General features: G+C 44.2%; 2 protein-coding genes and 1 pseudogene across 7 annotated transcripts; 1 reads left to right on the top strand and 2 right to left on the bottom strand.

Annotated features, from left to right (window-relative positions):
• Positions 1–13883: 13883 nt before the first annotated feature.
• On the bottom strand, positions 13884–14864 carry LOC149351468 (uncharacterized; annotated as a pseudogene).
• A 21919-nt stretch (positions 14865–36783) lies between these two features.
• Positions 36784–102355, bottom strand: Jarid2 (Jumonji, AT rich interactive domain 2). 5 transcript variants are annotated; one of them, XM_089580767.1, is made up of 21 exons: positions 101838–102355; positions 94785–94972; positions 92330–92514; positions 89281–89585; positions 85325–87982; positions 84527–84597; positions 81186–81267; positions 80938–81063; positions 80365–80568; positions 75833–75916; positions 75310–75402; positions 71688–71806; positions 66638–66664; positions 60464–60534; positions 60292–60406; positions 56445–56553; positions 49237–49419; positions 41669–41793; positions 40626–40797; positions 38125–38229; positions 36784–37118 (listed from the first exon to the last, which is right to left on the bottom strand). In XM_089580767.1, exons 1-21 carry the CDS (start codon positions 101922–101924, stop codon positions 36999–37001), a joined length of 5229 nt encoding a protein of 1742 aa, XP_089436893.1. In that variant the 5' UTR covers positions 101925–102355; the 3' UTR covers positions 36784–36998. The 5 variants fall into 5 exon arrangements, 4 of the variants coding, with proteins under 4 accessions (XP_089436893.1, XP_089436894.1, XP_089436895.1 ...); XM_089580768.1 differs by lacking the exon at positions 66638–66664; XM_089580769.1 differs by lacking the exon at positions 75833–75916.
• PIG-T (phosphatidylinositol glycan anchor biosynthesis class T) lies at positions 97582–124920 on the top strand. 2 transcript variants are annotated; one of them, XM_089580773.1, is made up of 11 exons: positions 97582–97788; positions 105628–105743; positions 106806–107034; positions 109845–109931; positions 110328–110415; positions 111329–111423; positions 112867–113068; positions 114998–115153; positions 118572–118821; positions 121197–121385; positions 124647–124920. In XM_089580773.1, the coding sequence occupies exons 1-11, from the start codon at positions 97774–97776 to the stop codon at positions 124789–124791; spliced, it is 1572 nt and encodes a 523-aa protein (XP_089436899.1). In that variant the 5' UTR covers positions 97582–97773; the 3' UTR covers positions 124792–124920. The 2 variants fall into 2 exon arrangements, with proteins under 2 accessions (XP_089436899.1, XP_089436898.1); XM_089580772.1 differs by lacking the exon at positions 97582–97788 and adding an exon at positions 102665–102921 and having other exon boundaries at positions 105566–105743.
• Positions 124921–144179: the final 19259 nt, after the last annotated feature.

The following is a 144179-nucleotide window of genomic DNA, read 5'->3' as shown; positions in this document are numbered from 1 at the left end:
TTATTCTGCCCGACTACAAAATAATTTCACCCCGCGGTTAGTGGCATGTGCAAGCACTGTGGGGAGATAGCCGATGTCTACCGCATGGTGTTTGCCTGCCAGAAAAACGCAGCCATTCCCCTCCTCCCCAACCCTACCCGAGAGGACTGAGAGGCGACCCTGCTTAAGTGCTCCGATCTCGGGGCCCAACAGGCCCTCATTGCGCGAGCCAACTGAGGAGCGGTATCATCTTATGACGTCCCGTATTGAGGATGTCAGGTAGTCCTTCGGGGGCTCATACGCTCTCTATTCTATAATAAAGCTTCCAATACCACCACTATCCCTCTGGCGACCCGTAGAACACTTCTTCTTTGACTGAAGAGAGCTATTCGGAGTAGCGGTACCGCACCAAAATGTGCTGCTATCAGACGAGAAGGATCTACAGCGGCTTTGTGGCTCGTTCAGAACGACGTCGAAGTAGGCTCAAGATGGACTGGATTTAGCGGCACAACTTTCGCTTGCACGTAATTTCACAGCGCAAACTTTCCAAAACACCAGGAAAGGCGCACAGCGACAAGTGACGACTCAAAATATTTATTTTCACAAGAAAAAAATACTAGCAAGAATGAGAAGATTGGATAAAAAACAACAGCCAGAGATCGTTCAGCCGCATTTGGCCGCCAGTGCTCGTAGTCTCTTGCCCTTCCCGAGTCTGAGTGTGTGTGTGCATGTGTGAGGGAAACTGCTGCTGCGCGACAGGTCCTGCCGGCGGCAGCCGTGGCCAGAGAGACGGCTAGCGCGGGGGCTCTTTAATTTGGCGTCAGTGGCCGTGCCCGTCATAGTACTGGGCCCAGAGGATGTCTTCGTCGGGGGCGTAGGGCGCCGAGAGCAGCGGCGGCTTGTAGCGCCGCCGCAGCCTCGCGCGCACGGCGCCCAGCAGCGGCTCGGGCACCCGGCGCTTGACGAAGAAGCGCAGCAGGGCTTCACGGGGCGTGCCGCGGTAGAAGAGGGCATACACCAGGTCTAGGCAGGCGAACCGAATACGCGGCGAGGCTGCGAAGAGGCCCTCAAGCGCGATGCGGCAGCCGTCGGTGACGATGACGCGGTTCACGCGCTTGGTGCTCATCACGTGCTCCAGCAGGAGAAACACGATCTCCAGCTGCATCTCCTCGCTGCAGACGGCCATGAGCCGCTCGAGCGGGTACAGCGTGTAGTTGTGATTCACCTCGATCATCTTGAAGAAAAGCCCCTTGGCGCGCACGTAGGTCAGGCAGTCTGCTTTGTCGAAGAGCAGGAGGTCGTTGAGCATGCGCGTCAGGCTGAACGTGCTCAAGCGGCGGCCATGCTGGGAGACGATCTCGTCGATGGCGCCGAGCGCGCCCATCACCACACTGCGGTTGCGGCTGTGCAGGCAGCGCGACACGATCGGCACCACGTCGACGAGGAAGCCCTGTACGGTGCCCATGAGGGGCATCTTTCGCCGCAGCACTTCGAAGGCGCGCACGTCTCCTGTGTCCAGCGTGTGCGCCAGCGTGCGAAGGAAGCCCTCCACCTTCTCCGACGACGGGGTCAGCAGTCCCCGCCGGGCCAGGCTGACTAACAGCTTCATCGGCCGCCCCGTAAACCGCTGCTGCGCCTTCTTCTTCCGCCCCTTCAGCTGCTGTGGAAATGTTGCTGCCGTCTTTGTCGTCTTCGTTGTTGGAAGCCGACGCCGCGTGCCGGAGGAGCCTGACGCTGGGGCTGCCGCGCTCACATCGAGTATTGCGTCTTCAACCGCCCACGGAAAGTATGTGTTTCGTGCCCAGTCTTCCAGGATCCCCGGGGTTGCATGTTGCATGTTCTTCCAAAGTTTGCATTCTTGAGGATTCATGCGGTCTGCTCACCGACCCGGCCCTTGATGTAGTTTCGCATGCGTGCGGTTTGAGGTTCTTAGATCACGACTACCTGAGGATGCACCTGGATGGCGAGGGCTACGGCTACTTTCTCGGCAATCACAGCGTCTCTGGTTTTGATCGGCGCGCAGCCTAGTTGTCTACCTCCTGTATCGGCAGCTACCGCAGTAAAAAGACCCTCTACTGGTCCAGCTTCGTCCGTGTGTATTGTTTATGGCGACGTATTCTATTTCTTTTCAATGCAAAAAGGTACGTCAAAAAGAAACGCACAATCCACTCTAATAAAGGACATAGTAATTTAAGAGGGTTAACTGCTGAGCTAGTTGGTTTTCAGACATAATAAAGGATTTTTAGCGCAACGGGGACACAACACAAGAAAGACGACAACACGGGCGCTTTCTATCCACTCTAGCTCGGCAATAGTAAGTACTAGAGGATTAAAATTTTATAGGTGGAAGCATTGGTCCTTTATCACCTAATCTGTACCTAATTATTATTTCCTGTTATTGGTGATTGAAGGCGCATCTGCCTGGAGAACAGTTTCGAGATGATTACGAGCTCATGTGTGTGTGCAAAAATGGTGTAATGACCAACCTGACGAGTTCTACAGGTGTGCATTCGTGTCATGGAAATAAAGATGGCTGCAGTGCAGTGAATCAAACTGATCACATATTGAGTCACATTTCCAGTCAACCAATGTTTCCACCTAAACAATTCAATTTCCCTAGTGCGTACCATTACGGAGCTACAGTGGATTGTGCGTTACTTTTTGACCGACCTTTATATTTTTCTCTGGGTTCCCTCTGGCCCTTGTAAGTTGGATATATATTTTTAGGGATGGGGTTAGCATGAATTTTCATTCTGACCTTTGGCTGTACATCCGCTCTCTCCATCGTACCCAGGGTAGAATGGTGAATGATATTCCGAGCCTCTCGAGAAACTTCCTTCCAGTTGTAGTGGATGGGTGTCTGACGATTGGACTTCTTGTGTATGCCTCAACTGACTTCTTTACCGTGTTGTGGATGCCGAGCCTCATGAATCGATCGCTTGAGGTGTACATATGGAATCCCAAGGCTAGTCTTCTGGCTTTCCTGTTGATTGCGAAGCTTTCCAGATCCCCCCTTTTGAGAGAAGAGATACGGCGTCTAATACGTGATTCTGGACAGAACGAAGGCTTGGACTAGTCCAAGTTTCTCTTTCTTTCATTGCGTGTTTTCTGTTCGTAACGCGGCACATCATCTGGTGGCTTGTTCCGCCGTTTTCCTTAGCGTTTAAGCATGAAATGCTTTTAGCTCCCGTTGTCGGCAGTGTGGTGACGTCACGCCGAGACCGAGAGCCAACATCCGGGCACTGAATTCCACTCATCCGGGCACTGAAACTAGAACATCCGGACACCGTACGAGATTTAACGAGACTCATACGTGATCTGTTAAAGGCTTTGAGAAAGGGCCGCTTAGAGCAAGAGGGGAGCTCCAGGGCGAGAAGGGCTTTTGGAGGAAAAACTGCTTCCGCGCCGTCCACAAGGATGGCGCTGCGGTCCCACACGACCGGCCGCTAGGCCTTCAGCTCATGACGTTTCCCCCTTTGGCAGGGAGATGTATACACGCTCGCGGAGTATTCGAACGCGCTCCATATACATTCTTGTCAGGCCTGCATCTCGTCGTGTCCGCTTCTGCATCGTCCTGCATTTCAGTGCCGTCACCGTCACAGCTGCTTAAGCCGAGCAATGGAGCCTGTTGAAAGAAGAGGTAGGAAGTGTCTTGCGCAAAGCGAGCTTTGCGAGCGATACGCCACAGCAGAAGACTGCTCGCCCCTGCCGACAACGCCATGATTATGCGGCCGCCCCCGAAAGCGACAAGGCCGCCACGGTTCGCGGCTGCCTACCTAAGCCCGCACTATTGCAGGTGATCGCTTCGACGCAACAAGAAGAGTGTGGTGTGGTGTGGTGTGTTGAACACTAGACCCATTTCAAGATTTTGACTAGTACCATCTACAACCAATGTGTTATGCCCGTAAACATTTCATGCTTGCTCTACTCTCGGTTACGGGAGAGGCAGAGATTTTTTTTATAATGAAACTATAACATTTGTTCGCCTGGATTTCCAGGCCCAAAATTCGGATTTTGCATCAGATAGTTCCCTATATATACTTCGATCCCTGACGTTAGATTCCTGGGTAAGATGACGAGCAATTCCGTTACAGGATAGGTTGCAGCCCTCCGCATACCTCTATACTTGCTGCCTCGTTCAGGGACTTTATGATAGCCTCCGGAGTTCCTTCGTTCGACCATGTCGTGATATCACCTGCGTACAAGGCGTATTGAATACGTCGGAGTTCTTGCAATTCTCCAGGTAGTTTCATCAAAGCGAGGAGGAACAACAGGGGTGAGAGCACCGCTCCTTGCGGAGTTCGTTTGTTTCCGAGCTTGTATGTGTTCAATGAAAACTCCCCGCCCTTATTACTGCGATTATGTCTGCGAGAAAGTTTAGAATGTAGTTGAAGGTTCGACGACAGCTAATGTGTTCTTGACCGTCTAGAATACTGTCATGGCTCACATTGTCGAATGCGCCTCTAAAGGAAGGACACCGAACTTTTGGATGAATATTTTTTTCTTTGGAGTGATGGGCTGGATAGTGGTATGCATGAAGTCTCTGACGTACAATACGCGTTCAGGTCAAGTGAGGCAAGCAAAAACTATATAATCGCTGCTTGTTCATTTTTTTTTTGTTATTCCAACTCTTGAGCAGGCCTGCGTAAGAAGTGATGTGAATTAAAACAAAGAAAGCAGCGACCATACTGCAATTTTGTATACATCATCTGACCTGAACGCGTCACAGCCATAGTTTAGCCATTGTAACCGAAATCGAAAGAGGATCAGAGAAAAAAAATTCTAATTATAAATCATGTACCGCTTGTCGCTGCAATCCACGCGTGGCTCTCTGTTTTCTAATCTGCTGCGCATCCCTCTAAAGAGAGAAAACACGACTAAAATATGGTATGTGTACTCTTTTAGAGGACTAGAGGCACCAAATTTTTGCTTGCGTGTTTTCTTCTTTCAGATGATGCGTTAGATCAGCGTTTATATTGCAGGTTTTTTTCCATGCCCCACACGATCTAAAGGTCACCTGCTCGTCACAGCTATCGTTCGGTTCATGAATCCGAAACAGCATGGGAGAAAAAATTCAGTTATAAATTATTTAGCTGTCGCAGGCGAATACCACGCGGTGATCCATGTACTCAATGTCTAACTCATCATTTAAAAGAATAAACACGAAATTAAAATTAGGTGTCTATAGTCCTTTAAGCTCTAGCGCGAGGATTGAATTGACTTGGCTCTTGTCTGGGTATTCTAGCACTTCCTTTTGAAGTTCTGTCCACTGATTTCCCCACACTCCTCCTGGGAAAGGGTGGAAAGAGGGGGGTGCCCAGCCCCTTGTTTTCTGGAGGCAGCCCCTTAACTCGTAAGGTTTTTTTTTGTTTACACACGACGGGAAGTTTTTATCATCCTTGTTATGAACGTTGCAGTCATAACCGTTGCTACTTCTGTAGTACACAACAATGACACAAATAAAAATTATTAAAAATGACTACCGCTTCTTCTTTACCCTCAAGGCCCGCCCTCCTCACCAAGAAGTTTAGACCCTCCCCTAATTTTAATTCGTGGAGAAACCCTTGGCTGTGTCATAACGCCTTAGGTGGAGAGGTGTGCCCTGAACCCAAACGCAGTGTCTGGGAGCAGACCCTTTTTATCGAGGTACCTTGAAACTCTGGTGTTAACCATTCTCTCAAAGAGTTTTCTAAGGCATAACGTAAGGAAAATAGGCTTAGGATTGTCCGTGTCAATCAGCTTCTGTGGTTCAGGAATAAGCCGAACTTGAGCTGTCTTCCAGCTGTCTGGTATTTGTCCCGTTTCCCAGTATGAATCAAAAACGTTAGTAACATTACTGAGTGCCTTTTCATCTAGATGTTTGGTCATCTTGGCGGTGACCTTGTCCATCAGAGGGCTGGCATTGCTTCGCTTTGCTAAGACTTCGGCCTTGACTTCTTCGAGCGTGATTTCCTAGTCTAGCTAGCTCAGGATTCCTTTTACCGGTGTATTTTATGTGAATATCGCGAGTGCTATTACTTGCGAGCTTGGAGATGAGGTCAGTGTCCGTGCCTTTAAAGTTTCTGATAATGCTTGCTGACGTGTCTCGTTGTTCTTCCTTAGTACAGGTGAAATCAGTTATTGCCCTCAGGAGGTTCCAGGTCCTGAATAGACCGAGCTTGCCCCTGACGCTATCGCATAAAATAAACCAATTCTGTCTTGCTGGGTGTTTTGCATAGGCTTTAGCCTTCGTCGTAATTTCTTGAATGCGAGCTTTAAGTTCGAGAATCAGTTTCTGTGCCTTCCATCGTTTGATGACAGATCTGCGTGCTTCGCAAAGTGCAACAGGTGTCCGTCGACCGCACTAACATTATGACTGTTCTTTTTCCTCGTGGTGCGTTTGTCTTTTAGATCCGCGAGCCTGGGCGTCCAAGCCTTCATTGCAAGAGGCTCCGACTCCTCTCTTGAGGTTATATCCTCCCTCCACTTGCTCCAGTCGGTGATCTGCGACTCCCGAAGATCCTCCTGCATGCTCTTACTGCAACGAACGGCTATTTAGAGAATAAAGTGGCCACTGCCCAAAGGCTCTCCCGTGCTCTTCCATGCGGGTTATCTTTACATTTGCTACATATTGTGAAGTCTGAATAGGAGCCTCCAAGAGATATTGATTTCAGGGGGGTGTATAACGCTGTTCCTTGAACCCTATAAACAAGTCGTAGAAGATAATTGGCACATACCGTCGTGTGAATAAAATGATTTTGTAATTAAACATTTCTGCAGCGTCATGCGGTTAAGTAGACTAACCTCTGGCGACAATTGCGAGTTCATAATTAAAGCTGGTAGCTTATTGGGTAAGAACCATTAGCCCGTAAATGAGTCAGATTTACGCAGTACATAAGGCGAAGAAAGATTTATCAATGCATACCCAGTGCGCGTGTCGCGGGGGCTTCATTTCATCAATTTTAATGCGCCCGCTTTCCGCGCCCTCGATGAACTAAGGGAGATTATACATAGTGCGAGGGCGGCGCATGCCGATGTGTTGTTCTTCCAGGAGTGTAATTTCCGGACCACAGGAGATGTAACACATTTCCGGAAACGTTTGGAGTTGAGCCTTTTTTCGAATTAACGGGCCCATTGTTCTGCGGGTTGGGAGTAGTCTTTCTGTCACCTGCATTCCTGACTGGTGTGCACTGCACTTTTGGGTTAGACGGTAGGGTAATGGTGGCGGAAATATTTTTGGATTGCAGGATATTGTGTCCCGTGAATGGGTAGACACCGGCAACTAGAAGACTGACAAACGATTTTTTAAATCGATTGAATGCTACATTTTGGATTGCCAGCAGTGTGTTTCGCTGGATTACTTGAACTGTGTTTTGAACACATACCGAGATACCAGCAGCCCGGGCCAGGGTACTTCCAATTATCATGCTCGAGAATTACAGCGCCTTGTTTCAAAATAATCATTATCAGAGTGCTGGCTCACCTTAAATGCCGTTGGGTTTGTTCGTATACTTGGCAGAGGAGCACTATAGGCTAGCCGCTTGGCCATAACATACAGGGTGTTTCACCTAAGACTTTCCACAATTTTTGAAAAAAATTGGCGAAGTGGCTTAGCTCTACTATGCCAGGATATACGTAGCCTGAGGTGAGGGCGAGATGTCCACATCTCGGTGGACACCTGAACCAAAGGGAAGGCACATAACAGCCCTCTTGGAACAGTGGACACCTCAACCGTGCTTTAAGCTAAGTGGCGATAGTGACAGGTTCGTTGCTTAAAGAGACAGTTCTTGCACGTGGTACAAACCCTCGTCACGGCTCCACCTTCTTCACCCCGCTCAGACGCCGCCAAACTCAACGTTTCACGTATGTCGCTACTTACCGGCGTCAAGTCTTGTAAGTGCCATAGTCTTTCACAAACGTCGCACACATACCCAAACGGATTGTTCACAAAGTCGGCCTGAAAGGTCCGAGTCGCACTGGCACTTTCACTGAGTTTCACCGTCGATCGGCGAGTCTTGACATCGTCTTGAGGCTGCTGCCGAGAGGCGGCGGCACGCCGCTCAGCCTCCTCGCGACGCCGCTTTGCTAGGCATTCCTCTCGTCGCTCTGGCGTCTCCGCTGCGCGCTTGGCCTTAGCCTGTACGTTCTTCCTCTGGTTAACCGCTAACTGCCAGGCAACCACTTCGGGATCCGGCGAATTCAACTTTCCCGCTCAGCAGCGGTTTTTCTTTCCTTCTCCACGGCTGTAGAGGTGAGATGAGGTCCTCAGGCTGAATGGCACATACCCACGGCGGGGGATTGGCCAGGGTGCATATCGGATACAAACGCACTCATGTACAGGGAATGGCTGTAGCCTGGCTGTCGTTCCTCATCTTCCTCTCCTTCTTGTTGTCGGCTCCGGCGCACCAGCTGCGCAGCTGTGACGTCACTCGCTCCTCGCGCATGCGCAGCTTGGCTCATCCACGCTCACGCGAAAGTGCTCATCCACGGCCAGTGTAGCTCACGCTACAATAGGCTTTCTGACTTAGAACAGCGCTTTTTTCGGCATAGCACTGTCAGCGGTATAGAACATCAGAATAGAGCTAACACGTTCTAACTAGCAGGCTGGTTAACTAATATTGAATAGTTAACTTTTTAACTGTTACTGCTAGGCTCCTTAGGCGTGCAGCCCACCGTAATTAATATCCATATCTGTTTTTAGAATTTCGAAAAGGCGGTTACCTTCGGTGCTGTGGCCCAACAAATTTTGGCTATTTCGACGAGTTACGTGCACTGAAGAGGTTGCTTTGCCGGTAAGCTTCTCGAACGCGTGTATTTTGGCACGATGTAGCCAAAATTTGTTCGGCCACAGCGCCGAGGGCAACCGTGTTTTCTAAATTCTAGAAACTGATATGGAAACTCCTTACGGTGGGCTTCACGCCTCTCAGTAATTAGGGAGCCTAACAGTACTATATTATGCACTCAGTTTCAGTGCGAAAGCACTGCTTCACTAGCAAAGCTGAAAAACCCGGGGTATGTGTCAAGTCTCAACCATTGACCTTGATCTTGCACGATTGCCTTTGAGGCGGTGTTGTCTCAAGTGCTTTCGCACATCTATTCTGGGTTCAACTACGTTAAAACTCTACCATTTTTTGCTCAGTCTGCCCGTACTAACATTAATTGGCATTAACAACGCATACCGTTGAAAAGTAAATACATTTCTCTTTCTATTTAGTTAACACTTGTTCTTCTATCATATACGGGAGGGCCACCGCAATCGCGCAAGCATTGTGAAGAAAGGCCAGTGGTTGCGCAAGCGTACCCCAGCCAATTTGCAGAGGGATCCTGCGAGTCAACCCACGCTTTGCTGTCAGCCTCGGGGCACATGAACCCGACAGCGGCGGGATGAGTCAGGGGGTCGGGCTGAGCAAGGTCATCCAAACACGACGACTGTCAGAGAAGCAACCTAGGCAAGCCACCTAGGGCACATGACTTTACAGCGTCATCACAACATGCCCACCGGGTTATGAGCAAACTGCCCACCGTGGCAGGTGGCAGTTAAATGGTTTGGTTTGGTTTATGGGGTTTAACGTCCCAAAGCGACTGAGGCTATGAGAGACGCCGTAGTGGAGGGCTCCGGAAATTTCGACCGCCTGGGGTTCTTTAACGTGCACTGACATCGCACAGTACACGGGCCTCTAGAATTTCTCCTCCAAAGAAATTCAACCGCCGCAGCTGGGATCGAACCCGCCTCTTTCGGGTCAGCAGCCGAGCACCATAACCACTGAGCCACCGCGGCGGCTGGCAGTTAAATGATTGGTCTCGAGAGGTTACTCGGGAAGGGTCGCATGAGCTTCGCCGGCAGCAGCACCTGCCATCGCAGGGCAGAGGCGCATCACTTAACCGCTGCACTACTGCGCCAAGAGTGGTGGACTCCCAGCGATCTATGAATGTATAGAGAACGACCAATTACGTATACAGGGTGTATCACCCAAACTTTTGCACATTTTTTTTTTAAATAGGCTTTTTGAGTTAGAAGAGCGCTTTTTTCGGCGTAGCATTGTCAGCGGTTTAGCACATCAGGATACAGCTAAGACGTGCTACCTAGCAGGCTGGTTAACTAATATTGAATAGTTAACTTTTGAACTATTAATGCTAGGTTCCTTAATTATTGAGAGGCGTGTAGACCATCGTAAGTAATATTCATATCAGTTTTTAGAATTTGAAAACGCGGTTACCCTCGGCGCGGTTACCCTTGGGACCACAAATTTTGGCTATTCAGACGGGTTAGTGCACTGGGGAGGTTGCTTTGTCTGCAAGCTTCTCAAAAGTGCATGTATTTTGGCGCGATGAAGCCAAAATTTGTTCGGCCACAGCCGAACAAATTTAACAACGCATTTAACAACGGGGCATTTAACAACCCGGCGCCGCCGTTCGCCCTGGCAGCGGCATGTTGGGTCCTGCGCGCCGGTCGCGCACAGTGCGCTATGCGTGTGGCGTGGTTTGTATGCGGTTGCGTGGCGACTGGGATAATGCGACTGAACTGGAAATATGCAGTACATAGTTGTTTCACTCGTAGCAATAATATCCCGGCACTTTTGAGTGTATATTATGCATGGTGCAGTCGCTCTAACCACACGGCAACCGAGAACTTAATGACGGACTGCTATGTTCCCCGCTGCACCGAAAAACGACAACGGTTATTTGGTGTTCCTTCGTAGTTGTAATTTAGAGTGTCATGGTCGCCGAATTCAGTAGAATTATGCTGCATTTGTTGTTCGTACGTAAGGACTGTTCACAGGGCCCTAATTTTCTCAGGCGCCCACTTTTTCAACTTTATTTGAGATCTCTTCTTCTTACTACTGCAGCATATATGAACAATTCCACGCAGTAATGGCAAATTTCTCTTCCAAACGGTCCGTCGCCACACTGCTTTCAGGTGCACAGCTGTGAGATGTCTGAAACCTATTGGTCATACTTTCTCACCTGCTTGTTCCGCAAAAAGAAAAATCATGCAGGCGGTTGAGTTTTTCTCTAAACGGTGCTCACTGAATGTAGATTGATGATACGGCGAGACGACGTTTTGTTGAATTGCTAAGTATATATCGAGGACAAATTTAATTAACACATGTATTTTTTCTTTCCAAAACTTCAAGAAAAAATCGTCAAAAGCGACCGATTAACAAAGTAACCTCACAAAATCAGCCTCTGGTAACCACTTCGTTTGAATCCCATTATACTTGCCCAGCTAAGCCGGAGTAATTTTAAGCAGTCCATGGATAGGGGAGTGAGGTAACCAGTACTTCTTATTCAGACATGATGAAAAATCACCTCCGACCTGCAATCAGGAGCAAACCACGAGGATTTCTGACTTCTGGAGTTCTACAGCATGACAACGCCCGACCGCATGCGGCCCGTAGGGTAGTTGAGACTATTCAGGGAATTAAACTTCACTGTCTGGTACATCTCCCTTACTCACCAGACTTCGCTCCTAGTGACTTTCATCTGCTTGGTGCACTTAAAGAAGCATTGGGAGGCAGGCATTTCAGAAGTATAAAGAGGAGGTGAAAACCGAGGTGCACGACTGACTACACACACGACCAACAGAATTTTTTTCATCGTGGCATCTATGCACTTCCGAAGCTGTGGAATACGTGCATTCAACTTCAGGGAGACTACGTCGAAAAATGACATGCAAGTTTTTTGCTCAATTAAAAAATTATAGCGCTTTTAAGGTTTTCATTTGAAACAGCCTCGTACTTCCGTTGCTAACCGAAAGCATTCCGTATATCTAGTGATCGAAATCTGCCCCGGAACCCGAAAAGGGAGTGCGCTAGAGGACAGCTTACACCCTTTTTATTCCCTTATAGGCATATTCGTGTTTAGAGTACAGTATGTGACGTCATAGGTTGGTCTGTCTTTAGGTCAGATTGGTCGAAACCCAGTTTCAGTTTTCTTCTTGCTGTTTTAAAACACTTATGCTCAGTATTTTGCAAAACGGTCTTCTGTACCGGTTTGAGGGGACTGCATGGAATGTGGGGTGATTATAAACTCAAAATGTTCAACAAAAAAAAACACGAAGTTACCCTTTAAATATGGCGGCAGCACGGGCCTGGCAGTCATCAGACACAGAGATGCGAAGATGGGCTGCTAAATTCAGCATTGGGCTAACCCTCGGCTTGAACGAAGGTGTTAACCAGGACTAGCATACGAGGCAAGCGCCTGACGAGTTGCGATTCCAAAGAATTTTGACTCGTCCAGTCGTCCACACCTGTTTGTAGCGCACGAACGGCGCGCGCTCTGTTGTGCATTTATGACTGCTGCTGCTGCCTGGCGGGCCCGATATAGCGTTTAAAGACATGAGGAGTGATACACTATCAAAGGGAATGTGCATGCGCGATAAGGTATTTTGAGCCCTAGGCCACTCGTTAATGAATATAGTGTAATGTCATGGACAAAAGTTCGTGGGATCAGAACTCGCAGAAAAAAAAAAGATATACTTCTGCGTGCCTCACTAGTCAGGCAGATTGTATATTAAAACAGCAGATGAAGCACGCATGTATCCATGCACTTCAATCATATCTCCAGTGCGTGACCACGCGCTGCAATGATTTTTTTTCCCCGGCGAATCCGCATCCCGCAAACTTTTGCCCATGACTGCACTCCCCGGAGCGCCGTTTAAAGACAGGTGTGTGGACGGCTGTATGAGTGACTGAGCTGGCAGCAGACTTTCGTGGCTACGCAGCAGAAGCTACAGGCGCGAGGCAACGGATTCCTAGGTCTCCTTCTAATCGGTTTTTCAAACGTACAGGCGCGGACAAAAGTAAACGGAGCACGCAACTGTCTTCGAATATTTTTCACGCGTCACCTAATTGATATTTCCAGCAGTGGTACGCGCATGCTGGTAGAGGAGGTTGGTGGGCTTCCTTGTAGACAAACAACGCTTCTTCATTACCAATGGCGAAAGCGTGATTGCATTTCGAACGCAATAGCGTGCTCCGTTTACTTATGGCCGCGCCTGTACGTCTTTGAGCTGGGTAGTCCAGAACCTCGAGCGGTGCTCTGCGCAGCAGGCGGAGTGCAATTTTAAAAGGTACTGGGTTTCATGAACAATGCCTGCGTTCGAACGCATTCGCATTGACAAGTGACAAAACCGCGTGCAGAGTAACTAAGGCGAAAGCCTTTAATGGCTCATTCTCCGGTCCGTCCGGCGTTACATCCAGCGCCTGGATGACGGGTGTCCACCGAGATATGTGAGACAGTTGCTGCGTAATTTCCTTTTCTCAAATACGATTTTCATTCTCTTCATTACGGCCCCTATTTCTCTTTCTTTCACTCCCACTTCCTCCCTTCTTGTACGGTGCGGTTCAGGTGTCCACCGAGATGACAGAGAATTACTGCGCCATTCCTTTCCTCAAAAAGCGTTGCGTTCAAAGGGCAAGGCATCGCGCCGAACGGGTGGTGGCGTTCCGTGGACTCCCTGGCAGCGCTACAACACGCTGTCACGTTCCACTCCTAAAGGCGAAGCTTAAGCGTCATTAATTAGCAGTTAATTAGTATTTAGTAATTAATCAGTAATCAGTCATTGATTAGAAATTTGGCATTACTTAGTAATTAGCCATTAATTAGGTGCAAAGTCATCCAACCATCATCCAGTGATGACGTCACCATTGCCACAGAGGCAGTCAAAGTGGTGCTGAAAACGCTTTCGCCTCAAGTGCCCGATCTTTTCCCTTTTTGTGCAAATAATGCGCTTTATTTTTTTCCCGCAGGACACCGCTCCAGCTCTAGGCAAGCTTGCTCACGTCTGTGCACCCTTGTACAGTACAGTCGTCCGCAGACCTGTCTAGAGTGCTCGAACTCCGTGCCATCTGCGCTGGATGGATAAGGCTGAACCCTTTAAATCGGGCGGCGGCTCACGCCACCTAGCCATGACTCGAGAAATTTCAATTTTGTCTTGATTTTACCCACTAATCAGATAACCTTCTCTTGGTTACTTATACACGCTTAAAATCCATTTTTCCTTCACTGTCCTTAAACCCAATTCTTTGAATGAATCAGACCCGCTGCTTTCAACTGTAGGTTGAAGCCCTTTACAGAAACGTATCAAGCGTTCAGCCGTTTCCTCCTCCTCTCCACAAGCACCGCATAACTGTCCATCTCGTGGTGCCTGACTCGATATGTCTTAATCCGCAAAACTCCTGTCCTGGCCTCGAACAATAGAAAGCTTCCCCTGCAATTATCGTAGATATTTTCTTTGGCAATTTCCGGCTTAAATTCTTCATGTAACAATAAGTGGCGATTTCGTCAGCACAGAGCCCTCTCTGTTTCTGTAACCTTTTTCTTAACCGATAATTGCTGATTTGAGCCCCAACTGCTGTCCAGATATGTGTTTGTCAGTTTTCTAGGTAACTTTCGCCATTTTGTGTATTCCTCATGTACACGTAACTGAAAATTTTCCTAGCTCACTGCTTTCCCCCCATTTCTATCATACGCTCCTCAAATTCTATCTTACTGCTAGCTTCACTGCTCTCGCACGACGCCCATCCCATATTAACCTGTACCCCCTGATTTGGTGTATTGCCATGTGCTCCCAGAGCAACTCTCCCTACGCCGCGCTGTTCGATTTCTAGCCTTGCTGGAACATCTGGTCTTATGCACAGGACCGCATTGCCGAAAGTCAAACTGGGAACAATCACCCCTTTCCAGATCCCTCTTACCACTTCGTACCTATGGTAATTCCACAACGCCCTATTTTTCATGACAGCTGCATTCCTATACTAGCTTTAGTCCTTACATATTTTTCATTCTCTGTCAGATACTCAGCACTGTTATTTATCCGCACCCCAAGATACTTGCACATTATCCACTTCCTCTAGCGTGATCTCCTGTATTCAATGCTCGCCGCCCTCATCATTAAATGCCATGACTGCAGATTTTTCCTCACCAAAACTTAAAACCTAATCTATCTCCCTCTGTACCGTAGTTGTCTATCAACTTCTACAAGTCTTCCTTGTTGTCAGCCATTCGCACTATATCATCCGCGTACATTAGTCCCAGTAATGAATGTTTAATTCATTCGCCTTGCTTGAAAAAAGAAAGGTTAAGCCTAGTCCGCTCTTGTCTATAGTTTGGTCTCTAACCATGGTTTCAATATACAAGCAAACAAAATGCTGCCCTCAAATCGATTTTGGCGAGACTTCCCAATCCCATTTCACTCCCCCAATGACGACATTGGGAGAGGGAGGATAAATCAAAACAGCCTATCTGAGCCGCTGAGCACGTCGCGGGTATAGTGCCTAGAATATATCGCGGGAGTTCGCAGATCATGGTTTCCTGCTCGCTGCAACTCATTGGCTGGCAGCGTCGTTTTCACGGTTACAACAATATGGACGCCCAGTTGGCCCAGCGATGCCTCATCGTCACATCGATGGCGCAGAAGCGAACACTGATCAATGGCCTTTCCCGAGTTATCCAAACTCGAGCGCCAGATTTAGCATAGCGCGTACCGCTGCTGCCCCCGCGTACCGTGCCCTGCCACTGCGCGCTGACTAGGGTGCTTCGATTCTCGCGCGGCGCGCGCGCATCGAGCCACCCTAGCGCTGACGGAAACGTGGCGCCATCTGGCGGCCGCGCCCGGTGATCCTCCTCATGCTGACGATGCCCTGGCTACCCTTGGTTTAGGCTCCGGAGGGAGCCTGACAAGAGACACTTTTAGTTACTGCGTACGTAGCGACAATGCGTACGCAACGCTCACTACGTTCCGTACGCTGTAGAGGACACCCCCGTCACACGTATGGTTGGCCGTACCGCCGCAGAGCAGTGCGTAGCGCGTTGTGTTGTGTCGCCATCTAGTGACAAACACTGAAAGCGCTGTAGCGCTCGGCTCAACATTTTTCAGTTTCTGACAATATGAATATTATATTATTGTTTTTAATGAAGAAAAAATGTATAATGTTTAATAAAGTGCAAAAGTAGGCACATGACAAAAAAAATTATTCGACAGGTGCGGTTGCTATGACGATAAACGTACACAACCTACGTATAGGAAATTAGATTCAGATCCCACTTCAGAGTTCTGCAAATTGATTCTGAACAAACTGGCAAACTTATTATCAAGGGAACTAATCACGCAGTCCGACTACCACTTCTTAAATCCGCTAAACAAACAGGCAGGACGCTTTTACCTACTTCCCAAAATCCATAAGGTTTCCGCAGAAGACTTGTTTACCTCAGATATCCCCGGCAGACCTATCGTTTCAAACCATAACACGCCCACAGAGAACTTATCAATTTTCCTGAACAACTATCTTGCAGATATCCCCACCCACCTCCCTTCCTTTGTCGAGGATACACCGCACTTTCTCCGCATAATAGAGTCTCTGAATGAAGCTTCCATTATCCCAGCAGATAGCATACTTGTCACACTTGACGTCGCCGCTTTGTACACAAATATTCCCATAAATGAAGGTATCGAACGCACTCTCCAAAATTCTAACTGAAAGTCCTCACCCGCACGAAACTGAAGTGTACCTCACGCTACTTGAATTGGTACTAACACTCAACTACTTTGAATTCGATTCTTCTTACTACCTTCAAGTATTTGGAACCAGCATGGGAACTCCCTTCGCACCCACCTACGCGAACATTTTTATGGGGCTACTAGAATCTAAACTTCTAAATTCATTTCTAAAAAAAACACTTATATACCTGCGTTACATAGACGACATTTTCATGATATGGGAGCATGGGGCTGAGACCCTGAAGGCATTCGTCACACATTTCAATTCAAGCCACTCCAGCATTAAATTCACCTTCAACTCCTCGAAAACGCAAGTCAATTTCTTTGACACCACTGTCCATTTAGAAAATAGCAAGCTCAAAACCACACTTTACAGGAAGCCTACTGACCGACAACAATATTTAGATTTCACTAGCCATCATACAAGACACTGCAAACAGGGTATATTCGTAGGACAGGCAACGAGACTAAGAAGAATATGTAGCGACGACGACGACTACCTGAAACACCTCCACTCGCTAAAAAACACACTAATCACCAGAAACCATCCACAGACAACCCTTAATAATGCGTTCCAACGAGCAACCACTTTGAAACGAGATGTAGTTCTTAAAAAACGAACAAAAGCTAACAGTCAACGACCTCCTGCACTTATAACGAAATACTCAAACGCGCTTCAAAACATAAACAATATCCTGTGGAAATACCACCCCATTTTAACTGGTAACGACCGTCTCAAGAAAATATTTCCCGACGCACCAAGAGTAACATACAGACGCAACACAAACCTGAAGGACATCCTGGTGCATGCTAGGCTCGGTAAGAAACCACCACCGACAGTAACTTCATGCTCTCGACCTAGATGCAAGACATGCAAACATTTACAAAGGGACACTACCGTTAAAAGTACGGCAAGCGATTTCAGTTTCGATATAAAGACCAGTTTTGACTGCACATCGTCCAATATTATCTACATGCTCCAGTGCTCCTTCTGCCAGAAACAATATATATAACCGGGCAAACAATGAGTGCCAGATTAAACGGGCACCGGGCTGACACAACACGGAATGAACAGAAGGCAGTGTCGACCCATTTTAATCAATGCCATCACAAATTCGACCAACTCAAATTGTTCATTCTTCAGTCCAGCTTCAAATCGACTAGGGACAGAAAATACAGAGAAGCATTCCTAATCCACAAATTTAAAACACTGCAACCAACAGGGATTAACATGTCCAGAGGAAACCTGGAATCTCTCAGGTACATTCCAGGGTTAGCATAATTTTAAATTAACAAATGTCTTGCACGTGGTCAGACCATTTCCTAGAACCTCGCATAAGTATATTATCGCTCCTTGCACCCTTCCCACGTCATATCTTCCACTCATTTCCGGCCTTCTCACCCTCTCCCTCTGTCCACCCTTTTTTTTTTTCTCCCAATCCTCTACTATCAGTTCTCGGAAACCATGACATTCCTGTTACCCCCTCCGCCCCACCTTTTGGCTTTCTCTGAACTCGAGCCATTCCCCCCCCCCCCCCCCCCCTGCCTTGTCCTTCCTTGGAAATGCCCCCCCTTTCTTTCTCCTTCCAGTGCCAGCCTATTTTGTTTTCCTTGTTCTCGTTTCCCTGTACCACGCTGACTAATCCGCTTATCTGAGTTTTCCAGGTCCACCCAGCGCCTGCCCCCCGTTGCAGCCCCTTCAAAGCCTTTGTTCATTACACACCCCCCGGATATAAGTTTTTCCACTATAGCAGCTTAACAAATCAAGATTCACCTCCCTCCCCTTCCTGACACGCATCCCCTCTCACACCACTTTCCTTCCCCACCCCCGGGGCCTTCCTCCTCGGAACGAAGGCCCTATTCAATCCCTGCCAATGATGAACGCTTTGCCCAGACGAAGACAAGTCCCCTTGTCGAAACGTTGGCTCAAGCAACCTGAGGTTTTCCCCTCCCTTGTTCATTTTGTGATCGCCAAGGACCATCTACCACACCCTCTCTCTACCATGTACACAACCTTAGTTAGGCTTAAAAGGTCAAAAATCGCATCATTATCTGAAAAACAAGGGGCATTTGTCCCTAATATTTTGGCGTGTGGGTGAGAGCAGACAAAATAAAAGCTAACAGCACAGTTTAGAGCGAGCCATCGCATTGAAGAAAGCAGCGGTGAAGTGAAATCGGTCCGAAGCGGGCGAGATGGTCGCCGCCATGTTCTCTACGCAGCACGTAGCGTCCCGCGTTGCGTACGCTACGTTATGCTTTACAGCGGGCGGGCGTCCGCAACGCGTGGCTAGATACGTTGCGTTCTGCGCATGCGCATTCGTTACCCGTGGTGTCGTTGCGTACGCAAGCTCACTGCGTATGTCCAACTAAAAATGTCTAAGAACACGCAAGCCAAGCTTGCGGACTAGGTGGGAAAGATCGCCCTCCGTTAGGGTAACAGTTAAGGGGCCATTCATCCCACCCCATTGATCTTTTATGTGAAATTAATGTCTTTCTTTGAGTCCCTCCTCGGGACCGAAACGAACGCTTGCAGAATGCAATGGCTCGATCCGGTCGATTCCGCCAAACCGTTCTCAGATGCAAAGAGTAACCTTAAGGCTGGCTCACATGCAAGCGACTGAGCGATTGAGCGGCGCGTCGCAGTGAAAATTTCCAACATGTTGGAACCTCGCCGCTTATCGCAGCGACGACTCAAAACAAGTATTTCCGTCGCTGCGGCAGGATTCGCTAGCACTTTCACTTGCATTTAAAACAGGCTTTAAGTGGCTTCCTATTCCATAGATGTGTACAGAGAGGTGCAAAGTCCTTCGATGTAGAACAATAGCCAGAGCCTCTGGTGGTGGTTTTTTTTGCTTCCTTTGAAGTGCTTTTGTGTAAGGCAAACGTGCTTGTTTTGTTGATCTGATACAAAACCCCAAAACATGGCAAAACATATACTCATTTATTAACACAATTTGCAGTATATTTACTGTTTGTGCAATCATCAAGCTCCCACCCAATGATGTCACATCCACTGCTGAAAACCGCCACTGTATGGTGACATCATCAGCGCCATGAATTTGTTTTTGCGAGCTAATTAAAATACTAAAAACCGGAATATACACACTATGACCAATGCTGATAGCATCACTAAAACTCATTCTATGCAATGAATAGGCAAAACAATTTGAAAATGTGTTTCGCAGTCCCTTAAGCCCCTGCTGTATTCCTATAGGCTCCGATACATTTTTTTCCCCATTTTAAAAGCACTTTGTTACTTTTATAGATATCTTTTGAGATTAATTACTCCATCTTCCACATCCAGTGTGCCCAATATGCCCCACAAATCCTCTGCAATAACGCTGTCATAGGCTCCCTCGATATCCTGAAATACTGGCCATAGGGGCCTGTGTTCCTTTTCAGCAATCTCTATACATTGCTTCAATAAAAACAGATTGTCCTCCAACCTCCTTTGTTCCCGGAACCCATTCTGTAGCTACCTAACACACCCTTGTTCCCCACCCATGCCTGCAGTCTGTCCTTTATAATCTGCATAACCACGCTGTAAACCAGAGACATCACTGTTATAGGACGGCAGTTGTTTATGCCAGTTTTGTCCCCCTTCCCCTTATATATCATGTACATTCTGCTTGATCTCCATCCGTAGGGGGCTTTCCCATCAATTATCATTTTGCTCACTACCTGTCTTAATGTTTGCTTTGATGTTGGTCCTAGCATCTTTACCAGCATAATCGGAATACCATCTGGTCCTGTCAGTGTACTACAAGGAACCATCTTCTCTGCCCTTTCACTCTCTTTGTCCAATCAAATGAACTGTAGTGACCCATCTATCCGCCTTCGATAAATAATGTGCAACATTTCTTTGTTTTTAAAATTTTTCTGTCATCCTCGTTCCTATATGTTTCATTGCTTCATCCCCTTCTAGCCCAATGCCCTCATCTGTAACTATAACCCTTTGCTCTAGCCTAGTCTTATTACTCATGGGGTTGAGATTTTTCCAAAATTTATGAGCTGCTTTTCTATCCTTTTTATTTACTTTTGACATCCATTGGGGCCCCCTTTGTTCTAATTTTCTCATTGATGAAATAGGATGCTTCCCTTCTACACTTTATGAAGGTATCCCATTATCTGTCTACCTCAGCTTCTGGTTCCTCCCTTTTCTTGGGATATCTGTGTTCCCTGAACGCTTCCCGATGTTTCTCTATGGCCTTCTTGACCTCCTCATCCCACCAACTCTTGGGTTTGTGTCTTCTTTTCCCTTTTGGCCTGACTCACACCTTAGCTAGCTCTAGCTCATGTAATAGAGTTAATTTGCTATAAGTCCATTCTGTTTCATTATCCTCAAAAATCACTTTCGCAATTTGTTTAGCTGCTGCTTCCAATTGCTTTTCTGAGTAAAAGATTCCATCTGAATCTTCATCTTGCCTCGATTCTACATAGGTTTCTCTTCTGAAACTCAGTTTGATACGTCTGTGGTCACTACCCAGACTTCTGGAGCCATGTTCATCTATGCTCATTTTCCCTAACCTATTATACATCCTATGTGACATAAGTGCATAATCTATCATCGAGTGCAGATTCCCTGCCTTCCCTGACATACAACTAAATCATGCCTGTCATACATAACCAGCAGCATGCTTCCTGTTGAACCTGTGTACCCATCCAGGTCTTCTATGTGTGCATTCATGTCCAGTATAGTTACCTCGCCCTTTCCTCCTAGCACATCGATGTCGCTTGCAATACATTCTACCTATTTTCTGTTTTCCTCTTGGGAATTAGCTCCTGTCTACAGATATACAAATCCAAGGAATGTTTGCTCCTCTGCCACTTTTTCTTCTAGCCACAAATGTTCCTTGTATTCCTGTTTGACCCTTTGCCAATTCATACTTTTATGAATGAATGCCCCAATTCCACCTTCCCTTTCTGCTGCCCTCTGCTCTATCACAATATTCCCAGCCGTAGTCAGGATTGCAGGGTGGTTGGTCCCTGTCCCTAAGATGTCTTTCCACAAACCCATATACCATTAATTCCTCCTGCCTTAACTGTTCTTCTATTTCCTCCCATTTCAGCCTATTCCTGTTGTCTTGCATGTTAATGTACCCTATATCTGAATTAACTTGGCACTGGCGCTTGCGTCTGTTTCTTCTCCTATGGTTCCATCGTTTCTTTGATCTTGGCTCTTCCCTTGGTTCGACCTTGTCTACACTGGTGCCCTCAGGACTCTGGGTACCCGAAAAAAGCTGTTGCCTGGTTACCTGTCCTACCCCCTCCCCTATTGCCAGTGGCACCACTGTAGTGAATGCCATCCTGTGCAAAAGGGTGGGAGCTGGCCTTGTACACATCCCTGTTAACATCTATTACGCTCATTGACTCATTACCCTAATGACAAGGTTAGCCTCAATGACCCTCCGCAGTGTGCAGAGCGACGTCTAGTGGCACCACTTGGTTCGAGAGAGCGCATCTCTCAGAATGAGCTCAGCGTCAGACACTTGCTATCTTGAACTAGGTACTGCCGCTAGACGTCGCTCTGCGCGCTTCGGAGTGCAGACTGCATGGAGTTCAAGCGCTCTAGACAGGTCTGTGGACGACTATACGTATACAAGACTAGCACCTGCAATCGACCTGCATGTCACTCTCATGCAGACTTTTTCCTTCATAGTCTTACTCTCAAGACAGAATATCGCCGATTTACTTTCCCATTTGATTTTAATTCTCTTGCATGTAAGAAAGTGGCAAGCATCGGCCTATGCATGCCCAACCACACTGGCATAATCACTGGGCGCTCTTTATTGTGGTTGGTGAAGATCTGATCATAGGTGGGCTAGCGTGGTTAAGTCAGGATGATAGTTCTAATGATGAGATCAGTGCCCTGTCAAGTACACGAGTTCCAATGTCCACCTCTATAAATTCTTCTGTATGTACATTCCTACACTGCTTTTTCTTGATAAAACCCACTCATATGCCAACTCAGGTTCATGTTCTAAGAGCTAGAGAAGACAGATGGCCAAAATAGCAGAATACACCCATTAAAGGTGGTGTATGCTTATAGCAAAACGTTCAGTTGGGCGAGTTGGTAGATATTCATGATGTGAACAGCGCGAACAGCGCAAACAGTCCCTTCTTTTTTTCTTGTCCCTTGTAGTTCGCGCTGTTCACATCCTGTATGCTTAAGTCTGCAGCACACTGGCCTGTGCTAACTTCAGTAATTGAAGTATGTGAAAATGTAGAGCGTAACAATAGCACGAAAGTCCGTAGAATCCCCATACTTTGTGTTTCGATCTGATGTACCGGCCCAGATGTTGTTTTCTGTTTGTTTAAATTAATAAATGATGTATGCAGGCGCAGCACATTTGATACAATTGCACACAGAATGTAGTACAAACATCAGTAATGAAATAGTACAAGTAATTTTGCTGCAGCAATTGGCTTAATACGTTTTCAGATTTGTATGCACATGGTTAAATGAACAAGCTGTTCTTGTCACCAGTTCACAGCAATGCCATTGCAACACTGTGAAGAATCCAATGTTACTTTTAAGCAGAAAAATAAAGATGTGCAGCCAATTAAGAACAAAGTTGGTAATAGAGGAAACATTCTATTTAAATGCCAGTACAAAAGAATAAAGTCCACACAATACCCACAATAAAAGTGGTTAAACTTGACTCACAAGTTCGTTGAGGACCACTTCAGGATATGTAAGGAATGCACAAACAATACTGCTCTTGCACTGAGGGCTGTCTCAGAGCGCTAACTAACATCTTAATGAATGCAAAAGACACTGAGCACAATGGCAAAAACAGTGATTCTCAAAGATATGCATCAAACAGCAAGCATCACAATTTCATGCTTATGTACAAACAGGCTGTGGTGATTTTTATGAGCAAGACATACACACATTCTGTTACAGTCAGATCACAAGTGATGGTAATGGTTAGGATTAATGGCATTTGCTGTTTACTTTTGACAGATGAAGTAAACAGCAAATGTACATGATGACTGAAATGCGCACATTAAACAAATAAAATATCGGTTCAGATGCGTGCTGAGCAGCCTATTGTAAGAAACATCAACCAGGTGTAGCATGACATTTCTGTGCCTCAAAATCCATCAATCTGGTAAAGCTTTTGAGGTCTGTGAATATAGACTGGTCAAATGACCTTGCATAGTTTGTGTGCATCTAGGGCCCATTATTTATGATAAGATTCAACTTTTTCTTAATTGTGCCCAAAGCAAGGTTTGTAATATTTGGCTAAAGTTAATTTGTAATATTTGGCTAAAGTTAATTTCTACCAGCAAGTTGCCTCACAGAAGTGCAGTTTTTGACTGTAGACAAACAAGTTGAGGAACTACACAGAAACAAAAAGCAACATGAACACACAAAAGAAGGGTTTGTCGAGTATTACCGAATTTAATCACTGTCACCACCCTTTAACATTGTCCAAGTCTTTTTCATTCAAGGAAAGGCTAGAAGACTAGACCCAAGAAGATGAAAGCTGCCCGTATAAATGGAACTCCTAGAAAACAGGCTGGCGCCATTGTATTAGGCACTGTCTCAAATGCTGTTTGTTCTTATACAGCTGGTATTCTAAATGGCAGATGGGGTAATAAAACAGGATGTTTTTGCAGTTAAGACTACATGCATGCCTTGGCAGAAATCAAACGAACATTCTACAAATGCAGGTCATGAATCTGGTGGAAAAAAAAAGAGCTGATGACAACATTTTTGATGCATCCTAGCTTTTATAGCTTATTTGTGCAATTAAACAGTTTTATATCCTGCCAGAAAGCAAGTGCTTGAGGTCAATTCTTTTCACTGGAAAATTACCCCAAAAAAAACATGAACTGTTGGAAAGGAAGAGATTTTAAGAAAAACGTGACTTGTACATACCTTCCAAATAAAAAAGCACCTCTGAACTTTTATTTGTGAATTCTGGACGTTATAAAACTAAAAAACGAAGGACCCTATGCGAGAAAAAATAATAATAAAGTAACTCTCGGTATACTTCGTTGAACTAAATGTGACGAAGGTGCACTAGCACAATATGTATGGACCCTTCGCATAGCTTACTTATGACAGTTTTACAATGTAGGTGGCAGCTGGCGCAACGCAGTTTCTACCTTTCCACTTGGCTGCAGCCCCCACGAAATTGGTTTTCCTCCTTCACCTGGACACGTAACAGCTTTTTCACAAGTGACACATCTAGTGCTAGTGCATTCCACCTGCCAACTGTAGCAGGCAGAGGCTTCATCCGCAGACAGGGTGGCTTTTTCGCTACTGAGGCATCTAGTGCTAGCACACTAATAGTTTTTCTGCCCAATTGTGCTCTAGCAGAAGCATTTCCGCTGCATCAAACACTAATGCACTCTGTACATGCAAACCCTGAATCAGTACTACTCCAACCTCAGCATCTGTACTACCATTTTGGCATTGTACACACAGACATGCAACCAGTAGAAAAATAAAGCCTCCCAAAGCTCATGCAAGTTATAGTTGAAATACTCTACTCAGGCTACCTTTTATGGGTGCAGTGGCTGACTTATAGCGAAACGCATCCAGTGAATGAAGAAGCCCTGTTCCTTCTCCAGCTGTGTGCTTGTTTATAAGATCAGCATTAAATCCCTGGATAAAAAGTTTACTCAGCATAAGCTGTGTGTCTTACTAAAGCTTTGTGGTACTTTACACACACTACACAACATTTAACCTTTAGAAAAGTCAACCCCTCCAAGAAGAGCAGTCTGCGTGGTCCTGAAATCACTGTTATCCTTCATTACAATCTGCAGCTCACAACAAAACACAGTACATGTGATGTGTATGGAGATCAAGGCAAAAAGTGCCAAAGGAAGGGCTGATTTTCGAGGTTTTCTTTAAATGCCTAGCTGAGCTTGTGTTTATGTGATTCAAGGCAAGAAATGGCCTGGACAATGAGCCTGTACTTATTTTTGCTCATACTTGCCTCGGGCACAATCGTGAGCAAGTAGTGTTGCGTGAGGCCACAGACTTCAAGTGCTTTACTGGACATTACGCCCAACAGTGACACCAGTACAAAAAGAATGCTTCCCAGCAGTTCCAAATGGAAGTTGCACCCATTTTTAGTCTTTGAAAGTGATGGTGGTGCCAGCTTTACAGTATTCGTTACTGTTATTGCAAAATAACTTTCCTGCCGCATCACTGTTAACAAGAGGCACATGACCTACATATGCTTCTGTACCCTGTCTGTGTGCAGAGTGCAGTGTTCCTGATGAACTTTCATTACAAAAGGTCACGATGATAAGCGCTGAAATTTTGCCCAGCATGGTACAAAACAGTCAGGAAACAGTTTGAAAATTTGATTTCCCATAGCTTCAACTGTTTCCATATGGCACACTAAAAGTCCTGTTTACCATTCTACTGTACTAAGGGCTGCACTTCTATGCATTTTTTTCCGTGTGATGACGTATACACACTGTATACGTAATTTTTCATACTTTCTGGTATTGTGCAATGTTAAGACAGCCCTCACAAGACAATTTCTGCCACACCATTCTTTATGCATTTAAGCATAAATAATGGTGCGGCAAAAATTATCTTTTGCTTATCACCATAAAAATTATAAAGAATAATATGTGCACACTGTTACATGCTTATCATCTATGCTGAGCTCCTCTTAACTGCCAGCCAGCATGCTTAAATGAAGTGTATGGCTCTCATATGCCAATATATCAGCTATGTCACATAAGATGTTTTGAAATTTTTAAAAATAGGCTTTTTGATTTAGAAGAGTGCTTTATTTTTGGCATAGCATCGTCAGCGGTGTAGCACATCAGAATACAGCTTAGACATATTGGCTAGTAGGCAGCTTAACCAATACTGAACAGTTAGCTTTTTACTATTACTGTTAGCCTTCTTATTTAATGCGAGGCGTGTAGCTCACATAAGTAATATCCATATCAGTTTTTAGAATTTTGAAAATGCAGTTACCCTCAGCGCTGTGGCCCAATAAATTTTGCCTACGTCGTGCCAATACACGTTTTTTCGAAAAGCTTGCAGGCAAAGCAGCTCCTCCAATGCACACAACTCACCAAAACAGCCAACATTTGTTGTGCCACAGCACTGGGGGTACCTGCTGCCTTTAAATTTGAAAAATTGATATGGATATTATTTACGGTGGGCTACACACCTCTTAGTAAATATGATGACTAACAGTAATAGTTAAAAAATTAGGTATTCAATATTAGTTAACCAGCTATACTAGTTAGCATGTCTCAGCTGTATCCTGATGCACTACACCGCTGACAATGCTTTTTCGAAAAAAGCGCCCTTCTAACTCAAAAACCCCATTTTAAAAAACTGCATAACATTTTAGGTGAAACACCTGGTTTGCTTGTCAGCCCTCCAGCCTGGCAATGAATTAACTTGTGCTCGTCATCTTTGAGCATTTACCATCATCATCTCATGTTATGATCGGTGAAAGTGACTCATTTCTCTTTTATTCTGCTACTACAAACCCTTGCTAACCCCTGCATCACTTACAGCAGACAAATTACAAGAAATTCCACGCACATGGTAATATACTGCCACTAACCTAGCTCAGCCAGCCCATGAACCTGACAGCAAGCTGGGGTTCAAGGGCCAGAACCTAATGTAACTGCTTTTCATAACGTAACTGCTTTAAGGGTTCCACCATTTTATCACTATGTATTATAAATGAGTAGAAGAGAAAGCTACATCTGGCTAAAGTCAAGCGTGAGGTGACCATACTTGGCTGCAAAACTGAGACTGCTATGTAAAAAGAAACTAAGAAAGAGCCACATTACAATTGCAGCATGATCCCAAATGCATCATAACACAAAATATTAGCTGCAAAATTAAACAGAAAATAAAGAACACTGTATCGATGCAGATACAACTTGCTGCTTACAGCTGTCAAGAAATAGTAGACAATTAACACAGCTTCTCTGGATATGTACACTACACTTGGAGACTCGAGACTCACATTTTGCGAGCATATTCAGCCACCGACCGATTTTTTGGACTCGGAGGGACCCGAAAAATGGTTCAAACAATCGAACAGTCTGAAAAATCCGTGAACTTAACAAGAAAAATAACTTTCCTGCGAAAAACCGGCTTTCAAAATCGCGAAAACCGCCGCTCCCCATGTTCCGCCTACAAGCGATATTAGCCTCAACCTGAGTCATACCATGCTTTTGTCATGTCCGCACCCTATCACATCACGATACCAGACACTATGACGCGGCGGCAGTAATGCCACGAATGATGGCACTCGCTGCGCGAAGCAAGAACAGTCAGTTTGCATGGGGCAGTGATGCTCACGAAGACCAAGAGGTAACCCATGGGTAACCCATGGGAAGACGCAAGCGGAAGTGAGCACCTCTGAATGCAGTCCCCCCTCCCCACCTCTACCGTGTTTGCTGCCCCGCACCACGGCGGACGCTGCAGCTGTCCCACTGTCTCCTTTTCAATGTGATCGCGTGTTCTTTGTAGACCATCTCGATGGCAACGGAGAACATCCCATTACTGCCATTGTCTCGAATGGCAACAATGGAGAATAAATGATGAGAAGGGAGACCCACTAGAAATACAAGACACTATGATAGATCATGTGAGAACTTATAAGTATCTAGGTGTATGGCTAAGTGAAGGGAAAAAATATCTGGAAGAACACGAGAGGATTCTGAAGGATAAAGGAAAAAGGAATTCAGACATTATGAAGCATAGAGCACTATGGAACTATAATAAGTATGAGGTGGTTAGAGGGGTATGGAAGGGAATCATGGTACTGGGCCTCACATTTGGAAATGCAGTCCTGTGCATGAAATCAGAAGTACAGTCAGGGCTAGAGGTCAGACAAAGAAGTGTAGGAAGGCTAGCCTTGGGAGCCCATGGGAACACTCCGAATGAGGGAGTCCAGGGAGATATGGGTTGGGCGTCGTTCGAGGTTGGGGAGGCCATCAGCAAACTGAAATATGATCGGAGACTCACTCAAATGGAGGAAACAAGGTGGGCAAAAAAAGGTGTACAAGTATCTGTACATGAAAAGTATTAACACAAAATGGACTAATAGAACCCGAAAGCTAAGAACGAAGTATTTACGGGTGAGGAATGGGACGCAACAAAATACTAACGTGAAAGCGGAGGTAAAGGAGACGGAAAGAAAGATGTGGAAAGAAAGAATGCAGGAAAGATCGGCGCTAGGCATATATAGGACACGAAAACAGGACATCAAAAAAGAGCGATTATTCGATAATTCGCGGGGCAGTTCACTGCTTTTTGAGGCTAGGACAGGGACTCTGAGAACAAAAACGTATAGGTCCAAATTTGAAGAAGTGGATATTTTGTGCTCTGCTTGTAAAACGGAAACGGAGACCATAGAGCACTTGGTTCTGAGGTGTGCAGAACTCCGCCCAGCCCTCCCAGAGGGGGCAGCAACGGCCATAGAGATAGCGCTGGGATTTACTGGGGAGGACGGGCGAGTGGATGGGAAAAGCGTGACATTGACGAAGGGGAGGTTGGAGGATTGGTGGCGGAAATCAAGGGAGGGGTGAATTTCGAGGGAAAAAGGATAGACAGATTAGACATTGTAAGAGCGAAAGGGAAAGAAAGGGAAAATAAAAATAAATTAACAATGGGGGAAGTATAGGCTAGGTGGCGAAAGCTACCGCCCGGTACAAAGGGTAAAGCCATTATCATCCATCCATCCATCCGCCCGCCCGCCCGCCCGCCCGCCCGCCCGCCCGCCCGCCCGCCCGCCCGTCCGTCCATCCGTCCGTCCATCCATCCATCCAGCCTATCCAAGCCAGTCCGATTGATGGCACCTTTCACGGTGGCAGGGAATGTTGTTCTGAAATGCATTGTTTGTAAATATAGTAAAAAAAATATTTTAGCTAGACAAAAAACACAAACAAATGTAGACAGGGGAAGAGAATTACCCCTAGGGACAGGGATTTCTAAGGGGCGGAGTCAAACCTAGGGAGGACTCGGATGGGTTGAACCGCACAAACAAAAAAGAAGGCTGTTCATTTATTCGTGTTACCCGGCTCGGCGGGGAATGGGTTGGTTGCAACAGCGTTGCCCGCTCGCGTCTATATTAAGCCGAAATAATGAACTTTCGGTTGAAAAATGACCTCCACAATATTGTTGGCGTCTATTTTAGTCTGAAAGTTTGAACTTTTAGACTCCATGAAGTCCAAAATATCAGACGTGAAAATGTAACGTTCCTATGAGGTGCGCGATGGTTCATCAGCGAAGTCCGAAATATCGTGCAAGTCCGAATTATTGGAGTCCGAAAAATCGGTCGGCTACTAGTCAGCTTTGAAAATTAACAGCTGCGATCATTATAAGAACCGTGACGTGTCCAACGACCACATGCAATGCAAATATCGATGGTACTTGGAAACATTGCCCACTGCCATATCAAAACACCCTCAATTATTTGTCGAAATACTACCAATAGACAGGTTCACGGAGAGAATTCCTAAGGTAAGTCACTATAACTACAGTTGCCAGTCAGCGTAATACACCTAAAAGAACCACAATCACCATTCGTGAACTGGTGTACATTATGAAAGAATTTAGAAGACATAGACTTTGTTGCATAATGATTAAAAAAACTCAAGCATAAGTGCACACAGGGCATATAGGTCTCATCTTGAACTGAAAAAGCAGGGCTTGTGTTCTCACAGTAGCAGTACAAATGTTGTCAATCGCAAAGAACGCAAGCATAATTAAGGCTGCTGCACTCACTGCTGCCCGAGTGGCCAATAGCTGTGCCGCACTACTTAGTGCTTTGCGAGAAAAATTCAGAAAAAGATTCGCGAGATTGATGCCCGGAAGCTGGCATAAGTTTGGAAACACAGATGTGCATGCTAGTTGGTAGGCCTTCTCTGTCTACCATTTACACTGCAGTAAGAAAGCAATCAAAGTTGGCGAGAGCATCCTTATTTAAAAATAAAAAAAGAAAAGCTCAACTATGGCAATACCTCCCTTTCAATTTGCAAAATTATCAAATGTATTCTTTTCATAAATGCACATGCACGCTGCTATAAAAAGCACCAGATCAAAATGGTACTACAATTAGTACGCATTCAGCCGCTGCGATGACTCAGTGGTTATGGTGCTCGGCTCCTGACCCAAAAAACGTGGGTTCTATCCCGGCCATGGTGGTTGCATTTCAATGAAGATGAAATGCTAGAGGCTCGTGTACTATGCAATGTCAGTGCACATTACGGAACACCAAATGGTCGAAACTGACCGGAGCCCTCCACACTGGCGTCCCTCATAGCCCCGGTAGCTATGGGACATTAAACCCCATCAACCAACCGATTAGCACCCATGCTGTTGTCAACTTTTCATGCTATTCTTTTCTGCTATAATCTCTCAAAACTTGATGATTCATAAAGACAAGTTGTTTTGTGAAGGAATAGCGTGCTGCACTAGATAAAAGGTGCTACAAAGATAACTAGAGGGCAGCTACATAACAACCTGGTACAGAAGCAGGAAAGATGTGTACAGCTATGAGGTGGACGAAAACAATGCACTCCTTGAATCTGCCTGTGCTTCTACAATTAGAATACCTAGATGGAGACACACCATTTAAGCCCTTGTATGCCTCCTGCTACTTGTTGACATAGAGGCCCCAAGTCCTTTGAGGACAACATTTGCTTGTACAGTCGGACCAGGATATAGTAAAACCTCGATAATTTGAATTCGCTTAATTCGAAATCCTGGATGATTCGAAGCGGAAACGTACACCAGACTTGCTAATTCAAAGACCTGGGGTGCTATGTGAGGACGTCCTATCCCGAGTTCACCACAAACCGGTGAAGCAACAGCCCCTCAGTGCCGCTTGGTGGCACTGCAGAGCGATGTCAATTAGTAATGCCAATGCTTGATTGCGAAGTCCCCAGCCTCAGTACTCCCAGCACAAAAACCAGTGCACAGTACGGCTTGCGAACCACCGAAGCAAAGGCCTGCAGAGAAGATGTGCTTCAATGCAACGCAGGCGTGGATACTGGTTTCAAAGTGGCGTGCACTCAGTGCTTCATCAAGGCACGGCTGGATTGGAGGCTGTGGTGCGTGCACTCGTCGCTCCTTTCCAGCCTGGCCGCAGTCAAGGCAGCGTCTAGCGGAGGCTCTGGCTCTGGAGGACCTCCCACCTCTAGCAGCTTCAATGTGTGTCCCATGATGCGACCATTCTTGCTATGTGCCCGCGACAGGTTACTGCCTCAGACTAGGGGATTGGAGAGCAATGCTTTTCACCACCGCAAAAACTCACTGCGTGCAATGCCGGCCTGCACTGCTTCTTTGAACAGTGGGCCGTGGCTAGAGAGGTAGGTCTACCTTTCACAAAAAGAAAAAGAGAGAGAGAGAGTCCTGAAACTGAGGGTGGACCTACATGTGGAGCCGACCTATTTGCGCGGTCTAAGGTAGCTTTGGACAAGCGGCAGGACATAAGGCGCCACATGTCAAAAAAAGAAGTTCGTAATTCACATGAAAATCATTCCCGCTGAAAAAAGTTCCAATTGCGCACCGTTTACCTGGCTCGCTCACAACTGGCGGTTTCTTCCTTGGGCAAGTGTAAGGGCAAACATCCGGTTCTAATAATCACTAGGGTGTGCGTCGAGCCAGAATTAGAAACTATAGGACCGTTTCCAGTTCTGTCTAGTTTAATTTGCTGCTAGTCAATTGGGCCGCAAGCGAGTGCGGGGGCAGGGTGAAACGCCGCCTTTTCTCTTTTGACCTCAACTGGCTTCAGACTGATGTCCTTGTGATTGCGTCCTCATGCGTTTGTTGTTTTGAGCCATCCTGCGAGAAACTACAAAACAAAATGCGGCAGTGCAATGAAGAACGGGGGAAGGAAGGTGTCCAAGGCCGTGCAGCCGACTTGTTTTCGTGCGCGAAAAGTGATCGCAGAGCGTCGTTTGGAGAAGTGCCAATTGTAGGAGCATACTACTCAGTTTGATATGTCGAATGGCCGGCGAAATGGGAGTTCAATATAGAGCACAATTTTCCTATACTTTTACATGCGATTTTCAAGGGAATAACTTTAACTGTATGCGAAACATGGGAGCTTCGGTTAAGTTGCGTTGTTGAGCTACTTAATGGAAACACCTGTTGTCGAGACAGGCAACGAGGTGACTGCCTTTACCTAGAGGCATGTCAGTTTGCTTGCATCAATCCATGGTGTTCTTGCTTGGTAAAAAGGCCGAGATGCATCACAAAAGCAGCCAGCCCTGCAACAGCGCTTGGTATACACCACTTTTGCACCCAACAGTACACCAAAAAAAGTCGATGATTTTATACTCAAATCACAGACAAAACAGCACAACTGTGAAAACAAAAAGCAGAAAGAAAGGAGAGAACACATGACTACTAATACAATGAGGTCACTGAAAAATGACTCAAAATGACCAGCATTAGCCCACTTTCAGGCTGGCTTTTGACAATAATCTTGTCTTTTTCAGCACAGAGAGCATATGCTGATGACCACTACAAGAACCGTTCTATGTACAAACAAACAAGCAAACACACAAACAAACAAACAAACAAAGAACACCAATTTTTTGCAGTCGAAATTTACAACTGCGTCCATTGAAAGCAAATCTGGAAGAGAGAAAAAAAAAAATTTCTGCAGTTTTAACCATGCGGGGTTCAAGCTCAACAGGTCCCTCACAAACAAGATCATCAAACGCAAGATGAGGAAGTAGATAATGGAATGACATTTCAGTAAATTATTCAGATCGTCAATTTGCATGCACAGTTTAGTGTTCAAACATGTGCACACAAAGAGGAATCCACAAACAGCTCAGGGTGACTTGTCACAAATTCAATTGGTAAAACAAGTGGAATGCAATGCAGAATTAATACCAAAAATAAAATTCTTAAATACTATGTGTGTATGCTATGCTCAGTGGCAGAAAAAAAAAACACAATAGAAACCAGGACAGAAAACAATGTATGAGATGTAGTGCATAGAACTTGACAAAATGGACATAAAAGAAAAAGTCGTTACAATAAATCTTGAGATGTAGTGCATAGAACATGACAAAATGGACACACAAAAAAAAAAGTCGTTACAATAAATCTCAAAATGCACACTGCTGAAAAGAGCCCTGAAACCCTCAGAAGGCTGAACATCAACATGGTACTAACACTGCAACAATGAACTATAAGAGAAGAAAATGAAGAAGAAAATAGCCATGAATTCATAACACATCTGTGGGTGCTGGATCCATGGCCAGCACATCTGTAAAAGGTAAAAGAATAATTCAAGGCCACTAAAAATCACTGTTATTCCATTGGATACAGACATCTGCTCTCATAAAAAATTAAAGCAAGGATAATCACAGAACTGAAACAAATAAAGTGATGCAACAATAGGAGACATGCCTTGACAAGCTATCTTGTACGTCAGCAGCTAACTTAGATGAACAACGCACTATGCCCTCACCATGTGGGATTGCCTACAGTAAGGATGACATCTCATTATGCCACCACACTGCTGATGGCAGACCAACCTTACACAGAAAATAGCTGGTGAACAGAAAAAACTGTCAAGTGCAAAGAGGTTTCAATCGATGCCTTCTGTGCACTAACTTACATAAAAGAAGCAAGGATTTGCCTTTTGGCTGTTCTGCTCTTAACAACTACCACCAGTGCGCAAGTCCTTTTTTTTCATTATTGTGCATTTTTGTCTTGCTAATATAACAAGAATGAGAAATAACTAGGCAGAGGCTGAATTTACATGCTGTTCAACAGTATTTACATATTTCATAGCACAGCAAACTTTAACACAAACAAGTTATTTACAGAGAGTTTTAGTGATGGTAGTGTGCACTATAAATATGAATGCTACATGTAAGGGACATGCAGCATTGAAATGCCACATGAGTCCTGGCACCTTTGCACTTTGAATAGGCCAGATTTTCAAACATTTCTGTGCCCCCCAGGTGCCGGTCCAGCAGCTTTTCTAATGACAAACAAGTTGATGACAGCATACTTCTCTGTTTGGTAAAACACCAAGCAAACTTCAGTTTTATATGGAGGCAGCGGCTGATAGTGGTAGCACTGTGAAGCAAAGCTGAGCCAGGTTGCTCCCTGTACCATGATGCAGCGTTCTGCCGTGTTCCCTGAGGTGCTCGTTCAAGCACTGCCCTGTCTGCCCTATGCAAATTTTTCCACAAGAAGTAAGGATAGAATAAACTACCCCCACAGCACACTTTGTACACTTTGTTTGGTGCTTTGTTTTGCAGGCAGGTTGTTCTCGCTGAGAGCCGGAGATGCGAACGCAAAGACCGGAGAGTTCACAGGGGGCCGAAAACACTACTTTCACACCAAATTTCTGAGAAACTTTTTTCAGCCCAGGTGAAATTCCATGGTAGTAGGGGATCACCTCAAAGTTTCTTGTCCTATCTGTTGGGTGTGTGGTATTGGCAGGAGGGCTCTTCATTTTTTTCCCCAAGGTTTCGGCGACCACCAACAGCAACGAGGAAGGAAACCCAGAAGCCTCTAGTCGGACCGTTTGCTCGGCAAGACTGCTGCATAGCATGTGGGCAACTTTTGCTCAGCGCATTTGAAAAACACAGATTCGCAATGCCACGTTTAACCAGCTTCAAGTGAGGGGAAGCACAAGGCAAAAGCACCTTTTGAGACCGAGGAGAATACTTCCAGCAAACGTGTTCGTCAGCTGAAAACCTGAGTTCTAAATCTAGAAACCTAATGGTGTTGTCAGAGGGCAAGTCTGGTGAAAACCATGTTCTGGAACAGGCACTAAAAACATTTAAAATCTGGTCTGCCACAGGGGTTAGCTGATCAGTTATTGATAAGTTTAAAATGATTAAATGTCGTCCACATATCTAAAAACTTTTACAATGCGCGTGTCGCGAAGTGCTTCTTGCATTGACGAATCAAACTTAGCCAAAGACACGTTACACAGCACAGGCGCAACACTCAAACCTATGCAAATGCCTTGTTTTTGTACAACAAAGTTGTCACCGTGCTGTACAATAGTGGACCTCAGGTACACACTAAGCAGTTCCAGGAAGGCATCAAGTGCTATTCCGTGTTTGTTCAAGTCTATTCCGTCTTTTTTCACATGGGCTGAAAAAAGTTTCTCAGAAATTTGGTGTGAATTTAGTGTTTTTGGTCCCCCCCGTGAGCTTTCCGGTCTTTGTGTCTACATCTCCGGCTCTCAGAGAGAACCTGCCCGCAAAACAAAGCACCAAACGAAGTGTACAAAGTGTGCTGTGGGGGTAGTTTATTCCATCTCTACTTCTTGTGGAAAAATCTGCATAGGGCAGACAGGGCAGTGCTTGAACGAGCGCCTCAGGGAACACGGCAGAACGCTGCATCATGGTACAGGGAGCAACCTGGCTCAGCTTTGCTTCACAGTGCTACCACTATCAGCCGCGGTAAGTGTAGACACGAGCGCGAACTGTTAGAAGCATTTTTAATCAAAAATAACCAACGCATTTGGATCAGTGACCCCTCTGTTAACATCGATGACAAAGAGTGGCAATTTTTATCCGAGTTGTAATGACGTCCGTACCTTGATAAATGCGGCAGGCATGCATGTGCGCTTGCCCAAGTGGCTTTAAATACGTGGTTCAACCAATAATAAAATACTTGTGACAGTCTGTGTGTGTCTTCTCCTGGTCCTGCGTCCTTTTTTCGCTGGTTTTTCTCACTTGAACATGTACCAACTCGCCCAACAGTTCACGCTTCTAATGCCTTCTACTCCTTCCTTTAATAAAGAACAAGTGGCAGACCAATACCAGCACATATACATAGGCTATTCTAAATACACTGCAGAAGTCATTAGAATTTAACCCAAAATGGGACTTTAGGCATTCATCTGAGTTACAATTTGCATCATGGGCTCACTGGTTATGGTGCTCGGCTGCTGACTCGAAAGACGCGGGTTCGATCCCGGCTGCGTCGGCCGAATTTCTTTGGAGGAGAAATTCTAGAGGCCCGTGTACTGTGCGATGTCAGTGCACGTTAAAGAACCCCAGGTGGTCGAAATTTCCAGAGCCCTCCACTACGGCGTCTCTCATAGCCTTAGTCGCTTTGGGACGTTAAACACCATAAACCAAACCAAACCAAACCAAACTTTTTTTTTTTTTACAGGCAAGATAGCTTTGTTACAATCTGCTGTGGTGCTCAAATGTGGATAGCCTTGAAATAATCCTTTTAACCTGTTCAGTAAAATCTGTCAAGAACTACTATTATACATACGCATTATAATGAAACCATTCCACTGATCAAGACAGCAATTAGGCCCACATGTACAAATGCAACAAAAAGGAAATGAAACATAACACTGTAATCCAAGGGCACAAATTTATGAACACAAAGAAGGAGGCAGACAAAGAAACACTTTGGTCTACCAGTTCCTCCAGCTGCCCTGCAATGCGACCACCTTGCCCGCAACATAACTTAACACCAATAATGTTGTATAATACAGTACTTGTTTCGTAGAACATAGCGTCTTGCAGATATTATGTGATGTGTCAATTCTTGTCAGATGATTTCCTCTTCAGTTCACTTCTTCTTGGACACCTTCTTTTTCGATAATGATGACTCGGAGTCTGTCTTCATCTGAGAAGCCTCTGCAGACTCAATGTGTTCCTCAAGCTTCCGCAAAATTGACCTAAGCTCATCCTAGAACAAAAAAAGTGTCCCAAGGAAGAAAACAAGAGGTAATGCACTAAGTAACATTGTGATGAAGTCAACACAGAAATCATTATTACTCATCAAGCATATACACTTTACTTGCTTTCGCCGATGGCAAAAGTAAGGTACTTTCAGCACATAACAAGATGAGAGGTATCAAATAAATTGCACAAGAACACAACTACTTCATAAGAGGACAAGGCGAAGAGACCACTTTATGACTGAGTAGCAGAATGAAATTATGCAGCTGCAAATGAATGCCACCGCTCAAGGTGCAGCTCCACAACTGTGATTTGGTTACCATGCATGAGCCCTCAAAGCCTGTCAGTGGCACATTCCAAGGTAGGCCTGAGCTTTGCTTTATTAACAAAACTGCACTTTTCATTACTTTGACCTCAAATCATTTACCTGTAGCCAACAAAATCATGAAAAGTTCAGAGTAAATGTGCAAAGTGAACATATGAATGAAGACCAAAGTAAAAATGTCTCATCCATGTACACTATACTTATTCCCCTATCACAAGATAAAAAATAATGCTATTTCTGGATGACAGCAATGACAATGGGAGCACTACCACTTGAGGAAAATGTGTGCAAATAATTATTACGTAATAAATTACTTTAAATGTCCCATTCAAAAGCTACAATTCGAAACAATTTTATTCATAAAACACACATGCAACAAGTTGAAGTCAGCAAGAGGTTGAGATGAGAACAAATATGATAGCAGATGTAAACAAAACATTACCAGTCAATGAATCCAAACAGCAGAAGTGCCTAGTGTTATCTAGCTGCTTTCTGAAAAGAAATTAGAATTTGCTCCCCAAACAGCCATGCTCTTAATGTAGTAGTACAAGAAGATGGTGCATCATCTCACACTAAACATACTGAACTTACAATGAATCTGGGACACGCAGAGGGGCAAGGCGAGAAGGAAAGGGGGGGGGGGGGGGGGGGACGTGCACAAACGCCAATGAAAGCATAATGTCAATACCATGTCATAGGCATAGAGAAGCTTCCAGGACTTCATGTTCTTTCTTTGCAGGCAATGCACAGCATGCTCCAAGCAATACAGGCAGTCGTCTTGCAAGTTTACAACCTGTAAAGTGTAAAGCCATTACTCTACAAGCACATCATCTCTTCAATGTTTTCATGAAGATTAATGCATTTTCAAAAAGGCTCAACAAACTACATGCATTTAATGCAAAGAATAACAAAAGAAGTAACAGCTGACAGTGATGCAGAGTAGGATAAAGCACGAGATACTAATGTGCATATGCCTGTAACTAGATCCTACAATTGTCAATTAGCAGTGCTGTGTCCTGGAACTGCTGCCTCCCGACTTCTGCTGGGCTGCTTGCAGTGCCCTTTCTGGGCCTCTCACACAGGTGCACATCTTATCTGCAATAAACCCTCCTTTACAAAAATATGTACATCTCAAAATATCAAAAGTTTTCCATATCACACAATAAACTCCAATAGATACAATGTGTTGGTCCAATTACTTCGAAAGGTTTAAATGGCAAAATTTGGTTGTCTTGAAATCTGTCCTGCGAAAATTCTAAGAAAGAAAAAAAAGAAGGAAGGGAGCACCAGACACAGCTGTTTGTGTGGCCTGCAAGGTCACACCTCGAAACATGCCACAAACCAACAAACACATACGTGCAACAAGCTAGTGTGCCCCTTGCCACTGCTCTGTACCCCTAAGTACTTTGCACAATTCTGTTGCCAGCACAATTCTGGTGCCAAAGCAGGGCAGACCAGAAGAGGAACCATGCGGGAAGAAGCAGGAGCCTCTAAACCCCCCGTTCCTTCTGCGGGTAGTGCCGCTGTTTTGAGTGAACGCACAGATAGAGAAGGCCACTGCCACCACTGCATTTTCAACCCAATCACATGCTGGCCTTTGTTGGCTGGGTTTCTTGAGCTGTTGTGCTACTACACAGGACTCCTTTTATGACAGTTAAGTGATTGGCCAGCACACTGGAATCAGCGATGAAAAATATAGAAAAGAAATTTTCGAACTGCACAGCACAGCAAAAATTCTGGTATTCTGCTTACCTCTCAACCCCTCATTTATCATGGAATTTTTCGACATTTCTACATTAACGAGGGTTTCCTTTGCAACTCCTCCCTCCTTATTTCTCACACTGCTAAACAAGCGTAGCTGGCACACATACACTGTCACATTCCATTTTCCTACATCTACATAAGCTGCTTAAACCAGTTTCGTGACCAGCAGGGACACCTGTCAGACCTCACCACATGGAACATTTTTTGGCACGTTGGTGGCTTTAAAAGATAAGCACAATTTATTTTTTTATTTATTTATTTATTTCAAAATACTGCAGGCCAGCGTTGGCCCAAGCAGGAGGGGCATAAGAAAACACAAATTACAACACCACGTGAAAACATTTCATGTGACACACAGCAAAAATGGTACTTAAAAGATGAACATAGCAACGACAAAGAGAAATGCATGCTTAAAATTGAATACAGGAGAGTCACTTCCTTTTTACTCAAGCAAAAATGTTTTTAGCGCCTGTTCTACGTCAGCAGAGTTAAAAATCGATTCAGGGAGTGCGTTCCAATCTGTTATTGTTTGAGGGAAGAAACTGTGCTTAAATGAGTTTGTTTTAACGAAAAGAGGCTGCAAGGAGTGCTCCCTAGTATGGCGGGTCCTTCGAGCAGTGGAATGCTTGATGAATGAAGGGGGAGAAATGTTAAGCTTGCCTGAGATCATTTTATGAAGTAAAGAAATACGGTTAAGTTTTCTGCGTGTACGAAGCAACGGAATGCTATTGTCTTTCATGAGCTGTGTTGGGGAGTCATACCTTCTATATTTATTAAAAATGAAACATACTGCCTTCCTTTGGATGAGCTCTAGTTGATAAATATGTTTCTTGGTACGCGGGTCCCAAATTTCACAAGAGTACTCAAGTTTGGACCTGACAAAAGTTTTGCGTCTCAAGAAACACAGCTGAGAAAAAGCGGCTGAACAGACCTCAGAAATATGAGTGCCCCAGGTTAATCGGCTGTTAAGAGTAATTCCTAGATATTTGTACTGTGAGACCTCTCGGATGTGACTGTGGTGAAGGCAATATTGGTAATTACTAACATTTTTTTTTCTCGTAACTCGGAGAAGCGCACTCTTATCAATGTTTAAATCCATGTCCCATTCTTCACACCAGCGACATATTTTGAGCAAAGAATCTTGAAGCAATTGATGATCTGCAATTGAGGTTATTTCTTTATATACAGCGCAGTCATCCGCGAACAACCTTATTGACACAGACGGAGGAATGTAAAATTCAATAGCAAATTCTGCTCCAGGATTGTTAGTTTGCTTCATATTACTTGTGGAACACTGCCTGCAAGCCATTCACACTCAACAGACCTTCTTAGAATGGGCATACGTGTAGGCCTTATGGGCAACTACTTCTTTAATCACTTCACACTACTGAAATTTATCATCTCATTTAAAGCAGGAACACCTACCATTGAGACATGACAATTGATGCGGCAGAAATCACACTCATGATTGCTATCCTCAGGTCGCAATCGTGGTCTTTTTGGTTTTTTGGGGTCAGCTGCATCTTCAGCAGAAAGGCGCTCAAATGTCTTGAGGCCCATTTCCACAAGCTGAGTACGATACCGTTGTTCTTTTTCACTGCATGGAAAGGCAAGATAACATTTTTCCATAGCAGCCCCAACAGCACTTTTATGCTGAGCATAAAAAAATGATGACAGGCATGTTCTGCTGCAGAAAGTAAAAAAAAATCTTGGAAAAAAAATGAACAAAAACAAATGGACCAATACATGCAACAAGTTGCCTTTGTGTAACGCTAGCTATGGCACTGCCTGCTCCCGAATCCAGAGTTGGAGTGCATGTACACAACATGCCCACTACATTTATGAAGAGTGTGGAGACACTTCGGTTTGCATTATTCAGCGCCATCTGGGAAGACCAGCAGGCCACCCCATAGCTGCAATGAGCAGATGCAGGCTGTAGATGAAATAATCGAAATGACTAGCAAACATCCCCAAGAATCCTTTGGCCACAGAATACAACTGTTCCTGCAGCAACACAAAGGCAGTCATTGATGCTAAAGATGGTTTTATTTTATGAAATTCGAGAATATGCATAAAAGTGCATGTATACTAACAAGTTTCGAAACTCTGCTCTACCTGAGAGCATCCACACATACTCAAAACCACCTCTTTTAGCTTACTTTCAATAATGAGTGTCATTTTCTCACACAAAATGCAAAAAGTTCAAGCACAGTTTTTCTTGCAGTAATTTTAGCATAAATGCTACTTTTTCAACATTGCAGCTTGAATATTTTAAAACCAGGGCTCAAATGCTTCCTGCTTTGCATTTATACCCCATAAAGATTCTTGTACTCCTCAACTCCTGCAAACAGCACAAATAAGGCAAGGTGTTTTAATAAAGGGCCGAGGCTCGGGTACATATACTTGAAATATTAAGGCATAGCTTCCAACTTACGGCAAGGTTCAAAAATAAAACTCTCAAGACATACCACATCTTCTGAAGCAGTGGAAGAGTCCAACGGCAGGTCTCCAGGTTTTCTCGCAGTTCACTTGCAATTCCCAAGAGCAGTTTCTCAAAGGAAAATGTTGGTGGTTCACAGCTTGCCTTCATATGCTGCAGGCAAATAACGACAATGTTGCTACATCAAAGCAGTTTTAACATATCTTCGCACAGTGAAGAAATTGCTGCCCCGCGGCAGTATAAAAAGTCCACAACGTAATAAACCGAGGCAGAACCCAACTTCAGATTAGTCAAAAGGAGGCCTTAAGAAAGAAAGGATTGGTCCTGTGGGCACTGTGACCATTACACAAGCTGGACAGGACAGGGTTGCCCCTTCTCCTTTTAAGCATTTCTAAGTTGTGCCATGAAATATCAGCTGTAACCAGAACAGCTGACCAAAAGTTTCCAGCAGGCATACTAAAACTGCACTGGTTCTGCTATGTGAAAATCACCTCTGTACACCAAACCAAGCAGAGTAACCAGAGCTACAGTGAGCACACAACACCATACAGAGTGTTTCACCTAAGACTTTCTGCATTTTTAAAAATAAGCTATTTGAATTAGATGCACGCTTTTTCTGGCATAGCATTGTCAGCAGTGTAGTACATGATAATGAAGCTATGACATGCTAACTAGCAGGCTTGTTAACCAATATTTAATAGTTAACTTTTAAACTACAGTCAAGTCCACTTATAACAATACTGGTTATAACAATATATCGGATATAACAATGGTCGGTCATGGCACCATCAGCTTTGCCATGTGTTCTATGGTAAAATAAACTGCTTATAGCAATGCTGTCAAGGCACATTATTGGTTATAACAATTAAATCTGGTAATTGAGTGTCAACCATTACAGAAAAAGAAAAGAAATGCTACAACCACACCAGCAAAACCATGCTTACAACACAAAAGCATGCATGTGTGGGGCCGACCAATGGACTAAGCTGGCGCAGCAACGCCACGAAAGCAAAAGAGGCAGGCGTCATCGCGTCAGGAGAGCTGCTGCATTGCTGCACTGGCTACGCACGCCATGCGTACTTCTAATCAGTCAGTGCAGTGCACGTGCATGCAGCCAGCGCGGTTTTTCTCTTGTCAGCTGTCACCGCACCCTTGGTTCTGGTTTGGTTTATGGGGTTTAACGTCCCAAAGCGACTAAGGCTATGAGAGACGCCGTAGTGGAGGGCTCCGGAAATTTCGACCACCTGGGGTTCTTTAACGTGCACTGACATCGCACAGTACACGGGCCTCTAGAATTTCTCCTCCAAAGAAATTCTAGCCGCCGCGGCCGGGATCGAACCCGCGTCTTTTGGGTCAGCAGCCGAGCACCATAACTGCTGAGCCACCGCGACGGCCGCACCCTTGGTTCTGCATGCTTCTCGAATTTCCCATAAGAATAGCTTCCAAAAAGTCGGCTTGATTCCTGTGATGTGGAGGTGCGCAAAGCTCCCGGTGGCGCAGTGATGGCGGTGCTTTGGTCATCGGTGAACGGTGAACATTGTTCCGGTTCCCTAAGTTCAATTTAACGAGCTTTTACAGGCATTAGAACAATCAAACCCCTCTGGGTATTTACTGTCAATAAATGCTCTGAAGTTTGTCATCCTTTCTTTTTTTTTCGGCACAACCCTGTTATAACAATTATTGGTTATAACAATGGTATTTCCATGGCACTTTAATATTGTTATAAGTGGGCTTGACTGAGAGGCATGTAGCACACCATAAGTAATGTCCATATCCGTTTTTAGAATTTCAAGAACGCGATTATCCTCGGCGCTGTGGCCCAACAAATTTTTGCTATCTCGACGAATTAGGTTCACTGGAGAGGTTGCTTTGCCTGCAAGCTTCTCAAACCGCATGTATTTTGGCGCGATGTAGGCGAAATTTGTTGGGCCACAGCGCCGAGGATAATCGCCTTCTCGAAATTCTAAAAACGGATATGGACATTACTTACGGTGGGCTACATGCCCCTCAATAATTAAGGAGCCCAACGGTAATAGTTTAAAAGTTAACTAATAAATATTGGTTAACAAGCCTGCTAGTTCGCACGTCTTAGCTGCATTATGATGTACTACACCACTGACAATGCTATGCCAGAAAAAGCGCGCATCTAATTCAAATACCTTATTTTTAAAAATTGCAGAAAGTCTTAGGTGAAGCACCCTGTATACACTGTATGTACTATATACTATATATATATGCTATATACATACCTCGGCAAAATCACAAGTCCTCACTATGGCTCACTCAAACCATAACGACTCATGATTCACTGGGCTCACGCACTCATTTGGTATCATGACTCATCTGGGCTCGCTCTTTTGGGGTCATGACTCATCTGGACTCACTCACTCCTTTCGACTCACAACTCATTTGGGCACACTACTCATTTCGACTCGTGACTCACATGAGCATGGGATTGCGCTGTGTAATATGGGCTCGAGGCATGTAAAATACGCGCGACAAAGGAGCTCCGCCTTCCACACAGAGGCACGGTCAAAGCTTTTGACACATCTTCAGCCGCTCATTACAGCACTTGCATAAACTAGAGGGACAAAACACCGTCTTCCTAGTCTTCCATGGGATCATTTGCTTCGGTCGCCCACAGAAATCGAGAAACTGCAGCACCCTCAAGCATCCTTGGTTGTGGCAGTAAATATTTCTTCCGCTCCGCTGTCAGCAAATGAGACGGTAAAAAAGAAATAAGTGCGCACCGTTATCATGAAAACACGGATCATGATCTGAGCCCAAGCCCCGACTCACGAATCAGATCATGAGTCCAGACCATACGTTGGCAAAATCATGAGTGCTTACTCAGGGTCCCTCACAAAAGTTTGGTCAGCCTATGGGCTCACTGAAACTCACACGACACCCACAGCCCTGGGCTTACTCAAACTCATGAACTCAAACTCATTGAGGCTCAAAACTGAATTGCGTTCACTCCAACTTGTGACACATCCATGGTCAGCCACCGTGTTATAACTCACTACTCGCTTTGACTTTTGACCCATCTGGGCTCACTCACTCATTTTGACTCGCGACTCACAGATCTGGACTTACTCAATTCGACTCATGGCTCATCTGGGTTCACTCACTCATCTCAATTCATGACTCATTCAGGCTCACTCGTTTTGACTCAAGACACACACGGGCTCACTGAAGCATCCAGGTGGCATGCCACCAAGCCGACCAAGACGCGTGAGAAGGGACGCCCGCTGCCCCACGCAGCAACGTGGTGGAACTTGGTCAGAGCTTCCGACACACCCCCAAGCGTCTCATTACCGCACCCACACCCATGTAAGCTAGCAAAAGGGAAGGGACCAAATGCAGTCTTCCTTGCTTCCACGGAATCCTCTTCTTCGGTTGCCCAAAGATGTTGCCAAGCTGCCTTGCCCTCAAGCGTTCTTGGTCAAGGCAGTAAATCTTTCTTCCTCTCTGCTGTCAGCAAATAGGAAAAAAAAAATAATCACGCACCGTCATCCCGAAAACACAGACCATGATATGAGCCTGAGCCTAGACTCATGACTAAGATCATGATCTGAATCTGAGCATGAGTGAGCCCAAGTGGGTCCGCCGACGTATGGTCCGAACTCGCTCACAACTGAGATCATGATCTAAATGCGAGTCCTCAGATGCATGAGCTGATCATGATCTAAATGTGAGCCTGAGTGAGCCCAGGTGAGTCCACCGACTTATGGCTATAATACAGCCACACTATATATCCTGCCTTCAGACTACTCCAAAAAGAACTATTGTGCTGCAAAGAGCAGAACTTCCCTCCAGCTATTGAGGAAGAAAAGATTAGGAGAGGCTCTCACTATCCGAGCTGCATGAAAAAAAAATGTGCTGGAAGTCGCATGCCTTGGCAAACAGTACTGGGAGCCTTTGGCCGATGGCACAACCACTATTAATGCTGGGCGCAGTGGTGTTGTCTGTTTCATTGTTTGCTGCGCATGTGCAAGCGCGCTGAGATGGCGACCAACTTTCGAGGAGGAGCCTCCACGTCCAGCTTCAATAAAATGTGACGTAACGCCATCTTCTTCCTTCCTCCATGTCTCCGGCTCATATTACTTTGTGAAAAAATTAGTGGAATGATAAATTACAGCAAACTTAGGGTTTCCAACTTTTTATAGTAAGAAAGCAATGGTTTCTATAAAACTTCTAGAAAGTTTATGATGTAACGCTAGACTCAGCAGAACCTCTTATATTTACTTACTTATATTTATTTAGACTTCTTGTACGTTTCACCTATATTATGTACCTTAAGCTTTGTGATGCAGTTTTGTTTTTCATACACATGTACATGCACTCAGTATTAGTCGTTCGTGTTTCCTCTGGTCAACCTGCTAGACGCAGAAAAGGGTATATGTAATGCATATGTAATGTAATGCTGGGTATATGTAACCATCGAAGATGCCGCAATGCGCTGATCACGACGGCGTTTCGTTCCCATCAATGAACAAGCAGTCAGAATTGCAAGAAAAGATGCCAGTCGTAGATGGATGTGATCATTTCGTTCTACTAAAGTTCAGCAGTTACGTTTTACGTCTGCAGCCTCCCCGATGCTGAGCATTAGCGGCAGTAATCCTCCACGAGTGCGCAATAAGCTTGGCGTTATTACACGCTAAAGGCACCTTTCCCACTGATGCAAATATACACTTCAGCAACATCGAGTCCCTGCGCTGCCGCTGAATTTTTCGCGCCTCCGCAGGTAATATAATATCTTGCTTCAATGCTGCCGAGAACGGCTGAAGTGATAGAGCAGTAGGGCTGCGTGTTTATCTTTGCATCTGTCCTATCAGATAATCTTTTCCGTAGCTCTCTTGGAAATAAAAACAGGAGGGGGGGGTCAAACACCCTCTGCAATAAATATGCTGTGGAGTTGCGACTCAACAAGCGATCCAATGAACACAGCCAAGCGATGCCTGCGTTCGAATACCTGCGGCGTCCGATCTCGTCGATAACGCCACCGCTAGCCAGAATATATAAAGGGTTCGCTGACAATAAATTGATGTTTGTTGGTTTGAAGCATATATGATTGTCTGCTGTGTTCTTCCTTCAGTGCGTCTGCCTCGACACGGTGGCAGCGACGCGACTTATGGCAGCAACTACCTTAGTGCAGAGGCTCGAAGACAGCCAGAATGCAGGATCTTCCGGAACAACGCGTCAACCTTGCCTTTCTTTAGTGTGTAGCTGGGTTCGCACCCCGACATGGCTGTGACTTGCGTACTGACTGACCCCCGAGCTTTGAAAGTGCGATAAAAAGAAACCATCTATGTGGCAATACTCGAAACCGAAACCACATAAAGTAAGAGGGGAAGCAACCCAGAAACACTACATGCGCGAGACGAATACTTCAAAATTTTGAATACCGAAAATTCGATTCAAAGCGGATATCAAATACCATGCTATTCTAGCAAATATTTGAAATTATCGGATATTCGCATACCCTATAATCACTGTCTTCTTTAATTTGAACCCCCGGTGTGTAATCTGCATGTACTCCAGCAGCAGGGTGTACCGTATTTACTCGAATGTAAGTCGACCCCCACATATCTGATATCAGGAAAAAAAAAAAACCTTGGAGGTCCCTTAACATTCCCCTTTAATAGCAGAATATGATAGCATTATCTGGCCTCTGCCACTTATCCTCAGACGCTATTGGCTGCCGCGTGCAAGTGTGCCTGTGGGCACATTCCAAAACTAAAATGTATTAGTCACTGGACTACTCATCCACACTTACACCATCATCCTCACTAGCGCTGTCGCCGTGATCGCTGCTGCGGTCCCACAGCACATCGTTCTAACGTCGTCATCCAACGAAATCCTGCACTTCGCGAACAGCCACATCACGAAATCACATGGAACAGCTGAAAATTTTGCCTTGCTGCAGCCGCCACACCTCTATCACCCGTTCCGAGACATCGAACTTGCGGCCCGGCGTGCAGTTCGTGTCTTCAGCGTAAAGAATGACAGCCATCTTGAATGTAGACATGAACAAGCGCTGGACGCTTACTGGACCCAGAGCCCAAATAACGACTGTCGAAGCACTATGCTAAAAACTGGTAAAACGTGGCGGGCAGTTGTCAAATGTGTCAGAGCCAAAGCAAAACTACGCGTGAGCGGTGCTGGCTTTCCACGCAAAATACGACTTCGTTATACTGAGGTTTGACTGTAAATGGACCTCTAGAATCTCGCCTCCATCGAAATTCAACTGCAGCAGCCGAGCGCCATAACCACTGAGCCACCGCGGCAGCAATCACACCATCGGCCGCTGCGCGCGGGGACGGGGTGCCAGTCCTGCACATTGAAAGAGCAGCTGCTAAAGGCCAGCACCAAGAGGGATGCGACGGAGCCCCACAGCAAAAATGCAACCCCGCTGTAGCATCCGTGATATCTCGTTTGTCTCGCCTTTATTTTGGTTTCGATAGTAAGTCGACCCCTCCCACTTCGAATTTTCGAATGAAAAAACAAAAAACAAAAAAAAGCAGGTCGACCTACAATCGTGTGAATATGGTAAATGTGTGTACACAGTACTCTGTTAGCAGCACTCACTTCATATTCATTGATTAATGAAACACCATGTTTGATGTGCCTGTGTGTGTTTTCCTGAAAATACATTTGCTCTTGTCGTTACCTGAATTTATGCCTCTTCTCAATCACAACGCTGAGCATAAACCAGCTAACACTGGGTGCCAAACTCTACCCCCTTCTGCCTCGGTTCGGGAAGGTGCCTCGCATTTCTCTGGAGTTGTGACACTCACTGACATTTCCTGCTCACGCACTTTATTGCTTATTTGTAAGTACCCTGCATAGTTCATCGGTATTTCAGGCTTTTTTTTTTTTTTGCAGCAAACCTTAAAATACTTTCAATGATACAAATCTCACAGGGTCGCGAAAAAATTCGCATCATCCAAAAAGGACAAAATCCGTATGCAGAAGCATGAAAAATGCATTCACACAGACTTGTTTATGACTGATGGGATTTATTCATGGTTGCGCGGCCACAGCTCGTGGTGTGTACCAACCATGCGACTGGCGATTGCGACGTCGGCAGTGTGCAGGCTGTGAAGCACTGCTCACTGCTTGTGGTGTGTACAGCATGACTAGCAATCATGGTGTCAGGGATGTACGGGCAGTGCGTGAGGGTGCGGTCGTGGCTCACGTGTTCGTATCATCTGTAGTGGGGCAGGAGAGTATTCGGAACATCCAAAATTCCACTCACTGTACACAATGCACTCCGGCTGGGCGATTTCATGAATTTGTATCAACCGTGGTTCTATCATCGAGATTCCAGTGTTCACTACAGCTTCACAAGGGAAGTGACTCGTGCGTTAATAGCACCAGACAAGTTGCCACGTGGTGCCCATCACAGAGAACTATGTACATTACAACAAGCTGAGAAAATAATCTGTGCTGTCTCTATTCACAGACTGCACATTCACCAACTACTGGGCCCATCCAGTTGTCTCTGTGAACCACAGAAAAGGAAATGCCTGAGCTATGCTTCATACAATTGTAATGAGCAGTTGCCACTGTCACACAAACAGCGGTGCTCACCTCAAAGCATTCTGATGCCTGAAGTAGCCAGTCCTGGGTAGCAAAGTAAACAGACTCTGATACTGAGTAGCCACATGCAATGGTAGAGGTGAAGGCGCCTGGAAAAATAACCACAAACTGTCCTTTCTCCTGGACCAAACGACTTAGAGGGCAGCCATGTTCTACAAGCTGAGGCGGGGGTACCTGCCAAAAAAAGAAAAAGAAAAAGAGAGACATACATCACACCGGTAGAACAGTGTCCAGCAAAATCAGCTCCAAAAAGAAAGCAATAGGCTGAAGACTACATCACAACAATACTACTACCTTTTGCTTCAGCGTGACCTGTCCAGTAAACAACGTAAAAAGGTGAGCGGACCAAAAATACTGACAGCCAAAGCCATATGTACCAGATTTAAAACGCACAAGCACTCTAATGGGGTCATGCACTTTCGCCTGTTCCTTCATTATAGAGCATATGATGATGAGGAAAGTAGCACATAGGCTATACATTTATAGTTTTAAGGGGGGACACTGGTCTTAGACCTATTTTCCTTACTTTTAGTCCAATCCTAATGAAACTGTACCACCTTGCCCAGTTTTTTATACTGATTTCAGCAATGAAATTACCTTTCACATAAATTAGTCGGTTCCCAAGATAATTTTAATTAGCCATTCATTAGTACCTCGGTGCAAAAAAAACTGCTCAATAAAAAATCATTTTTAATCCATGGCTTCATAGTATGGTGATTAAAGAGTGCAATAAGCAAAACCATTTTTACTTATTACCCTCATTAGTAATTTTAGAGCACTTGGAATATCAACGTTCAAGGTGTGAATGTAATGCATCGATAAACTTTGCGAAATTACAAATTTTTGAAGTGTGATTGAACAAATCTGCTTCGATTATTGCACACACTGTGCCTTCAGCTTCCCTTAGCAAACAATATGACATGTCTATCTGTCCTAGATGTTGAGATACCGACATACTAAGACAGCCAGATGTCCAAAATTTTCATGCCATTAAATTGTCTGCTCCAGCATAAATTCAGCCCACACAATGATCTGAATTCAATATTATGGTCAAAATGCTGGTTTCTTAAGGGAAAAAATTGGTACGGTTGGAAAATAATAGCTGCAGATTCCACAAATCTCATTTTTTGAAAATCGATTTTTTGGTCATTTTTTGGTCTCAAAGACCAGTGTCCCCCCTTAACTTACAAAAACTTGAAACTAACAGTAACAGTAACAGAAACTAATTAACAGTATGTTTTCCCTTGCGACTGCATAACTAGAAGTATCAGTGCTCAGGTAAGAGCCCAAAGAGCTGGTAAGAGCTTCAGTTTTGCACATGAAGCATAGCACAAAAACTGAACGCAAAAGTTGACAAATTTCTAATTTATATTGTTGTGTTCATTAAATTTTGTCTACACTATGACAATCTGCAGCAACATGATGAAAGTAGGTTTGGTTTGGTTTATGGTGGTTTAACGTCCCAAAGTGACTCAGGCTATGAGGGACGCCGTAGTGAAGGGCTCCGGAAATTTCGACCACCTGGGGTTCTTTAACATGCACTGACATCGCACAGTACATGGGCCTCTAGAATTTCGCCTCCATCGAAATTCAGCCGCCGTGGCCAGGATTGAACCCGCGTCTTTCGGGTCAGCAGCCGAGCGCCATAACCACTGAGCCACCACGGTGGGGCTGATGAAAGTAGCAACATAACTTGATGTGACATAACTGAAAACATTGGATTCAAATAACAACAACTGACAAGGCTCTACACGAAGGAGGACATTGTGCGATAAGGCAAGAAGGTATTAAAAAGTCAACTGCAAGAATGTCATTTGAGAATGCTGCAAACAAGACTACACAAAGATGATTATTTCAAATTTATGAACACCAATTTTTTTATACCACAGAAGCGCAAGCCATGATTATGATTTCTGAAAAAATTCAAGAGCTGATAGGAAGTCCTGGGTGGGCTTGCTTACTTTCATTTGTAAATTCATGTAAAGGACAGGCCTCACAATCTAATCACTAATTACAGTAGAGTAGACTCCCGTTAAGACGAATTCTCGGATAAGATGAGCAATGTGAGAACATTTGGTTTGTTTCCCATAGGACTGAATGTAAAAAAAATCTGCATAAGATGAACTGTTTTGCATGTCCTTCGGTTAAGCCGAACTTTCGTAGCTACGGGCCGCCCAGATAGCTTCGGCAAATGGAGCCCTGGACTAAGGGCTCAAACCCTCTGGGGACCTCCCTCCTTACCTTCACTCAAAATAAAAGTTTTTTTTTTCTCTCTCTCTCTCCCTCGTGTCAATCGTGAACCACAGCGACCTTGCACAACGAAACTCATGGGGGTGTCTGCACAGGACAGTCAAGGATAGAAAAAAAATATATATATAAAATGCTCCTATGCAAGAAAGCGTGGCCTCACAAGATGGCTTGGCTTCTGCACATATCTGTGCAAAACTGTGGAGAAGCTTTCTTGCCAGCATAGAAAAGGCAGGATACCATTTTGTCTGCACTGGCGCAGAGCTCTGACATGATCAGATTTTGGCATTGCTGGTGTCTCACGTGCCGTGCATTGCCTCCAGCAGACTGAAAGGCGCATTATGCATAAAGTGCATCTGCTTGGTGATTTGGGGTTAAAAGCCTCTGGGGCCACATTTTTAAATGGCGCAGCGTTGCAACACTCATTATTGTGGCGCAGAGATGGCCGGATATCAGCATCGTGCGTTGCCTGCAGTATATGGATAGGCGCATGTTGTGTCCTGCTCATGAAATTGGTAACAGCTATGATGCAGAAGGAGCATGATAAGACAGAGATGCACGGCTGCCCTGCTGGACACCCTCGAAGAGCTTCGAACAGGATGGGACGTAAAATTCAGAAACACACACGCACACACACATTCGCACACAGTGGCTTCCCGCCCAGACTATGTATACTGCTCATGCAAAATCTGTCAGAAAAATCTGTCTCCATGAAAATTGCGCAGGATGTGCTACCAAGTTCACTTGCAAAATATTAATTACTGCGATCGCTAGTTGACGTCAAAAAAGCATGCAGTGAGAAAAAAAAAAAAGAGACGGTGAAAAAAGATAACTAGACCAGTGCCTTAGTAGTGTAACATGACCTTGTTTCTTACTCTCAGTTTTCAGCTTTCTTTGTGCATTCTATTCATGCACTATATCTGCAATCATCCTCTCCTTGAAAGGCTATTTTATTCAATGTTAACACATGTATGGACGCACATACCATGCTCATACATGTTTTTTAAGGGGCACTTCTTTTTAAGACTAACTTCGGATCAGGCGAACAGATATTCTGGTCCCTTCAAGTTTGTCTTAAAGGGAGCTTGCTGTTCTTACTGACACAGCTATGCAGTGAAAGTAGGAACAGGATCATGAACATATACATGGGCATTTCTCGGCAGCTAGAGCAAAGTTCTTAGACCACATTTAGTATGAAATATACTACATAGTATTACCATAGTTAAAGAGCAATGCTATCAATTTACAGCAAATCTAAATAATTCAAAATTGATTAATTTGAAATCCTGGTTAATTGTAATTTTCTGCAGTCCAAAAGGCTATAATGTAAAGTATACTTGATAATTCGAGTACCCAGAGTGCCTGTGTCCAAATAACTCGTCGACTTTAGTTGCAACCTCTAATACTCCTAAAGCAAGTGTATGCTACTGTCAGTCTTAAAATAATGTCGATTTTTCGGATTAAAATCAATGCTAACAAAACAGTGGAGATCATTTTTCGATCAAAAGTTCACTTTTCTGGCCTAATATAAATGCGAGCGGGCATAGCTGTCGCAACCAACCGGTTCTCCGCCGCCAACTTAAATTTAAATGGAGTAAGCTGGACAAACTGGCTTGGATAGGATTGGATAGGCTTGGCTATCTGTTCTTCATTGTTGTCACTCAAGATAATGGCATGCTCTCTATTGCCATCACGGCGACCTATAAAGAGCGCACGATCGCATTGAAAACAAGTCAGCTACAGTATGGCCCCGAGCTGCAGCGTCCACTGCGGCTTGGACGCCACCTGCGGTAAGAGGCAGATTAAAAGAGGGAGAAGCAAGGGGGGGTATATTCGGAAGCACTTACTTCCACTAGCTTCTTCCTGAGTGTTAATTATCTCTCTTGGTCTTAGCCCATGCAAACAAGCCTGTTCATGCTTCGCGCAGCGTGCACCTTCGTTCGTGGCACAATCTGCAGCACTGCCGCATTTCCTGGTATTGTGATGTGAAGTGGTGTGGACGTGACGAAGCCATGACTGCTCATATACAGTCTAATATTATCACTTGCAAGCAGAACTGGGGAAGCAGCAAGTTGGAAATTTTTAAAACCAGTTTTATAAAGAAAAGTGATGTTTTTTTAAGAGGGGACACTGGTCTTGAAAAGAAAATTTTATTAAATTAGTCATAGTTACGAAATTTTCAGGGCACATGTATTTTTGTGCGCTGATTCTAGATATGTCATTTAATTTCATGTAAAACAATTCCTTGAGCACTTATGCACTTTTTATGCAAGTATTTTGCGGCGAGTTTTGAAGAAAATTTGCTGCAGGAAACTCGCTGAAATGTATGCGATTGGGTTCTCGTGACACCAAGGAATGCAGTAAGGGTAAAATTATCATCCTGGCTCTCATAGAACTTGAGTAATAGGGTACTGAAGCTGCCACTTCAGAAACAGGAATACACACTTTCCTTCTCATTTCTGAAGCGACAACTTCAAAACACTATAACTTAAGTTCTATGATAGGCAGGAAGACAATTTCACCCTTATTGTATTCCTTGGTGTCAAGAGAACCCAATGGCATACATTTCAGCGAGTTTCCCGCAGCAAATTTTCTTCAAAACTCTCCACAAAATACTAGCATAAAAAGTGCATAAGTGCTCAAGGAATTGTTTTACATGAAATTAAATGATAAATTTAGAATTAGCACACAAAAATATATATTCCCTGAAGATTTCGTAACTGTGACTTCATTAATAAAAATTTTTTTTCATGACCAGTGTCCCCCCTTAAGCTCAAGGATTTTGTTGAACTGTTCGATTATTCAGACCATTTTCAGGATCCTGCAGAGTCTGAAAAATCAGTCAGGTCTGTATTCACACTTTCTGCTTCCTACACGTACAAGCATTTTTAATGCTGTGTGCAACTAGATGGCACAAAAATGGCAGCGGACATTGCAAACTAGAGGTATGTGTAAAGCCTGAACTCACAATCACTTTACAATACCATATTCCAGACCAATAAAGGCTGTTGGACTAGAAATCTCGTAAACATAAACATCAGTTTGTGCTTGCCAGGTTCTTTATGAGGTTTAGCCAATACAAACTCTTGCAGTGCCACAAAAGCGTAACTCAACAGGATTTTACATGCAAATATTGAGTCTGGAAATGCACCGCTCAAAAGCAGGAGGCTTCTCATGAGACATATAATTTGGCACATTCAGCATCTTCATGCTTAAAGGCAACATCTGAAGTATGAGGGTTGACCACGAAAAAAAAAAAAAAGTTGCAGCAGAAAAGGATAAAACCCACAATTGAATTGTGGTGTAGTTGCTGCGTGCGCTTACTGGATTTTTTTTTTCAAATGCTTATTACAATTCAGTTGCAAACTCCTTCTCAATTATATTATCTCATTCCCTGTCTCCTAAAAATGCCTACAGCAAAACCTTGTTGATATGTTTCTTTTAAAAGGTGCCTGTTACCCGGAAAAACATATTATCCAAAGCTACTAAGACTGGCCCCATGGGTGGGGAAGAAACTATGCGAAATTACTGAGGGCAGACGCAGACTGCGGAACGAACTGCTGATCGTACTGATATGCATTTAGGTACACTGGCGACAACGATGCGGGTAGGTGGCTTCGAGGGATTCTCAAAAAAGCATGTGAAAACAGCAGTGGCTCCTCAACTTATTTCATTTGATTGAAAAATTGCAAATGCATTGCACATCAAACGGCATGCTGTGGTGTCAATTATCGCATGTTTGTTAACTATGCAGTAAGTATGATCACAGACAACCCTTGCGATTGATTCTGCTGTGGTCGTTGCAATTTCTATGTTCGTGAATTGCTTCCTGCGAGTTGCAAGCGGAAAAGAATCAGGGTATATTCTGCCCAACTGTAGTCTGCTGCACCTGCCAGCTATAGCTGTCAGCAGGAAATGCATCAGCTAGTTGAACTTAGCTGCATATCTTATCTGTGTGCTACAGCTTCGCCTTAGAAAACAAGCACTTGAATGAAAGGTGCTAAAATCCGGCCTTGCATGCCAGTGCCTCACATACTGCATGCATGATGGCCTGCGCTGGAAACTTTGTTCTTTAATGAGCCAAATGAGAGGTGATGGTGAATGCATGTGGTACTTCTCAGATATTTTTCAGCACATCTCAGCATATCCACCCTTCCACTGTGCAGGATACAAGCGCTCGCATCGTGCTTCACAACATATTTGTCTGAATTAGCACATACCAAGGAAAAAAAAACACACACACACACACACTCTTTACAATTTCAGAACGCCCGCAGCCTGCACAAAGTAGCAAACAAGATGGCTGAACTGAAAAAGAAATCACTTCAACCGCCGCCTAGCAAACGCAACAGAGTGTGAATACCATTGAGCGCTTGTGGTTCTAACTTGCTGTGTACACCATCCACACGCAGCTTCAGTGTGCAGAAAGAGAGGCAAAAGATTAAGCATTTGTTTTTGTGTCTAGCCTTCAATTCTCTCCGGCGTCTGTTTTATGCTGTTTTAATATGAGACACTTAGCATTCTTGGCTACACTCGCCGTGCTGCTTTCCTCCCATTCTGATGGTAATTGCCTACTGACGATGCAATAGCGTTCCTCGAGACAGCATGCGAGTATGTCACCAGTCCCAGTGGTATGAATCCACGCGTGGCACTGCCATATACACTTCACTTTTACGCAGTTTTCTGGCTTACGAAAGTCTGTTCCTGGTGAAAATGACACATTTGTTATCACGTGATGCTAACCTATCAGTCTAGCCTGACTTAGCACTTCCCTTTAGAGTCCCTTCAATACCCAGTTCAGAAATACACAAAAATGCAATAAGAGCTTGATAGGCTTGATAGGCAAGTTTCCAACACAGGCCATCATGCATGCCAAGTATGTGAGCATCCACTTAAGCAGCAAGCAGAGTAACAAAAACAGCCATAAAACAAGCACTGAATGTCAGAATTACCATGGCACAATCTGAAGGCAGCCAGATAGCACTGTCCTTGCACACTTGGGGCATTATCTCTTTCATTGCAGAACGGAATCGCTCAGAGCTGTGAGCGGGAACACTGTACCTGCAAGGCAAAGATGCATCCTAAATAAAAGCAGAATGTGACTGAGATAACCAATACAAATGTGGCAGAGCAAACAGACAATAAATACTAAAGAATTTTGGACCTAATTCTCAAATAAATTTACTTTCTGAAAACGTCTACTGAAAAGCCTTTCACAATTGAACCACTTGTAAGTCTGGTCGAAAATAACTTTTGACTTTTAGTGTCTCTAGGAGCGGAACTAATTTTTAAACATTTTAAATTGCACTTACACGCTACTATTCCTAGTTACTATTTCCTGGTTACTATTTGGACTTTTGCACCGTGTGTTCACTACGGTTGCACAGTATAACAGGCCATAGCTGTGTACAGGTGCCCACAACAGTTTTTAGAGCACGAAAATTGCAATAAAGCTTGACAGCTGGGCAGTCTATGCATGCAGCCACGAACTGGAGGGGATACTCTGCACTTCTGTGCGCATCCTACACAATGTACCCTCAATGCCTGGCTGTGCCTCTAGGCAGGCAGCAAGGAAATTCAGATTTTTCATAATTTCAGTATTCCCAAATTTTTGTAGGGCACTTGCACTAAGAACGAACAATTACTAGCACGTCTGTTGTATCTCATCACTTGGTTACAATTTCAATATACAATCTCGCTCAGCTACTAATGTACTAAAATTGTAAAGGTATTACAACACTTCACTGCACCCTCAGTTTTGGGCATGTGATGACAATGCAGCCATACTTTAATGAAGCAAAAGAAAGAAAAGTGTGCTAAACATGTCAAGCACTGCTTCAAAATATGAAAATGTTCAAAGGTCAACAGCCCACACATCTGCACAACTACCATGCACTTTTAGAAAAGAGCTGTTACTAAAGACGGCTGTAATCTGAACACAGCTGTAGCCTTTTTAAAAAAGCCTGGACATGCCACATAGCTACCCCCAACAGGCTCACTGGCTTTGATGTGTCCACCATTCATGAAGTGGTAAAGCACAAATGCAATCATAAAAAGGAAATGAACAAAGTAGCAGGGATGGGAAAGGTTCATGAAGAGTGTTTTGGAGCAGGCTTTGCAGCAGGAAAAACATCCACTTGTAGCACATGCCAAATGATGAGAAATTAAATAAAAATGTGAATTTATACTCGAGTGCAAAGACACCAACTGACAAAAAGCACAGATACCCGAGCAGTCCGCTACTGCTGTGATGGCACAGTGGCAAAGGTGTTTTGCAGCTGAGCACAAGGGCTTGGGTCTAATACTAGCAATGGCAATCACATTTCACTAGAAATGAAAAGCAAAAACACTCGTGTGCTTTATGATGTCAGTGCTGATTAAAGAATGCAACAAAGGTTTCATGGGGGCAAGATGATGTAACAATCTATTACATCAACTTAAACCTTTCTATACCTTCCTTTTTCAGTTGAAATGAACATTTCATTCAGTAAGAATTTTATGCACTACTTAGAGAGTCAGAATAGCAAAGCAACATAGAGGGAAGGATGAAGCTAATGTACGCTGAAATTGCACAGCACATGGGCTTTTTGCATTTCGCCTTCAAATGTAGCCATGGCAGTCAGGATTCAATTCCATAACCACGGGCTTAGGAGCCGAACACTATATCCTGTAAGCCATCCCTGCAGCTAAATGGAGGTTGGCCACTATACAAACGAAGTGCAGTGGCAGTACTAAAAACTGTTCTAGCAAGCACAATCCACTACCGTAATCTGCTTCGAACAGGCACCAGGTGCTCATTCACCATCTTACACAGAAAGGCAGTGCACGTGCTGCTGACATTGTGAAAGCTGCACACGTACACTTTGCGCTACGCAGCTGCACTTGGCTTTTTGAAGTGTACCATGCTACAATAAAATTCTTCTTTTATTATGGCATGCAGTGCTAACTGCTCTTGCAGCGCCTTTTGTAGAAAGGCAGTGAATGCGCAGATGGTTCCTAGTGAAAGCAGACTGCAGTAATGCATCACGTTGTGCTAAAAGCAGATCACGGCAACACATCATGCGATTAAAAATTCTCCCAAAGCCAGCAGAATACAGTAGCAGCCTCTATGAGGGGAAAATGATGGAAGCATGAAGTCTGTGGAACAGGCATGCTGTTTGCAACAAGCATACTAGGCAAAGCACCAATGACAGGAGGCAGGCACTGAAATCCGGAATGCTTTAACAAAAAATAAAAAAAAATAAAGGCTCTGTGGGAGTTCGGAGGAAGGAGGGAATGAATGACAGCAGATGGAAAGAGGAACCGTACTAGAGGGCCTCAGATTAATTTCACGTGCACTGACATCGCACAATAAACAGGCACCTTTCGCATTGCGTAGCCGCAACCGTATAGTGGTTAGTGCCTTTGGGATGCACTCAAACGAGCCCCTATAGCGTTTAATTTTTTGCGTGCGCGAGTGTTGTCTTCATTTTGAATACAGTAAAAGCTTGTTAGTCTGAGCTTCAAGGGACTGAAAAAAATTTTCAATTATCAAACAACCCCGAAAAAACTGTCAAGAATTGCTTGCATTACGATGAATTTATATGGTGAAAGACTGGACAGTAGATGCTTGCTTTCGAGATAACAATGGTGCGGCAGTGACAATTTTTCGCATTTCCATCAATGCTTTATTGCGTGCATACTGTTGGGAGTATCAAAGCAGAACTGCTGAAAAATCAGCAGGGCCTCCCTGGTATTCTTCACGGAGCAACGCAGTGCAGAACCAACGAGGTGCAAAAGAAAACACTAGAAATGCGCCATTTAGCACCCGAAACATCAGTTGGCTTGCTGATGCTGGCCAGTTGAGCCACCCTCGCTGCAGGCTGGCACAAAGCTCGAAAAAGTGAAACTTAAACTAAGCGGTTGGACCGTTCTCAGAGACTGGGCCGTCTGTTCGTCAATTAAGTACATTAACTTTATGGTTCGTCATCATGTCTGCTGTTGCAAGCCTTTGTCAGTGTGCAGGGCCACGAGCGACTCTGTAGCATGAAATTCAGGTTTTAAGTAGAGCTATTCCGATGATCTTTTGCCATAGACATTATACCTAGATGCGGCCTCCATTCAGGAACCCGTTCGAATTAGCCGTTGTGAAGCCCGTAGCACGAGCGAGCGTCTCACATCATAGATTTACATGGTCATTGGCCAGGGCCAAGCCAGCAGTTCGAATAATCCGCATTTCCGAATTAAAGAGGTTCGAAGTAACAAGCATTGACTGTAATGTTGGGAGTGCAGCCGTGGCAAGCATGTACTAAACAGGATGTGGAAAAGTTCAAGCATGCGAAGTGAGGTTGGATTCCGTCTGGCCTATTTTCATCACTTATAGATTGACTAAACTAACGAGTCATGTAAGAGTATAAAGCTGTGGCCACCCCCCACTACCGTGAACGGTGGTCGAAATCTCATTTTGGCACAGTGTTTGTGCAATTTGATGGAAAAACACCCATTTGTAGCACTAGGTAGCAAGTTTAATGCAATAGCGCAGTTTGGTGCAGTTTGGCGCGATTGGCGCGCAGCATTCCCACCATTGCAGAAGCATAACAAAAGCCATGACATTTATCTCTGCACAGACAAGAAATGTGTCCTGCTTTAGTGTTCCTCAATATTGTTGCTACCTTGTCACAGACAAAGTGCTTAAGTGTTAAAAAGCTATGCTAGCTACATTAGTTATACATCTCATAACTGCCACATGCAGCCCCCTCAACACCTGTGTACACTTGTGATTGCCTTCAATCAAGCAGTAAGGAATGCGAGTGCACCCACCAGATCTTGTTGGCACCAGTGTGAAGATATTCAACCCAGGGTAAGCAGTGAGGGTCCCTGTACCAGCAGCCAGTTGTGTAGAGCATACTCAGGTGTAGAGTAGGAATGGTCACCCCTGCAATACATATCTTATAGAAATTCTTCCAGTGACTTTGTACATGTCCAGACTCACCTGAGACAGGTCCCATGCAACGCAGGACAGTCCCTGGATTGTTAGTGAGCACCTTCAGATTCCACGGATGTCTTGGGGGAAAGAAAACAAAACAATTATTAATTGCCCAATATTTTTGTATTTCATTTTTTGTCTAAAAACCACTGATGCCAACATTCTTGCTTTTCACAATAAGCAGAGAGAAGCCAAAAAAAGTCGAGGCTCTCCAAAGGGCCTAAGCTTCTGTTTCTTTTAAAGCCGAGTACAAAGCCGAGTACTAGGGTCTTCCTTCCCACACAATCTAACTATGGACACCTCCAAAAATATGCATGGCTGGTCAATCTTGCCAGACCCATGCTGCTTTCAAAGTGATGATGACGATTTCATTTTCATAATGCAAGGGCAGCTTGGACGAAGAGCACCATGGCCAGTGTGTTCTGGTCTGCACAAGGTGGGAACAAAGATATTTCTTCCTTGAGCAGCTAAGCCCTGCGCCCATTTTTGACAAGAACAAGGACTTATATTTTTTTCTTTTAGGAAGAGGGAAAGGAAATAAATGAGACCTTTAAACTGTGCATAGCTAGAGCAGCAAAAATTCAAACAATAACAGACTTCAAATACATTGCAATCACCCATTCACAATGAGGTACTTTTACAACAGTGAATAGTTTCATTGCTTCAAATGCAAGGTGTTTCTTGTTTGATGGAATCACAAAAGATAGATTTTAATATGGATAACAGACAACAGACTAGAAGTCATGACCTTGTCAAATGGACCATTTCAAAGGCCTTTCCAGCAGAGACATTTCATTTCACCAAACAAGCAAAACATGAAAGGAACTGTGATGGAGTTATGAAGTGTTGCTGCACCGTAAAAATTTTTTAACTTTCAGCACCATGTTGTTGTTTTCATGTTGAATGCTGGAAGCAAAAATTTCATAATAGAAGCAGGGTGCTTTGTTCATCTGTCAAGGCTAGATATTTACTTTCTCTTCCATTAATCACAGAACTGCTGCCAAAGATTCATCAGGCACTGATTTTATCTGTTGTCCTGAATACCATGGGCACTACTTGCTGCTGCTGCTGCTACATTTACGATCTGACTGAAAAATAACTGTGAGCCTAAGAAGTAACACTAATCTTTTTCAATAGTTTTTTTTTTCCATATATTTATGGAACATTCTTAAAAATTAAAGGATGCCCAAATTTTCTCCCATTTTCTTTTAGTTTTCTGCACTGGATGGCAATGTGAGTGCAACTTCTTGAAGGCTGTTCCTCTGTGCTTGATTGGTCTCAGATGGCTACCTTCATCTCCAAAACTTTATGAAGAAATGGCACAATGTTTACACTGTGCAGCTGTACACTGCGTGCCTTGAACAAATGAGCAAGATTCTCAAAGGCCTTTGAGGTGCCTGTGTAACAAGGGCACAAGCCATACTACTGTCTTCAGAAGTGTAAGAGCTCATGCCATTAAGACAGAAGGGACAGTGAGAAAGAGTACTACTACTGCAATACATCAAAATGCTTACTTTGCGATCTGTACAGTGCTTCACTGTAAAAGTCATTCCATGAGAGATACTCTCTGGTCATGAGCAGAACATATTAAAATTCAAAAAGCTTGTACATGATTTTGATGTGACATTTTACACACAGACATTTAATACACAAAATGCACAAACACAATTTACAGTTTGTGCAGACATGTAGTCACCCAATGGGCTGCAGTTTTTCGGCTGATAAAAAGTGATCAATTTTTAGATGCGCCCTTATTTTTACTATAGAGGCAGCTATCCTGTCTTGAAGCATGCCTACTCTGCTACCGGACTCGCACGTCAAGCTACCTGAGGATGACTGCACTACTGAAGTGGATGTAAATCCTATGCTAGTTTTTGATGAACACTTGAACATAGTAACTGCAAGTTAATGGAACACAGAAACCATGACAGCGCTGAATTTTATTACAGCCTGAGTGTGCAGCTTGGTAGTGAGAAGTGTTTTCGTTGAACACGCAAAAATTAAGCTCCTTGCTTTTGAATTATAAGTGCACTTAGGTGGTGGGACAATTAAGGCCTTTTATGGTTTCTGTAGCCTGTAACCTCTGTGACTGACAGCACACTTTCGTAGGGGATAAAATTGTTATCTACATCATTTTCCCTCAAAATTCTGATGGCATGACTGCAAGACATGAAATTTGTATGGGGCATAGTCCAGCCAGTTCACCCATGCAAAATAACACAGAAACTATGAAGAGACCTCAATAAGTATGCATGCGTCTCTGCACCACACTCTTTCCCAAAATTATGAAGACAGGAAGGTGGCCACATAAAAGTGGATGCTGGAGCACATATACAAAATGATTTCTGCACGTTAGTCAAATTTCGAAAAATGGGCTAGTTTTGAAGGATTATAATGTTTAACAGAAACATGCCTTTTACACTTTATAAAATAGGATTAATGCATTTTTAGCACATTATTCACATGTTAATGACAATGTCCCTGCGTTTATTGTCAGTCTGAACAAACAATAGAGATAGAACAACTGAATTTTCATAGCACCCCAAGTTTTCAAAATTGGCATAAATGGATAGACACGCCTAACAAATGTAAAAACAACCTTCAACTTCTATGTGTTGAACCGGTTCTGCAGCGGCAAAAGATTTTGAGGAAGTCTGACTGCAAGAAAACTGAAAAACACGAATTCAAAGGAGGATACATATTTAAGTAACTGACAAGGACCAACACAAAATGTGAGAAGTAAACAAGACTTAGCTGCTAATGTAGAGGAAGGCAAAAAACATTATACCTGTGTGTTTTATCTCTGCTTACATGCACTATGTGCTCTTTTCATGGCTGACACAGGAACTCAGCTGAATCACACAGGATTGATCAGCACCCTTCCAAATGATTTTCTGGGCATCAGAACACTCCTGCCTTAATGCTGCAAACACAACTTTTTGGCATTAAATTATAGAATGCTACGGTAAACAACCATGGAGCACAAAGCTCCATTAAATTTGTCAGCTATAATGGACAGCTAAACTGAGGCCATGTTGCAAGAACTACAAGTAGACAGTGATATATCTATTTCTAAAGACATCATAGCTACCAAAGTGGTGCCAAGGCTCAGGTTATTTTGAGCGCAGATAAAATGCTAAGCTGAAATAATTTACAGCCAGGCTACCACTCTATAAGACAAATTTCAGTGATTGCAAGCACGGACTGTGGGGTCTTCACGCCTACATCAGTGCACCCTGGCTTTCGCAACATGAACTGCAGGAACTAGCCACTCAAGCCGCCTTGCCTCAGCGCTGGCAACACATTCTGCTGGGTCTTCGCATTTATAAAGCTTCCCCTTGGTTTCTGCGGCACACACTGCTGAGTTGTCACATTTACAGCTTTATGCCTTAGTTTCCGTGGTCCAAACTGCTGGACCTTGGTGGGTTCAACGCTTTCATTCGCAATCTCATGACCATCTGAAAGCTTGTGCATCAAAAGGGTCCAGTATGCATCTCAGATGGTCAAGTAGTTTATCCGCTCAAGTAGTTTTACCCTAGTGCATTACGTCCCCATATAAAATGACAAGCTGGAGAACAATACCCTCGCTTCGCTCCATCAAAAGACGTGAAGTACACCAGGTGCTGTTTGCTCACTCTTGCCGCACATTGCGCTCGCTTCAGCACTCCTTCACCAGATGTTTTTCTCCGCAGGGAGACTGCATCAGGTTTCACATTCTCTGCTCTTTAGTGGCCCCCCCGTAATGCACATCAGGAAGGGGGGCATAATTTTTGTACCATACTGTTCCCTGCTACCCAGAAGACATGAACGGGCGCTGCTACTATGAACTTCGGCCCCTCTTTACAGTGAGACCTGTGCATGCGCATGTATACGTCGGGCCCTTCGGTTTCAGGTTTTAATGCGAGAGCTCATTGTGTGAGAACCCCGCCGTCATCAGAAACCCGTGGCCGAAACGCAGCCCGCAAATGATGTCATCATCCCTCCTGGAGCAATAGGCCGCCGGCGTCCCCACCACTGCGTAATTCAAAGCCTGACTGAGGTGTCCACTGACCCAGGAAGCCAGTCATGAGCCCCTCCTTTCCTCAAACTCAATGGAGTCTAAAAATTCCGCTGGTTTTAAGTAAAGGAAAGGCACATAGCTGCCTCAATTTGTAGGTGGACACCACCACTACATGATTGAAGTGTCCACTGACCCGGTGAGCCAGTTACACTTGGAATTTGGGAAGTAAAAATCGGGCAATGATTTATAAGCTGAAATTCGAGTACATATCCGGTTTTTCAGCAAAAGGCTCCATAATTCGTGTTTTGCCAGGTCATATTTTGCAGCAGAAAAGAATTTGCTTTAAGTGCTTGTTTTTGTGCGGGACATAAAGTGGTCTATTTTTTTTTTTTTTTGCACATTGTTTTATAGATAATATCGAAATAGCAGACTGCATTGCAAACCTTCTATAAAATCAGATATTTTTTCCTCTTTTACTTTAATTTTTCGCCGTGCACATCATCATCGGCTGCGCAACACTTCTGCGTCCGTGAAACACCTACCTGCTTTTGTTTGTACACTGTGACAACATTCTTTCAACATCAATACGATCGTTTTAAACGCATGAGAGCATTGCAGCAGGGCACTACTAATGTGGGTATCGATTGATACAGTGATGCCAATGAGAAGTCTTGTCAGTGCCCGTGCTTTTGCTTCTTGCTTCCGAAACCTGTTTGAACTTGGCCTCAAATTAAGCTCCGTCATGAATAAAAAGTGCTGAACTAAGTTTAAAATGGTCAGTTGACTGAAAGCACCCCTCTGGACATCTGCACAAGATGTTGGCTAATTTTTTCTCGTAGTGTCTTCAGCTCTATAAAGAAACTACCCACTAAGTTTCTTAAAAGGCTTATTTTTGGGTAGAAATTGGGTTTAACCTGATTTTTAACCCTTTGAAGGTTTTTGCCGTATATGTACGGTGGCGGTTTTCTGTCCCGCAAGGTCTTTGCCGTACGGGTACGGTTTCGATCTTCCGTTTGAAATTTTGCGCCAAAAGAGCAATGCGTGCTCACTGGGGGGTGCTGCCACCTCTTAGGACTTACAAGAAGTGTTTGAATTTTGTGCTGCCTTCTTACGGAGATAAGCAGAACTTATGTCTAGCTTTAGCGCGGCGGCACAGACTGCGGCAACACCCCCTTTGTAGTTTTGGTTTCGCCGCGTGATCGCAACGGAGTAACGCGAAATTTGAGTTTTCTTTTTGTCAGCACTATCTTGCAGGTGCTGCCGAAGTTAATTTCTATCTTTATTTGCGCTGCTCTTAGCTTGCTTATCACCGATGCTCGCGAGGTATTCTCGCCCTCTGTGGCAACGCGCCTACGCGGTTTCGATTCCGCCGCGGAATCACAACGGAGTCGCGCGAAACGTGCTTTCTCTTTGTGGGCACTGTTTTGCAGAGGAGGCGAAAGTTGATTTCTATCTTTATTGGTGCTGCTCTTAGCTTGCTTATCACCGTTGCTATTCTATTCTATTGAACATTTTCCAGTTGTGAGTGATGCTGTCACCAAAGTACTGTTCCTAATTTTTTTTTACTATTTATTCTTGATTATATACATTTCGTAGATTCAAGATCCACAATAAAGTAATTTGACCACCTGGGAAAGTTTTCTTCAAAATAATTCGACCCTCAAAGGGTTAAGGAATCTGCTCAGGGCGCAAGAAATGGGTACAATTGGGTTTTACCTGGAAGGGCCCTATATATATGTTATATTTTAACTTAAAGTTTTGTTGTGACTGATAAATGAACTTTCAGACTCCTAAAGATACATGAAAAAACTCGGGAAAGTTTCAGGATGTCAGGACAACACCATATAGTTCAACCAGCAATAGGGTAGCCTTATTCTGATATTTATTTTCCCATGCTTTGAAAATGGAATCTAGTGGTGCTTCAGACTGCAACTATTTGAGCATACTGACGACCGCTAGGGCTACACTGATAAAGCAGCCACAGTTAAGGCATACAGGATGCATAACAGATGGTCATGAAATTCTTCCACCACTGACATAAAATTCAAAAGAACTAATTAGCAGGGCTCATGCTTTCATTTTTTTTTTTCTCTGTGTAGTTCATGTACACTAGTAGTGAGGCAGCACAGCTATGTGTAGAAAACAAAACAAAAAGTGAATAAAATTAGAAGCAGTCCTACCTGCTCATGGTAGTGTATTTCCTTTTCCTGTTCAAATTATAAAGCAGAAGTGTGCATGTTGCAGAGACAAGCAGAGTCAGCATGATCATAAAAGCTAAAGGCAGTAGGAATGTGCTAAACAAAACATAAAGCAGATTTTTTTTTGTTAGAACCACCTAGTTTAAAGTAGCAAGCACATCAGACAAAAAACGATAGCTGCACTAGTGAAATTTCTTTCACTGCTCAAAATGATACACTGCAGGTTATATTCTGCTTAAGGTAACTATGCATTGTACAATGTACTGTAAAAAGCAGATTTTGAGAAGTCTCACTAAATCAGTTTTCACCTCTACAGGTTTGTCATTATCCGCCGGGCATATGTATGATTTTGATGATGCATTTGCACGAATGATAACACTGGAGGTGGGTTTTAGCTTAGCAGATGTGCTGTCCATCATGACTAATGCGAGGTCAGCTTTGCACAGGTGTGCAACTTGAGCAGTGCCTCGGAACATCAGTAGACTACTTGTTGTTGTGGACAATGGAAAAGGTAAACTGAGAGAATTTGCAACTTTTTCAAAATGTGAGAAACTACTTTTTGACTCTGAGAGCAATGCCAACTTTTTCTTGCTAGAGAGCTAGTGGATCACTGTTGTCAATCACAGGATTTCTACTTTAAAAAAAAATATATAATATGCCACAACGTTTTTGAAGAGCATATATTTTGCATAGACTTGCAGGGACAGTAGCTCAAACGTGCTGATATATGGCACTGACCCTTTCTTTGCAAAGCTCAAAAAACTTCATTAAATATCTTTAACATCAGAACTTCTCCAGTTTTTCATTTACGTCAGCCAGTTCTGTCATGTTTTCTTGCACACTTGTGCTTGCCTTACTCAGAAGCAATTAATCACTTCAGTTGCCTCCATATCCTTGTGAGCCAGGCCAGTCTTGATTGGTCTTTGTGCTGACTGAAGCACTGTCCTGACAATTCTTCCTGCAGAGCACACAAAGCCTGCACTAAACCTGGACAACATATAGAACTTAATTTTTTTATTAAAAATATGGCGGAGTGCCGGAGTCACCATGTTGTCCAGCTGTAACAAATGACAAAGTGCAAATGGGGGTAACTTCAGTTGTGCCCATTTATAATGAACACTAGAGCTTGAATGTGGTCTGCGCGGTAGTTTAAATGTGCATTATGGCGATGCCACTGAGTCACAGACAGAACAAATGTCCTTGGACACAATGCTCAGCTGCAACAAAGAAGGAGGCGCCAGAAACCCGTGTGCAAGATTGCATCGCACGGCTGTGGTCTTAATTAAACATGTACCGTCTTTGTCGAAAGTAACCAGGCTGCCGCGACAGCTGCGGGAGCAGGCGCGCGGCCGTGCGGCGGCGTTGCGCTCGCTGTCACTGGCCGGCGCTCGCCCGCTCCGCTCGTTTCTTAGATATGATAAAACTAGGCGCGTAAGATGCGCGCGCTGTTCTTTCGCGTCTCCGGAGCATGGTTGCGCCGACCGAGGGCGCACTGTACAGCAGCGGTGCTCGTCTTTCGTTACGGGCAACTACGCTGAAGTGGATACCTCGCGTTTTTCGCTATATACTTATGCCTGCCTATAATTATGCCATGTTCTATGAAATGGATAAGAAAAGTATCATTTTTTCTGCTCGTTTTGATGCGTCTTAATTAAAGCAGGGTAACGGTCCTCAAAATTTAAATACGCTTTTTCTGGGTTGTGTTGCGTACCGCTGCTTGAGTGCACGCACATGGGAAAGCTTTTTAGCCTTTGGCGGTTTTCGAGGCCACTTATCTGTTTTTTATCCGCAAATCGTTTCTATTAGCACCCTGGTTACTATGCCTATAATTGGCTGCAATACTTCGGCTTGGTTTTTGAGGGTTTAACGTCCCAAAGCGACTCAGGCTATGAGGGACGCCGTAGTGAAGGGCTCCGGAAATTTGGATCACCTGGGGTTCTTTAACGTGCACTGACATCGCACAGTACACGGGCCTTCAGAATTTCGCCTCCATCGAAATTTGCCCGCTGCTGCCAGGATAGAACGCGCGTCTTATGGGTCATCAGCCGAGCGTCTTAACCACTGAGCGACCGCAGCGGGGTCAGTGCAATGCTTCATTATAATAATTTCTTGCATTTGCTTGCTGCTAAGCTTTATTTAAATTTAATTAAGACGCATCAAAACGAGCAGAAAAAATGATACTTTTCTTATCCATTTCATAGAACATGGCATAATTATAGGCAGGCATAAGTATATAGCGAAAAACGTGAGGTATCCACTTCAGCGTAGTTGCCCGTAACGAAAGACGAGCACCGCTGCTGTACAGTGCGCCCTCGGTCGGCGCAACCATGCTCCGAAGACGCGAAAGAGCAGCGCGCACATCTTACGTGCCTAGTTTAATCATATCTAAGAAACGAGGGTCAGGGTGCAAAGTTACGTCAGCAGCTGCACCCTCGGAGCGGGTGAGCGCCGGCCAGCGACAGCGAGCGCAACGTCGCCGCACGGCCGCGCGCCTGCTCCCGCAGCCGTCGCGGCAGCCTGGTTACTTTTGACAAAGACGGTACATATCCCACACAAACTGTGAATAGGATGCGCAGTATACGTATGCGACAGAAATCAGGAAAAATCCCATAGGCCAGCTCAGCCCTGTCTTGCACACTTCGAGCTCAATGAGAGACTACCCAACTTGGGTGTGACTCTCACGGCAACGATGGGGAATGAAGTGAGGAACTAATGTGTTATCAACGCTTCTTGACCCTCATTAGCCCCCCGTCCCACTCTTAAAACAGAGAAATATGCATTACATTTCACAGTGGGTAATAAAAGTAAAGATATCATCGTGCCTCAACCAAATCATGGGAAGTGATGCAACATTATTATCAGTTGGAGTGCATTCTTAAAAGCAGCACTGGTTATCGCCCGAGTTTCACTCACTGACCACATATTTCTTCTGAGTTGAGATGAGCTGTTACAAAGCTTGAAAAGCCCGTCCCCAAACCTGCAAAACTGCATGGCTATTAGCCTAAATTAGATGTGGACGGATTGCACCTCGCAGCCATTTTCGCCAATGGCCACGGCGCCTGCGAGATTTTCACGGACCGACTTTTCAACAGTCCCTGTCATTTCTTAGTCCTAAAATCTGACAGCGTGAAACGCTCTCTATGCGTCGGCACGGGCTCTTAATTCCACAAGCTGTCACTCATCACTGCTCAGCATATTCAAACAAATGCAATTTGCCATATAAACAGAAACCACCATATTTGAGCGTGTGAATTCCATGACTAAATAATATCTGCGTCACAATAAATGCAACCTCAAATGCTTGACTCAGGCTCGTCCAGTCGAAATCATGCCAACAAAAGGTGGATTTTACTGACACCCAAGACTGAGGACGTAAATCGGCCTCCATCTCGATGCATGTGCTGCTTCCAACTGAGGAAGAAATGGACAGCGACTCGAAAAAGCACCAGAACTTTGCTGGACCGACGGTGGCTCGCACACGAGATAAAAAGTATGCCATGCAAATCTGTGTTGCGGCATTCTTCTTTATTAGTCCATTTACTGCGAACTGCGGGACATAACGAACAAATGCAGCGTGACAGCCACGTCTGTTGTAAGTGGGCTTCAACAGACCATGCAACTTTCTCAAGTTTTATCAAGATGACGCAGCTCATTTGGTTTGGCACAGTTTGGCACATTTGGGACAAGGGTGGAATCACTGCACATGTAATGAGCTTATTAGTATTGGGCACTATCAGTTATTAGTGGAAAACCTGTGAACCACACTTTTTCACTCAATGACCTACACGTGCTCTCATGTTCTGAAGTGCTCATTGTTGACTACTGAGACAATCCATCGGAATTTAGGAGAAAAATCGTGTAGTACGCTTCCCATGCTTCCCCAATGAATGTAGCGTGTCCAGTAAAGAGGCCTGGAGAAGTGAGAAGATTATGCTACATTAAATAATGCACTGGGTACAGTCAGCAAAGTGGGATTCAATGGAAGACAATAGTCAAAAACAGCTTCAAATGAGCCATTAAAGTAGCGCCACAGCCTTGTAAATTTGTAACATGGTTTTGGCGCATTAAGTGCAGAAATCCCTAATTATTCTATTAAGTGACAATCTTAAAAATGCCATTTCTTGGTTATAAGTGCCCCTGCACCCCTTTTCCTTCCCACAAATATTGCAGAAGAAAAAGAAGACTTGAAATTAACTGAAAATGCCATTCATATCCAATGGCTTTGAAATACATTGAAAATACAGCACTCAGACTTGAAATGACATGATGATAGGCACGCTGGTGAAGTATACTTCCCAGAAACATTATGCTACAAAACCCAGCCAAGAAGTCTAGAATCCTACTGATTTAATTTGAAAACAAGTGAACACATATTACACCCTCACACGTGTACAAACACATGCCTCAGCTCATACTGAAACTTACTTTCATTGCGATGCGAAATATTTGAAGGTTCGCTCATGCACAGACTGCATTTTTTAATAATGAAAAGTTTTAAATTTGTCTCAAATAATAAGAAGTATAAATTAAAATATTTAAATTAACGGTGTCCGAATTCCCCAGTTGGAACTACAGCTAGTTAACTGCATTTCATTAAAAAGCAATTACTATAGCTCCTTTCACATAATCAGAGTTCTGAACAAAAATTAAAACTGAACAGTTTTTGTTATAATTTCTGTGGCACCTGTGTGTTTTGAACAAGAAACTGTTCACAAAAATTCTGATATTTGCATGGGCAACAACCTTCATTAAGAACTTGTTTTACTCAATACAACAGCTAATTTATGATAAACTCAATTGCCTGCATTCAGTTTAGAATGACTGTTTTAGCATCTTGAACAACATGCACCTATTTTGTACAAAAAAAAAAACATAGAACAGCTATACCTAAGTGCTGCCCACAATGCTAAGGGGGCATGGATACATGTATTACCAGTACGTAACACGCCAAATGCACCGAAACACTTATAATACACCTATTATTTCACAGCAAGAGCTTAACACAAAAAGCACACTAACATCAACAACTCACTTGGCAAAGGGGACAAGCCGATTGGTTGGGAAGCCACTGCCATGAACACTGCTGTCAATATTGCCAGCATGAACGCAGACGTGCCGCCGCTGATCAATTACCAGGTTCCAGTAATCTTTCTGTAAGTGCAGGCCCATGACAAGTATTTCATTACTGTTAAAGGCTGAAGTACGCATATGCAAAGAACAATCTTCATTACATGTGTGACAGTTCACACACTGAAAAGAAAAACTGCATACACAATTGTCAAATGGCTCAAGACAGCACTGCTGTATTGTACGGTATGTGAGAAGCTGCCCACCACTTGAGAAGAAATGGAATTCCTAGCCAGGGCCCTCTGAAACAACACACACGGGCACATGGGAGACTAGCATGCTAACATAAACAAAAGTGGGAAACGCTGCAATGAAGCGTCATTTCAGACCAAATTACTTAAAAGAAATTTCCGAGCAGTCAACAAAATTCTTTGCATAGAAACAATGAACCTGTTAGCCCTTAATCCAAAATATATGACAACAGAAACTGCCTTGTTGTACTGCAAGCATGACTGTGCCTTGCGTGTATACTGTTTCCAGCTTTCCTGGAGCCTGTAACTCAGTGCTCGAGGAGCCAGCATATGGTGCTTTGCAGCACTTCAGTCACACCTGGTGAGAAGCGTATGACGTGTGGCAGCTGCACAAGTTTGTGCTTTCAAGTTTTTACAAACATATTTCACTGCTGCAGAGACAAAGGGTAGCACTATGCGACTGCCGAATGCCCATGCAACATTTCCCTCACTTGTTGCTTTTAACTAGTGCTCAAAAGTGAAGCACTGAAACAACAGCAGCCACAGCTAAGCCAAAGAGGATGTTTCATCCCTCCTGAAGCCGATCCATCAAGTGAACAATAGGGTGATGTTACTAGAAGTTTCCATTTTCCATTGTCTCCATCTTCTATCCAATGATGCATTAGACATTGAAAAACAAGGATCACCTCAAGGTACTAGCTCATGACCGCTAAATAATTTATGATTGAATTTCTTTTTGATGCTGTTACAGTTTCCGTTTCATCAATCGAATGATGGCTGTGACGAGTAAGAAGTGCTTAGATTACGTGAGACATGAAAAAAACTGTGACATTATTGCTGATACGTAGATTTAATTATTTACAATGCTTAAGTCAGCCTGCTTCAAGAGCTGGCATGACAACACACGACATATCAGCAGCTATACTGCAGTTTTTTTGTTTTTTTTTCATGCCTCGCGTCACCTAAACATTTCTCACACGTCACAGCCATTGTTTAGTTGATGCAACTGAAAACCGAAACAGCATCAAGAAGAAACTCAATTATAAATTATTTAGCGGTCGTAGCCAAATACCACTCAGTGATCCATGTATTCTAATGTATAACACATCATTTGAAAGAAAAAACATGCAAGTAAAGGTTTGGTGTCTATACTCCTTCAAGCAGTATTTAAGGGCAACTCTGGCGTTTATTCTATCATGTCTCATTTTATTGGAACTTTCATGGTACGTTCTCTGCAGTTTTCTGGTCCCTTGAGCGGGGCGATGTTTTGTTGCTGCGCAAATGAATTTTAAAATTTCCAATTTCGTGGCTTCAATCGAGGAGACTTCAACAGGCAACCTTGCATGCGTGACGTCACTGAATGCACAGCATCAATATTCACTCTGCATGCCGAAGGAGAAAATTTCAAGCTGGCTTTTTGGCCATTTCACACAAATAGCGACCCAAGCTCTCATTTGCTGTAGCGAGCTTGGCTGATCAACACGCACACAATAGGTATTATGACAGTATCCATGTTGTCATAGGATGGTCTGTCCTGATGTCACCGTTTCGTTGAAACCCAGTTTTGGTTTCGGTTTCCTGGTTTTTGCTCTTATTAAACAGCTCTACTTGGTATTCTGAATAACAGTTTTCTGTACCGGAGCGTGGGGACTCTAAGGAATGTGATGTGATTATCAACTCAAAATGTCCAAAAAACCCCCAGAGTTGGCCTTTAAAGCTTCACTTAAAGGAGTGCTGACATCAGCGATGCACCAGCAGCGGACTCCCTTTCTTTGCCATTTTTCCGCATAATGCACGTCCTTTTTCACAGTCTTCGCACGGGAAGCGAAAATGATATTAACGCTCATGTAGGACCGCAATGAGTTCCTAATGCCTACATGTTTGCTGTAACCGAATTTTGTGCCCAGATATTCATTCTACCTGAGATTCAGCGCCACAGCCCTAATGTACATTGTGAAGGTCTTTGTTCGTACTAAGCAAGTGTTCGTTATAAGCGGGGCCATTAAAAGTGGGCTCGACTGTATGCCTATGTCGGTGTCAGCAAGGTCTAAGTGTGCCTAACACCGGCAAATGGCCGTCAGGCTCCGATGAACTACAAAGAGGCACTTTGACTGACGTGATGTCACCATGCCACACGCTATGTCGGAGTGCCTCCACTGTTTGTCCAATGGCACGTGAAGGACTGAAAAGTGCAACTAAGTGCCGTGCTACTTAATGTGGGCTTGTGTACGTGCAAGCGGCGAGACAATGCGCAACCAGTTGAACTTCGATCTTTGTAAGTTAATGAGGAACTTGGAAATTCCCATGCAGCATTGAATTAACTATGCTGGTACAAGCTGGTAGTTCGAATTATCCGGCAAAATTTACATTACAAATTATGAGACTACAGAAATTCTACAAATTATCTGAGGCTTTGAATTAAGTGATATCAAATTACCGAGGTTTGACTTTATTATCAATTAAACAAACATCTTCAAACAGTGAAAAGAAGCACAAAGCCATACAAATACAAACAATGTTGGCACACAATACAGTCAATCTCGAATATATCGAATTATTGTTTATATCATATAGTCAGAACATCCCCTTGAAAATCCCGCACAAAGATACACCACAATTCTCATTCATCGAACTCCCGTTTACCGAAGCATTCGATATATCGAAAGGCGCATCATGCCCCAGCAAGTGGTGCTTCTCCTAACGGCGCTCCCACGATCACTTTTCACATATGCACGGGTCGGCTGCACGGCTTACGGCACCTGCTGTCAGCGCTAGCGCTCTAAAACCGTGTGACGGTGTGAACGTGGGCTTGAAGGTAGCCTTTGGTCTCGCATACTCATTTTCCATGTGACACTAATGTCATGCAGTGTAGCCAACCTGACTGCTGAAGCGTACAGATGGCCCTTGCTTAGTATGCTTCACTCGCTTCACTGCTGAAGACGCTACAGAAACCAACTGTACCTTAATTTTATTCAGCAATTATTCAATTATAGTGTAATGGTAAAAGAATTACTCCTCTTATGATAGGCAGTGGCTAGTTCCAAAGTGCAAGCATCCGCTGCCGCTTCAATGCGAAGCCGGTCAGGTCTAGCTACGCCTAGCGAGCGATGTGCTGCCAGCACACTGGCAGGTGGCATGTCGTTGCAAGAGTGTGTCACTAGCTTGGATGCAAAGTATTCCTGCTTCTAGGTTACAGATATGCTTATCTATTGCCAATTTTTATATATCAAATTATCGACATATCAAATAGCAACCGGACTTCTTAGGAAATGATCTACACCTAACATAGCGTATAAAAGGATGTTTACTACACGACAAAGTGTTTCTTTTTCGTACCTCCACTTCCTCTGTTGAAGGCTCATGCTTGTACCACATTGACATGGTGTTACGAGCCACCCTGGAGAACACACTCAACGACATGGAGCGACCCTGAAAGAAAAGAAAAAAGCCCCAAAAATGTGACGACCCAAGAAGGGACTTTCTAGTGATGTGTACACTGGGCTTTCACACATTCACTGCATCGTGGATCACCTGTAGGTCATGTTATTCATTCATGGCTACAGATACCGGATCACACAAAGCCATGAGACATATTTTATTGTGAGGTCCTCCTTCTCAGACCTCACAATAAAACCTGACACAAGGCTTCATCATGTGGCCCAGCTGCACAGCATGAATAAATAATGTGACCAACTGGTGACCCACGACACAGTGAACGTGTTAAAAAAGCAGCTCGAGGTCCCACAGCCCCTTCCAATAGCACCTTATACATCTAACAATATTCACAAGCATTACACATTACAAACTCAAGAACTACAAAGTGCAAGCAATGTAGAGAGTGTGTGAGAGAAGTTGGTGCCTTGCGTGTGTTGCTTTGGTCCGTCCATGCTGGCGGTTGCTTCATGCGTCCATGCGAGCCAAGACTGGCAAAGTGCCTTGACACCTTCACAAAGCAAGAGTAAACATAAAAAAAATAAGAGAGTTAATTTTAACACAATTAAGAAAACAGTCCAAGAGTGTGTCATGCTTTGCATGCAGCATTTCAGGAAAAAAAAAAAAGGCTGCTTTGGTGTCATAAAGCTAGTAAAAGCAAAAAATTCTTTTCTGCAAAACATGAAATGCCTTCTTTCTTTGGTGCTTTAATCAGGCAAGACACCAAGAAAAAATGCAACCATCAACCCCACTTAAAAGAAATCCAACGGTCTTAAATGAGATGGTACCACAGTCAATAGCATATGCTTTTTGCAATAGTAAAATATACTTCATACAAACAAGCCACCACAGGCATCAGCATGTGACACGTACTACTCCAGGCACAAACCTGCATGCTAACAGGCTGTGCACGCACAGGCAGCTGCAAAGGTTGAAAAATATGGGTGCCATGAAAACGTTAGACCTTCCAGTACTACATGTGCACAGCCTGGAATTGCACAGTGTGCCACAGCAGTTCCGTGCACAAGTGCAGACTCCACCTTGTATGTTTTGAATGCATGGGTTGGCCGTGCAGGTACCATACCTGTAAAGCTGCACATTAATGTCACATTAATGTCACCATGTCAATGTGGTACCTGCTTCGGTGACACAGTGACCATGGTGTTCTGCTGGCCAGCCCAAGATAGGGGGATCCTATCCCGCCTAAGTGGCCACATTTTGGTGGAGGCAAAATGCAAACAAGCCCAGATGCTGTGCAGTGTCAGCACTTGTTTAAGAGGCCCAGGTGGTTGAAAATAATCCAGGACCCTCCACTATGGTGCCTCTCATAGCTCATATGCAGCTCTGGGACATTAAACCCCATATACCACCACCTGCAACCCATTTTCAAAACCTTTGCAGTCACCTGTACCATGGGGCATTTTGCCTTGCCCATCTGGCTCGCAAGTGAGTGCATTTCAGCCATACATCAATGACATGCAATGCACTTTCAGAACTGGTTTGCACAGCTTTATGCATGCATCAACAGCCCTCCTGGCACAGCCTAATTCCTAATTATGCAGTTTCCACAGCAGCATGTCGCTCAAAGAGTTAAAATGCTGAGCGGTTGTGGTGAAAAATTGCAGACTGCATATCTTTGAAAAACCATGCCCTATTTCATTTCAAAAATTGCAACTCAGATGATTATTCTTTTCTTATATTCATTTTTCCAAACTCAAGGCACTTATTTTAGGTTTAATAAGTAACCAAAGTCACATAATGCTGCAATAACTGTAATCAAGCCTGATGTCTGTAGCCTATATGGAACAAAAATTAAGTGCATTATCATGTGCAACTCAACTCTGAAGCAAACAGCAAGCTAAAGATCTGTACAGCAAAGTGAAGCCTCATTACATACTACATTCTTTAGCAAACTCCAAAAACAAGTTGCCATATCTGGAAAAACAGTATTTTCATTAATGCCTATGCACTGACATTAAAAACATGAACTAAAGAAATACCCCAAACAGGAACTTACTCATGGAATTCTAAAGAACACCAAAAAAATGCTGATATATATAGTAATAGGCTATAACTGCCCTTTCTTTTTAAAAAAAGGCATATTACAGAAGCATATGCCAGGCGACTATCACGAACATCACTCCCATTCACACTCCAAAGCTGCCAGTTACTAACAAAACAAAAAAAAATGTTCTTGATGCATGCCAAAGCAAGTGGGCATCAGTTAGAAAAGGTTACAATGCAGGCAAACAACCCATGCAAAAGCATCCTGTGACGAATCACTAACAGCACGGTTTCCAAAATACATGAGATGCACATGCACAGAAGCTAAGTAAATAAATCAAGACAGCTTAGTTATGACACACAGCTCAGCAATACTTGATGAAACAATCAAAATAAAACACATAAACAGACTATTCACTTTCAGATTTGGCGGGTGGTAGGAAACTTCAGCACGGGAACACTGCATCTCGGCAGGTGCCATGTTATTGGGAGGGTCGAAACTAAAAGCTCTGAAGGGAGGTGCTCGAGCAGAAGCAAGTATTCTGCTTTCACTTGCTTTCACTAAGTTACACTGTGAACTGCTCGTCACCACCAGGGCACTGCACCTATTAACTAACCAGTCCCTTAAAGATAACTGGACTGATCGACAGCATGTTTGACCACCATGCTGTTCCACAGCCATGTTGCCTGCATAGGCGTGTTGTGTAATTGACGTCACATAAACTATCTCTGTACAATCCAGCCTGCTAAGGAGCCAAAGGGTGCCTCACTTGCTTATACCACTTAAAAAGCTCTAGTGGCAAGTCAATACACTGCCACCGTTGGCAACAACTCTCTCTTAAATGTGTGCCTTTGCTGAAATGCCTTTGCGCCTGGGCCTCAAATGGAAATGTGCTTCAGTTTAGATGCATTCTCAGCAGTTTCTACAGATGATGCATTATGAACATTTCTGAGAATGAAAAAAAGTTAACAGTTCATATTTGTACAAACACACGAAAATTTCTTTTTTTCTTTCAATTACACACACTGAAGCAAGACTGACCCCTAGGCCAGCCAGCATAGATTATGCAACATGTGAAACATCCACTTAGATGTGCATAGTGTGTGATGCTATCAAATGCTGACGCATCTAATGAACTCATGTCCGCAGTCATTACAGCACTTATCAGAGTGAAGTACAACTCTAGTACAGTTCATCATGAGGTACCTTTATATGTTGGTGTTAGGCACAGTTTAACCCTTTAAGTTAAAAAAAAAAACCCTTGTGCAAACAAATAATTTCTTTGTTCTTGATAAGAGCTCTATTATATGCAAGCCAATGGCATCACTGCACATTGCATCAAAGAGCTGTCATCATGCAGAAAGCATAAATAAGGATGCAGTCAGTACAGCAAGTACTACTAAGTATACTGTCACTCTCGCACAAACACCACAGTAAGTTTGCAGCCTGCCTGTATGATGTTTCTGCTATTAACAATACCAAGACAGCTCAGCAGGCAGCTTACATGTGTGCACCCCAATTTGAGCATGTGATTTAAGTTGCAAACTTTACAAAACTATTCCCAGATGACCCCAGAAGCATGCACAATATGATTATATGTGGACCTTTCAAACAAAATCAAGTCAACTTGCTGACAGAAAAGTCCTCAAAAGAACATGGCTGCTCATTTGTAGTGTGCACCATGAGTGGTGGCTTGACAAAACTGCAGCACAGTTGGAGCCTTGTTTAGAATATACTTAGTGCAACAAAGTCTGTTCAGAGAGCATCCATCCAGATTTCCACCTCCAAAACCTGAGGCTCAAGCTGGCTCCTCGTATAACCACCGGCTAGGGAAGACCCCAATGTGCACATGAGTCTTACTCTTGTTTAGGCTTGTTCAATGAATAGTGAAAAACCAAACACCAAACAAGACAATGTGCAGTGTTTGTGTTGCACTCAGAAGGGTGGGGCAACTTGATCAATGCATCTAAATCAATATCGCTACGGCAATCCCTGAATCAGTGGCATCAGAATTTTATCTGCAGTTCACTCTAGGAATTGTCCCAAAAAGCTTTGAGAATTATTTGAACAGTTTCTGAACATCCAAACTAGAATTTAAGAAATCTGAAATCCACTGAACGAACTACTAAGCTATCTGAATGAAATGTTGTCTCTGCACACCCCCTAATTCCAACGGCACCTAACCCAATGGCTGATCGAGTAGAAAAAAAGGAGTGATTACTGATGCAAATGCAGTAATATTCCCTGCAGAAAACAGAAAATTGATGTGCAAGTCAAGCAGAGGTGTTGGACATACTATGAAATCTGATCAGATACGTTATGGACAGACATTGTATGCTTCCTGCATAACAGCATACAATAAACAGTTACTTTTCTATATTCTTCACAGAATTAGTCCACATTCAATAGATGCCAAAAAAAAAAATGGCCTGTGCCAAGTCAAGATGAAGCACAATATGATAGACTTAGCACTGATATAAGCAGCGCTGTGAAGTGTAGGTAGGACACAAAAACAAATCAAGCAACCCTTACCATTTTAATCGCACGCATACCAGGAATGAACGAAGGGCAAACAAGTGTACTTTTGCAGCGCTTCAGAAGCACAACATGCTGACAAAGTTTTGTGCATGACCTGATATGCCAGAAAGTGGCCAATCTGTCACCAACACATTTTTTTTTTCATAAGCTTCTTTTACCCCTGCTTTCCAATAAGCTCTTAATACATTCTTACTGTTTTCTACGAGCTCTAATCAAGAAGCTCACTTCAAGCTGAAAACACACACACAACAAACTTTTCAGTTCTAAATGGCTCCCCTCCAGTGAAAGTTACAAAAATCAAGATATTGCTGCCCAGAAATTCAAAGGTGAGAGCTACTAAGTGTAAAGGAAGTGCGAAAGTAACCAGCAAAAATTGGAACGAGGTTAAATTATCAGTGCGTACTTTGGATACCTACCTTTGCAACACATTCATTACTGAACTCCTCCTCCTCATCTTCATCTGCTGATGTAGATGACGGTTCACTTTCAGCAGCCATTTGATGTTCCCTGTCTGCAAGCACTTCAAGTTCTATGGCTTTCTTTTCATCAGCTGACAAAAGGTCATAGGGCAGGACAAACTTGCAGTAGGCATCATCCACTTTTGACACTCTGTCTTGCGCCTGCCCATGCCCCCCCCACAATAAAAAAAGCCTTAATGCTTCATGTCTCAGTAACAAGAAAGGAAAAAACGAACACAGCTTAGACAGCAAGTGGAAGAGGCAACGGACACTGCTTTATCACATAACCAAAAGACAAACTGGCCGCTGGAATGGCACACCTCCAGCATCAGTTAGTGACAAAGTCTCTTATATTTTGTGCAGTTGCATTTACAAGGTAGCCCATTACATGAAGTTCCATGCAAAGCAGACTAGCTACCAGAAAAAGCTACACTATGCTCAGTCACATGCAATACATGGTTACATATAAATGTCCAACAATGCATCTACAATATAGGTCAGAGAATGTGCCACCTGCCAGCAGAGACTCACAGCTTTGGGAATGTGCATGGCATCAGCTACTCTGTGCCATTTCTTCTTTTCCATCACTTGCTGAATGCCACCAAAGTTCTGTACAGTGTGATAAAGGTAAGACAGGTCCAGCTCTATGCCACCAATCTGAAAAATCATGACAGAGAGTTTGCATGACGAACGGTTTCTGTAGCTAAAGCTTAAAATATTGCGAGATCGATACATATTCAGAGTGTCCTGAAATGGGGGAAAAAGGAAGGAAGGATTACCAGGGGTGGCTGGTCATCAGTGATGCCTTGTTTAGTGAAGCAGCGTTTAATGCACGCTGTGTGCTGCACATTTGGGCCCCATCTGGCAAAGGCAGTGCAAAAATGAACAGACACCGTAAACATTTTCAGCTATAAAGAAATCTTTTTGGGCAGTTAAAACAGCCATGTTATGGCTACCAAGGTGAAAATGTGAGTCAGCAATTATAAACTCACAGTTAACATAAGCCTGCCTTGTGCAAGATGAGAGCACCTAAAATAGTGTATTAACTACACATAAAAAAATTTTAAATACGCACAAAGTGACACTTTTGCCATCATTGGCTTTTCAATCCCCCAATTTCAATTCCGTTATGAAGCCTGTACCACACATTTGAACCATTATAATGGGCTGGCTGATATCAGGGTGACCACAGCTGGCAGAGGGCTTGGCTAATAAGAGATCACTGTCCACCATTGTGCTAAAATCGAGACGTAATCAAGTACAAGGTCTTGGCCACTGAAAATGATGCTGCAAATCACTGGCACTACTTGACGACCTAAACCTATGCCGGCAACATTGAAATCAATGACCAAGCTTTCCATGGCACTTCTGGGTCTACCATTAACATATGTAATACCCTATTGCGACATCATTAGCTACATCGTGAAATGCATACAACACTTCACAGACACCACCATACCAAATTATTAGGGGTGTGTGAATATTGAAAATTTAAAACATTAATCGAATATGAACACGAAGAAAAAAATGCCTTCGAATATCAAATACATGTTCAGTATGGAAAAAAAATTAAGAAAAAGTTAACTAGGCAAATGCTGTTGTCCGTACTTTTTTCGAAATAGTGTATGGTCTTTGCAACTGAAATAAAAACTAGACTGACTCAGCACCCTGCAAAAAAACCACCACGACAAGTAGCCCCATGACAAGCACCATGGCACGCACAGAGATGCATACTGCTTGGTTAAACAGCCCAACAGCATGCAACCTGTAATGTGGCCATGCAAAATGAGTAAACAAAATGAAGTCCTTGATTTTCACATGACTGGCAACTAAAAATAACCTGACGGGTAGTAAAACCTCATTAATACTCATCAATCTGGACTTCAAGGGACCCGAAGAGATGCTGGAATTACTCACAGGTCGAGTTATAAATAGATGTTTGACTTTTCGGTTTAAAAAGAAACAATAAGGCACCCATTTCAGTCATCGAAATTCAATTTTAACCGAAACAAGTCAGTATTCTTGCCATGCAAGAGAAAATTAGCTGGCTGCTGAGTACGAGTTACACTCTGTCAAAGATGAAAATGAACTAATTAGTTTGGTTTATTGGGGTTTAACGTCCCAAAGCGACTCAGGCTATGAGGGATGCCGTAGTGAATGGCTCCGGGAATTTCGACCACCTGGGGTTCTTTAACGCGCACTGTCATTGCACAGTACACGGGCCACTAACATTCTGCCTCCATCGAAATTGGACCGCGGCGGCCGGGATCGAACTCGCGTCTTTCAGGTCAGCAGCCGAGCGCCGTAACCACCGAGCCACTATGGCGACAGAAAATGAACTAAGTAGGGAAGCAAGGGACACGAGGCGATGGTGGTATTATTGAATAAGCAGCGCACTTGTGAGATTTGAGGTACTGCTCAGCTAGCTGACATGCCTCTGCAAACCAGGAAGCATCCCCTCCTCGCCATTTGCTGGCTAAGCACTGCTTGTCCACTATCGTCATCCGCTTAGAGTAGTTAATTGGTTACATAGGTTTGTCAAATACATGTAGGACACTGACATGAAACCATGCACGAGTGCCACAAAAAAAGCATCATGCTCTGGCAACAGCGATGATTGAGCAGCAGTTCCATCGCTGCTATCAACACACACACCACATGATGTCCCACCCTCTCCCACAACCTGGCGCGACAACCCAATGATAACATATCAACCTAGTCCCACTTGCATCTTTGTCTGCCGGCTATATCATTTACCATGCATTACTTTTCTATTGGCGATAATTCCTTCTACAAGCACAGCTCCTACTACTACCATGTGCAGGTTAATTACTAGTAAATAACCTATTCATGCCGACAAAAACGCCGAGACAGACTCTAAGTGACTTTTGACAGCACAGAATTGCCACATCAGATCATCAAAAAAAAGTCAATTCATTCATGAAAAATAATATTCAGCACAAAAAAAAAACGCATCTTATGTTCTAAAATAAACACCAGAAGTGTCTGCCAAATTAAAAAAAGTAATAAAAACCGAAAAATCCAACTCCTAGTTATAAAAATCTCCCCAGAAAGAAACTGCCAAACATGCCAAAACATGGCAAAGCCTCGTGAGCGGGTTCAATGTGCCATACAATAGGCAGGATTTTGGCATGATTGCTTGCCCTGTTGGTGATGCCCCAAAGCGACTAAGGCTATGGAGACGCCATAGTGAAGGACTTCGGAAATTTCAACCACCTGGGGTTCTTTAACTTGCACTGATGTCGCACAGTACACGGGCTTCTAGAATTTTGCCTCCATTGAAATTCGACTGCCGCGGCCGGGATCAGGACAAGTGCCATAGGTGTAGGCTTTAAGTATGTAATGCATTATGAAAGGATCAAACAAAAAAACCGCACATTTCCCCATTGCGACTGTTCGAAGCGGACAGTCGGCTATATTGTTCTCATCACTTGTGATATATGTGGGAAAGCCCACTTAAAGAAATTTGCATGAGGTCCAAGCCTAGCAGCATCCTGATGTGATCGGTCCACGCGATAAACGACAGAGAAGAAAACAAAGAGAGAACGCCTTTGCACTATTTCCCTGGCACTTTGAACTCAATGTTTGGATAATTTGCCCAGATATTGTGGTTTGGCCACGGTCAGATCTATAAGTCTGCATGGTATTCGACTGCTGCCGAATAATTCGAAAAATCTGGAATATCAATTTCTCGAATCAAATATGAACCGGGTAAGGAACATATTCAATTAGTAATTTCAAATATTTACACACCCCTAAAAAATATTCATTTTGGTCTCAAGGTAACAGTGGCTGCTAAAGAGTACAGCATTAATTCAACAGCAAAAAAAATAAAAAGTAAAAGAGAAGCTGCTGAAATTTATTAGCTGCTTAACTGCTGAAACTGATGCAAAGCAAGTCACACCTTCAGCACTGTACATCATGCGAAATCCCAGTACGAATAAATACATGGATTTATCAGCTTCATTGATAAATAAAATTCTGGAACACATACACAAACACACACACAGCCACATGTATTCATTGTCTGTCACTGCTGTGGTAGTTTTCGCATTTAAGTGTTTTACTATCCATTACGTCAAACAAGTAAAAAAGTTACCTTGATAGCATTTTGTGGATGTACTGATTATATGCTGTGAATCGCATGTCATCGAACACCTTGCACTCAGGCTGAAAAAAAAAAGAAAGACAATGCTGTAGCAAACCCTACAGGGAAATAGCAAAACAAGTGTTGTAACAACACAGGGCTGCCTGTATTGTGTCCAGATACTTATGTATCGATTTCAGGCAAACAATGGAAAACTGCAGTCACCTATTCTTAAACAAGAAGGGTAAGAAAAGTTGAGCCTAAATCAATGTCTACAAGTCCAAATAAAAAAACCTTTTTGGCATCGCATCTGAAATTCTGCAAACCTGACCACCATGAATTTCGATAACACACGCAATGTAGCAACGGGTCAACTAACTGATCTACGCTAAAAAACGACTGGCGCCTGGAGCTAGGGCAGTCACCACGGTTTTGTGGCTGCAACACAAAAATTCAACATGAGAAAAACACACAAGCACAAACAAGTGCCCATTAACGAGCCATACTTTACACTAATTCCACACGACCACCCTCCCACAAGTGAAATGGAGCTTTGCTTGTGACAGATTAGTTGCTGCTAGCACAACTTATTTTTTTATAACCCATACATGTGCTGCATGCAGTAACTGAGACCAGTTCATTCCTGAACTAGAATTTTTTTTTTACTTCTTCACAATGCAAGTAAAGTAGTTCCACATGTGAAAGTAGTGTAGATGCGATATAAGCTGATAAAGCATGTTCTATGCTCTAGTCATTAGCAATACTGAGGTAAAGTGGCAGAACAAGTTTTGAAACCACAAGAATAAATACCTGGAACGAAGGAGGCAATATGATTCTGCAGATGCCAAACTTCTCTGCCTCTGGTCGTATTTTGGAGATGTAGCTAATAGGATCCCGCATTTCATCAGCTGTAGGCCTGTAGGTAGGAGCAGCCACCAGGCATGCAGGGTCGTTCTCGCTTGGAAACTTCTTGCTGTCTAAAGGAGTCAACTTCGCCCTCCTGGGCTCATCTGATGCTGTTTTGCTCCTTTTGGATGGCCCAGGCTTAGGTAAAGGAGCCACTCTGGCAGGAGAAGATTTGGGAACCCTTGCAACACTTGCCCTAGATCCAAGAGTGGGATTGAGTGAGCCATGCCGTTGCAATATCCTTCCTTTGTCTAGTGCACTGCTCCTCTTGGCAGCAGTAAACACAGAAGAAGGAGGCACCTTGGCTTCTGGCGCTCCTTTTCCTGCTGCGAACCTTGCACCATGCGCAGATGTGGAACTTTGAGCCTGTTTAGAGCTAAGCCTCACAGTACTCTCGGAAGACGAGCCCAGGCCTGCGCTTCCTGCCCTTGTGTCTGGCTTTGTAGTGGAATTTGAGAGACTTGCAGACTTTTGTACCGGCAATGCTGAAGATCTTGATTTTGGCGATGCGGGCAATGACTTCTGGGTTTCGAGGCTAAGTTGTGCTTCTACAGCGCTTGTTTCTGAGCCAGTAAATGACAGCCTCCTGGCAGTTCTTGACATGGCCTCAAGACCAGCAATACTGCTTGGGGCATCTGCATCACAGACAGCTGTCTGTGTCCCAACAGACACCTCTTCTGGTGAGGCAACAAGCTCCTCAGGTGTCGAGGTTGCAAGCAAAGCCATGCCTTCATCACTTGTGTTTGTTGAAGCATCTATTTTAGATGGTGTATCATCCCGCTTAAGAAGATTTAGGCCCCCTTCAAAAGATGTTGACCGGCCATCCCGAGTGCCAAGAAGCATTGCACCAGTCACATTTTCATCAAAAGCACCAGAGAACTCACTTGTCATCAAACTTTGGATTTCCTGTGCGCTACCAAAACTCAACCGACATGACATAACCTGCGAGATTTCACCTGCAAGAGCATCTAAGGCCTCCACACCCCCAGACATGGATTCTAGATCATCGAAATCTGCTCGAGTATCAAGAGGGTCTCCGGCAGCATCAGCAATCGTTTCAGAGAGTGATGACGGAGATGGTTCCGAAAAACGCTCAGAAACGAGGCTGCTTTTAAAAAACCCTGACTTATCAATTTCAGGAAGCTTATTTTTGTCCTTGGCTGATGCTGTTTTTTTGCGAGAAAGCACGCCAGTCACTGGCGAGGTCAAAACCCCAGATTTTTTAGCAGACCCCGACTTAAGCTGTTTTGAACGACAGTCTTTTTCTGTTGTCAAGGGAACCTTTTTTTCAGACAGACGCCCTGCCACTATGATAAGAGGTTCATCATCACTGTCTGAAAACAAATGACTCAATGCATTGCTGGCACTAACTTCTACTTTGCGCCTTTTTGTAATAATAGCTTTTTGTGTTTTTTCGGAAGCTTCACTGATGGCTTTGCGAGTTTCACGCTTGCACTTTGCCGCAGTAATGTCACTCCTTTGTCTTAAGCTCCGCAAATCACCTGTACCTTCAGATGAAACCCTACGAGTAGATCGTTTTAATGTGCCATCATTCTGACTGAATACTGCGGCCTTCTTAACCTTTTGCTGTGCTGCTCCTGAGCTTGCTTTGGAAGAAACTTGTGGCAGCTCACTGCTTCTTGTCAAAGGTGCCTTTGATTTAGCAGACTTGGCTGCAAGCCCCTCGGCTCTCTTTTTTGCAACTGTGCCACCAAAGCGCCCTGCCCCACGTTTCGTTGGTAGAGCTAGGACCAAAGGATATTCCTTGACAGGGCCAAGACTTCGTGTCTTACGCCTAAACATTGTACATCTAGTGTGTTTACGAACAGCTGATGTAGGCCTCATCCTTGTTGTGGCACGATTGAGTAGCTTGCGAGCAATAACTGATGTTGGCTTTTTCTTTGTAGTTGTTGAAACAGTAACCTTACTTTTTGGTTTTTGTGATGTATTATGAGTCTTACTTCCTGTGGCTCGAGACCTTGGCTGAACGGCGATAAGAGGTGATCTCGGAGGAGACAACGGGGATAGGTCTTTTTCACTCTCGGACTCATAGTCTACAATTGGTGGAACCATTTTAGCTTTGCGTAAATGTGGTGTGATCCCTACAGAGCGCCTCCGTGTTACAACGCCTGTTCCTGAACTTGCCATGACGGGCAATCGTAGGCCAGCCGCTATACGTGGATGAAGGCGTGTCAGCTGGACACTCAGCTGTCTTTTTAGCACCAATCGGTTCTTTGCAGCCATTTCTTCATCTCTACCAGGAACAGGGTGGCGGTTAGGCAGTGCACTGCCTACCTGTTCCCTGGATTTCACACATGAAGCTTTTACTGCTCGTTTTGAACCTGAGTGAACAGCTCCACGTGCAGCTCGTGACCTAAGAGCATGTCCTCCGCCATGACCTAAAGATGATTGCTTTCTGGATGGCCCGGACTGTTGTGCAATCCACCGCTGCTTGTACTTTTCTTGTAGTGCTGTCAAGTTTGCGTTCGTCTCGCTATGATACCTTGAAATGCTGCCTGGCTTAAATGACTTTTCAGGTACAATCTTCCGCTTCTCCATTTTCTGAAAAAAGGTGCAGAGAAAAATATTGCAGACATCTATATTTTCTCAAAACCAACCTACAAGTCAGTCAGCACTGACTAAAAACAAGAAAAAAAATTATTAAAAGTATTGGCAGCAATTAAATAGTTAAAGCCAAGTAGCCCGAAAGACTTCTGCTTTGCCTGTAACACCTTTATACAAGAAAACCTGCCATCAAAAAAATTTATTACCAATGAAACCTCGCCATCTAGAAGAAAAACTTACCTCAAGTGTTTTGGCTTATCAAATTCCATAATTCACGCAACCTACCTACCATGCATCACTTAAAAAGATGCTGCACTGTTTTGTGTTTTTTTAACTATATAGACAGCAGTTCCTCCTACCTTAAAATATGTAAGGTGAAAGAATTATCTGAGCTTTATGGCACCAAGGCATAAAGTATGTTGAGTTTACATAAAGTATAGTCAAACCCCCCTACGAAGAACGTCACTATAACGGAAATATTTCAGATTCACTGTCAGAAAACCATATGAGGTAATGCAATTAATTTCCCCCAATAACAAGCTTTTTCCAGAGTGGGGGTCTGCTTCAGCAAAATTTTTGCTAAGCAGAAGTGAACTTCAAAAGCAAAAGGGAAGCAAAGAAGTGCCGGTAGAGGGCTTTTCGCATTTAGCGCGGTCCACTAACCAGCAGAGTTAATTCCCCTTCATTATCCTCTGTTCTGGCTAACTGAAATTGTCAATATCTATGGACAAGAAGTCAGTGCTATCATTAAGGTCAAAATCGCCACCATCTCAGCTTGAACAATCATCACAAACTGGTAAACCAAGCTTCTGATTTCCATCACTGCCAGTAAAAGATGCTATGATTTAAACTGACAGAGATACAGAAAATTTTTTTTCAGGTTCTGTGAATTTCATTGCAGCAGGGTTCAACTTTACACCATGAAAATTGAACTTTGTAACTTTGTACAACCAGGCAACCAGCAAATTGAGTGGGTGCACAAATCATTTGTACACCTCACACAAAGTTCCTTCTTGTATGGCTGCTTTCTGCTTATGGGGGCTTAACGTCACAAAGCGACTCAGGCTATGAGGGACGCCATAGTGAAGGGCTCCAGAAATTTCGAACCCCTTGGTAACGTGCACTGACATCGCACAGTACACGGGCCTCTGGAATTTCACCTCCATCGAAATGCTACCGCCCGCATCTTACGGGCCAGCAGCCGAGCGCCATAACCCCTGAGCCACTGCGGCGGCCCCTTTTTGTATGGCTGATCTGCACTCTAGCAGCAAAAATGCATCAAGTTGTATAATCACCTTGGCAGTGGCAGACCGGCTTGACCTTTGCTCAGTCACTTGCTTTTCTTCCCCAGACTCAGACCTGAAAGGCCGCCGGTCCTGCTTTGGCACGCGTGTAGCAGCACGCTGAGCTGTAGTACGCATATCAGCAGGAGCAGAGCCCCAGTGTGCACCTGTACTGGCTCCTCTGTCTCTGTACTCAGCATTAGTCGATGGTAGAGCAGCATCAATTTCAGGACTGCTACTTCGGTCTGAAGAGGAAGACGAACCAGGAAATGCTGTCCCACTCATAAAGTCAAGAGCAGGAGGAAGCGCAGTAGTTCCTGAAAAGTGCACAGACATGTACAGCTTCATGCCAGAGAAGTTGAAGCATAAAGAACTATTTACGGTAAGTAGTGGGTGCACACTACATCAGGAAAAAGTAATCAGTGATGTACCAACATCACTTTTTCATCACAAGAAAATATTTAGCTAATCAGAAAATTCAGAAATCAAGTATTAGTTGCCTCAGAATGGCCTCAGATATGTGGCACAAGTCAGTATATGAATTAAATTGTGCCAATGCAGCAACTTGTGTATTTTAGTACCAACTGTTTAAATGTGCAGTGCTCAAAACTTAAAACTTAAAGAATCAAAGAAAATGTGGAAAACATTAGCCAGGTTCTTCAAAAAGGCCACTGGTTCAGGGTCCAAGTGCTAGTTGAAGCTGTGGAAACTGACAACGGTACTGATTTTGCATGAGGACTTCAACATGCTAAAATTATGTGCCAAGCTGGTGACAAAGGTTTTCACAACAAAGCAAAAATAGTGTAGCATGGAACGTCGCAGTGGTATTATGCTGCAGCAAGGGGCACACCCAGACCTTTTTCAAAATATTGCCATCTGATCTGAAAGCCCAAATTTCCAGTTAACTTATGGACGAACTGACAATTATTGAACTGGAATACATGATAATACCCTGCAATAAAAGAAAAATATCAAGGCAAGTGTTTTCTTTTCTTATATATATTGCTGACACAATTTTTGAAGAATGTGCCAGCATATATACAGAAAATGTTTAACAAATGTAGGAGGGATAAGAAAAGAAAAATGTGCCACAAATGTTGAAAAATACAAGTTCTATTACAAACTAAGCAGAGGCACTTGATGGCTACAAAATTAGTGCCAAAAAAAATTAGCGGCCGTTTTTTGGAGCTAATTTTGTAGCCATGAAAAGCCACTAGCCCAACTTCATGCGCTGACACGGCATTTCATACAGCACTGTCTTTGCAGCAGTTTTTGGTTGAAAAACACACCAGTACACTTGAATACCAACCGCATTCACTAGGTTAAGGCCAGACACATTGAAACAGTTAACAGAAACTGGTTGGTCTTTTGCTTAGAAACAGGACAAAAACAAGACTGCACTGGTCTGCGAGCCTGAATGTGGAATGTATTGAAGAGACAAGCACATTTTCAATACGTAGAAATGACGATAAGATATTGTTAACCTTCTCATTTAACATAAAAACCTCATGCATATGGTTATTTAAGAAAAACCTCATACATACGGTTGAGTGTCTGCAGCTGTTTCTTATGATTCAGCATATGTTTTGGGGTTTTTATCTACAAACAAAATTAGTATCCTTTTCAGTCAATCTATAAATGAAGGCTGCTTTTTTTTTTTCAGTGGGAACCTAGTTTGCCCCTTTCTTTTGGTATTATCTGTAAAAGTGCCTTGCATCATCTCCAGGTCCAAGGAATTTTGCCAAATGATTGATGAAGTACTTAAACAGCTGACTGCCATGATCAGATAGGGCTCATTAAATAGACAACCTATGCAGTTAGGCAAAGCCATCAGCCAAGAGACTGCAGCCATACCTCTCCAAATTTTTTTTTTCCCTTTCACCAAGCATGCATGTCACAGTAAAATTAGCTCTGTTGAAAGGTGGTTGCATCTTTTTGCATTCACAAGGCCCCATTGCAAAGCAGCCACCAGACTGCCAGTACACAAAGACAAAAACTGCGTTTGGACTATTACAGGAATTGAAAATAAATTGTGGGTAATTCCCACTACTACCGGGTGCCCATCGGTTTCCAATGGGTACAAGCTCTCTCCCAGCCTGGTGCTTGGCTTCTGTGGGATGAAATGCTTGAGAAAAGGGTCTTTGGCCCACCCCCTCTTCGATGAGGCACTGCTGCATTGAAGCTATAAATCCACCAAATGTGGTAAAGCCTTTTTCTCAAAAGTGCCTGTTCAAGCTCACAGCAATGGGATTTGAAGGAGCTGGCTCCTTTCCCAAGTCATGCACCCAAGAACGCTGAGGACCATGCTGGGTCATGGCTTGTGGCCATTTGAGAAAACCGGTGGGTACCCGGTTGGCAGCGGGAGTTGAACCTACCTATCGCCTGCTCTAACCTAACTTTCTGCAATTTTGCCCCTTCCCATATGCCCCAAATACACACAAAGGCAATAAAAACTCGACAAACTGAACAGAGGCATGTTCTTTAGTTTTGCTATACTTTGCCTAGTAAATTTCATGTTCAAAATAGAACCAGCTAAAATAAACCCAGCGCATATTTTACAGCACTTCTAACTTCAGGCAGAAACGCTGAGCTCTGCTGATATGCCACTCCCCTGAAAGACATCTTCAACGGTACTCAAGCAATTCCAAACACTTTCATAGCCGAGAATCACTGTGCTAAGACAAAAAAGTGCTATCAGCCAATTAGCACTAATTAAATTTTCTCACTGCTGGCTACACAAAAAATCTACAAAGAGACGCTTACATTAATGAAGCATTGTGTGAGTGCTGGTGCTTGCATGAATGAGTCTTTCTACTCTTCTCATTATTCTTCAGGTTTACTGAGCAGCCTATGGTTACACACATTTTGCAGTGAAGGTGCCACACCTACAAGTGCCACAATATTTAAAACCTGTGTGCAAAAAAAGGCCTGTGAAAAGTAAGAAAATTTTCTGCACTGACATATACATTATGGATGCACCAGAAGCATTAGCCACACAATAGCAAGCAATATCAGATACAACTGTGATGCACAACATTAAAAAGACATGCATGCCTCTGACCTCTCAGGCAAAGGAACGTCAGGAAGTCTTCTGTCTTTGGCCTCCGCTTGCAAGGTAGCAGAGTCGAAGGCTGGCTTACTGCGTCTCTCGATTCACGGCATGGTGGCAGAAGTTTGACTGGCGTTGGCATGGGACTGCTAGGGTTGGAGCCTTGAGCAAATTTGCGCTGAGCATGCACCTTTATCCTGCGCATATCAAGTTACAAAGTCTAAGAAAAGCTACGTGTACTATGGTAAAATTGGTAATGAGACGCAGGGTGGAGTTCTTTTTTTAAAAACAAGGGAATGAAACTAAGAAAAAAAAGTCATCACTAACAATTCTATGCCTCTGCTGCGTAAGGATAAACCATAGACTCAGTAAAAGCAAGCAGTTAATCTTCTGAGCAGTAATCAGACCAGAAAAGCAATAGATGCATCAGCTATTCAAACAAGTCCTTAGCCAATTTTGGGAGAATTTTGTGATGTGCCAACTATCAACAGTGCAAAATATTAAAGGCCAACAGTTCTAAGCAAACAATGCAACTGAGACAAGTCTCCCCACCCTTTATTTCCTGAGAATCATTTGGACACTCAGTGCCCAATACAAGCCCACTCCCCCAAGACCCCTCACTCTTCGATTTGAGCATGTGCCTTTCTTCGTTACCTGAAAGATGTTTGGACATACAGTCTCAAACAAGTCCTTTCCTTCTAGTCCTATCCTTCTAGTATCTGTGCCTTAAAACGAGATAAAGAGACAACGAATGGGCATGCCTAACCCTACATTTCTGGGTCCAACTCTTCAGGGTTGTTCAACAAACTTTAAAATGGTTTAATGCAATTGCGAATTCAGATTTTCAACAGCTCAGATTATACTGCATTTTTCTGCTTGCTAAAATGAATTTCAGTGTGGATGAGAACAACAAAGCTCAAAAGATGCACAAATGAAAGTACCCTCTCCTGCGAAAGTATCGCGAGCGAACTTCAGTGCACTGTACTTCCGAAAGGTGAACGCCATGGTGCCGTGCATACCAGCGGTCAGCGCAATGTTTTGATATGTTCAGTGGCTACAGTCGTAGACACTTAGCCATACATTAAACCGTCCATTAACACCCCACGCTGGCTCGCGCTCAACGCACTGCAACATAAACCAACGTACTGTTAAACCTAAAGTTGTGTCTACTGAAGCCACGCAAGCAACAAAAGCGCACCACAAATCCAATGAGTTCCGCCTGCTAACGTGGCCTTTGTGTTATCACACACTGAGTTGAGGTCACATATATAGTGCAGGTTAATGAGCAGACCGCACATTTAAGGAATGTTTCAATGTCCCATTAAGCATGAAAAATAACCATGCAGTAGCCAGACGACCGCAGGTACAGCGCCAGCTGTGGCACAGCCAGCAGCACCTAAGCGTCAAGCAGACTAGAATTAAGGAACCAAAGTGGATACAGGACTTGTGCTTCAATTTCGCATAAAATATTAAAAACCCAAAAGTAACAGCACTGACGTAGAAGCAAGTTTTTCTACAGCAACCATACTATACGCTGCTGGCGCAGTGTACCGCTTGCTGCTCCCCGATCAGCAGTGGCGCCCCTAGTGGTCGCTTTTGTCCCCAAACCAAGCTTCAGTAGGAGCTTTTGATGACCATTAAAAGTATCGAAGGACTCTGGTATAATCTCGCAGCATAAAAAAGAAAATTAAAAAGTTGATCAGTTAATTTTAATTAATCACCTTTTAGTTCAGCTCTATCCCATACATAATGTTTACCTTGCTGTACAACCAACCGCACAGTCATACGTATCATTGTTTTTAAAATAAAAAACCTGTAAACGGAAAATAAATTGCCCGGTATATGCATGGTGCTAAAACACGCCATCAAACTGAGAACATTGTCTGTATGTCTGGATGGTAGAAGGCGTGACAAAGAGTTGGAGTGCTCTAATGCTAGAGCTGCATGTCTGTAGTAGATGCCTTAATATACTAGCAATAAATCTGAAAATTTGCACATTTTATCCACAGGGGAGGACAGGCAAAACCCATTGGTCAAGCCATGGTTAATATCAGTGCACGTGAGTACCTGCAACTGCTCATCTAAGATTTCATGTGCTTGTTTCATGGCAAGAAGAAATGTTCATCATAAAACTACCTCCTAAACAATTGCATAATTTGAGGTTTCTTTATTAAAGAAACAGCATTCCTGGGTGGCATTCAGACATGCATGCTTTATTACATGCCTCCATGCTGTCATTTAAATTCAGTTCCATGTTAGCGCCCTGGGTTGTCCGTGTCATTTTTTCCTCGTTTCACACTATAATATCCTTGTGAATACCTAGGTACTTCTGAACTCTGCTAAAAAGCAGGAACAACAGACTGAAAAAAGGAACTGCATGTGTGACACTTGCAACTGTCCTGTACAAAAATCAGTAGAGCCATTACAGAAGAACTATCACAAAAATACAACTTAGAAATGCAACAACCTCTTGGAGTCGGTGTCTGCTGCTTTCTTTGCCACAACAGTACTTGTGGTTGTTTTGGGTGTCTGCTCCCGACCATCTTCTGAGGCATTCTCATCCAGCAACCGAGCTTTCTTGGTTTCGTTGAGTGAAGCATACAGTGCCTTTTTCAGCTGCTTCTCTTCCATCCAGTGAAGCCCATTGCTGCAACCCTAGGTGTAATGAAGAGCAACAATTTTTAGCTTTTAAAACCAAGAAGATTTGTGCAGACAGGAGGCACTGGGCAGGCAAATATCAGCAATAGATTACACTACAGATGTCACAGCCCTGTGTGTGCAAAGACTCACAGTAGGTTTCACACAGGCAATACTAACATCTTAAGCAGTTATAAAGCAAAACAAAAATTCTTTATGTATTTTTTCTCTCCAGCACTAGATTTAAAGGTGCACTAAAGAGGATTCTGAGCTCATCTTTTTACCGCAAGAACTTGATCTGCGTGCTCCGAGCATTCTTAAGAACTTCAAATTATTGTCCTGTGTGGCCTATTTCCCTAATACATTGAATTAAACACCCCGGCTCCCATCTTTCTTTTTTTTTTTAACTCACCTCCAAAAAGAGGAGGAGTCAGCCAACACGTGGAGTGCCTTTCAGCCAGCCGCGTGGCGACTTGCCGTTCTGCCATTGGCGGAGTGATATGAAGCGATCAGTGAAAGTAAAGAGTTAATGGGTATTTTTATTTCCGTGGACCTAACTTGTGGCTATGTAGTCTGCAACTGAAACTATTTATTCACGAAAAACTAAAAAAACAAAATAAAGTTAAAAGCGAAGCCGCCACGCGACTGGCTGAAAGGAACTCCATGTGTTGGCTGACTCCTACTCTTTTCGGAGGTGAGTGGAAAAAAAAAAAAAAAAGGCGGGAGCCGGGATGTTTCGTTCCATTTAATAGGGAAATTGGTCGCACAGGAACATAATTTGAAGTTTCTAAGAATGCTCAGGGAGTGTAGATCGAGTTCCCGCGGTAAAAAGACAACTTCAAATTCCTCTTTGGTGCACCTTTAAGGCCACTTTTGGCGTTCTTTCTGTCTATAAAATAAGAAACATATAAATGCACATGCGTAATTTTGGTTCAGTATGTTCCCACATGCTCACATAAAGTACATGCAAACATTTGGCCTTCCGCCTTGTATTGTATTGAAGATAATGGTACCGTACCGTTGTAACAAAAAATCATGTATTGAGATAATGAGTTTAAAGTAAAAAAAACTTCCAATAGGAAGTTTTTGGCTATGCCAACATTACCTGAGCAAATTATTCCATAGGTACGACCTCCATAGCCATTATCCCATTCATCTTTGTGTTTTTTACCAATCGTTTAGTTTCCTGGTTACTTGCTGTGCTGCTGGGCCAACACAGGAAATTTGTCTGTTGACATCCTGCTGTTGACATCCTTACTGCCTCTGGTACTAGAGAGGCATTTTTTGGATTTTGCTCCCACATGATGTGAACAAGACATTAAAATGCTATCAGGGAGCCTAAGAGCTCCAAGACTGTTCCTAATTATCTTTTTACTCCAAATGAACTGAAAAATACTCAGTTCCGCTCATGGAATTGTATTTCAAATGGTTGGCAAGACACTGCCTCTACAAGAAAGGTGGCCTGGCCATTCGCATCCTCCTTCAAAGCTATTATTTAAAGGGAAATTGTACAACACATGAAGAAGAACGATACTGGAAAAGATGCGGAAAAGAATATTCTATCTGAAATTAAACAAAAGTGAGACTCGATATTTTTTATTTTTTTCTTACCCTGCCCTTTTATAAAATTTGGATTCGAAAAATGTGTAATGTTATTTCCTCAAAAACACGTCACTCGGACTGAGCAACAAAAATAACAAGTTGACATTATTATAGAGCCTACAAGAGTTCAGAAATAATCACTGAGCACATCCCCACAGACCTCAGAGGCTCAAAATGCCTACCAGGATGTTTTGCAAAGACTTTCCTGCAAAAATTCTGGAAAAGTCAGACACATAACTCAGAGTCCAAAAACACCATCGCTCCACTGTTTACTTTCTCTGATCACTACCATCTTCACACATCAGGCCACGACCCTCACTTTCTCATTTCACATTTAACTATGCACTGATCAAGTAACTGACTCCAGTGCTGTGAACATAGACATTATAATACCTGCCATTTTGTGCAGCAAATTTGAACAACAAAACTGGAAACATGGAACAACATGGAAGCTGCTTCAACTTGGAACTTTGCTTTCCAGTCAAGATAGGCTAATACCCCTGTCACACGGGCAAGTTTAGTGACACTTTCACGAAGTGCACTTCTCCAGAACGAGTGACACTTTCGGGGCGTGTTGCTACACGGAAAAATAAAGTGTCATTCGGAATTGATGGCGGTGACGATGGCTTTTCAAGTAAGGCACAAAAAATATTACTTTTCGCGCTTCAAAGCTTTAATGTACAGTTAATGTACAGTAGATTCCAAACTGCAAGACATTTTTTATGATTATCAAGGAGCTTTGTGCAGTATTGGCGATTACAAAAAAGGCTTCGCAAGACGAGACAAGCCAGGAGCAGTACTTCACTTTTTGAAGCATCATGGCGACCCACGGCGATAACGTTTCTGCGCAGCTGACACAATCTGATTGGCAAAAAGTGGTGGCGACATACATGTTTAAATAAGTTTACATGAACAAGAGGGTAAAAAAAATTAGCTGCGTTCAATAAAACGCCATTTTTATTGCCGACGTTGTATTCTAATTTCGAAACGCTGCTACTGAGGCTATGCACTTTGCCCCTCGGGAGAAGTGAAGTGAGTTCCCCAAACTCACTTCTTGCCGAGTGCGTTCAGCAGCGAGTGTCATTAAAGTTCATCGTGTGACACGATGCGAATGACACTACAGGCGAGTGTCACTCGTTGAAAATGACACTAAACTTGCTCGTCTGACAGGGGTATAAGACAGAAGTGCTAAGCAGTTTTTGAAGGAGGCCTTCAACATGAAACTTGCAATGGTGAGGTGAAGCAATGTTTTCTCTGCATGTCTCTGAGTCACGACTGTTTTATTTCTCTGAGCTGACAAATAAACAGGGACTAGAATGGAACTCCTAAGCTCTACTGGTGTCTACCACGATGGTGCCTAATATCGCCTTAGTGATTTCCTGAGCCTCTGAACAGAAGAACAACGGCCTGAGTTGAGAGAAAAAAAAAATGTTCAGTGATGCTAGTCTTACAGCCGCCTCTATTTAATCTAGCCTGCCAGACACAGAATGAAGTGAATGCAGACTGCACTTCACATTTCATCTGTGTGCCACCATGTGTAATGAGCTGTGCCTCCCTTATGTGTGGGCCGCATTTCCTGTGCCAACTGCAGTGTAGATGTTGCAGTAAAGGCTGGAACTAAAGACCATCCACCTAAGCAAGGTCATGAAAGTACAAAGGAAGGTAATACAACTTTTCCAAATCTTTTCACTTAAAAAAACAACAAAAATTTGCCAGGACAAAGTTTGGGGCTACCAGCAGACTACATCATTTGTTTTTAAAAAGCTTAAACAAGAGCTGGATTACATGTACAGCTTTCAGTGCAAGTGTACTGCATACAGAAGTGCATGTAGATACCCAGATTATAGTAGCTGCCCAGATGGCATTTGGCTGCTGAGCCTAATGACACCGACTCAAATCCTGGTTGTGATGGCTGAATTTCAATAAAGGTAAAATGAGATAATGCCAGAGTGATGTTTAATGTCAGTGCATGCTAAAGAACCCCAGGTGGTCTCAATCAATATGGAGCCCAATGTCTCTCATAGCTGATGTGCAGTTCTGTCACAGTAAAACCCCATACACCATAATAAAATAACATGCCCAATTATGGTAGTCAATGTTCATAATAACTAACTTTTATAAGACAGAACTTCCTTATTATTTACAAATTTAACACAAGCTGCACATATTATGCTTTAGACATTTTGAATGCCAACGAAATATCTTTTTCAAACATGTGTTGTGTCCTAACTTTTTGCTCTTCTTAATAGCAATTCCTTCATACTGAAAGCTGTTTCCTTTTCGTGCCACTGCATGTTCCTGGGGTGCCTCAGTTGTTATGGTGCTTGGCTGCTGACACCACAGACACAGGTTCAATCCCAGCCGTGAAGGTTGCATCTTGATGGAGAAGTGATGCTAGAGGCCCATGTACTGTGCGATGTCAGTGCACATTAAAGAACCCCAGGTGGTCGAAATTATTCACTACAGCGCCCCTCATAGCCTGAGTCGCTTCAGGACGTTTAACTATGGCCCATAAACAAACATTAGGACGTTTAACTATGGCCCATAAACAAACAAACTACATTCAAGGTAAGGATACAGCCAACCAAATGTAGCATGTCTTTTGGTATGTTCTAGATATCAAAACACATGTACACAATGCTACCTGCAACAGTGTGCTCAAGAAACAATAAGGGTAGTGGAAGGAAAAAAGCTAAAGGAAGCAAACTTTGTAGGGGATTGTGGGGTTCAACATCCCAAAGCAACACATGGGCTATGAGGGACACCATAACAAAGGGGTCTGGATTAGTTTAGACTACCTGGCGTTCTTGAATGCGTGCTGATATAGCACAGGCACCTTCTGTGTTTCATCTCCATAAAAACGTGAACACTGTGGCCGGGATTAAGCTCGGGTCGATTTTATAGATACACTCTGAATGGTAGATGTGCATAATATATCAATAAGGCACTGAATTTTAAAATCGACTAGGGTCATTTCTGTTTGAGTGCATTAAAAGGTAATCAGCAATGCAATGAGAGTTGAAACCTTTGCTGGGCGAGTCTGTTCGGTGGGAAAGACCCTCAACACTGGCCAGTATGGAGTGTTTCCATGCACATAAATTGCACTATAAATTGATGAATATTTGCACACAGTGTGGAAATCTTATATTCACTAAGAATAAATCTATCAGTGATAGCTACACTACACACAAAAGCAATCAGTACACTGCCACTACTGCTTACATCCAGTTTGGCATCAGCTAAAGGCTCAACTTTTCACTGTGTGACGGAACTGCAATGTGCACCTCGGAACTGCAATGTGCACCTAATAGGTCAATCGACCACTAAGAAATCACATAGAACACTCAGACTACTAGAAATTAATGCACGAAGTACAAGCACTGTACAGATGCCACAATAGGCAGACCTTGAATGAGGAAATATCTATCAGTTGATATAAATTACCTTTTTTTACAGCGGGTAAATGCGCATTAGTTCTACACACAGTTGGACAACATATAGAGGCATTTGCAGGTTTGCAGGAGCTAGCTGGAATAGGTTGCAACCCCAACATTATGCAAAGCACACTCAATATGATGGCATGTATCCTGATCAGACCTGCATTTGAATGTGTAGCCTCAAAAAATAAGATTACAATGAACTCTCGACTACTAAGGCCACAGCTTGAACAATCATACACACGTATAGAGCACTCGAATGGTGCACCGGGGAGCACGCTTGCATCCCTTACGAGTGGCCTAGAGCTCGAAACACAAGACCTTATCATGCATGCACATGGCCATGGATCATGTTTAACTTCTGATGCCTTGAAAAGCCGTATCGGGCTCGCAAGGTAGCGGCAAATGTCATAAATGCACAAGAGAGTGTGTCATTTGAGCGCTCTAGACTGTGGAGAACAGTACATGTCACTGCCCTGCCAACCCACAAGAGAATCATGAAAAGGAACGGGCAGCATTTTACTGTTGGTCTGACAATGGTTAAAGGAATAGCTGCTGCACCAAAGCAACAGTTTCACAGTCCTTGTTTTATGCCAGACCACAACACCAGCACAAACATAAATAATGCTGTCACCATCTATGATAAAGCACAAGACAAACTTGGATGAACTTATAAGGTGTAGCAGGAACGCTCACATCACAATGCAGCTTCCATGTAGTATGTGCAAGTAGCACATTATGGCTAATGCATTTCAGTCGCATATCAAAGGCAAAAGCTTCGTGTAGTTTGCACCATGTACCACCTATCGCTGACAGCTCTGCAAAGTGCATTATGATTAGCCTTGTAGTAATTGTTTGAGAGGCAATGCCTGTTTTGAGAAGCTAACACAGAGCAAAGCACGTGCACTTTTTAGGCCCATTTTTTAGCCATTTTTTAGTTTCATGCTTGCATCCACCATGTGTAGAATGACAAACAGTGTGTACCACAATGTGGCAATGGCCAACAAAACAAAGCTGCACCACATTATTTCCAACAGGCAATATGACATCAGCAGTAAATAACTGTGTGGACTAGTCATAGGATGTATCCTTAAATGCATGCAAGCACTTTAAGGCGAAATTACCTTAATGACGTGTTTACAGCTGCTAATAAATGGGCATGTTCCCGGGAGCAACTGCAGGCAAATATCAGTAAGGTTGGTGGATAGCAGCAGCCTTGCCCAGAACACAGCTTTTAAAAAGGCTTCAACAGAGGTAATCCATCTCCTTAACAAGGAGCAGCTTTTCATGGCTTGACATAAACTACAATGTCAACAAAAACGCATACTGCCCTTTGTTTCACAGTTCTGAGAAGAAAACTTGGCAAGTTCTAATGCATTACGTTCAGCATTCACAAATGCCCCATGTTCACAGACACCTGCATAAAATGAAGACAAGGCTCGAGGAGGTTTCAACATTTCATGCTATCTTGGGTAAAGTGCCCTGGCATTGGATGTTTTCCACCAGCTGAGACTTAAGTATCAATTTACTCTCAAACCTGCTTCACTTAAAACAGCAAACACTGCTGTGGCTCTTCTAGTGCCAATGACTGTTGTCCTCTAAATCCCCCCATCCGTTTATCGTAGCTTATCCCCTTTTTTTTATTTCTTGAACTAGTTTTTCGGTTGTTGCGATGACAAACTAAATAACGCAGCCCTCAGCGTGACACGCTCCGCGCGACTGGAAAAGAATAAAAAGAAAAGAAAGGTGTGCTTTTTTTTTTTTTTTTCTGGGTTAGGTATGCAGGACAGCCCTCAAAGCTGTCCTACATTCCTTGACGTACAGAACCAAGCAAACATATTTACCAGGCCTTTTGTAGAGGCATTGCGCTTGGGCCGCTGCGACGTTGCCGAGTAATCGGACAGCTGCCGTTCTTTGAAGGCGGACTTCATCGTTCACCTTTCGCATTCACTTCATTGTTTCAACTCTTGTCCGTTGCTACTCCAAGGCGTCTGCGCGTTGTTTGTGCAACATTACGTTGACTAGACGCAGTGTGAGGCTGGATAATATATCCTTGCGCTGCTGCGTCAATAAGCAACGTTCGCAAAAAAGGACCTAAAAATGCACTTTACCAACGCAATGAAAACGGCATTTCCAGTACAAACAGCGCGTTCGCACCGCTAGTGGCAAGAGCACTCATCCAAAACAAAACTGCTTCTGGTCGCACTCTGAGCATTCTTGTGACCATTACTGCTCCCAGCATATCGCTGTCGTCTCAAGAACATTCAAAGCTTGCCGATTAAGCACGTGGCCAAAGGAAGCACAGCGTCCGCGCGAACAAAAACAACCAACTTCTCGCACCACACACGCGCGAGCGCGACATGGTGCCTTACATTTGTTGCCAGACGAGACGCGCAGTCTTTGCTCGCGTTCCGCTGTTCTCGACAGTAGTTGTATTTTATTTGTACCTGCAGTCTATTCGTAACACAAGGCAAATTCAACTGCTTATGCTTTAAGTAACTGTTACGTCAATGTTGTTAAAAGTATATTTAAACAAGCATGTAAAAATGGTCGAAGGTCAAATTAATCCGCAACCTTTCATTACGGTGCAGCTGCGCTATTATTTTGACACGTGAAAATTTATAATAGAGTGATTATTTGTTTCGGACTCAGGTTCATGTTTTTTGGACTGCTAAAGTTTCGTTATGCTTCACCCACTGAGGCTTCACCGCAAGGACGCCCGCCGGCATTGTTTGAAAATGGCGTCTGCGTGGAGTTCGTGTTTGTGGTGGCTGTGTAGTTTTTTCGTCGTGCAATGTACTTTTGCCAAGGGCCAACACACTGATAGTTTTACCGAAGAACTGTTTATAAAGCCATTGTCTAGTGGCCATGTATATAATTACTTTCTTTTCACAACAAGATGGAATATTGACAGAGTGAAGGAAACATGTAAGACCTCGTTTTTTATCTGAAACTAGGGAGTGTCACCCGTACAGAGAGCACGTTCGATGTAACTGGTGTCTGCACCTGTGAAGATGCAAACAAACGTGATATGCAGCTGGAAAAGACAACGTAAAATTACTTCTGGGAGTTCTCATTCAACAGAGGTATCAATAGATCGCTTAGTCATCCTTCGTACAGGGGTGGGACTTTCTCCACCACACAAGTATGTTGCAAAGCATGCCTGCCTGTTGCATTGACGTGCGAGTTTGTTGTTACATACCAGGAAGGAAAGGTACCGAAGTGGACTGTGCGTGATGGCTGTATGCAAGCAAGGAAAAAAAAAGTATCGTGTTTACGGAGCACCGGCTTGGACGCTACTACGCCGCACGCACGAAATCCCGTGCAGAAGGGCGCGACTTCAGAAACCACTTTCTTTTTAAACGCCTTACTCGGCTGTCGATCGTTATTTTCTGTCCTTAAAGCTTTATCGTGACAATGATAACCTCACTTTAATCTACGCGTTGTAAAAGAAACTGTGTAGGTAGGCTGCCTGATAAATGCTGTGGTGCATGTAATGTTGTGAAGTGGTTACATAAATCTGCGGGATGGCCAATAACTTTTTTAAAAACACAATCGCCCCATAACAGTAATAGAGATTTGAGAAATCGACTCCAGCAGTGTTAAACCCCATAGAACAGAGATTGTAGTTAATGAATGCAATTATTTCCAGCAGAGTAACAATTCATTTATCAGCAATAAGAGATAAGGTTTTGTAAGCTGTTATTGTGCAGTTGTACGTGCTGTGTCCTGGAACATCTCAGCAGGCTGTTATGCCACTGCTGTCGCATCGCCTGTATCCATTCATGTACCTATGTGGACATATGGACAGAAGCATGCAAAGCAGCGGCTGTTCTGCTGCACTTTACTGTGGATGGTCGTAGAGCCTGTCTTGTTCATTTAAATTTCCCACTCCTACCCCTTTTTCTTTGTTTCACTGACATAATCTGTGAGCTAGTGTTATCTGTAATTATCTGTGATGTTATGAGGCAACCATCACTGAAATATGGTGCTTACCACATACTCTTACAACTAATTTTAATAAAATCATACTGTAGGAGCTGACGGGGCATGGTATTGGCCTTTAGCGTTCTATTCACCTCATCGAAGTTAAAATAGTTGAGGCAGTGAATCACTGTCTGCTCCTCCACATGGGCCAATGCGGTTTCATTCAATAATATCAATAATTCAATAATATCATCTAAAATGAGTCAGGACCAAGAAAAAATCACAAGCATTGAATAAAGTAGCTGTTGTGAAAGCTACAAATGTAGTCATTAGTAATTGCTTTGCAAAACTTAATTTTTTTTTTTAAATACAGCTGTAAACATAACTTATATACTCCCACATTGTGAGGCAATTTTTTTCTTTTCCTTTCTTGCTAATGGACTGTATGAGACACTCAAGTGCTTTAGTTATGTGCTGTGTTCCTTGTGTACACCAACAGACACATTTGTTGGCGAAGAGCTGAAAGTGTGCTGCCTCCTGAGTGTAGTACTGTTCTTAAAGGGCAGTTTTGTTTTCCTAAACAGAAAACTGCTTGTGAAGCTGATGCAATACTCTAATGTTACCTTCACACCCCTCTGATTCCATGTGCAATTCATCTTGCCTCTTGTACGGTTCTGAAAATGACCGTCATACAGTGTAAAAGTGGTAATGTATTTTCTGTAAATGCAGATAGCACAAAAATATATGGCAAAATTGTGTTTTGTCATTAGCGTTATTTGTGTTGATGCTTGGTCTGAAACCTTCTGTGAGCCTTCAGTGACAAATGTAATGCATGCTGATCTAGACTCTAACCATGCCTTTCCTTAGAGGGAATAATTTTGGTGATTGCCAGAACCATGACAGTACAACTGCTTGACATGAATATTCATAATTATGCTGAATTATGTTTGAGTAGTATCCTAAAAGTGCATTGCTTATCATTTGTATTGGTAGCTGTCTTGCTCATGCATATCTTTTTCTTTGTATGTGCATGGAAAGAGCTTTGACAAAAAAATGGGCAACTATAGTAGGATACAGCTTAAAAAAACAGCAGTTGGTAATGCTGGGCCATGGTCCACAGCGTCCTGTATTCATCCGCTAGCCAATAACAACAGAAAAAGAAATCAGCTTTTTTAATATGTGCCTTTATTGAACAAGCCAGGTACCAAAGTTCTTGAACTTGGAATTTTTTTTCTCGCGATTAGCATCTTGCTTAGGTAACAAGAATAGATTTAACAACGGACTACTTTTTTGTCGCGGAAGAATTCTGTGTGACGGTCCCAATTGTGGGCGGAGCTTCACTGCAGTCTGAAGTTGTATCTGACTATAGCTTGAACTTTTCATCTCAGCAAATGTTACTTTTCAGTCTGTAAAGCTGAGGTACAGTGTTCTACATTGTTGAGGATATGAAATGGACGCATCTTCTGTTCTATTTGGCTTCTCATAATCAGATGTAAGCATATGATGAGAACCTAATGCTACTGATAGTGTTTGTGCATAAAAGCAGCATGAGATGTAATGTGTAACTGCTGTTCTTTTATGGTTTAAAAGTAATAATTGGAAATGTTTAACTCTGCTCTTTGCTCCCAAACTTGAGAACGTGCAGTCCAGCACTTCCGCCTCTTTCCGTTGTCCCTCGGTGAGATTGTGAGCCAGCAGCGGGTGCAGGAGCTGCACCTGTCCCTGACACAGGGTCGTTGGCAGCACCGCAAATGGGGCTACCCTTTCCAAGAGGCACCACCTGGAGCTCACGTTTGGGCTTGGTTTGACCCTGACACTCTGAGGCAAGCTTACCCAACCTGCTTAGGCAGACTTGCATGCATGTTTCCTATTTTTTTCTTCTTCTAAGGTGTCTACTTGCTTGATTGTAACAACCCTTTTATAGTCTTTTGAAGGCGGGCTATATCCTGCCATTCAGACCTCATGATTCTGCATATCCTGACGCCGTGTCCTTGTGATGACAAATAACTGCTGAAATGCCTCAGGGGTGTCGGTGCAAGGGTTCCTTGAACCTTTTATAGTCCTTTCAGTGACAATAAATGAGATGACAGGTCTGTGTGGGTGGAGTGTAGATTTCGTGTCTTTTTATCTAGTTGTAGCTTGTTTCGAGATTCTTTTTTTTTTTTTGGCCTTGCATGGGCCCTCTGTGGGCAAATTCAGTTTACCTGTAGTAATATAAGTAACCACTAGCCACTGTGGTGAGCATTCTTCAGACTTAAAGGGGCTCTGAAAGGGGCTCTGAATAAAGCTGCAGTATGCCTAGAATGCTAAAGGATGCTGCTTCACAAATATCCTCCAGCAAGAATTTTGTAATGCTTTTTGTGGGAGCTGAGTTATCTGTAGTCAAAATTTTAATTTACGCATCTTTGAGCCTTTCTCTCTCCTCTCGTCACTTTTTGCTCGTTGAAATGTCGGCGCTCCTCCGCCGGCTGACGACATGCGCGGGAGCAGGGGGGAGGGGGCAGAGCATCCAACCATGGCCATGGGAGCTGCGTGATGTCAGAAAGAGATGTCACGGCGAAAAAATGACAGCCCTTCGCTGCTGATGTAACGAGCTCTGCATGACGCGTGGCGTGCGGATTCGGGCGAAAGCTCGGCACCGCAGGTTGCCACGAGGCTTGAAAGCGCGAATTTTTAAAAATATATTGTAAATGATCAGTTCACTTTTGAGGTCCTGTACGCTTCATGAAGACTCGGTGGCCTGTACTCTACATAATGCAAGCATATTATAGGCAACCTCAAACACCCTTGTCAGGGACCCTTTAAAACCACCTTCTTTGCTCTGGGGCACTGTTTGATACACATGAGTTCACCATCTTGACTGTAATGATTTTCATTTGTTTCAGTGTTTCAAGTGCGTGGAAAAATCTGACAAATGCTCTGTCAGGCCAGCTGTGTGCATCACTCAACTTTGTTGATGACACCGTGACTGTTAGCCCCAAGAGGTCTTTCCGGCCCCAGGGGTGGGTTCATTCAGCCAATTCATCACTTCTGCGCTATGCTGCTCTGCCACGCGAGTCTGTCTGCACTGAAAATCTGACGCCTTGGAAGAAGCTTTTACCATGCAGTAGTAAGGTAAGCATTACTTATACCTGTCAATGTTTTTTACTATTTTTTTTTAAAGAGCACTGAACAAGAGCAACATACTACTTCTTGGACACCTCATTTGATACACATGCCTTCTAATAACATTAACTTATGCTTAGTCTCAAACACCCTGGCTATACATATGATGCCATCAGTAGTAGGCACAGCTTCTTTATCTGTGTGCTGATATTGGCATTGCTGCCTTCGAGTATTATGCTTTGAAGGCATTCAACTGTCGGAGACGAGTATTAAAATATTGGAATATTTTAGAGATCTTACCCTACTTGTTGGTAAGAGGTTGGAGATCTTACACAGCTTGTTGGTAAAAGTGCATTGCTTTTTAGGCATTATTAATCACTAACAAATGTGTTTGCTTAGCTTTTATTAGTGCTCCTTTTTTCTGCTTTGCACAACTGTTTGCTGCTCAATGCTAGTATAAAGTGGCCAATTTCTTAAGAAAAAAAAAAGAAAATAGTGGTGGCCACCACTGAGTTGAGAGTAGTTTCTACATAATGCTGTATACCAATCAATCCAGATGAGCTGATAAGTACTTGCATTTTTAAGGCGGAAAGCCTTTAATGGCTCATACTGTCGTCCGTTAGCAAAGGATGTCACACCTTTGGCAGCGTTTAACTCGTGTTAACTCGAGAACTAAAAGAGATAGGAGAAAACGAATGGTTGCTTCAGATAGAGGAGGAAAAAATGAACCTAGAAGCCAAGTGTGATGACTGTAGATTAATTAGTAATTAATTATAGGCAAAAATGTCGAAATTGCAGCGAAATAGCGCGGACATCGATATAGCCACGGGAACGGTGTGACGTCACATCCACTGGAAGTCGTCACGGCATAGTGAAAATTGTCACAGAATGGTCAGAAAAACGTCGGATTTGTGTCAAATTAGATGGACCAATGTGTAATTAAGCGTAATTAACACTCAAGATCCCCGAAAGATGTATAATTTGGGTATTGATATAGCCACAGGAACGGTGTGACGTCACATCCACCGGGAGTCGTCACGGCATAGTGTCCTCAGCTTTTGCCTCTCAACACTTTATTGTCAAAGTGTCCTCGCAATATTTTCTGTGAGTAGACAGTAAAAAAATAACTCTTTTTAATGATATATTCTTATTCTTACAGCGTAACACTTTGACTCTGTTCTACAATGTTCTAATTCTCAAAATCGCTATTAAACTTGATAAAGAGCGTGAAAATTTTGTTTGAAACATGTGCTTTCCTTAGAACGTTAAATAGGTTACTACTCTTTGGGCTGGGAATATCCAGAATTCAGTTCATTTTTATTTCCCAGAACATTTTGGTCGCTCACCTTAGCTAAAAGCTGTTAAAAAAGAGCTTGATTAAGCCCAGATAGCTGTTGTGGGACATATCAGCAGACAGATAAACTGCAATCTCACACATAATAATGATGTAAAAGTTTTCTTGTAGTAACTATTACCAGAGCAGCAATACACAGTAGACTTTCATCGTGCACATTACCAATGACCACGTGACCGCAGTAATGTAATTAAATGTAAAACAATAAATAACGTGACTATGTGTATGCTCTTATGTGCAATCAAGACGTTAATGTAAGCAGTACACTAGCAAAAGTTATGATAAATTAGCAGCAAGGGCATCAACCTAAGAAGAAAAAGAGACTACATTTTTTTGCAAAAAAAAAGCGACTCTGTACATTCCTTCGGGGGTAGGGGTAACCAAACCTTTTTATTTATTTGGAAGAGCAAGGAGATTGTATTGATAAGTCTGTAATTTGTAGTTTTGTGTGGAAAGGGGGTATGGCCCACGTGTCCGTGTTATGTGCATTCATAGGATGATTTCACTCTAGGGACTCAGTAGCTTTTAAAAAAGATGTGAAGTAAAAAATATATGGAATAACGGCAAATTATGAAAATCGTTTATGTTCTGTGTTCTTATTAAATTTTTTGTTTCAAAAGCATGTGTTCTGTGACCCAAGAAAGCGTTATTGATATTTGTGTGACATATAGCTTTCTTCTGTAAAAGTAAAATTTTCTCAGTGGTTTCTTCAGTCACTTTAGTCAGACTAAGGAGCAGTAATAGTTTATTTGCAAGTCAAGCTCTGTACTACTTATCTTAAGTTTAAACTTTGCAGGGGGGACTGCACAATGCTAACTAGTGATTGCTGTAGTCACGGATTAAGGATTATTAACGAGGTTCTAAACATATCAGCCCCAGGCAATGTGGTACAAAAAGGTTACACCAAGTATGATGTTCTCATGAACAATTTGTTTCCTTGCCAGCAGTTTTGGTAGTTTTTTCTCTACTTGACTTTTTGTTTTTGTTCAATGTAGCATCCCCTTGTTATTGTGGGATTCATTTCAGCTAGATTTGCATGAGACCAATGATCAAGGACATCAAGTATAACTGGTTACATTTGTTCTCTAGTTTATTTGCATCTAGATCATAGAGTAGTATTGCACAACTGTCAACACACACACTTAATTTTACTGCCCTATCAGTATTCGCACAGAGGTGTAGAATTATGAGTTTATTATAATCGGAATGTTATATATAAGGGAGAGCAGTAATGAAATCTCTCAAGTCGCCAACCCATTGTTGGGGTTAAGTTTTCATATTGGGGCTCGTATACGTAGTTGGAAAATTTTGCTGCTAATGGACATTTTTAGATGTAATGAAAAAAATGAACAAGGAAAACAGTTTTATATCTGCAGCTGTGTTCATTTTCTAATGCTATTCTTCATTTTTCCTAATAGACGTGAATTCGCATTTGTAACTTCTGTTTTTATTCGACTGCCGACAGGCTGGCCTTGCAACATTGCTACATGCCTTGCAACTCTTCACAGCAAACTACATGTCTTTGGCTTTGGATCTGAAGATGATATGCCAGGTATGTGGTTATGTATGCATTATGTTGTTAAATTTCGGTTATTCAGCTCACTGTCCTACTGCAGTTTAGTCTGGGTTACAGTATATTTCGGTCTTGAGAATGCTCTCGAGTACACATTTGTCTGGGTCTATATGATCTCACAAAAGTATTATCTTGACTGTCAAGGTCAGACATTTTCACTTTAGAACTTGCTGACAGCTAGGGTGTACTACTTGAGAGAGACTTCATTAACACCTGCTAAAACAGATGCAGTCAAAGAATTTGAGGTTTCGGATAGGCTTAATTAGAGAGTTTTGGCTTCTCCCGCTATTTAAAACACCAGATGTTGATAACAAGGCTGAGCATGAGTGTGATAACCTTGTCGCATTACATGTTTTGTTTTACTTTTTATGCCAGGATGAAGATTGCTTGCATGCAGCCTTGGAGCTACAGATGTCAGTATCTTTGGTGTTTGATACTGTGGCAGCCCAAAATGGATACCAAAGTAAGCAGAAATACCCTCTGGTATTATTTAGCTTTTCTTCTTCTACCTTTAACAAGACGCCTAGATACACCCCTTAAAAGAAGGAGTATGTGAAAAATGGTTGGCTTGTATCCATTTTTTTTGGGGGGGGGGGGGGGGGGGGGGGGGGGGGGTACCGTTTTAAAAAAGGTGAACAATTCTCAAGGCTTCATTCATTTAACAGAACAGACACTTAGAGGGATAGCTTTGGGGTTTCAGGTCAAGACACAATATAATGTTGTTTGAAAGAAACGTTTTTATTTCCTTAAAGTAATACAGAGAACACAGCCAAGCAGTTTTATTCAAAGCACTTGCAGTGGAGTTTTTCTTTTTCTTGTTTAAAGAAATGTAAACAATTCTCATCAGAGTAGTTGCTGCTGTGTCAGGTGTACACAATGATGAAGTCAGTTTATTTGCATTGTACGTAATCAGCTGTAATGCATGGTTGTGTCTGGGAAAAAGTTTTTGATACAACAAATGCAGTGTTTATGTAATCTTGGTGGCTTATTCATACCTGACAAGGTACTCATCATTCATTTTAATGATAAGTCTGCATACTACATATGAAAACTGACATTTTTACGACGCAATGGAACAGTCGTTTAATGTAAAGTGCAGTTCTCCACAGTTAAGCTTGTGGATTACAAGCAGCTGTTTTCAGGCAGCATCACAAATACCTCTTAACACATACGTTCAGGATAAGCATAGAACACTTTATACACTTCAAGGCCCAGATAGCTAATGCCACACTAAAAAGGACTCCATTTTTCTCTTCCTTTTTTTTTTTTCCATCAATTCAGGTATACCTGCGTGTTTTTGTAGGGTATTTTGTAATAAACTTAGCACTCGGCAAATATTTTTTACCCAGTGTTTTTGCTTTGTTCTTGCATTGCAGCATGGTCTCTGAGCAAGTTATTTGGAGCAGGCCTCAAGACCGCGTGCCCATTAGCTTCCATGAGCTCCATTTATGTCGATGTATCAAACAATGGTGTAAGTTTCGTGTGAAGCACATTTATCATTTACATTTATTGCCCTTGTTCTCACTAATCATGTACAGATGTCTAAAGTTTTTTAACATACACTCAAACAGCTACTTTTGCTATGCTATTTTTTTTTTTGTAGTTTTCGCACTGATTTGCATTATGCAAAGCTGAACAGGCCCTTTCTCCTGTAAATCGTTTTGTTCTTAGTGTACATACTTTGGGAGCTATGCCTGAGGTGTGCTGGTATAAAGTGTATTACTCCATGCTTATCGCTGCTGCTCTTCTGGGACTCTGTGACGGAAATGGTAAAAACCTTATAGTACTAAAGTCTAACACACAATGAAAAATGCGCACTGCAATACATAATGTTTACACACTGTCACTGTGGTAAATACTTGCGTTTCAACTATTGTAACCTTGCCTGGTATTGCTTAGTATAAATTGGCAGTTTTTTTTTTTTGTCTTAACTTTGCATAGGTGACGAACTGTATAATAGGTGCAAACCCTTTATATAGCTGCTGTAACCAGAAGTGCTGGCTGAGGTTCTGTTTAGAAGAGTGTATTGGCGGGCTAGCGCAGACCGTTTGTGTTTATGGCCAGTGCCCACACACGGGCCAGCGCCCGTGTGTGTCTTTGAATGTTCCTTGTGTCTCATCCCTGCACTGCTCCCTAACCATCCTAACCATGAGGTACTGTGTCCTGCCAAGTATGAGAGAGAGCATGCATTTTCAGCTGAGGCAGTTGTATTGCTGGCTAGGAGTAATGGTGGATGGGATGTAAAGGGTGACAGCCACCCCTGTGCACATGTGTTTGTGGGAGAGAAATAGGCACATTTCCTTTCTGGCCCTTTTTTGCGAATGAATGTGTTGTTTATGTAACATCACCCAAACCTGAATTACGTCCAAGACTGGTGCATCCTTTTGTGGCATTAATTTTCTATTTTTATTTTCCTTTCGTGTTCATTTTGGTGTGCATTCCTGGCTTTAGTTCACAGTTGCATAGTTCTACAAGTCTTCAGAAATGAATTTCCATCAGTGGGCCTATTGTTACCTCTTAACAACCCGCATTTTTTTGTGAAAATGCAAATTAAGCATACTTTGTGCTTTTTTTTGTATTTCATATTTCTAACCTAACCTAACCTAAGCAAAGCAAAGCAAAGCAAAGCAAAGCAAAAAGGATATTGGACTGCTATCTGGTTCTTGTTTTTTCACTTATTTCCCATGTGTTGTTTTTATTGTCATTAGTTTCAAACTTTGTTCTGCTTGCCTGTCTATTCAGTGTTGATGAGGTGATGAAATTCATAGTTGCCTGCCTCTTCGGAAACAGCAGGGTACCTTTGCACAAGCAACTGTATATTTGTCATTTAAGTATGGTATTCTTGGAGTAGCAATTGCTGTTGTTGCTTTAAAGTGCCAATGAGTTGTGTGCTTTTTGTTGGTTTTGGGGACAGAGTGTAGGCACATTCCGGCTCAGTCCCGAGCCCACGCAGCTGGTAGTCTCTGGACAGGGAGCTCACCAGCGCAGCCTGGCTATTTATGATCTCAAGCACCATGTGGCCCAGGGGCGTTTCAACCTGGCTGCCCAGTATGAGAAACCTCATATTTTCTGGCTTATCCCAGAACCACCCCTGCACAGCACACGCTACATTCAAGGCAAGTGAAGGAGCACCATCACTCATGCCAAGTTCTGCTATGAACCCTTTTGTGAAAAACCACAAGTCAGGCCTCTCTCTGTGGTGAAATTTCGGAGCACTGCTGGCATCTACCACCAGGCACATGTGCACACAGTCCCATGCCTGCTACTTGCCTCATTTTAGATGATGTAGGGCCAAGTGTAACACTTGGCCAGTAAACACACATGCATCTGCCGGGCACTAAAAGATGTCAGTGCTGTTCCGAATTTCCATCTCAAGGGTGGGCTGCACCACCGTGGTGAAGTGGTATTTTCAGTGAAGAAAAGCTGTCTGAAAAGCCTTGCTCTAAGGCCATAGTGTCCCATTGCAGTGATGTTCATAACTGGATCATTAGAAGCATTCACTCATAAGAATGCTAATATCATACTAATCATTTATTGTTCACATCTCTCCTCTGCACTCAACTACAGAGCTGTGTTCTTTTTAACATCCTTATATGTCTTTTGGTGGCCCAATCTTTTTTGTCTCTTCTTGTTTTAAAGGTAATTCATGTAATTCAGTGATACCATTTTGCATTTATTAGCTGCGACATGTGCACTAAACCTGCTGTTGTGCATGGTTGGTTCAGGTGTATTTTCTAACATAGTTATTGACGTGTTTTGTTTTTACTGCGTCTCTACTACTTATGGATGAACACGTGGGGGCATATACCATATAAACGCGTGTAAGGGCCGCACTTTTTTTTTTCCAGATTCAAGGGCCAATTTTTGGGGTGTGGCGCATACACACGATGTGTGCAAAAAAAAATTTTTTTAAAGGAAAAACACCAATTAGGGAATGAGTGGCATTTATTCTATGTTGAGTCGTCATTTGCGGAGTCTTCCGACTCCAAGCTGGTGCTGTGCTCTGGTGCTGTGCTCTGGTGCTGTGCTCTGGTGCGCGCTCATCCCAAAAGGAGCCGCGCAGCATGTCCGCTGTCACGCGTAGCTTTTGTTCCGCAGTTTCATCACATAGCAGAGCACCTCTTCTTCCAGTTTGGGAAACTTGATGGCTTGCCTCACATAGCGCGCTTTTTGCAGCCTGTGTTCCTCAGTGCATCCTTTTGGTTGCACCATCGTCGGACGCACTTCTCGGCCATGTTGAATTTCCTGCCCGTCGCACGCTTGCCGCGTTCGAGAGCAAACTATGGCAAACTCCCAGCCGTGTAGCTATTAAGGTGTTTGCCCATCATGCTAAAATTGCAACGCTCAGCAGCAGCACACGAAAGCCACAATTGCAGTGAACTAACACGCTACCACAACTCCCGTGCCTTTGACAGCCACAAAAAGCTGGACATGGAGGAAGAAAAGCTCAGGAGAGGCCCTCACTATCCGAGCTGCACGCCAAAAAATGTGCCGGAAGTCACGCACTTTCGCAAGGATTACTGGGAGTCTTTGGCCTACGGCACAGCCAATGGTAATGCTGGGCGCTGCGCACGCGCAAGCGCACTGAGACGGTGGCCAAGTGGAGGGTGGAGGAGGGGGGAGCGGCTTCAAAAAATGTGACATAGCTGCCTCTCCTGAGTTCTTTCCTCCCTCCATGAGGCTGGAGCTGGTGATACTGACGCTGATATGGGTAGCGGGAGCTCCCGGCGGAGGAAAAAGTTGATGATGATGATGATGAGCTGCAACCTTGGGCACCATCCGTGGGCGGCACCTGGAAGCTCGCTCCTGTGCGCGTGCGTGACCTCCGCGATCAAGCCCACCGTTGCTCGCAGCCAGAGCTGATCGCGGAGGCCACGGCACGTGCGTGCATTTAGAAGGCTATTCCCGCATGGATCGTGGAAAGTCGGGTGCGGCCCTTACACCGATCTTTTTTTTATATTTTCTTCGGGAAAACAGGGTGTGGCCCATACACGGGTGTAGCCCTTACATGAATTTATACGGTAATTTGTTGTTTCTTTCTGTAGGTTATGGCCTGGAGCGAGGTGGAATAGTAAATCACATCCGTAACAACCACCCTACAAAAACACTCCGGGTCGTGCTGCTTGATGTTGTTCCCTGGTTCCTCCATGTTTACTTGCATACTCTGAAAGTTTCTTCAGGTTCAAGGCAGCTCACTGCAGGTAGGCCATCACTTTATTTTGGCACGAGTGAGCTAGATTTTCATTTAATATATTTTTTCTTCTGCTTTCAGTTATTTGGTCAGAACTTTTCTCTGCTACAAACATGTCGTGCTAGTTGTGTTCTGTGCCCTACCTTTTGTTACTTTCTGTTGCAGTTGTGTTTTTATCAGTAATGGTGTTTAACTATAACAAAGGTGGTTTACATACACATATTACCAGTAAATAACCTAATCTACTGTCAGGAATTCTGTACCTATGGCTTTATTTATTGAGTAACCTGTTAGTGTGGTAGTAACAAGCCCTGGTGTGTTTATTTTAAAGAGGAAGACTTGGAGGAGGAAGATCTTTTTCTCTACTGTGGAAAAAGTGGCCGTATTTTGTGTGTTTTTGTTAAAAGTTTTTGGTCCAAGAACTGTGAGCTTTTAAAATATAATGCAGCACATCAAAACGGAGCCAATTAAACACATTTTTTAATCATGTAAGCTTTGTTAAAGTGTTTAATGTTTTATTGTCAAATTTTATTTGTGAAATCAAGGAAATCAAGGTGGAGAATCTTCATCATTTGGTCGGCAAACAGCCTAACTTCCACAGGCTGCTTGTAGTTTCCCCAACGGACACTTGGAGACTTTCCACAAGCATTTTCTGTGTAGCTGCAGCGTAGAGATTCAAACTGTGCAGCTGACGGCGATGGGGATTGAGTACAACTGGATACGAATTCTTCTTGAAGCAGGTTGTTGTCAGTCTCTTGTGGTCATTGGCCAGGGTGAGGTCGCAGTGTGTCATATGGAAAGCCACGGAGGCCCATTCGTTGGTATGGGCAGTGACATAGGATGTGCCTGGGTTCGCTGCAGTGGAAACAGAGTGTGGATGGTGCTGGTTAGGGGTTCTTCAAACATCGGCCTTGCCTAACATGTTCGGCAGAACCATGGCCGGGCGAGTGATTGGCCATGGTCAGGAAGATGGTTTATAAGGTGTGGGGCTGAGATTAATGGGGCGCTTTTCAGTGCATAGTGCGACAGCGTAGGTCATGAGCTGAGGGACTTCATTTCGACTTGTAGTTTGGGGAACGTATAAGGTCTGGCGACCTTCTTCACTAATTCCATCCATAAGCAATGCAACCTGAGGCAGTGAAAAAGACGGCAGGAGTCGGCGAATCTCCTTCCAGATGATCTTGTGGATGATGTCCCACAAGCTGTCATTGGTGGTCATTGAAGTGCCATGGAGAAGGCCAGTAGTGTCCGGTTGTATTGCCAAGCCCAGGTGTCGAGCGTCTTCTCAATTGTAGGTGCTTCGGTAGTGAACTCAGCAATATCTTAGGCAGCTTTGAGACCAACCAGGCAAAAAGTTGATCTCTGATGGCCCCTATCAAGAAGTGCAACTTATTCTCCTCGGTCATGATAGGGTCAGCGTGGCGAAATAGATTGCACATCTCTTCGATGTACGCAACCAACGACAGTGTCACTAAGCTGTTAGATGCACATCTGGAGCAGCAGTTCAGCTTTTTCTTTGCGGATGATGCTGATGAATGTTTTTGCAAGTTCTTTCTTTAATTCGTTTCAAGTTGGCAACGGAACCTCGTGATTCTCGTACCAGGTTCTGGCTGGGCTGTTCAGGCCGAAAAATACGTACTGTAGTTTTCCTTGGTCATCCCATCCGTTGAATGTCGCCAAACACTCAGACAGGTCCAACCATTCCTCAGCTAGACCACTGAACACAAGAGGATCATGTGGCTGACAAAAAACCATCTGTGATAGCTCAGCGCCACCCTCCATCTTGGAGAGCATTGCAGGTTCACCAGCACCTCCACCAGATGTCACAGTGTAGTGACGGCAGTCCAGCTAGCAGGAAGACAGCAAAAGGCTTCCAAACAAAACTCTATCGCGTTGACCTGCTCCCGCAAAGAACTCAACTCGGTTGTCATCGAGGAACAGAATGCCCGCCACTCTTGGCCGTGCTCAGTTTAAAGTTGACAACGAACTTTCAAGATGCGGTGTGTAAAGTAAGCACAACAGTCTCGAACAACATAAAATCAGTTCCACCTGGCTACAATCATTCGAGATAAATCTGGTCACATCTTGCATCACAAAGTGATAAAGCTGCGTGCAGGTGGCATTGAGCATGAACAAATGAAGATTACAAATCTTACATCAGTTTTTTGCCAATGCACTGAAGGTAGCACAAACAAAATGACTGGCTTGAACTGTTCAAGTTCCTTGAGTAATGACCTACCGCATGTGCCAACAGTGATGTGTAAATGTGTTTTTTTTGAAAGAACTATTCAAACAATGGCTGACATTGTGTGTTTATTACAACTGAAAATAACTATGGGGCAGGCATGACTGTGCTGCTGCATTAAAAAATGTAGGTTGCTTGCTGAGGAAACAACATAATATTGCAACGACCTTATGGTGTAATACTGCTACTTTAAAGTAAGTTTCTATTTATTCTTCAGTTTATTTTTAAAACACTGTAAAGTGCAATGAGTGCTAGTACCGTACTTTCCAATGTATAAGACGCGGCTTTTTTACAAAAATCTTGCTAGTGCATCTTATACAAGGGTGTGTCTTATACGCGAATTTTTTGTTTTGTTTTTTTGCAAGTTCAGAAATTACTCACGTTCATGTTCAAGCTTCTTTCATAAAAAAAATATCACTACCAATAATGCGGTTGTAACACGGTTAATACTTCAATACGAGGGGCCGCCGTGCACAACTTTTATATAGGTGAACTTTATCATGAAACAGCGGGGATGACGACTTCCAGGATCACAAACGTGCGGCCGTTTCGGAGGCCCCAAGCAAAAGTAATGTGAAATGCCAAAAGATGGCGACATTGTCAAGACAAGCCAAGACAAGCCGGCGTTCTTTTTTAGTCACCCTTTTCAACTTTCTTTGCTCCGTGTATGTAGTATGTACGTTGTGCAAAGAGAATGTTCCAGTTGCGCTGCCTCCAGAAATGGTCGAACTTTTTGATAGCGCATGCGAAGATGGAGACTTCGAAGGTTTTAAGTAGAAATAAAACGTTGTTGTAAAATGTTGTGTTTTGTTTTTTCTGTCTTTTTTGCTAAAACGTGGGGGGGTATGGTGTAAGTGTGGCCTTTTTTGATCACTTAGCGTTGCTTAAGAACTTGTCACAGGTACGGTGCATTTCGCGATGGTCGCACAAGCATGTTTAATTAAGCCTCGCTAGCCTTACTGGGTAAACTGGGGTGCGTTTTATACATGGGTATGTCTTATATACCAACTTTTTCACTTACAGCCTGCATATATGGCAAGTGCGTCTTATACAAGGATACGTCTTATACACCGGAAAATACGGTAGTTAACTTTGTCTTTCATAAGCTCACATTGCTAAAAGGGTGCGTGGATGTTCCCTTCCGAGTAGTCACAAAGCTTGCCTCATACTTTTTTACTTCCAGAGCATGTGAGCTATCAACCTGGTCGTGACAGAGAGAGGCCTTATCACCTAGAGCTGACCCTCCTTTTGCCCCCTGCATCGGAGACAGTTGTGGCGTATGAATTTGAGCGGGCCTTTCTCAAGTGGACTGAGTACCCACCTGATGCTAACCACGGCTTCTATGTTGGGGCAGCTGTGCTTAGTGCCCTTCTAGATGAACCTGTTGCCAACTACAGTGGTGACATCTCGCTGTGCCCCAGCCTGAGACACTGGTAAGTAGGTGCACTTGCTAAGTGCCCCTAGAGCATAATGGTTATGTTTCATGTTATTCTAAAGTATAAACCATTCATAAGGCCTCTGCAGTGTGTAGCTACTAGTGGGTGGGGGTTGCTTGCATAAAGTGAGATGCTAGCTTCACTCTTGTCCTCTGTTTTCTTGTTCTCATGCCAACTGGGAAGACAGACACTACTGCGTGCTGCCATGTTTTGCCTTGAACTGGTGCAAGATGGACACCTTCTCTCTGTTTCACTCATTTTTCATTTAGTGCTTGCATTTCATTACATTCCATGGTCAGTCTCTATTGAATGCAGCAGTCTGGCAAAACACATTGTCATTGGCTAGTTTAATCTTGTTTTTCTTTTCTTTACTGTATATAGCTGCCACACATTATATAGAGAAACTTAACTCATATAGTATCTGGGAACTTCAGAAATAAAAAAAAATATTTTTATATAAAATTTTATTTCGCATAAGAATTCAGAATCATCTTTTTATTGATGGAAATGTCCTTTGCAGCACTAATTTTTGAGCTGTCCTGCAATGTATGATACTGGGTAAATGTGCTGCTACTTATTATGTGTGGTTAAGTTTCAGACATTTGACATCGGCTTTAAAATCACATTTCTCATCACACACAGTAGTTTTCTTATGATGCTCAGATCTAATTTGTTTTTCTTGCGGAATCACAATTTGGTCGATGCTGTTGAATCTGCCCCCTGCTTCCAGAGAGGACTGACAGCTCTTTCGAACACACACAGCACACTAAAATCAATGCGCATAACGAGCTTCAATTTCAGCACGCAAAGCAAAACAGCAGTACTGTATACTGGTGGGGCTCATGCTTGGTGGTGCTAGTGCAAACTCATGGGTCAAGTGAAATTATGCCTTGGTCATTAAAAGATAAAATCTTGTAGGCAGTACAATATGTATTTTTGAGTACTTCACAATAATGGTGCACAGTCACAGATTACAGAAAGCTACTTCATACGCCCTGTCCTGTGCATGTCACTTAATACCTGTGTCACCCATGGTTAGCATGCGTGTCTAAATTCAGCTGCGGTAAAACCTTGTTAATTCAGCCCCCATTAATTTGGAAATTCGGACTGCTTTCTGAGTCCCGCCAAACACTCATGCAAGTCAGTGGCGTCAGAAGCTTGTTTATTCAGACGCCGTGGGGCTCGCATTGGTTGATTCGGATGGGCCCTCAAAAGGGCATCATGTCGAGGTATGTCATGTTCAGCAGGCGATTGTCCAGATATTCATCCACAGTACTGAATTGCTTATTATATTGTCCCTCTGACTTGCATGCCAAGGCAGGCGTGTTGATGATAACAGGTTCCCGACAACAGGCCAAGAAAGAGTACGGCCACATAGTTTCATTTTCAGAGCTTCGCCGCCAGCCTGCGGCTATGGCGGCTATCGGTTGCGCATATCAGAGAGCTGGCCAAGCCGCACGGCATTTGATACAACAGTTGCCTTGTTGCTGATCTTTTCTGTTTGTTTTTGAAGGCGTCTTGCTGCTCCGGTGCCATTGTACGCTTCCCTTGCTTCCGTCCGGGTGGTACAGTCAAACCTCGTTATAACGAAACGGTTTATAACAAAATAATGGATATAACAAAGAAATGATGATTACGCTTGAAAGCTTGGCCCCTTCAGCTTCGTTATAATGAGGTTCAACTGTATTTTCATTCTCCCAGCATGCTGAAACTACGCGTTCATCAAGTGCTGTTCGCCGTTTGTGCGGTGAAGCCTCATGTGTGATGCCGCATGCAAAGAAACTCCAACGCTGCCGTGTAACTTACTGCAAGAAGCTGCAGCAGTTTTACCAAAGATGGGGTGTGAAATTATGCCGAATTCGAAATTACTGGTCCTCATTGATGCTACTGTTGCCAAACATTCTAGAACTCAGGAGCTTGTCTAGCTGTGGCTTTTTCTCCTACAACCTTTGGTCAGTTACAACAGAAATTCAGATTGATATGATTTGAAAAAACATTCACCTGACAAGATCTGTTTTCAGTATTGTTCTGGTGAATGCAAGGGGAGGCAGTTAGATGTGCCTTATAGAATTCTCTGTACTTATGTACAGTGCACTTCAAAAACATCGAGTCACTAATGTTGAGCAATTGCTTTAGGTAACTTATAGTTACCTAAAGCAGTTGCTTAGCAGCTTTAGTTACCGAAAGTTGTGCCTTCAATCAGCATTTGCTGTGTCATGTCCCTACCCTGTTCCTAACCCACTGGTAAGGTCTTATCGTGTAGGCCTGTATGCTGCAGGCCTACAAGATGCTTTCCTTTTTACCTGTACACTAGTAGCATGTTTTGGAGAAAAACACCCACTGTGATAATTGTATACATATGTGCCTTTCAGCATTACTGGAACAGCATCGACTTCTGACGCAAAAAATAGTGCTGGGAAGCAGTTTGTACGTATCTACACAGAGACCCTTTTGGTGTCACTGCCAACTCCTGACTTCAGCATGCCTTACAATGTCATCTGCCTCGCATGCACTGTGGTTGCTTTGGCCTTTGGACCCATCCACAACATGGCAACCAACGCGTGAGTAGTGCTTCTTTGCTGGTAACATTTCTGTGCCTGTCACCTTTGTTCATTTCGTTGCTTGCTTTGAATCTGTCCAGGCACCCTTAGGTGGCTCTTTCTAGTAATGAAAATACAGCATAGTATATGCTGCTATTACTAACAGACACATTTTAGAACCTCAAAAGTGCAGAAAGTCGTCCTGATTAGGCATGTGCGAATATTCGATAATTTCAAATATTTGGTTGAATTATAGTATTTTGTACTCGATTTGATCGAAATGTTTGGTATCGAAATCTCGAAGTATTCGTCTCGAGCAAATAATGTTTCTGGAACTCTTGCTGGGGTGGTTTCAGGGCGCAGCCAAAGCCCCAACTCCGCGCTGTTTGCCTGCGCTCCCGTGCATATGCCAGAGCTGGTCTGCGTGTGCTCCCGGCAACAGACACGCGCAGGCGGAAGAGCGGCGCCCAGATCTGTATCTGCCAGGTGTTTGAGGCTGCAATACTCGCAGTGCACACATGCCATAACCGGCGCTGCCACATGCATCAGTAGAGAGATTTAACACAGAACGATCCGCTTCTGTGCGGCGTCAGTGTGCATGCGGTGATTGGTCCCGACAGTGCAGGCGTGCAAACAGCTAGCCAGCACCTTGTGCCTTGTGGCGTCATCGGGGCGACCTGCTCACGCGCAGTGGTTCCCTGCAGGAGCGGATCGCGCTATGTTAAATCCCTCTAATCAGAGGACGCGCGGCATCCTTGACTTTCGCGGAACAAGTCTGAACTGACTGCAGCTGCCACAGCCGCTCTTCTCGGCATGAAATTTGCTAAACAGACGCGATGGCGCAAGCATGAGGAAGAGCTAGCATGACACACGTGCAGATGGGTGCCCCTTTCCGACGCCTGACGCGGGGTGGCGCTAGGCACGGGTTGTGTACAACTAGCAGGTGTCATGGAGCCAGTGCTTAAGAGAAGGAGCTGTGAAACGGCACAGTCGCAATTAAAAACAGCAGTTGGAGGCCCCACATATAGATCTCATACCCGACAGATACGAATGCACCACATGTAGGTCGGCTCCCCAGTTTTCAATGGCCATTTTTGCAAAATGTCGACAGAACTTCAGTGAGTGTTGCAAAGCATCAGTGCACTCTTAGTTTTTTTCACGCTATGGCCTTGCATGTTTGAAAAATACATGATTTTGAAAATGCTTATTGTACCATTCAGCCTTTTTGTGTGCTAAAGTATTTAAAATATTCGATTCGAAATTATTCAAAGAAAATCAATATTCGCTTTGGATTCGCTTGGAACCAAAAAACCGTTATCCGCACATGCCTACTCTAATCTCATCTGATGAGCTACTTGGGCCATATGCCATTTTATGGTTTGTGACAGCTGCTATGTATGTGTGTTACAGTGTTGTTTGGCTGGTTTATGTTCAGATCAGCCTGTGACGCATACTCTCTTACTTGCTACAAATTAAAACCATGCAAAAATCGTTATTTCGGTACCATTTACAGTAGAATCTTGGTGATGCAGATCACATGGGGTAGGGAAAGATATTCATGTCATCTAGGAACGAAAAAATCCGTATGCAGAAGCATGGGAAATGCATTCGTGCATATCTGTTAATGGCCGATGGAATTTATTTATAGCCACGTACCGCTCTTGGTGCATACCGCACAACTGGTGATCGTGACATCAGCGATGTTCAGGCTACATACCACCACCCACTGCTCATTGTGTATGCCTCGCAACTGGCATTCGAATGTCAGTGGTGTGTTGTGGGCAGCACTTAATGCTTGAGAGTTCTGTTGCGGCTTATGTGTTTGTATCATCTATAGTGGCGCAGGAGAGTATTCAGAACATCTGAAATTCTTAACATTGTACGCAGTGCACTCTGGCCAGGGAATTTTTCAAGTTCATATCATCCCAAAATTCGCGTCAGTCTTGATCGTAGTATCATCAAGATGTTACTGTGTTGTGAGCAAAGAAATGAAGTGTTGGTATGTTACGTATCGTATTTACTCGCGTAACGATCACACTTCCTTTTTTTTTTTAAATTGACGCGAATTTAGGTGTGCGATCATTACGCGCGGTAGATTTTCTACAAAAATTTTTGAGCACCGAAAACGCAAACAAGTTGCAGGTCAGACTTCTTTCAATAGCTACTAATACCCTTGTCACACGGTCGCAGTTAACCGTGCTTTAGGTAACTGCGGTTTTCGCTAACTGGTTACTGAAGTCCACACAGCGGACCAAAGCGGGGTTACGCCGCTAAATCGCAGTTATCGCAAACCAAGCTTGCCGACTTCGGACCTATGTTTGTGTCGTTAACCGAGAAGATGGCCGCTGGATCTAGCAATAGTGTTGTAGTGCTGCAGCAACTCTCTCCGTCTGTGCAATAAAGTCTCTTGATCATCGTTTAAAAGCCCAGCGCACAGAATTTATTAGGGATCACTGTCAATCATCACTCCTCTACAAATTCGTTCCATGCAAAGAAAATGGCGGTCCCGGCCGGCTCTTGGAAGCTGCAGCAGTTATACAGGCATCTGCGGCTCCCCCCGACAGCTTTTCGCTCAATTGTTCATGTTAAGCAACAGCTTAGCTGATGTAATGTTTTATCCAGTAGAGAACTGCACAGCACCGGGGTTCGAACCACAGTCCTCTTGCACACGAGCTGGATGCTCTACCTCTACGCCATCGTTGCAGTTGTGTATTACCACTTTGTACAATATTTATTGCAGAAAATGTAATGGAGAAACACAAGTGACATGTGTCGATAAATCAGACAGCTCCAGGGAGACAACGCACATAAGCCAGGCATTATACACGGATTTGTCGAATGTTATTTGTTCAAACACTTCCTGTTTGAAGAGTTTGAGCTGGCACATTTTTTGCGCAAGAAATAACCCCGGGGAAAAAGAGAAGCATCGAAAGCTGGCACATCACTGCACTGATGCCTTATTAAACACAGCCGGGATTGGTTGGCTTGCCCTGCTGCCTTATCAAAACCAGTGGGGTGCACGTTGTCTGAGTCAGCACTTTTTCAATCGCTGAGCGACACGCATCCTCTGCACAGGTGCAAACCTTTTCAAACGCGCCATGCCATTGGTACCGGCAGCACTTTGGGGCTAGTATCATCATCGGCACCCATGTTTGTTTACAAACAAAACCGTGTATATGCATTATGCTGGGGTACGCATCTTTCTTTGCCTAATTACTGTTGTGTGCGAGCAAATGCGGTGCTGCTTGTTAAGCCATGTTTATTGCTTATTGTCTCGTGCAGGCTGACTATTGTTGAAGCAAAAAAAGAAAGAGGTGGGCTGCTCCGGCAGTTGGTATCCAAAGCCAAAGGATTTCTGCAGAAAGGAAGTGCCCCAAATGCCTCAGGGGCTGGTGACAATTCTAATGAAGACAAAAAGAACAAATAAAACTTAGCTGAGGCTTGGTGCTATTACCTACTAGTACTTTGAACACTTGTTTGTGAATGTAACCTGAACAGAAAGTCTTACACAAACTTAATTTACAATGTAAATAAATATTGCTTTTGTTTATCTGTCTCCTGAGCCATAGATCTCTTGCCTCATCGGTGACACCACACCAATGATGCATGTTAAAGAACCCCAGGTGGTTGAAATTTCCAGAGCCCTTCACCACGGTGTCCCTCATAGCCTGAGTCACTTTGGGACGTTAAACCCCCGTTAACCAAACCAGCAGGTTTTTAAAGGCAACAAAGAACTGCCAAAATATTGACCATTCTAACAAGTAATTGAGAACAAGATTTCGCATTAATTTTCCAAGCTTATGATGCAGCTTTAATGAGCATTCAAATTCTGTGACATGCCATCTTCCTACAACACATTTTCCAAGATGATTTCATACATTTACGCTACAAGAAAATAATGTGTGCTGAAAAGCATCAAAATGAGTATCGCAAGGTCATATTCTAACAATACGGGTTTATCAGACACTTCATTTAAGGGCTGTATGTGGGGAGGGGGTTGAACTCACTTTTTTGTGTATTGTTTGTTGTCTTGTATTAAACTAGCAGTGTCTAGATCTATCTTGTGGAGTGCTTATATGTGAATTAATGTTTGTCTGAAAGCCTGGAACTGCTGCACCAATTGCATCAAACTGTGACTCAGTGGTTATGGCGCTCGGCTGCTGACCCGAAAGACGCGAGGTCAGTCCCGGCCGCGGCGGTTGAATTTTGATGGAGGCGAAATTATAGAGGCCCGTGTATTGTGCGATGTCAGTGCATGTTAAAGAACCCCAGGTGGTTGAAATTTCCGGAGCTCTTCACTACGGCATCCCTTATAGCCTGAGTAGCTTTGGGACATTAAACCCCATAAACCATAAGCCAATTGCACCAAACTGCGCCAAATGACAAACTGCGCTACATGCTGCTACTAAAATCGAGTTTTTGCTCACTGTTTATGCCACATATGCACCTGAAGGCAATTGGAAAAACTGTGGCGAGAACGAAATGGAAACTGAAGCTTCCGCTTTAAGATGTTGGCTGCGCTTTTTTTGCACAACAGCGAAGGGAAGGGTGCGAAGATATTCAAAATTTAAAATAGTTTGTGTGAAATCCTGTGTTCGATTTCACTTGCACCACACGGTTTCCATTCAATGTATCGAATATCTGAAAATATGACTGATTTCTGTGCTCCCTTGAACTTGCAGCCTTCAAAAATTGTGGACTTTCTAAACAGCTCTTACTAGTTTGACATCAACGATCTCGCACTTATCACATAACACACAAACGAACATGCGCTTTCCTTGTATTACTGTATTACCAATATCCAGCTAAAGCACGTGCTCTGGACCTTGCATGGAAAAAATCAGTTGACGGCCTTTGAATTGGCGCTTACATGAACCCGACAGGCCGGGTTGAATCGAGTTATCGGGTTGAAAACCAGTTACTGGGTTTATGTAAACGTGCGCCGAGTCGGGTCGGGTCCAGTCAACTCCGCCGCAAGCAGTAGGCTGACTCAATTCGACCCTGCCCCGATGTGCTTGCAAGCGCTGTCGAATTGAAGAGTAGGGTTAGCGGGAGGGAAGAGGATAACTGCGAACCTGTTTTTCGTTTGCGCCGTCGCGCCTCCGAGACGGCGGTGACGTACTGCATGCGTGGAGGCTAGGATGCCTGGATGCGCGCGCCCTCGCTTAGAGTGAGGACAGCTGTGTCGTCTGCTACGGCCGCCGCCATTCTCGCGCCTGCGGATTTCGTTCTTGTGGGGGAGGGCTGTTCGCTTCTTGCTTGCCGCGGACGCTTAGAATAAGAAAAATAAGGAGTCGCGGTGCGCTTTTGTTTCACATGAGAATAGAATTAAATTTTAGCAACATAGCATAGTGGGCGAGTTGGTATTGTATCCGCGTTCAGCATCGACATAGAAGATCTTTATTACTCGCTGCCGCATCGGACTCTCATGAAATGTGTCACAGAAGACAACGACGAGAGTCGTTTTGTGATGGAATGCGGAATTTCAGTAGATTCATTCCTGGAGCTATTGAGCGTGTCCCAGGTGAAAATCTTTCCCAGCTCAACTGGTTTATGGAACAATTTCCAGTTGGTTCCAGTTGGAACCAACTGGAACCTGGTTGGCTCCAAATGGTTCCAAATGGAACCAACTGGAAATTGTTCCATAAACCATTTGGGCTGGGAAAGATTTTCGCCAGGGGTATCTGCAGAGTACATTGGTGGCGTGGGGACTACACATACGTCCAGCGGTCCGGCATATGCATCGGCTCAATTGCCTAGCATCTGTTTTGAGCAGTATATATTTAAGCGCAGCCCAGTCAAAAAAATGCCTCTCCCGTAACCGAGAGTAGAGTAAGCATGAAATGTTTACGGGCCTAACACAGGCTCCATTGCTCGGCTTAAGCAGCTGTGACGGTGGCGGCATTGAAATCCAGGACGATGCAGAAGCGTACGCGTACACGACGAGACGCAGGCCTGACAAGAATGTATATGCAGCGCGTTCGAATACTCCGCGAGCGTGTATACATCTGCCTGCCAGAGAGGGAAAGGGCATGAAGGTTGGTTGGTTGGTTGCGACTGAGAGAAGAATGAAAAGGAAAGAGCACGGGCCTGCCAACTGGCTCAAGCCGAGCCACCACCGCTGCCACGTGCAGATAGAAGAGAGTTGAAAGGTAAGAGGACAGAGTAAAAGACAGTAAAGACGCGCGTCGCAACCCAGTCAAAAAAAACCATTGGAACCAATTGGATTTCCAATGGGTTCCAATTGGTTCTAATTGGACGAGTTCAGTTTTCAATTGGTTCCAATTGGAATGGTGTTCCAATTGGATGGTCCAAATGGACTATCCAATTGGACCATTTGGGTTTCCAATTGGTGAGCCCAATTGGCCTTACCCATTGCATCCAATTGGTCCGCCCAACTGCACCCAATTTATCCAATGAATGTTTGCATGTTTGACGAAAAAAGGTAGAACGAATAGTACTTACAATAACAGCTACCAGCAGCTTAGCCTAATAAATTGTACTCATCACCTACACCACCACTGGAGCTGAAATTAAATTAAATATCTATGCTCAGTGGGCAAGCGCCACTGGCCCCTGCATGAGAGCCTAATAAATTGGGTATATAAGTTGGAGCAGAAGGGTGTTCTCTGGATGTACATATTGAGCTAATGTATGCTACTAGTGCCTGAATGTGCAGTGTTGCTTGTGTGTGATGCATGTGTGTCTGTTGGCTTTGGTTTCCATAAAAACATGTTAATTTCAATTCCGTAGAAAAATGCTGATTGGCACTAGCAGAGTGTCTCCCCGCAGTCCTCATAAATCAGTTCTCCTTTTGCACATTACAATGTGTTAAGTTGTAGAAATATTCATCCAAGATCCTAGAGCATATTATTCAAACATTTAGCTACCTTTCTCAATCAACGTAACATATTTTGTGAATATTTTCTGGGTGAAATAACTGCCTGGCCTAATGGGTCCAATTGGCTAGTCCAGTTGGGTCCAATTGGTCGGGGGCTAAAAACACAACTGGAACCAAATGGTTCCAATTGGGAGATCCAATTGGAAGCAATGGGAATGACCATTTAGTTCCAACTGGACTGTCCAATTGGGTCCAATGTTTTTTTTTTTTTTTTTTGACAACCGCGTCCGCCGGAACGGATGCTGGCTGAAAAATGCAGATACACGGCCGCAGCCCGAAGGCTACAAACCAATTAAATGCCACAGATATAATATGGGCATGAAGGCTCTGCGGCCGGTCTTTTACATGCGTGAGTGTAGGACCGCAGTGCCATCCTTGGGGGAGCACGCGAAAGCAGTTTTTCAGCCGAAAGCCCTTCTCGCCCTGGAGCTCCCCTCTTTCTCTAAGCGGCCTTCTCTCAAAGCCCCTAACAGATCACGTATGACAACGAAGTGTATTGTGGCATGTATGTGCTTTTTGCACGCGTTATTAGAAATCGGAAATTATAATTCCGTGCATTATCAAATGCACAGCTCGACTGATATCTTGATAAACATTGAGAAGACACTGGCAGCAGTTATTTTTTGTGACTCGTTTGGAGAGCAACCGGCGCTTGTATGCTGGTCCCGTAGGAGGGCTTAGAGAGTCTCGTTGAATCTCGTTAAGTCTCGTACGGTGCCCGGATGTTCTCGTTTCAGAGCCCGGATGATGGCTCTCGGTCTCGGCGTGACGTCACCACACTGCCGACAACGGGCGCTAAAAGCATAGTGGGCAAGCGCCACTGGCCCCAGCATGAGAGCCTCAGAAATGGGGTATATAAGTTGGAGCAGAAGTATGTTCTCTGGGTGTACATATTGAGCTAATATATATGCTACTAGTGCCTGAATGTTGCTTGCGTACGTGTGATGTATTTGTGCCTGTTCGACTTTGATTTCCATAAAAACATGTTAATCTCAATTCCGTAGAACAATGCTGATGGCACTAGGCACAACATCTCCCTGCAGTCCTCATAAATGAGTTTTCCTTTTGCATATATTATAATATGTTCAGTTGTAGAAATATTTGTCCAAGATTCTAGAGCATATTATTCACAAACATTTAGCTACCTCTCTCAATGAACATAACATATTTTGTGAATATTTTCTGGGTGAAATAACTGCCTGGCCTAATGGGTCCAATTGGCTAGTCCAGTTGGGTCCAATTGGTCGGGAGTCCAAAAACACCACTGGAACCAATTGGTTCCAATTGGGAAATCCAATTGGAACCAATGGGAATGTCCACTTGGTTCCATTTGGAATGTCCAATTGGTTCCAATGGTTTTTTTTACTGGGAGTAGAGAGGGCACTGGAGAAAGAACTCAAGGATTGCACCTCTAGCATCCTTAGATACGTGGATGACTATCTTGTGGCACTACCAACGGAAGCAAGCCGTGAAGTGGTCAATGACATCATGAAGGTATTTTCAAGCACGGCGCCTGAACTAAGGTTTACTTATGAAATGCCTTCTGAAGACCGCCTGCAGTTTTTGGATATGAACTTCAAGTTTCAAAGGAACCATGTATGTTGGCGTTACGCACCAAGAACGCAAAAGCCACTTCTTGATTTTGATTCAAATCATTCCAAGCTGGTCAAGAACGGGATCGCCATGGCGTGCCTTGGAGCGGCAATTGAGAAGTCATGCTTGCATGAAGTTGGTTTAAGCTTTGATACACAATGGTCTCGTTGCAGAGCAGCAGGTTTTCCGGAAGAGGTGCTAGTGTCAACGTGCAACAGGCTACTTTTGAGAATGAAAACAAAGAAAGAAGAAGTAGCTGAAAATGACACTGGAAAGGGTGGTGGTCCCATATGTGCATCGGCTGTCTCACAGATGGAAGAAGATAGCGGCGAAGTTTGGGGGCAAGGCCCTGTTTTCAGCGCCTAATAAGCTGAGCAAGGTTCCGGCGTCAGTGAAACGCAAGAAAGAAAACGGTAACGCCACAGAAGGGTGCGGAGTCCGTCATGGCACTCAATTTGTGCAGTGCAGAGTTGCAGTCGTCTACAGGATTCCGTTCTCGTGTGGCCATTTCTACGTGGGCCAAACAGGCAGGTGCCTCAACGAACGCCTTTTGGAACACGCTAATTCTTTGCGAGGCTCCAGTTCGTCAAAACTGGCTGCACATTGCAAATCATGCCTATGCACTCCGTACTTTGACAACACTGTTGTGCTGTATCGCCATAAAGAGCAACTAGTGCGGGAAGTAGTAGAGGCGTATCTTATCTGCACAGAAGTTGACTCATGTGTGAGCAGCACTTCGATGGCCTTGTCTAAGCGCGAGATATATCTGTTGGAAAAGCGTGGGAGCCTGTAGGTGCTTACTTTTCGCCAATGGTTATTTTCTTTCTTTTTATGTGAGTAGTTTGCGATGACGACGTGAGGCTGTGACGCAGCGATTAGAGATTTATACGTGGTTTTCCGATTAAAACATCAGTTGTAAGTCCGCGCGTGTTCGTGCCTCTCTTTTTCTTGGTCCTTCGTTTTAGTTGCGCTGTTTCGTTCCTTAAAAAAAAAAAAAATTTTGTTGGAGATCCTTCCTCTTTTAAAAATGGGACAAGCAGCCAACGTCAAGGCATGTGCGGTAACAAGGAAAGCGTGTATGCAAGATGTGCGCCAATTATGTCAGTGAAGCTTCTCTAGAATATATCTCTATAGTTCAAAACCGATCTCTTATGCACTGACCCCGTTGGTGCGTCGAAACAGCACTCTACCCCAACATAAACTTGCGTCGTCAGCTAGCTTACTTGCGTCAGCGACCATCCTCCTAGTGAAGCAGAGGAAAAAAATTCCTGAAAACGTTTATTTACTGAAGTTTGCGATAGATTACGATGAAGGGAACCGTTACTAAGCAGTGGAGCATGCAATAAAAAGTTTTGGGCCGCTTTTAAGATGAGTTAAATCTCGATGACGGTTATGTCAAGGCATATTCTTTTTGTTATTGTTACTGCAATCAGCCCATTTCCTGCTCGATAATGAAAACAATCAATACAGCACGCAAGAAAACAGTATTTCAAATATATCAGTCGAATTACTTGAATGAGCGCCTCCATCTGCACATAACACCATACTCTGTTAATCTAATTTACTGACCTAATGCGGCGTCGTTGGACGAAGCATCGGGCTAACAGGCAGCGCAAGCTACCCAACGCAGCATACATGTCAAAAACTCAAAACACCGTAAGTAAATTAATCCGTATTGGTTTCTAGACGACCCAGATGCACAGTAATTGCCACAGCTTATGTGCCCGCGCTTATTCTCGTGCTCTGTGCCTTGATTCATGCCGACCGCGGTTCGCTGACAAGCGCCTCGTAAAGGCAGTTATTTTCTAATGAACAGGAGCGGCGAAAGCACGTTTGGTACACATTCACGAGCGAAAACATTGTGCCATGCAATTTCGGATGCAGACAGGCAAGCGGCAGGCAATGGCCGGTTCGGCGCTGAAGCGTGCCTTTTTTTTTTACGCCGAGCAAGACGAATAGTGTGGAAATGAAATCTGACCAATACAAATGTACTACATTTAGCTGACTAAACGCAAAAGCGGTAAATCTTAACAAAAACAGCACTGAACCAACATGCGGCACTTACACTACAGACACATGAGGAGTTCGTCGGTTGCCACTTGTCACGCTTGATCCGGGCCAGCCACAGAAGCCTCCTTTTCGGGTCTCTTGGAAAATGGAACATCCTCCAACCATTTCTCGCATGGTTGGGCTACCTAGGAACACAACATCCAGGCAGTGCACGGCGGTGAAAGCCGCGCGAACGCAGGCACGCAGCAGTGACACCCGCACGACAGCAGAGCGGCGAGGTCGACGCAGGCAAAACAATGGCGGAGGGTGCGCGCGAAAACAGGTTAGGCGGCGCCGAGTGGTTCAAAGGGTGACTTCATCTTAGGCCTAAGCGCGGGCGCGCGCATCGAGGCACGTGCCCTAATGGGGGCTGCCACTGCTCGCTCGCATTGTGCGGCTTGATGCTTAGTGTCGTTGCAGTTGAACCGGTCTCAACTGGCTAAGATCGAGTACATGTAAACACGCAGTCGTCGAGTTAGGTTGACCTTGCTCAGCCTGACTCGACCCGACGCTGTAGGGTTCATTTAGACAGGGCTTGAGAGCAGCCGTGGGCGCTCCGTTCTCGTGGATCGAAAAACGAAGTGTTGCACCACGCGGTGAATCACTGCGTCGCGCCACTGTGCAGCTGACAGTTGCCCGTGAACACGCTTACGAAGAATGCGAACAGGCGTCGGTGTTATCGTTTTTTATTTCTGCAGTGCGCGCGGAGCGCATAGAAAACAGGCTTACAGAGCATAGCGGGGCAGGTGAAGCTGCGGCACGCGTGCACTCCAGTGTTTATTCGCGGCGACCACATTCAACCTGCACAATGAATTGTCCGTCAGCGTTTTTAAGCCCACACGTGAATATAAAATGGGGAATACAAATGTCTCAGAAGAGCCAGCCAGCGTAGGTGCGGCTCGTAGAACGCAGCCCGCACGCCCTCCCTCGCCGTATAGTTTCGTTTTCACGCCTTCGGTTGTGTGCGCTTGACACACTTCTGCGATGGAACTGCATGGTGCACTCTTTCGCAGACAACGGCACGCTTGTTGGTGTCACGCACTGGTTCATTACACTTCATCGTCCATATGAAGTGGTGACGCTAATTAGGGACAATAAATAAGTGTTCCTATAATGTAACCCACCTGAGGACAGCGGTTCGATTCCGTTTGACCATCTTCTTTTCAACGAAGGTGCTTTTGTACGCCACTACCCTCACGATAAATCAGAATTTTCCGGTCACAACGACGCCGACGCCGGGTATTGGGCCGAACGGGACCTTTAGCGCTGTCGCGTTAAAAGTCACGCCAGGCGTAAGCACGCAGAAAATCATTTGAGAAATGTCCTTAAAGTTTCTGATAAACTGAAGCTTTCTGGCACATTTGTGAAAGCACGCTTCGAACGCCTGCGGATATGACGGCCACTCTTGCGTACGAATTGAAGCGTGAAAATTTTAATGAACAACCTTAACTAATTTCCGATGCTAAGGGCTCATATATAAGTGAAACGCTGCTGATGTGCTGCGATGAAAATACTTCCAGCGAGATCACTTCGCTGATTATCGTTCAAATCCGATAACGTTGACCATCGCCGGACTGAGTGCGGCGGAACCGAACGTACTCGTATAGAAAGCCGCATTTGCGCACGATTTCTCTGCCAGCGCTGCTATCCAAGCGTTGCGAGGGAACGCAGTAGGGGTGGTGCCGTTCACAATGTAGCCCGAGTCTCGTTGCGCTTGCACCACTTCAATGCAGCAAAGCGCCACTTCGTGCCTATCAAAGGGAACAGCCACAACCCGTCATCATCATCATAAGGCCTGTTCATGCCTCTTCGATGTCATTCCGCCGAAATAGCAGCTGGAGGTTTTAGTTTCAAGGATGTATTGTTGCATTTTATGTCCTTTTTTTCATATATAGTTGCTTTTCACCTTGAATAAAAAACTGCACTTTTTTGCAAAAGCTTTTTTTTTCATTTGCTAATTTGTGTGTGTGTGTGTGTGTGTGTGTGTGTGTGTGTGTGTGTGTGTGTGTGTGTGTGTGTGTGTGTGTGTGTGTGTGTGTGTGTGTGTGTGTGTGTGTGCGTGCGCGCGCGTGCGTGCGTGCGTGCGTGCGTGCGTGCGGGTTTGTGTGTGTGTGGGGGGGGGGCGGGTCATTGGTCTTAGGATTTTGTATTGCCTTGCTGTCATCGCAGTGAACATCTGAACTTACCTCCTCCAAAAGCTGAAATTTCGCTACAAAACGCACTTTTTTCTACAAAAGCTGGAAGGTTTGCTTTAAAAAAATTCCCGCTACAAATGGTATTTTTTCTGCTACAAAAGCTGCTACAAGAAGCATGTTGTCAGTTTTTGAACCACTGAATGTGCATTTATTCACAGGGGCTTGTGTGCTGCTATAGGAACCAGATATGCACTTCAGACATCCAATGGCAGCTGAAACAATCACATGTAGATTTACTGTGCACATTTACTGCAGTTAAGTATACAGTCGGGCCTGTCGAGCCCACGCTGTTCCATCTGGAAAAATTCAGCGCAACAAAGGGATGAGTACAAAGACAGCAGTAAGTGCACCACCGAGTAGGAATGACAGAGGGTGGACTTCCATGGGCTTTTACGCAATATGCGTGAATCGCCATCGGCCAAGCGAAGTTTTGGAAATACTGCCACATTTTCTTGTCGCTCCGTTTCTGTATGGCAGCAAGCCGATCTGCTCGCACAATCACACCCAGTAGGACTTGTGTCACAAGCCGCCTCCTAAAACCCGGAAAATACGGGCGGGCCACCCGGACGTTCAGACATGTTCTGACAGGGTATCGGAGCACTGAACCGGAGTCCCGTGCCCTTGACGGCGGCGCCGCGCAATCCCGATGAAGGGGTTAAAAAGGCGGGCTCAGCGCCGTCTAGGCAGTGCGCTTTGGGGAGATCGTCTCCCGAGTACCTCCCGCGGAACCGACCTTCGGCGGCCCTTCGTTCGTGACCCAGCCAACTTCCTTGCGTCAACCCCGTTCGAGAACTTTTCTTACTTTGCGTATACTCCTGAACTTTTAATTATCTCTCCCTCGCTTCTCATTGTTTTTTTCTGCCTGTGTGTATATATCATCACTAACTGTATCCTGCTGTAGTCTTGCGTTTTAGTTATTGTAATTATTTCTTCGTGTCCAGTGCTAGCTCTTTGTGCCGCATTATGTTTTTAATTCTAAGATTGTAACTTTGTCTCATATAAATATTCAGATTATTTTATGTATGAAAGCAGCAGTACATTAAACTCCTTTCGAAAAACAAAACAGTTGTGCATTTCAGTTATACAAGCCTTTGCACTAGGGAGCCTGTAGCTTTTAATCCACCCGTCATATTTTAACAAGTGACCACAATAACAGCCATCATGACAGCTGGGCAAAGTGAAGCTATTAGTTCCAGCAACTTTGTTTTGTGCAAGGTCACCCTGTGCCACGCACAGGTCGACCAGCCTACACTGTAAACAAAAATATACCCAAAAGGGAGTATAAATGGTGGCCGGCCACCCATTTTACTCCATTTGGGAAAACATTTACTCCATGTGTAGGGAGTAAAAAGGTGGACTGTCCTCCATTTTGCTCCCGTGAGGGAATAATGGAGTAAAAATGAGGATTTACCTGTTTTTACTCCAGTCTAAAAAGGGAGTTAATTGTGCCAAACACTCCACACGTGCCTAAATGGAGTAAAAAACACCATTTTGTGCAATCCGCCCGCAAACTATACGTTCTGCTTCTGGTCAGTTGTCTGATAATGGCGGTGAGTGAAGACCGCTTGGTTACCATCGTCGCTCACTTCTGCTCCTTCACGGGCGCCTGCCGCGGTACAATATTGGCTTGTCGCCGTTTTCCGCTGCAGTACGTTACATAATTGAATTGCTCCTGTGAAGCCTCCAGTGCTCTAACCATACCTGACTTTCCTTTGTTTGTGTCGCCACCCCGTTACAGCCCCCGCTTAGGCCTAAATCTCACACGCTTTTTATTGCGAAAGCAATACTGCTTGCACTTTTCCGCCATCGATGGTCGTGGCGCCTCCTTACACAGCGGCGCGTCACGTGACCGTGTGACGTCACGACAGACCGAGAGACGGGGCCCCAGCTCGCGCCATCGATGGTGGAGGTACAGCATTACACGCCGGCTGCGCCGCTGCCGAGAGAGGGCGCTCGCTAGAGCAGAATAAAACGGGGGGGAGGGGGGGGCTGCAGCTTCGCTCCTCTCAGTGGGCTATGTCGAATGATGTGTACAAGGCGAGGCTGGAACGATCTGCTGCGGCCAAGCGACGGCGCCGCGCCGAAGAAACAAACGAAGAACGGGAAGAACGGCTAGCTAAACAACGTGCGTATGCAGCAGCCTGGCGAGCACGCCGGTCAACATCGCTTGATGCGGGTGCATCTACAAGTGCAGGGCCAAGTTTAGTGAGTGGTGTTAACGGTAGCGAAATTATGGAGATAGCCAGTTTGGAGACAAGTTTCATGGCGAAGATACTTCAATGGGTGAAGAATCTATGAATAGTATGGAACAACACAATTTCAACATACCAGTTGTATAAACAGAGCTCCAGCTCGTGCCGTCGGCGCAGAGCAGCGGTAGACACGGCGGATGCGGGCTGAAGAAACGGATGAAGTTGCTTTCGCAATTTTCGCGCTTAACCAAGCTGAGCCTCTGCCAATTTTTTCAGTGTGGTTCTCGCAGTGTGTTGCAGCAGATTGTGTGTTGCATGAACATGAAACTTTGAAAGAACACAGTGTCAACGCTGAGCTCTTGATTGAGCTCAGAGGCTACATTTTTCCTCAGTCATATTGAAAAGCCAAGCCTTAATGAAATGAATATGAAAGCAAATACTGCCATTCCAAACTACCATCAGGGGTGTTTTCAACTTTTCTGCTCTGGTTTTTAGTCAAATATAGAGTGGTGCATGACCGTGCAAACTACCCAGCGACTCCTTCTCAGTTTTGAACTACTGATTATAATGTTTCATCCTTTTATCTACAAACATGGCCAACCAAACGAGCTCGTACAGCAAAAGGAGACGACAAGCAGACGACTCTCGCAGCCTACGCCGCCGCTGGGCTCGCAGACGGCGAATAGAATGCGTGACGCGGAGTTACGTTAGGGCAGCGCAGTTTCCCAAGTAGGGTTGCCGGCGGCCCGCAGAGCTACTGCCCGTTTCCGCCGCTGTCACTGCTGTAAGAATGAGCCTGGATGAGGATAAGCATGACACCATTTTTGGGCTCCATATCTGTGGATAGTAAAAAATTTACTCCTTTATACTCAAAAATAACTCCCTTTATACTCAAAAATAACTCCCTTATATAAGGGAGTAAATAAAAAACATCATACATATAGAGTAATAAAAACCTCCTTTTGGGTGTGCGTTAGAGGACAAGCCATTTACTCCCTTTTGGGTGTTTTTTTGCTAACAGTGCACTGTGAACAAAAATATACCCAAAAGGGAGTAAAAATGGTGGCGGCCAACCTTTTTACTCCATTTGTGAAAACATTTACTCCATGAGTGGGTAGTAAAAAGGTGGACTGTCCTCCATTTTACTACCATGAGGGAATAATGGAGTAAAAATGAGGATTTACCACCATTTACTCCAGTCTAGACAGGGAGTTAATTGTGCCAAATACTCCACCGGTGCCGAAATGGAGTAAAAAAACACCATTTGTTGTAATCCGCCCCGCCGCCTAGCGTCTCGTCTGCTACTGGTCAGTTGTCGGATAATGGCGGTGAGTGACGACCGCTTGGTTACCATCGTCGCTGGAACTCTGCTCACTTCTGCTCCTTCACGGGCGCCTGCCGCGGTACAATATTGGCTTGTCACCGTTTTCCTCTACAGTACGTTACATAATTGAATTGCTCCTGTGAAGCCTCCAGTGCTCCGATACCTAACTTTCCTTTGTTTGTGTCGCCACCCCGCTACAGCCCCCGCTTAGGCCTAATTCTCACAGGCTTTTTTAGTGTGGTTCTCGCAATGTGTTACAGCAGATTATGTGTTGCATGAACATGGAACTGTGATAGAACATAGTGTCAACGCTGAGCTCTTGATTGAGCTCATGAGGCCACATTTTTCCTCGGCCATGTTTAAAATCCAAGCCTTAATGAAGTGAATATGAAAGCAAACACTGCCATTCCAAACTACCATCAGGTGTATTTTCATCTTTTCTGCTCTGGTTTTGGGTCAAATATAGCGTGGTGCATGACCGTGAAAACTACCCAGCGTCTCCTTTTCAGTTTTGAACTACTGATTATAATGTTACATCCCTTTATCTACGAACATGGCCAACGAAACGAGCTCGTACAGCAAAAGGAGACGACAAGCAGACGACTCCTGGCGCGTACGCCGCCGCTGGGCTAGCAGACGGCGGGAAGAATACGTGACGCGGGGTCACATTAGGGCAGCGCAGTTTCCCAAGTTGGGTTGCCGGCGACCCGCAGAGCTACTGCCCGTTTCCGCCGCTGTCACTGCTGTAAGAAAGAGCCTGAATGAGGATAAATAAACATGACGCCATTTTCGGGCTTCATCTCTGTGGGTAGTAAAAAATTTACTCCCTTTTCACTCCAAAATCACTCCCTTTATACTCCAAAATAACTCACTTATATAAGGGAGTAAATAAAACACACCATACATATGGAGTAAAAAAAACCTCCTTTTGGGCGTGCGTTAGAGGACAAGCCATTTACTCCCTTTTTGGTGTTTTTTTGCTAACAGTTGTGGGGATTCGCGCTGTCTCGAGGGCAGCCTGTGCTGCTCCTTTTCGACTGCTGCGAAACCCTGTCCGCTAGCGGAGGCGCGGAACGGCTCTGGACGCTGCCTAACCACCCGCTGGGCCCTCCGGTCTCGCGGGGATCCCGGCCGCACTCCACAGGAGGGGGGGGGGGGGGGGGGTGTTCGTGCTACGGGGTCCGCTGATTGGGTTGCGGGGTTGTGACGTAGTGTCGAAGTGGTGCTGTTCGGTAGCGGGTTGCGGGAGCGCGGGGAGAGTTGGTGGCGGGCGTGCGACGAGGGCGGAACACGGGCCGACGCAAGCGACAAGGTACGTGAGCGACCAATATTCGCTGTCCCCGAGGCCTTTGCCGACGGCCATTCGCGTGCCTTGTCGCACAGGTCCCGAACATCGCAAGCCGAGAGCCTCGCGCCCCGCCCTTGCGGAACCTGCGAGCGCCCGGCGAAACCCGCCGAATAACCGCCGCCGCTGACCCGAGTCAGCCGCGGCTCTCACTAGAGTTTTCCCGCCGCACCGGTCTGCGCGCGCATCGTCTGCGGCCCGCTGTCGGGTGGCGGTGGATGCCAGGTGCGCACGGGTTGAAGGAGTGCCGCATGCAGTGCTTGTGTATGTGTGTATCGTAGTTGTCCGCACAATAAATACGTGTGCTGCAAACGTGCTACTGTTCTTGGATTGAGAGCGCACGAGCGCGGCAAGAGCAGACCGGACCCCTTTCGGCTCGGTGCTCGAACCATCAGTGGGTCCCTCTCTTCTTACGCCCCGGGACATGTAAGGAAGCCCACTCTTGGGCTACGTGCTGACCCCGTGCGCGGAGGGACTAAGGGAAGTACCCACACAGTGTAGCCACCACCACTGACCGCGTGTGAGAGCAGTGGCTAAATCAGGACGCTGAAATCCGGGCACGCCGAAGACGCGACGATTATGACTGTCGTCTCCTATATACATACGGTCACTTTACGCGCTTTACACCCACATTCGTCTGAACGCTGCCCTCCGGAGTCGAACTGGGAAGCACCCTTGTTGCACCGGTCGACTGGCGTGGTGGTCAAAGAGCGTACCATTGGAGGCATATACATATCGTCTGTAGCTATGCAAGTGCATGGCCGTGGAACATTCAGCTGTCCGCGGCGATCTTTCATTACACACTGACCAACGCATTTTGGTCTGCATATAGTACTGTGGTCCGAGGGCAGCCGTGTATCGCGAGGTCACCCAATGGTGCGGGTCCTTCTCACAAAGAGAAATAAAACATGTCATGATAAGTGACTGAGGAAGGAAACGGCGCTACTTCTCAGAAGCTGTGAGGTCGCTGTGGCATCGCTGCCTAAAATTGTGCCGATAAAGCTGCTCGATCTGCACGGACGTTGCGGCAGAATTTTCTGAATGGAGTTCTTTTAGAAATACGCACCCTTGTAAGCCCAGATCAGGCTTGATCGTGATGTCGAGATACTATAAAACAGGACCCTTGATTCACTAGGCGCGTTTTGAGTTTTTAAATTCAAGCCATATTTTTACTGCCGCATTACAACAATTTTTATTTTTCGAGGGCGTGCAAGTTGGGTTTGGAGAAGTCGAGGGAGCCGCGACAATTGTCACGGCATGCGTGTGTGTATCCATGTGGGAGCACTGGAACAGTGACTCTTCGTGACCGCTTTTGAAACAGCCAGAACTATAAACTGGGTGAAACAGTCTGTGCCACCCAGATGCTCAGGCTGCGTGGTACTTTATACGTGTGCATTTTTTTGTACCGTTCGCAACACACCTGCGTTATCCGTGCAGCGCTCTTTTCTGTGAATCTCATGAGCACTATAAAGCACGCACCTGCCTGATATAGTGACACGGTTGTGATCTGAGCAGTTCGCTGGGCTAGCAGCATCTGACCTGTATTCTTCTTGTTCTCATTTCTACTCTATGCGAGTGACATTGTCGCCGTGAAACTCCTATTCAGGTAAAGAAACGGCAGGCCTTTGACTCTCCACTACGCACTCTTGCGCGTTGTGACAAGGGTGTCGTTTTGTATTAGCGGACGTCTGTTTGGTCTTCCGAAAGGGCGCAACACCACATTCTAGTTGAAATCGGTATGAATATTCATATTTCTTTAGCAGTGTCTCATCAGCCTGATTCAATCATCGGATTAATTATTTCTGCTTGTGAGTATGTATTATTTTAAATCCTTGCGCTTAGTGGTACGAAACGGTTACCGACGAGAGCCCTCCGTCGGCTCAACTGTGCACCAGAACACTGTACATCCAGTACGGGCAATGCATGTATAGCATAAGGCCACTAGGAATGCTTATGATGCAGCAAAGAGAAAGCTGGGCGAGTTGAATTCGGTTCATGATAATGAAATCGCTCTTTACCTTGAATCGCATTGCTCATGATGCTTCATGTTACAGTACTCGCGCAGCGAAGGCTTTGTTAAAAATTAATTGATCCACCACAGTTTTCCCCGTTTAGTGGGTTTATATAAGTGCAGAAAATCGAAGTGTAAGTTAATCTGCTAGAGTCGACACGACGGCAAGTCTAACTCATGTTCGACTCGGTTTACTGAACTCATCCACTTTCCTCACGCACCAATGAGAGGCGAAACGATAATATACAATGATTGCACGAATCAATAGATAACCAGAGTGCACTGAATCACCGCGCACGTGTTTATAAGCCATTGAGTGTTAGGAATATCTCATAGAGCTTGCAATTTCGGATAGCTATAGATCATTCAGCCGTAATTGGAAACACAGCTTTCTTTTCCTGCCCTCCGCAGAGACGGTTTAAATGGAGACATCGCCGCATTGTTGTCTACAGAATTTATGTTCACTTAATATGGCTACAGTGAAACGAGGTTAACAACCCTCAAGAAAGAAAAAAAATTGGCGCGCTTTTTATACGTTTTAGTATATACACCTACCGGTAGAACGCAACATGTAAATTGTTTGCTAAAGCCGCACGTGATCTCGACTTTTCTGGACAGAAAGCTCGACCTGGTCGACATCCAGAAGACCAAGGAAATGTCTGTTACCATTGATGCTGGCGTAGTTAAGCACCGGATGCAGGACATGGACATTCCGGATGTGGACTTCGGAACGTTCCTGTGGGAGACCTGCAGCCATTACGGGGACCGCACTGCCGTGGTATGCATAAATGCCATGACGCCCGGTGATCTGTGCGCGTGATAATGAACATGTTCATACCTCGCTCTTGCTCTTTTGATGAGCAAAACAAAGGAGCTTTCTGGTTGTGACATTCAGTTTATTGCAAAATAGAGGAAATAGAAAGGCAATCCGCAATCATTTGCCTGACGTAGAAGTCAGTAAAGAAGCTGTCGGATCTAGCAGACGCACATAATTCCCCGATCACTAAAAATAAAAAATAAACCGCCCATGTGCCCAATGAAAAGGTTACGTCGATGTGGCGTCCCAGCCTCCCCGTACCATTTCAAACTGTAACGAATACTCCAGACCTCATAGCTAAGACGTTATCCGGTAAGTATCCTAAATACTTCTTAAAGTTACAAACATTCAGAGAAGGGTTCAGTTAGATAGTGAAAGAGCTACGCAAATAACAAGAAGTAGTATTTTTTTTTTCTCCGATAAAGCTGCGGTGCACAGTGCTAAGAAGCGCTTTATAGCCCAAGTTAGTTCCGATAATACTGGTTTCTTTTGGCTTCGTGTAATATTGTCACGTAGTGGTGACTGCAGTCCGGAGAGCAGGAAGACAGCGAAAATGGCTTCTAAACAAAACTCTTTATTTGGGCTGACCTGCGCCCTCAATGGACTCAACCACTGGGCGATGGCGTAGCAACAAGCGTGCTCGGCGGTCGTCGAACAGAATGCCCGCCGCTCTCGGCCATGCTCATTTTAAAGCTGATAGCGAACTTTCGAGATAAAGCGTGCAAAGTTACTGCAGCTTTCTGGAACAGCGTAGAATCGGCTCCACCTGGATGTGACCAATCGAGATAAATCTGGTCGCGTCATGCGTCACAAACAAAGCGATAAAGCAGCAGCTTTGAATAATGAACAAAGAAAGACTACAAAGAATCGAGGCATTATAGTAATGGTGCACAGTTGTCGTCAGAAGTGAATGAAGCGCGTTTTAGATCCAAGTTCACTGATTAGCAGTCTCATGGACTGATGCAGGCATACTGCATCATGTGCGAGTTGTTCACTGCCACATTATTACTTGCACTAACATACTACAGCTCCAAATCAGCAATACCTCGAATGCCAGCGAAGCTAGTATATCATGAAACCATATTGCGCTTACTTCTTCACCCGACTTAATTCAACGCGACTGCCTACATCGACTAAGTTTCACACTTGAACTCTGCCTACCAGTGATCGCTTGATGATACCAAAATCCGCTTAGATAACTTTCCTCATGGGCAGTCTTCCGCCTCCAGTATCGCGGGAGGTAGGTGTAGGTAGGCAGTTGCTTTTGGAGTGTGATGTCATCATCCTTGCCAGAACACACATAGAGGGTGGCACGCTTTACGCCGTTGCTAAGCAAGCGTTGAATTTGTCTGGCCGTTAGCTCTCATCTTAGATCATTTCGAGAGATCGTCAAGAAGCTCGCCACTCTTGACTCTTTCCTTACCACAGGAAAACAGGAAATTTCAGGGTGATGTGCGTAAAAAAAATGCATGCACCTATCATATTAAACATTTTGTTTTATTGCACCACATCATAGTGCAGCTAAAAGAGCTATATTTTTAATTACAAATTTTTTTTATTGCGACAGTGTGCGTGCTGGCATAAAGTATTATTTACACAGATCCACACTGGACTCTCGAAGGAAGTCCAGTAACGTCGTGCGGCCCAAAAATCCAGTCTTCTACATCCGGTGGACGGCCTGGGGGCGGTCAAATATTATATGAATTGCTTACGAAAAAATGATCTTTGATTCGCTATTCGCAAAATTTGAAACTCGCGCGAAAATTCAGAAATATGTTAAATATCTTCAGTTGAAGATGGGAGAATAAAATATCTGGAATGCGCTTTTTGTACGCTGCTGTGTCAGCAACGAGTATTGAAAGTTGCTAAACTTTTCGGTCAGTAAAAAGAAAATTGCACACGCGAAGCGCTTGATTCGGAGTACTCCGCAGTCGATCCCGGGCGGAAACCCGATGCGCTGTATGCCCTGCTGGTGGGACGTTATCTTTCATAATAACCATCAAAGAGGCTAGGAAAGCAGCGAATCTCCTCAGCAACGGTGAAAACTATTGTTACATACGGGCACCCGTCGATAGTCCGGTCAGGGCAAAGCAGTGCCCAGACCAGACTATAAAATCAGGTAAATAGTCGTCACCTTTTTGCACTAAGCTGTCGCTTGCATCTACAAGGTCAAGCGTCGATGCTGAACAGCGAGAATAGCGCCGCTCGGCGCGAGGTGAAGACGGCACCATGGACGTCACTTCAGACGCCATGCTTCCCGTCAACGCTCAGCGTTGGAAGTTTGAAAATACTCCCTCATACGGCTACAAAAAAAAAACGCATCCGAAACTGAAGTACTTTTTCTTTAAACGTACTGGATAGCGTTACTTGTCCAGAAGGGGTAAGGAT

The sequence above is a fragment of the Amblyomma mixtum genome, chromosome 3 (genome assembly GCF_055824585.1).
Source record: "Amblyomma mixtum isolate Tamu chromosome 3, ASM5582458v1, whole genome shotgun sequence".
NCBI lineage: Eukaryota > Metazoa > Arthropoda > Arachnida > Ixodida > Ixodidae > Amblyomma > Amblyomma mixtum.
The sequence above is the reverse complement of the archived record's forward strand: the minus strand, read 5'-3'. Positions and strand labels throughout refer to the sequence as shown.

Excerpts from the sequence above, each read along its gene's own strand:
- Jarid2 (XM_089580767.1), bottom strand. The coding sequence starts at position 101,924 with ATGAAGTCCGCCTTCAAAGAACGGCAGCTGTCCGATTACTCGGCAACG. Across the intron at positions 75,917-80,364 it reads GTAATGAATGTGTTGCAAAG|GTGTCAAGGCACTTTGCCAG; the intron begins GTAGGTATCCAA and ends TGCTTTGTGAAG. Across the intron at positions 66,665-71,687 it reads CGGCTTGTCCCCTTTGCCAA|GAAAAGGAAATACACTACCA; the intron begins GTGAGTTGTTGA and ends TAATTTGAACAG.
- PIG-T (XM_089580772.1), top strand. The coding sequence starts at position 102,678 with ATGCTTCACCCACTGAGGCTTCACCGCAAGGACGCCCGCCGGCATTGT. Across the intron at positions 105,744-106,805 it reads TTTGACCCTGACACTCTGAG|TGTTTCAAGTGCGTGGAAAA; the intron begins GCAAGCTTACCC and ends CATTTGTTTCAG. Across the intron at positions 111,424-112,866 it reads TCGATGTATCAAACAATGGT|AGTGTAGGCACATTCCGGCT; the intron begins GTAAGTTTCGTG and ends TTTTGGGGACAG.